The 141,611-nt window shown below is 44.8% G+C and overlaps 6 protein-coding genes across 14 annotated transcripts in view; all 6 read left to right on the top strand.

Moving 5' to 3' along the window:
* LOC149320512 (major histocompatibility complex class I-related protein 1-like) overlaps positions 1-14,635 on the top strand; it is a 14,814-nt gene extending 179 nt beyond the window's left edge. The window contains exons 2-7 of one of the 2 annotated variants that reach the window (XM_089502095.1): positions 2,836-3,102; positions 4,772-5,047; positions 8,552-8,839; positions 8,958-9,038; positions 11,711-11,749; positions 12,525-14,635. In XM_089502095.1, coding sequence (XP_089358221.1) covers positions 2,836-3,102; positions 4,772-5,047; positions 8,552-8,839; positions 8,958-9,038; positions 11,711-11,739 — 941 coding nt within the window. In that variant the 3' untranslated portion in view covers positions 11,740-11,749; positions 12,525-14,635. Of the gene's footprint in view, positions 1-2,835; positions 3,103-4,771; positions 5,048-8,551; positions 8,840-8,957; positions 9,144-11,710; positions 11,750-12,524 lie in introns of those variants that run through there. The other variant, XM_089502102.1, reaches the window with a different exon arrangement.
* A 9,137-nt stretch (positions 14,636-23,772) lies between these two features.
* Positions 23,773-43,731, top strand: LOC149320511 (major histocompatibility complex class I-related protein 1-like). 6 transcript variants are annotated; one of them, XM_089502030.1, is made up of 8 exons: positions 23,773-23,909; positions 25,427-25,693; positions 28,737-29,012; positions 31,297-31,584; positions 32,138-32,221; positions 33,395-33,433; positions 34,517-34,552; positions 42,413-43,726. In XM_089502030.1, the coding sequence occupies exons 1-8, from the start codon at positions 23,840-23,842 to the stop codon at positions 42,415-42,417; spliced, it is 1,065 nt and encodes a 354-aa protein (XP_089358156.1). In that variant the 5' UTR covers positions 23,773-23,839; the 3' UTR covers positions 42,418-43,726. The 6 variants fall into 6 exon arrangements, with proteins under 6 accessions (XP_089358156.1, XP_089358147.1, XP_089358184.1 ...); XM_089502021.1 differs by lacking the exon at positions 42,413-43,726 and adding an exon at positions 41,350-42,032; XM_089502058.1 differs by lacking the exon at positions 32,138-32,221 and having other exon boundaries at positions 42,413-43,731.
* A 4,029-nt stretch (positions 43,732-47,760) lies between these two features.
* LOC149320510 (major histocompatibility complex class I-related protein 1-like) lies at positions 47,761-63,977 on the top strand. Of its 2 annotated transcripts, XM_089501943.1 has the most exons (8): positions 47,761-47,861; positions 51,136-51,402; positions 53,200-53,475; positions 55,125-55,412; positions 55,951-56,031; positions 58,579-58,614; positions 59,523-59,553; positions 60,519-63,977. In XM_089501943.1, the coding sequence occupies exons 1-8, from the start codon at positions 47,786-47,788 to the stop codon at positions 60,583-60,585; spliced, it is 1,122 nt and encodes a 373-aa protein (XP_089358069.1). In that variant the 5' UTR covers positions 47,761-47,785; the 3' UTR covers positions 60,586-63,977. The 2 variants fall into 2 exon arrangements, with proteins under 2 accessions (XP_089358069.1, XP_089358070.1); XM_089501944.1 differs by lacking the exon at positions 55,951-56,031.
* Positions 63,978-65,742: 1,765 nt separating this feature from the next.
* Positions 65,743-80,391, top strand: LOC149320509 (uncharacterized). Its single transcript, XM_089501497.1, has 4 exons — positions 65,743-65,938; positions 66,858-67,024; positions 67,921-68,041; positions 78,247-80,391. The coding sequence occupies exons 2-4, from the start codon at positions 67,001-67,003 to the stop codon at positions 79,566-79,568; spliced, it is 1,467 nt and encodes a 488-aa protein (XP_089357623.1). The 5' UTR covers positions 65,743-65,938; positions 66,858-67,000; the 3' UTR covers positions 79,569-80,391.
* An 18,894-nt stretch (positions 80,392-99,285) lies between these two features.
* On the top strand, positions 99,286-118,402 carry LOC149320508 (antigen peptide transporter 1-like). The gene is made up of 11 exons (XM_089500877.1): positions 99,286-100,206; positions 103,235-103,349; positions 103,489-103,619; positions 105,625-105,830; positions 107,760-107,957; positions 108,075-108,203; positions 109,110-109,298; positions 111,069-111,242; positions 112,317-112,476; positions 114,291-114,427; positions 115,588-118,402. Exons 1-11 carry the CDS (start codon positions 99,693-99,695, stop codon positions 115,837-115,839), a joined length of 2,205 nt encoding a protein of 734 aa, XP_089357003.1. The 5' UTR covers positions 99,286-99,692; the 3' UTR covers positions 115,840-118,402.
* Positions 118,403-122,439: 4,037 nt separating this feature from the next.
* On the top strand, positions 122,440-140,549 carry TAP2 (transporter 2, ATP binding cassette subfamily B member). 2 transcript variants are annotated; one of them, XM_089500930.1, is made up of 12 exons: positions 122,440-122,498; positions 124,536-125,033; positions 125,977-126,091; positions 128,510-128,640; positions 129,385-129,590; positions 131,708-131,905; positions 132,334-132,462; positions 132,934-133,122; positions 133,323-133,496; positions 135,020-135,179; positions 138,293-138,429; positions 140,002-140,549. In XM_089500930.1, exons 2-12 carry the CDS (start codon positions 124,547-124,549, stop codon positions 140,191-140,193), a joined length of 2,118 nt encoding a protein of 705 aa, XP_089357056.1. In that variant the 5' UTR covers positions 122,440-122,498; positions 124,536-124,546; the 3' UTR covers positions 140,194-140,549. The 2 variants fall into 2 exon arrangements, with proteins under 2 accessions (XP_089357056.1, XP_089357062.1); XM_089500936.1 differs by lacking the exons at positions 122,440-122,498; positions 124,536-125,033 and adding an exon at positions 125,690-125,789.
* Positions 140,550-141,611: the final 1,062 nt, after the last annotated feature.

The following is a 141,611-nucleotide window of genomic DNA, read 5'->3' as shown; positions in this document are numbered from 1 at the left end:
CTCCCAAGCTGGGACCCAAGGCGGCTTACAACTTACATACATATACATATATATATATATATATATATATATATACACACACACACACACACATGTACATTAAAACATTTGAAAAACATAATAATCCAATTAAAACAGTAAAACATTTTAAAACATACAAAATTTAAAATATACAATGTCAAAAATAATATATATATATATATATATATATATGCGTTAAAACATTTTAAAAACCATTAAAATAATCCAATTAAAACGGTAAAACATTTTAAAATTTAAAATATATAATGTTAAAAATAATGTGTGTGTGTGTGTATCAAAACACTTTAAAAACCATTAAAATAATCCAATTAAACAGTTTCCCCCTATGTATACAATTAAATTTGTTCCAACCACCAACTGTTATTATTTTACATCCCATTTCTCCTTAACAAATTCCAATTGAGTTACTTTAAATCCCATTTTAATGTATCCGATTCAATTATTCTTAAGCTCCAAAGTACATCTTAATTTTCCCCATTTTGTTTTATATTGTTGACTTGTTTTCCCGTTGATAATCACCGTTAGTTTGTCCATCAATGCTAATTTGTTCAGGTCCAAGGAGATGAATTTTTAGTTGCATATTTGTTAATGTAATTCCTTATGTCTTGTTTATGCATTTTTGTAAACCGCTTTGATCTGTTGGAAAAGTGGTATATAAATAAAATTTATTATTATTATTATTATTATTATTATTATTATTATTAATTTGTTCAGGTCCAAAACGCACAGTGCAGAAATAATCCAGTTTGAGACCACATTGACTGCCCTGGCTCAGCGCTAGGGAATCCTGGGAACTGTAGTTTTGTGACACATTTAGCCTTCTCTGTCAGAGAAAGCTCTGGGGCCACAATAAACTACAGCTCCCAAAATCCCTTAGCATTGAGCCAGGACTGCTAAAGCGGTCTCAAACTGGATTAATTCTGCAATGTCTTTGGGACTTCACTTTTATTTTCCAATTTTCCATTGAAAGGTTATTCCCGCTCCCCCAGGATCTTGGGTAAGTTATGTGTGTCGCTGCAATCATGTGTAATAATAATAGTACATTTGTTTCTTCTTGACTGAAATCTTTGAGGACATCTGTTATATTTAGTAAGAATTGTCAGGACCATGGTAAATAGGTCTGAGGAAATGACATGGATGTGGCCACTAGGTGCAGCTGTTGTGGGTTGTTTACAGCTCTAGTGGCAGTTATATGTGTCAGCGTTTAAACAGTGCGTCATTGGAATGGAACTCATGGAATTAACTCATGTCGATGCAACTGCCAGCTGTCCGTTCTCAACTGTCACTGAAGGAGAGTGAGACGGTTGGTGCGCCTCAGAGTGGGTTGTTACTGATGTGGATGGTGGATGGTGTCGATGTATATAGCGTTGTGCACAGTGGAACTTCTTCTATGAATAAAGCCCTCATCTGAGAGAAGATTATAGTGTCTCTGCTCACTGAGAAAGGGAGAGGTGTTTCTCCAGCTCACAAGCTGATGACTACAGTCTGAAGGTGGAGAATCTGGTGCCAAATGTTGACGTCTTGCTTCACACGCTGCGTAACAACATCAAAAGCGTATTAACAAGAATAGTCCTAAATTCTTTTTGTCGTGCGTCTGATATGTTCTTATCAATCCCCCCCCAATTTCTTGTCTAATTTGCAGTGCCACCGCATACGGTAGAACATACCCATTTGGTTCAACACACTTTCCCAACAGTTAGCCTTATTCTTATCCTGAATTTTTGCAAGGTAAAGTCGAAGGCTTTCATGGCCGGCATCCATAGTTTTTTGTGGGTTTTTCGGGCTATGTGGCCATGTTCTAGTAGAGTTTCTTTCTGACATTTCGCCAGCATCTGTGGCTGGCATCTTCAGAGAGAGCTTTGCCTGGAAAAATTGGGACTTCTTCTTTTTAATAATAATAATAATAATAATAATAATAATTTTTATTTATATACCGCTATTCCTTTTTAGATCATAGCGGTGTACATAAGACGTTAAAAACAACATAAACAGCAAGAACAGTATAAAAACAACAAAAACCCTCCAACCCCCAGAGTACTATAAGAACAGTTAAAATCATCAATATTAGCATCTTAAAACATCATAAACCAGCATAAAATCCCAATATAGAAACCCCAATACACAAAATGACAATATAACAAACCATAACAAACTCAAACTCATGGGGGGAAAGCCTGGCGGAAAAGGAAAGTTTTTAGAGTCCTTTTAAATACATCAAGGGAGGAGGCTGTGCGGAGCTGGTCAAGCAGGGTGTTCCAGAGTCGAGGGGCTGAGGTGGAAAATGCCCTCTGAGTTGCACTGTAACGTGCGTCTGGAATCATTAAGAGATGTTTCCCGCCCAGCCTGAGAGTGCGGGGCGGATTGTATGGGGAGAGGCGGTCCTCCAAGTACCCTGGGCCCAAGCCATTTAGGGCTTTACAGGTGATCACCAACACCTTGTATTGGGCTCGGAAGCGAATGGGCAGCCAATAGAGATCTTTCAGAACAGGTGTTATGTGGCTGGCCCTGGAACATGTGTGTGAATTTCCATTCTGCTCCTTTGTGACAAAGTTTGCATTGTGGGTGTGATCCAGCTGTCCTTCCCTTAAAAAGTTTGCAGACAAGTTGCTGACAGGTAGACAAATCAACATATCCACATAGCTCCCCACTCTTTGCAAGTAATGTCTCAGCTCAAGAGAAAAGACAAGGCTACTGAAAGAAGACAACACAATGCAAATGCATGCAGTGCAACTACACACTGTGGAGAAACACAGATCTAAATGTCAGATCTAAAAAATTGTTTGCCTTTCCCAGGGTCGTCCTTCCATTCCCTGCACTTTGTTCTTACATCTGTGTCAGAGCCTGGCCAAGGGTTGCCTCAGTTCATCGTTGTTGGGTATGTCGACAATCAGCCTTTTTATCGGTATGACAGCAACTCCAGCAGGGTCCACTCACCAGTGCCCTGGATGGAGAAGGCAGATGCACAATACTGGGACACACAGACCCAAATCATGCAGGGCAAATGGGCTGAATTCAGAGCGGACTTGGAAACCTTAAGGATTCGCTACAACCAGAGTGAAGGTGAGTGGAAATGGATTCCCCCTGCCCCATTTATCTCTCTGGGGCAAGACAAGACTGCTGGGAAGGAGGGAAAATGGGTTCCTGGTAAGAAAATAACACCCAGTCTGTCCGATCACTCTGGAGACAGTGGGGGTAATGGAGGAGACAAACATCTTCCCTCACTTTCCAGCAGAGATGAAGATTATCTTTGTGCTAGGAAGGGGAGTAAAGAAATAATAATAATAATAATAATAATAATAATAATAATTTTATTTGTATCTTCCTGCCTCTCCCAATTCGATTGAGGCGGGATCACAGCAGAGTTTAAAAATACAATTACAACGTTACGATATTATTACCACACAGTTAAAAACCACAATTAAAAGCATAAAATCAACAATCATGGGGTCAGATGCTCTCGTTCCATACAGAAACAGTCTTACCCTTCCTGACATACACCTTTGCATACAGAGAAGCAAGATTTAAATCTACCTTAATAAAAGAAAATCTGTAGTCTCAATTTAATAGTCTCCCAGCGCACCTGGCTGAGCTGGTCTTGGTGGTGATGCTGGAATGCCCCTGGCTTCTGTGATGAAGGATTTCAGCCTCTATGTCGATCCCGTTCTGTTAAGAGTGTCTCAGGACTTCATCTCTTCCATGATGATCCAATGTCACTGGATCCATTAATGCTGCTGGCCACACTCTGGACCAGATTTTCTGTGCTAGATGGGACTATCTAGCACAGTGGATCTAGATGTGAAGGAATCTTCTAGGGTTCTGAGAGGGCTCTTGGTAGTGTTTAGAGTCCCTGGGACTTGGAGCCACTGCTGGGGTGGAAGGGGTGCTGGTTAGGATGGTCTGTCCAAGGTGGCTTATAGATCTGACTGGATTCTGGATGGGGCTTGTTGAATGTTTTGTTATTGTTGACTACCCTCCAGTCGAGTTCAGCCCTATGAATGAGGCATCTCCAAGACCGTCTGTCCCCAGTGGACCTGTTAAATTCCTGTAGACTTCTTAGGACTGTGTCCTCTTTGACTGAATCTATCCATCTGGTGTTTGGTCTTTCTCTCTTTCTACTGCCCTCTATCTTTCCAAGCATTATAATCTTTTTTATTTCTGCACTGCAGAAATAATCCATTTTGACACTGCTTTAATTGCCATGGCTCAGTGCTATGGAATTCTGGGAATTGTAGTTTTCTGAGACATTTAGCCTTCTCTGTCTGAGAGCTCTGGTACCACAACAAACTACAAATTCCAGAATTCCATAGCATTGAGCCATGACAGTTAAAGTGGTGTCAAAATGGATTATTTCTCCAATGTGGATGCAGCCAAAGGGATTGGTCAGGCTGGAAGTAAGTAAGGGGAGGGGTTGTGGGTGGGGGGGAATGATGTCCAAAAAGAGATTCTGGAGGGTTTGTGAGGCGAGAGTTTCCCTTCAAGTCAGAATTAAATGCATTGTAATTATTTAGTGGTTAATAAGATAAAATGTCCCATTGCTTTCGTTCTTCAGTAATGATTCAAGGTTGTTTGGTGGCCTCTGTCTTTGCTTTTTCCTTTGGTCTATGGTAAAATAAGAAAAAAAATCCTGCCTGAACCTCTTTTGTGGAGCCTGGTGTGTGGCAGAGAGAGGCTTCCTCCAGCTCTGCTTAAAGGACCCCCAACCCTCACCTTGTGTGTGGATCCCTTTCAGGATTTCACACCCTGCAGAAGATTTACGGCTGTGAGCTGCGGAAAGACGGGAGCAAAGGAGCATATTACCAATATGGCTATGATGGAAGGGACTTCATCAGCTTCAATGTAGAGACTCTCACCTGGATGGCAGCTGATGTGCCAGCCCAGCACATCAAGAGGACATGGGAGACGGAGACAAATAAAGCCCAGTTTGACAAGGTCAACCTGGAGGAAGAGTGCATTGAGCAGCTGCCAAAATACCTGGACTACGGGAAGGAGGCACTGCTGAGGACAGGTGAATGCTGTGGGTGGGTGAAATAGGGAGGGCTCCTGCTGGGGAGAATTGACTATTGCACTCTGCTTTGCCTCCACCCTCAACACACCTTGTCTTTCCCCCCTCAACCAGATATTAACAATATGCAGCCAACACCATAATATTAGCAGAAGAGATTCAGTAATTGGAACACTTAATCAGGAAGGTCAAAAATGAAATACAACATTAAAATGTATAAATATAAAAGTTAAAAAAAACAATTAAACCATTTTAAAAGTTAAAACAGTTATGAGTTAAAATAGAATATATTGGCCTGTTACAGACTGCCAAAATAAAGCTGCTTCGGGTCTCTTTGGAGGTATGCTATTTAAATGATGCGTGGGTCCTAAGAGTCCAGAGATCGTGCCAAAGCCACACTCCATTCCTAAGCACTGGACTGCAGCTTTGGTGCAGCTTCCGGACTCTTAGGATGCATGCATCATTTAAACAGCATACCTCCAAACAGACCCGAAGCAGCTTTATTTTGGCAGTCTGTAACAGGCCATTAAAAATACAAACCTTAAAATTCACATTACACAACATTCCCAACTCTTACCAGTTTGCAAAGGCCCGCCTACACAAGAATGTTTTAATCTGCCACCGGAAGGACAGCAGGGATGGCACAATCCTGGCCTCTATAGGGAGAAAGTTCCTACACTTGGGAGTAGCACAGAGAAAGCCCTCTTGTTCCTACCAAACGCATCTGAGAGGGTGGTGGGACAGAGAGAAGGGGCTCTCCTGATGATCTCAGTTCTCTGGGGGGCTCATATAGGGAGATATGGTCCTTCAAATAGCCTGGACCGAAGCCGAATAGGGCTTTATAGATCAAAACCAGCACTGAGTTGTGGCCAGAAACAACTGGCAGCCAATGGAGCTGTTGCACAAGGGAGTTGTATGCTCCCTATAGCCAGCTGCAGTTAACAGCCTGGCTGCAGCTCTTTAGCCCAGTTGAAGTTTCTGAGCACTTTTCAAAGGCAGCCCCACATAGAATGCATTACAGTAATCCAGACGGGATGTAAATAAGGCATATACCACTGTGGCCAGGTCTGATGTGTCCAGGAATGGAGAAGTTTTAGCTGTGCAAAAGCACTCCTGGTCACTGCTGATACTTGGGTTTCCAGGCTCAGCGCTGAATCCAGAAGTACCCCCAAACTATGAACTGCAGTTTTCAGAGGGAGTGTAACCCCATCTAACGCAGGCTGAATCCTAATTCCTGAATCTGTCTTTCAACTGACCAGGAGCACCTCTGTCTTGTCTGGATTAAGCTTCAGTTTGCTTGCCCTCATCTAGTCCATTACAGTGGCCAGACACCAGTTTAGGATAGAAACAGCTTCCTTGGAATAAGGTGGAAAGGAGTGATAGAGCTTGGTATCATCTGCATATAGGTGACACCTTACTCCAAAACTGTGGATGACCTCTCCCAGCAGTTTCTTGTAGATATTAAAAAGCATAGGGGACAGGACTGAGCCCTGAGAGACTCCACAGGCCAGTGCCCAAGGAATTGTGCAGCCCCACCTGAGAGTGCCCTCCAGGAAAGAATGGAGCCACTGTGAAACAGTGCCTCCAAGCCCCATTCCATAAAAGTGGCTCAGAAGCATGGTCGATGGTATTGAAAGCTGCTGAGAGGTCCAGCAAAACCAACAGACATACACTTCCCTTGTCCTGTTCCCTGCGTAGGTCATCCACCAAGGTGACCAAAGCTGTTCTATCCCATAACCAGGCCTAAAATCACATTTGACATGGATCTAGATAATATGTCTCATTCAGGAGTGCCTGAAGTTGGGAATCACCACATGCTCCAGCACCTTGCCCAAAAGTGGAAGATTGGAGACATTGTGTTTTGAATTTCTATTTAAGGAATTATTATGTGACTATGGTAAGGAAAACAATGTCAATATGAAAACAAAAGAGTAATTTTGTTCAGATAGAGAGTGTTGTGTGGTAGCAGCATTTATTCAATTGTGGCAGTAACACTGGTGCCATAGTCCTGAGAGAAATGAAAGTACGTACCCATGTTTGGAATGCTTGAGGAGGGAGAGGTGGAGTGGTGGGACAAAAAGAGGTCTTCCCCACATAGGCTGCAAAAGAGGGGCCCAACCCTCTTTTGCAGCCTCTGAAGCTCCCCTCCAGTCCCCTGAAGCCCCTACGAGCCTCCATTTCTAATTTTGTTGGGAACATGATACTTGGGATGTTTTTATCCAAATACCATGCCCCAAATTCCCAAGTACCAAAAGCACCCTTGCCTGCCTTGAAAATATCCATATTCAAAACCACATATTAGCCAAAATAATTACAGGAAGTGACATTGCGCCACTTCTGGTTACCACTTTGGCTGATATATGGCTGATTTTGGCATATGGACAGGCAGGTGCTGCTCATGGTGGGGTAGGGTGCCAAATGAGGCTCTAGTCCAAGTGCAGGTGTTACCCACTCCCCTAATGTTACCCATGCTGCTTCATATAAATTTTGGAATCAATGATAACCCTTGGATGACCCCTGGCCAGACTCTAAGCCTGTCCTCCATTACTGACAAAGCGAAAGGACATGTGCACCTCCCCTGAGGGGAGAAGCCCCATTTACATCTTAGAAGGTCTGGGAAGTCGCATGAAGGGATTATCTTGAGTCAGAAGGAGTGAAAGGTTTGCCTTCCCTGAAGCTATCACCCCCTCCTCGAGTCTGTTGTCCGAACAACTTAAGTCAGTGATGTTATCAGATCCAGACATCCAGGTGAAAGAAAGTAATTAAACGCCTTTGTTTCAATCACCAAAACTCTCTGCCCTCAGGCGAGATTTCGCCCTTAAAAGGTCCCAACTTTGGCTGCTCAGCGCGCCATCCCAAAAGGTCTACTTACTCCACGTCAGTCAGGCCTCTGATCTGGTAGCCGGCATTTCTGCTCAAACCCAGGCTGCGGAGCAGACTTGTCTCACTGTCCCACATCCCATTCGCTTCCCGGAGGAAGACTACATCTTGGTGAGTGTACCATTAGCAAAGCCTGAAAATCTGTTCCCATCTTCCAACCCTAATTTTCCTGAGTCCTGAGTGTGTGTGTGTGAGTGTATGCGCAACGCATGTGTTTTTCCCCTATTTCAATAAATTAGACATCTAGTTATTGTAATCCGTCTCAGCTTTATTTATTGGGATCCCCTGGTCTACTCCGTATAAATATCGGGAGGGCGATCTTGGTGGGCTCTTGTAGTCAGCCCCCTCTTGCAATAACAACATAATAAAATTCCCCTACGGACCCTTGGCTACACTAATGCTCTGGATACCTGTGTTCAAAAGGAACTTGGAAAATCTGCTTCTTTGAGATGGGCTTCACTTCTTGAATAGCCTCAAGATATGGGTGGTACAGTTTCAGGACAAAGATCAGAACAGGACTGCTTGAACCAAAGAGGTCCCTTCCTTCTGCCCAAATATCCCCCCCCCCCCAATGCTTTAGAAGGATCAGAGTGATGTCTTGATGCTGATTTGACTCTTTTCTTCCAGAGCCCCCTGTGGGGAAGGTGACACGCCAGGCAGTTGGCGGTGGCAAGGAAGTCCTCATCTGCCAGGCCCATGGCTTCTACCCCAAAGAGATCGAAGCCACGTGGAGGAAGGGGGAGAAGATCTTGGAACATGAGACCTTCCGTAGAAACATTGCTCCCAACTCCGATGGGACGTACTACACCTGGCTCAGCATTGAGATTGACCCCAAGGAGAGGGATCTCTACTGGTGCCATTTGGATCATGCCAGCCTGCCAAAGCCTCTGGTCTTGGTGTTTGAATATCATAATGGTGAGAGACAATGTGGAGAGGTTCTGCCCCTCATTTCTCTGCTGAAGGGATCTCAGGGCTTCTGATCTCAGGGCCTTGAAGAGCTTGTCTGAACAGCCATGTATTTCTTCTCTTTTAGTCAATGTGAGAGTTATTGTGAGAGCCATCTTGGGAGTCTTGGCTATTCTGCTGGTGGTTGCTGGAAGTGCCTTCTTTGTCAGTAAGTAAACATTCAATTTGAGACTTATTGTGGGAATCATCTTTGGAGTCTTGGTTGTTGCCTTGGAATGGAGGCGCCGCAACAATATCCACCAACACTTACATATTGGGGGGGAAAAGGCCACAACTTTATTAACAACTGAAAGGAGGGTTGCCCTGAACATGCATGAGGTCTGGATCTGTCATCAATCAATCCATTATTGATCAATGAACCCCTTTGCTTGGTCACGACCATGCTTCAGGATGACCAAAGGGGGTGACTGGTTAATCACCCTTCTGGCTCTCTGTTAACCGGTCGTGTGCATCTTCACATCTCCGTCCTTTGTCACGGGGAGATGCTGACATGATGTTGCCCCCCGCATTGGCAACAGCGCAGTCTCTTTAGCCACATTCAGCAAGGAATCCACAGTGTCACTGTTCGTCTTAATCCCACTATTCCATCGTACCTCATATGTTGAAGATGGATTATCTGAGATTAAGTAATCCTCTCTGAGGGTTAGGAGATGAAATCCAGGTTTTCAAATCCAAATTTTTCAGGGCTGGAATGCAACTGAATGTCATCAGTTATCCAGATTTTCACTCGGGCCAAAGACATAGTTATGTGGAAGTCCCAATGGATTTTTACATTCTTTATTGATATGTTCAGTCTGATTCTAAGGCACTTTTATTTCTCTTGTGGAGACTCCTGGCTGTGGTACTAGGGCTGACTCCACCCATCATTCTAGGAAAACCCCAATTGAAGATAATACACCGGGTGATGTGTGGGAATCCTGTGATACTCCAGATATTATAAATACCTCAGAATAAATGAGGGAGTCCATCTAATTCTCATGGGGAGTGATTTCCACAGACAAGGTGACAGCATGAAAAAGCCCTGTCCCATGTTCCCACAAATATGACATCTTGGTGTTGGAATCAAAGTACAGGGCCTCGGATGATGACCAAAGTTATCAACAGGCTCATTTGGAAACTGTCCTTCAGATCCTAGTCCAGTTTTTAAAGGGATTCTATGTTCCTGTTGTCCAGACTTTGGGGCTTTCTAGGAGTTGATTGCCTGCTTTGTGCAACAGTAGTTGGAACGGAGGGACCCCTTCATCCCTTTACTAGCCATTGCTGTAATATGTGTTTTTCTGTGAGATGTGGACAAGTTGCCTGCATGTTACTCATATTCTGAAAGTATTTATTTAAGAAATAGATTTCTATACTTGATTCTCTTCTTTAGGGAACCATTTTTGTCTTAAGCTCCTCTAGTGCTTAATTGATCTCTCCCTTGCAGCATCCAAAACCCAACTATTGGGCAGAAGAGTCACACATTTCTGGGGAACTGACAGTATGTTTCCCATCAAGCTTGAAGTCCTAAACACATTCACAATTAAGTAAACCCAGTCTATCTCAGTGGGACTTAATTTTGAGAAAAAAGGCACAGGATTGTGCTCTAATGCTCTCTTTCCAAATATGTTTTCTGAAATGGCTTGGGCCCAGGTTTTCTGAAGGACCGCCTCTCCCCGTACATTCCGCCTCGCACCCTCAGAACATCTGGGCAGCAACTCCTGAAGGTGCCTGGGGCCAGGTTGGCTGTTACTGCCAGAAGATCCTTTTCCACAGCTGCCCCAGCCCTTTGGAATACGCTGCCCATGGAGCTCCGCTCATCTACCACCCTGGCCCAATTCAGGAAGGGTCTTAAAACCTTCCTATTTAATCAGGCATTCCCCGACTAAATATCCTACGGGCCTCCCTCCTCTCTCGTGGCCGAGAGGTTGGGCTAAGGGGCTTTTTATTGTTTTTAAGGATTGTTATTATGTTTATGGTCTTGGCTGTTTTTAACTTTGTATGATGTTTGCACTTTGCTGCTCTTGTAAGCCGCCCTGATCGTTTGGAAGGGCGGGGTATAAATAAAAATTTTATTTATTATTTATTATTTAAAAGTGAGTCCTGTGAATTTGGATGGGAATGCTTCAGATCTCAGTTTTATTTTTAACAAAGGAGAGGCTTCTGAGACACATCCAGACTTGTAAAAAAAGACCAGAACATTGCTTGTAAACCTTTAGTTCCTGTTCTTTCCAGTTTTATATTGCAGATCCATACATGTTTTGTTTATTGCAGAATATTTTCTGTCAGATCCTGGTACAATCAGAGACTTTCAAACCACCTCCCCAGATTGGATTATTTTAACCCAGTATAAAATCAGAAAGAACAGGGGCAAAATCTGGGACTTTTCAATCAGTCTGGATGTGTGTGTAAAATGAGCCTTCTCTGGAACCTTATCTTGATGGGGAGAGAGTATCTTTTCTGGAAGGCACTTTATTGCTTCTCCTGGGCACTACCCATTATGCTCACTATGACTGGACAAGGTGTTTCCCAGCTCTGACTTCTCAAACGTGTGCTCAGGCTCACTTTTAGTTTATTGATGTTTGATTTGGGTTGAGTGTTACAGAGGATAGATCTGGATTCAGGGTAAGTATGTTCAAGTAAATCAGGCACACAACGAATACTTGAAAGAATATCATGCCCCCCAAAAGTTTCTGGGGTTCTTTCTTTGGAGTTTACTAGAAGGGACTGGGGGAGTACCTGCTGAGCAGAGCTGAGTGAGCCAGAGCCCTCTGGTTCCAAGGATATGGTGGGATGATCTCTCAAGAACCCTTTCAGACTGTATTTCTGATTATATTTCTGCAGGGAACCAGCGAGCGAGAACACCCTTTTGAGCAGCCTCAAGTGAGTGACCCTTCCCCCCCCCTGAAAAAGTTGAAAAATATTTGACACATTTTGTAAATAAATTGCTAAAACAGAGTAAGGTTGCCAATACTGTGAGGGTCTAATTATTAAAACAAGATCCCTCCTCCTTTTTTTTAGATCTGTCTGGACTTGGAAAAAGGGGTGTGTATATGCAAAAAGCATCACAAATAAAGTAACATGTCCAATAGGGCCCTTGATTGATGTGTGGGAATGCCATCTACCATTTTTGGTCAAATTGTTTGACAGAAAAAACAACTGAAAATGTAAATTTATTTTGGGGGGGGGGTCCCCGTGGAAGGCATGCACCCCTTCCAACTTCTAGTTTAGGCTGATAATTATTGCGATGGCAGCCACTCTGGAAGGGAAAAGAAACCAGTTTTTCTTCCATTCTTTTGTCCTTCAAGGGAGGCATTTTCCTCTGGACCAAGTAATGGGAAGAAAGGATTGAATCTACTTCACCTCCGTTACAATCCTGATTATTAAAATCCTCAGGCTATGTTATTTATGTATTTATTGATTTATTAAAACTACTGATCACATATGTGTGCACCTGAGCTCTCATATGCCAGGACAGGTTTAACTTTCAGTGTTGTTTAGCTCGGTTAGCCTCTCCCTCCCCCTTTAAGAAGAACCTGGTTTGGTCCCTTGTGAAGCAGGGAATATGGCTAGATGGCCTGATCCTGATTCCTGGGCATACTGTCAGTTTCAAGATGCTATCTTAACATGGACTCTCCTTTGGCTTCCTTTTCTGCAGCACAGATCCCAAGTGAGATGTGAGAAGAGAGCAGAGGGCTCCTTTGGTTTCCTTTTCTGCTGCACAGCCCCCAAGCGAGGTGTGAGAAGAGCAGAGGGGGACCTACAAAAGGCTGGTTGAAAATTGGCTATGCTCCTCAGGCCTTCCCTTTTTGAAAAACTGGCACCTGGTGAATTCCTGCCGACCTATTGGGGAAGAAACGACTGTGTCTTCTGTAGCTGTGATTTCTTGGCTTCGGCTACAGTTAACAAGCTCTGACTGGTGCTTTGTCGCAAGACTGTCTTGCCTGCCTGGCTCTACCTTCCTTGTGGGAAAAAGTCTGGTGAAGTCAGGTGAAGAGGAAAGAATGATCTTTAATAAAATTTAAAATACAGTACAGTGGATCCTTCCCTTATGCAGGGAATCCATTCCAGACCCCCCTGCATAAGGTAAATACTGTGTATGCTCAAGCCCAATTTAAAACAATGGGGCTTGTGCACATGGTGCAGTGTGGCATGCACAGTGTGGTCACCATTACCTCTTCCAGTGCGCTGCTTCAGTGTAAGCTGAAAGCTGCACATGGTGTGCCCATGTATGACTTGGGTGCACTATACTTACATTGACCTCTGGATAAGTTGACTCAGGTTTTTTAGGACAGTTTTTTGACTAAACTTTCTAGACTTATACATGAGTATATACTGTATATAAGGGAGGATAAGTGCAGACTTTTATCTTTGGCTGCTGAGCAGCTAACTCTGGCACTTCGTGGTACGATCGGTATGTCTGCCTGCCAAAATCCATAGTTATGTTTCTGTCATGATTGTTATTGAATATTGGAGATGATATATATATTGATCATGTATGAGTTGAGTATATGAGAAACATACACTCATACAACTCCTGGGTTGTGTGTCTGATAGCAAGGCATTGGAAGTGGGGGCTAAACAAATGGCAGGCTGGCCAAATGGTATGCAGAGAGAAAGGATTTATGACTTTATGATTCTGGAGAGGGTGCCTGTTCTTCTTGCAGTGATATGTGAAGGATGTTTATTTTGCTTTCCTTATTGCAGTAGAATGGTAGAGTTAGGGCTGCTGTATAAGGGGACAAATGGGTAAGAAGGGAACTGTTAGAATTTGCTTTGTTTAGGAACAAAGTCTGCATGCCAGTAGCCTGAGGGTAGGGCTAGACAGTTTGAGTTTTAATACTATGGTAAGGTGGAGGGACCCTTTAGTTCTGATGCAGAAACTTTGCTGGTAACTTCTGTCCTGATGTCTTCAATAAAAGTCTTTTGTACTCTGTCACAATAAGATTGTCTGCCCATTGGTTCTGCCACTACCTCATCTTGCCTCTTCCAGGAAATTAGCTGAGAAGAAAGAAGGGGCCTTTTCCTCTTTGGTCTCCAGGGGTTGCTGCCGGATCACCAAAGCTGTCCCTTTGCTCAGCCAGAGAGAGAAATGCACCGGTTTACAGTACATTACATGGGAGAAGACTGCACTCCTGTGAGAGAAAGATCTAAGGAACAAGATTTAAAGATTTCTCCCTTTATTCTAAATGAACACTTGTACTTTTCTATTACCCCTGATTTCTTTTGTGGGTGGTCAAAAATTTGTTCACATCAAACAATTAAAAGCAATTAATAGTAAACAATCAAAATTTAAAACAAAAATGGAAGGGATGATATTTCCTGTGCCACTTTTTTCTCACATAATTGTATTTATATTAATTGTATTTCCCCTTTTGTATTGCATGTACTTTTAGTTGTATCTGTTTTAATTTGTAAGGGAGTCCCAGGACTGGAAGATTATGATGATGATAATATCATTGTTATATTTATTTATTTATTTATTTATTTATTTATTTATTTATTTATTTTTATTCCCTCTTCCCCCAAGTTGGGACCCAAGGCGGCTTACAATATATTTTGTGGCATCTTAAAGACTTAATTTATTTCAGCACAAGCTTCCATGGTCAAAAACCCACCTCAGAAAGTGATGTGTTAAGTGTTTATTTGAGAAATACAGATTTGCTCTCCTGCAGAGGCATGACACTCCTTGTCTGACCCACCACCTATCAGCCTAGGGCCACCTCATAGGGCTGTTGTAGAGATAAAATGGTATAAGGAATAAACCCATGTGGGCTAAATTAAATGAATAAGTGTGTCAAGAATGGCTTTATTGGGAGAAAGCAAGCCCTCTTCTACTCCTCTGAAGACATTAATAGCCCAATATTTGCAGTCAAGTTGCAAGAGAGGCAGAAAAGGAATAGAGGGATCCAAGTGCAAATCTCATGAACTTGATAGGGTGACCTTGGTCTTTTCTTGATCTTCCAAATAGCAAATCTTGATTTTTCCATTTTATGTAAGGGACACCATTTTACTATGATACTGTATTTAATGGGATTTGAGCATCCATGGATTTTGGTACCTGCAGGGGGTCCTAGAACCAAACCCCAACAGATAACAAGGGGCCGCTGTATTGGAAATAGGTATGTGAAAAGTTGCAAAATCTGGACAGAGGTGCTGCCTATATTTTTTATGTGTCCCATTTCTCTTGAGTGTTGGGACAATTCAAGAGAGCAGCAAATACCTACCACTCATTCATCATATCTTGTCTCATAAGATGCTCTGCTCCTCCTCATAGAATTGGAGAGTTGGAAGAGGCCACAATCATAGAATTGTAGAGTTGGAAGAGACCACAAGGGCCATCCAGTCCAACCCCCTGCCATGCAAGAAGCCCTTACAAGAAACAGAGAAGTTGGTCCTGGGCCTACCAGCAAATCAAAACTGGCTTCTATGTGACAGAACATTTGATGCATGCCTCTGCCGCCGCTGCCACAGAAGGGGCGGGTGGTGGCCCAGAGGCCTCTTGGCCTCCAATTGCCCCACCCAGCCCTTCTGTAGTGATGGTGGAGGCGTGCAGGCCAAGGCGGCGAGGAGGCCTCTGGTGCTGCTGCTCTGCCGCTTTGGCCTCCTCTCCACTGCTGCCAGCTCCACAGAAAGTCCGGGTGGCGGCCTGTAGGCCTCAAGGGGCACCACCTTTCTGCAGTGGTGGCAGCAGCGGAGAGGAGGTGTAGGAGCAGCACCGGAGGCCTACTTGGCCTCCTCTCCACCGCCACCACCGGCACCTCCGCGCAGGGGCCGGGTGGCGGGCTGGAGGCCCCTTGGCCTCCAACAGGAGAGGGATGGTCAGAGGGAGGGCAGGGAATGGAGCAAGCCTCCGCTCTCACAGGCAGCTTTCTTTCTCTTTTATTTTTTTTTAAAATTACTTTTGGCAGACTATGCACATGCTTTTTATAAATAAATAATAAAACTTCAATTTATATCCTGCTTTTTGTTACCACAATCAAAGTGGCATACAACCTTTTAAAAATACAATATATACAATTCTCCCCCTTAAAAAAGGATTAAACAATGCTATCCATTAAAATTACAAACGGTAAAATCTAAAAACAATAATACGATAATAAAATAACGGTGGGCAGAGTCTTCACTTATATATGTCTGTGGGGGGAGCGTTACATGGCCGGGTTCTATTCTGGGAAGGCCTGCCAGAAGAGATCCATCTTGACAGCTTTCTTGAAGCTCTCTAGGTTGGCAGTTTGACGGATCTCATCCGGCAGGCCATTCCACAGAGTGGGAGTGATACATATATATAGAATGTGGCTGCTTGTGTGCTACATTTCCCTTTCATTTGCTTGCTTCCAGCACAGCACTGTGCAAGAAGCTTTTTTTCTTATATGCGAATGCTACAATGCAAATGTTACAAATGTTTCTCTTTTGGCAAATTGATACAGAATGCTTTTGCTACTATATGTGTCTGTAAGGAATCCATAACCTCTAGTGACCCAAATACACACAACATACACACACACCTGGAGGTTTTTAAATTTGACAAAAAATGCGCACACTCCCGCCAATTTTTTTTAAAAAGGAGGGGAAAAGCACCCATTCTGTTGGTCAATGGCTGCAGGAAACATCATCTTTGATGAAAGCGGAAGAGAATTTGACAGCAAAGAAGCCTTCTTTTAAACCGGTACCTGCAATGTGAACTCTCTGCAAAGAGCTGCAACGGCATTCAGGGGTAAATTACCCCGAATAAGGTAATTAATAGTGGGCACTTGCTTCCAGAGGGATTCGGGAGGGGGGGACCCGATCCTGCCCAGTTCCATCCAGTGCAGATAGGTGAGTCTGAATGGGGCCTGTGTGTGTGTGAGAGAGAGAGACTGTGCCTTTAAGTCTCCAGCTATGGGGGGAATGGTGGGGAGAGAAGGAGTCCCTCCATTTGGGAGAGCTTTGCTGTAGTGAGGTTGTGGGGGGTCTGGTTCCTCTCTGGTTCTAACCATTGGGAGTCCCATTGAAGGCAATGGTGCTGCCTCCTCACCATGAATTGGAGGAGGGGGAAAGGGGAGGGGAAGCTGTGCAGGAACCAGAGCTGGTGACTAAGGCTACATCCACACTGGAGAAATAACCCAGTTTGGCACCACTTTAACTCTTTGTGGCTCAAGGCTATGGAATTCTGGGAGTTGGAGTTTGTTGTGAGCCCAGAGCGATGCCCCCAAGGGAAGAAAAACAGACCCCCATTCCCTAGGCTGCCCCACTCCATCTTCCCCCAAAGGAGAAGGGATGAGGGAAGAAGAACTCTTTGGGGCTAATAAAAAGGGGGGGGGGCCCTGGAGGGAGGGAGGGAGGGAGGGAGGCAGGCAGGCAAAAAGATCCCTGAGGGGCACAAGGTGCCAGGAGCAGGGCAAGCCCCAAGCCCACCGTTTTGGGCAGAGAGAGAGCTTGCATGGCGCCTCATGGAGAGCCTCCCCCCGACTCTTTCCTTTCCAAACCCACTGCTTTTCCTTCTGGCTGCCAGGGAAGACCTAGGAGCCCTGGAAGCCAAAACAAAACAGAGGATCACGGGAATTGATGCAGGAGGAAATACCAGGGCCACAGCAGACATGCATATCACACCAAACAACACCGCACTGAATGTGAAATAGCCTGGGAATAGTATTTGTGAATTCCCTAGTTCACTGAATTTTCTTAAGTGTGGATTGATGCGTGATTGTGTTCGGAGTGTGTTCGGAATGCTAGTGAATGCGTCTGATAATGTTTCGCACAATAACGTGAATACCCATGATTGCGTTTGAGATGACACTGGATTATACTTCCAATTTCAGTCATGTGATAATGACCATTGAAATCCTAAACACATTCACAATTAAGTAGGCCCTATCTATCACAGTGGGACTTAATTTTGAGGAAAAAGGGACAGGATTGTGCTGTGATGCTCTCTTTTCAAATATGTTTTCTGGAAAGCAAGTCCTGTGGATTTGGATGGAAATGCTTCAGATCTCAGTTTTATTTTTTAACAAAGATGGGGCTTCGGAGGCACATCCAAACTTGTAAAAAAGACCATTGCTCCCAGCTCCGATGGGACGTACCACACCTGGTTCAGCATCAAGATTGACCCCAAGGAGAGGGATCTCTACTGGTGCCATTTGGATCATGCCAGCCTGCCAAAGCCTCTGGTCTTGGTGTTTGAAGATCTTGATGGTAAGAGACTGGGAGTGGGGGGGATTTGGTCAGAAGGAGAGGATCCTGGGTGGTGAATTTTGGGCTATAGGGAAGATTTCAAGAGATGAGTCCTCCCCTGCAGCCACTCTCACAGGGAATGACTCCATAGCACTTTGAGCATGTTTGGGTATGCAAAACATGAGATGTGCTCCTGTGCTGAAGGCTCAGGGAATGGGATGATGTGATGTTTGAACAAAGAACTGGAAGAATCTTTTTGATTTTCCTGGGACAGGCTAAACTCTTGCCCTTCACCACTACTCAGAGAAGGGGATGATTCCCTTTATGATAATAGTTAACAATGTACCTTAATTCTTGTCTTTACATCTTTTTGACATGTCATATCAAAATCCATAATTTTGGCTCCAAAACCTTTTCTTAACTTATACATGAGGTCGACTTATACAGAAATATATACAGTAGGCTCCAAATTTGACAGATGTGAGGCAGAAAAATACAGCTCTTATTGCTTCGATATGCATGAACATGGCCCAAAACAATACACCCATACCCACCCACCCACCCATACTTTGGCTCTTTGTTCCTTTTAATGAATTAATTCTGTGTGCTGGTATGCCTCCTGGGTGGATAAGAGTGCTTAGGATATCATGGATAGCCCAAAAGACAAACAAATGAGAAGGTCGTAGTAAGTGTGTACTGCTGTGTCTCTGCTTAAGGGATCTCGGGGCTTCTGATGGTGGCCCTGAAGTCATGTATTTCTTCCCTTTTAGTCAGTGTGGGATTCATTGTGGGGGCCATCTTGGGAGTCTTAGCTGTTCTGCTGGTGGCCGCTGCTGGAATCACCTCCTTTGTTAGTAAAGTAACTCTTCCATTTGTCAGCAAGGAATTTATCACACATGGCTGCTGTCCTGATACAATTGTGCTAGTTTAATAACAGAAGCATACCGAATTGAAAGGAGGTGCTAAATGGTCTTTGGATGCCCCTTCCAGCTCTGATTTTTCTCACTGTGCCTCTGAAGCAAATCAACAAGAGAGAGCACCCAACTGAGCCACATCAAGTGAATGATTCCTGTCTGAAGCATCAAATCTAGTAAGTTGAAAAACAGTTTATTCATTCATAAATAAAAAAGATAAAATAAAACACAGTTGTCATTATGTTAGAGGTTCAGTCACTGAGTCTGATAACTATTGGAATTGCAGGGAAAATAGAGAAGGAATGTGATCTTTTAGGGAAACGATTATTTTGGGGATCAAGGAATGGGAGGAGAGCATTACATTCCCTCTCCTTCTGCTCCAGTCTTGATAGGCTCAGATGTGATGGAGAGGCTCTTAAGAATGTTAAATGGAAAAACATACTTAAGGCAACCTGCTGTTTAGTTGCATGTTTGAGGCATGAGTCTGCTACTTAGCTCCTGTGTTTTAAAGGGGAGACCACTTTGGACTATGACTCTGGAGACCAAGGTTCAATGTCCAGCTCGGCCATGAAACTCACTGGATGACCTTAGGCAAGTCACACTCTCACAGCTTCAGAAGATGGCAATGTCGAATCCCCTCTGAACAAATCTTGCCAAGAAACCCCCATGACAGGTTTGCCTTAGAGTTGCCTTAAGTCGGAAATGACTTGAAGGCACACAACAATTAAAAAACAAACAAAACAAAACAGCTTGTCCTGCTTTGGACACAAGATGGCTTTTGAGACTGGGTTTCATGCCCAGACATACAATCACTTTCCCAAGATACTGGCATAACTAGATGCTCCTTCTTTTCATTTTTGCCAGGTGGATGTTCCACTGGTGTGCAAGAAGATAACAGAAGGGAACTCACTGAAGGCTGGCTCTCGGTCTGCCATGTTCTTGCCTGTCTGGAGCAATGTTTTTATGGATGGTTTGTCCCTGGTTTTGGTGAAACACCAGGATCTTGTCTCTAGGGTTAGGGACATAGCAGGGCTGCCGTTTGTGATTTAACAGGTGTATCTGCCCCATCTGTTTTCCTTCCTTCTCAGAAAACCTGTATCATGTCAGGGGAAAACCTAGTGTTCTGGGTGTGTCTCCTTGACTTTGACTGCAGAGCACTTAAGTAACTTTAACAGGCCCTTTGTGGGAAGATTAGTTTGCCTGCCTGGCTCTGACTTTTCTGGGAAAATAGCTGGGAAAGAAGAAGCCCTCTTTTCCATTTTGGCCGCCAGGGGGCGCTGCGGCTCCATTCTGTCCTCAAGTGAGAAAAACTTTTTAATGGTTCTGGGGGAAGATTACATTTGTTATTTTTGTAACTGTAGTAGTTGTTGTTGTTCTTGTGTGTCTGCAAGTTGCTTTCCACTTATGTTGACACTAAGGCAGGGTTTTCTTGGCAAAATTTTTTTCAGAGGTGTTTTGCCTTTGCCTTCCTCTCAGGCTTATAGAGAGGGAAAGGTCCCCAGAAGAAGAGAAACAGGACAGCATAAAGGAATTTTGGTCATTTGACCTCATTCTGTATGATTCCTGAATCCCTTTGCAGATGGTCTAAAACATAATCAATAATAATCATAATTTTATTGAATGATAAAAACCAGAAAGGAAAGGTATCTCCTTTTTAAAAAAAATAATTGTGAGAATATTAGTGAAAGAGAGAGGGTGAGCCCTTTCATGCCAAGTAGCTGGGCTGCAAAGTTAGTTATCATGGGATCCTAGATTAGAAGGGATCCCAGGGATCCTTTAGTCCTGCTCTTTGCCCGATCTATTTTATTGCTATACCTGCTGGAGTATAGTGGAGATCCCTTTGTGAGGTATGTGTGCCAAAAATGTGGTTTTAAATCCCCCCTGAAGCCTGACTCTTGGTGGATGAGCCTGTCAGGACCATTCACTTCCCCTTGGCCTAACCTACCTTCTAGGACTGTTGTGCCATTAAGATGGGATAAGGAAGACAACCACATGGGCTAGATTTTTAAAACATTAAAGTGTTTTAAGAATTGTGAAGCCCAGGCTCTCTCTGACTTCCTCAGATATTAAGAATAACCTCTGAGTTGCTGTATTCAGGCGTTAAGAATAACATCTGAGCTCATTTTTTAGAAAAGGCAGAGTGCTTTTGTGGCTGGAATGCCAGAGGTAAGCATGGGAAACCCAGATTCAAATTCCATTAAGTCAGGAACCTCATGAGGTGACCTTGGGCCAGATTTGATTTATCTCAGCTCAACCTACCTTGCAGGGTTGTTGTGGGAATAAAAGGTGAGAAGAACAAAGTACACAAGACTGAGTGTGTGGGAAGAAATATGTGAAATGTTGTAGCAGATCAGGAGATGGATAAAGATCTGAATAACAGTTTAAGGAGGAACTGCTTCTTGGGTCCTATTTTCTGGGGTGTGAAAGCTCAAAAGGGTAAGAAATACCTACCACTGACCCTTGCTTTTGGATGCAAGCTACAGGAAAAAAGATTCTATTTCAACATTAGGAGGCTTCCTGACATTAAGGGCTGTTCAACAGTGGTGAAGTCTCCTTCCCTGGAGGTCTTTAAACAGAGGCTGGATGGCCATCTGTTGCGGATGCCTTGATTGAGATTTCCTGCATGACAGAATAGAGTTGGACTGGATGGCCCTTGCGGTCTCTTCCAACTCTACCTCCCCTTCCTTCCCACCCCTCAGATCTTCTGGCACATAGAAGTAAATCAGTTTGGACTCTCTGGTGATGCAGTAATTTTAGCAACAGAAGGCACTTTATTTTCATAAAGGGCTTCCTCACTTAAAGAGAGGAGATATATATTTTTATGTTCCAGTCTTGTGGGAAAACACAAACTATAAATAAAGATGATATTATGAAGATCTTTATAACTTGCCTTTTAATTATTTAGACGATGTGTCCCACACCATAATTACTTATGATAAGATAGATAATGTTTGCAATTTGCAAAAATATACCAAAGAATTCCAGAAAAAAAGCCAAGATATGCTTTATGTTGTTGTTGTTAACCACTCTAGGGTGCATCCACACTGGGGAAATAACCTGGTTTGGCACTGCTTTAACTACCCTGGATTAAGGCTATGGAATTCTGTGAGCTTGTTTTCTGCTGCTCCAGAGACTAGAATACGGAACAATGGATGCAAGCCACAGGAAATGAGATTCCACCTGAACATTAGGAGGAACCTCCTGACAGTAGGGGCGGTCTGATAGTGGAACACACTCCTTCCTCGGAGAGTGTGGTGTCCCCCTCCTTGGAGGTCTTTAAACAGAGGCTGGAGGGCCATCTGTCACAGGGGGTGCTTTGAGAGTTCCTGCATGGCCATTGGGGTCTCTTCACTCTATGTTTTTATGATCCTTCTATGTCTGGAGAAAAAAAAGGACCCGGAACAATGGATGCAAGCTCCAGGAAAAGAGATTCCACCTCAACATTAGGAAGAACTTCCTGACAGTAAGGGCTGTTCGACAGTGGAACAAACTCCCTCGGAGTGTAGTGGATTCTCCTTCCTTGGAGGTCTTTAAGGAGAGGCTGGATGGCCGTCTGTTGGGGATGCTTTGATTTGGATTTCCTGCATGGCAGAATGGGTTGGACTGGATGGCCCTTGTGGTCTCTTCCAACTCTATGATTCTATGATTCTATGAAAAGGCAAGTACATGGATTGACCAGGAGGAGGAGGAGGAGGAAGCATGCAGTGAGGAAGGCAAGGAGATAATCCTGTCTCAGGCCACCCTAAAACCTGGAGCTGGTTTTGCTAATCGTATGGAACTGGACATGAAGTATCACAGACTTAGGCCCTTAGGGTTGTGAAGAACCCTTCATTGTAGTCAAATGTACATTTTACCTTTGCATGGATATAAAATAAGGAAAAAAGAGAAGGAACTTCAGTCAAGGGAAGGAGCAAGATCACAGCAGGAGCATTGTTGTCATGTGTCTACAGGACAACTCTGGTGTATGATGCTCCTATAAAAGTGGCATCCCTGAGGTTGGTGTCACCCGGTGCAGGTCCCTAAAGGCTGTTAGGGGGAAACTGCCCTGCCTTTCCTCTTCTGACGGCCGGTTGGTTATCACCTAGGTAGTCCGTTGTGGCCTATGGAGAGCCCATTGAGGGACTGGCACAACGGCTTACCCTGAAGCTGCATCAGACTCTGTAGAAAGCACTTGGGGGTCTCTTCCAATTCTGTGATTTTATGATGGTGAGTTCCTGCATGGCAGACTGGGGTTGGACTGGGTGGTCCTTGGGGTCTCGTCCAGTTGATTCTATGATGGCGAGTTCCTGCATGGCAAAATGGGACTGGACTAAGGGGCCCTTGGGGTCTCTTGCAACTCTATGGTTCTATGATGGTGAGTTCCTGCATGGCAGAAAGAGGTTGCACCTGGGGGCCTTTGGGGTCTCTTCCAACTCTAGGATGCTAGGATTCTGTGATTGTGAGTTCCTGCATGGCAGAATGGGCTTGGCCTGGGGGGTCCTTGGGGTCTTTTTCAAATCTAGTCAATACTGTGATTGTGAGTTCCTGCATGGCAGAATGGGGCTGGATTGGGGGGGCTTGGGGTCCCTTCCAGCTCTAGGATACTATGACTCATAAAGTAGCCATATTGAAATGTAGGTCACATCAGGACCTGGCAAAAGATGACCTCTGATCTTCCTGTTTAGGGCTCCTCTGCCTGGCAACAGCTTTTGCTTTCCCTTTCCAACTCACTCAGCTGGGCGCCTAGCCATCTGCCCAGCAACCACTGATGATGCTGAAACCCCTCCTTCCTATTGGCTGAATATTTGCTCCTCCTCCAATCCCGGCTCTTTCTCCCTGCCTTTTAAAGCTGGGGAATCCCTTGCTCTCCTCAGTTGCGTGGAAGGAAGGAGGCTTCCTCCTCAGAGATGTCCTTTGGAGCCTGATGGCGGCCGTTTTGTCCCTTGTGGGCGCAGCAGTGGCACTCCTGCTTTCTGGGGTGAAGGCTTACAATGGTGAGAAATGGTGATGCTTCCTCCTGGCCTTTGTTTATTCTCCCTCAAAGTGTAGTCGTGTCTCCCTCCTTGGAGGTTTTTAAACAGGGGCTGGATAGCCATGTGTCGGGGATGCTTTGACTGAGAGTTCCTGCATGGCAGCAGGGGTGGGACTGGATGGCCCTTGGGTCCCTTGCAACTCTGTGATTCGATGAAAATGCCTTGGGAGGGCCCTGGGGTAGTGGCACTGGCTCACTGGGGTGGGTGGGGTGCAGATCACACCAGATGCCACCCTAAGGGGTGTGTGTGACACCACTTGCTCCCCAAACAACTACCTTCGGGCAGAAAGGGGCTTTGGCATCCATCTGCTTAAGATGCCTTAAGAGATATTGGGAGTGGGGGGAAGCTCAGTCGGAGGACAAAGGAGAGGCCCCAGGATTATTTTTAAATTAAAACTTCAAACTTCAAAATTTTAAATTTTAAAAAAGTTGAAATTTGATGTTTTTTTTTTAAAAAAATATTCGTTTTAAAATTTATTTAAAAGCAGCCCTCTTTTAAGCAAATCTTCACTATGTATGTAAATACATTTAGGTTGTGCGTACGAAATTATAATTTGAAGGTATAATTTTAATTTTATCGACAGTCACCCCTCCTTTCTTGTGGACCTAAGGTCCGTGGTCTTGGATATCCATGGAGGGGTGACCTCTGTTATTGTCAATGGGGCACCCTTCCGTATTGTACACCATGCGTATGCTCGCAGGTACATGCCCCATTCGAGCCTGTGGGCTTGAATATTGGCAAGTCTTTGTTTTCATGGGGGACGACGGTTCCAGAACAGATCCCCGGTGAAAATGGAGGCCAACCATAGTTGTTTATGTCACAACTCTTAGCATCCCATTCAGTAGTGTATGGGAATTACGATTTATGAGAAACATCAGCGCAAAAAAGGATGACTAAGGATTCTGTATGGTGTGAAATGGGCAGAGGAGGTCAAGGGGGGGACACCAAGAGTTACCGCACTGGGTGATACCAGCCCTAGGGATGCCACTGCCGTGGGGGGGGGGGCTGTTCTAGGGTGCATTGGGGCTTTGCCTACAGTCTGACAACTAGAGGATTTCCTTGGCCTGAAAAGGGGACATGAGGGGAGGCGAATGTGGGATCCTCCACCCAAAGTGAAGCCAGATCGATGTCTTTGCAAATCTGATTCCTGTTCTTCAACTTATCTGCTAAGTAAGGAGGAGGAGGAATGAAGATAGGAGGAAGGAACATCATCAGCCTTAAGTCAATGGTTCCCAAACTTTGGTCCTCTAGAGGTTTTGGACTTCAGGTCTCAGAATTCTTGACTGTTGACCAAGTTGACTGGGGCTTCTGGGAGGTGAAGACCAAAACAGCTGGAGGACTGATGTCTGGGAATCACTGATTTAAGTTATGCAGATGACACCATACTTGTTGTTAGCTGCCTTTAAGTCAGCCTTGACCCATGAAGAAGGATTCTCCGTTTTTGGTGACCCAGCTCTCAAACTCTATGTCTTCTACAGGCTCCACCTCACACTCCCTGAGCTATTTCCGTACATCTGTGTCTCAGCCTGGCCAGGGGCTGCCCCAGTTCTTCATTGTTGGGTATCTGGACGACCAGCTTTTTTATCAGTATGACAGCAACTCTAGGAAGGCCCAGCCGCGAGTGACCTGGATGGAAAAAGCAGGCGAACATTACTGGGACACAGAGACCCAATTCATGCGAGACAGAGAGGCTGTATCCAGAGCATACATGGCAAACTTAAGGAATCACTACAACCAGAGCGAAGGTGAGTGAGAGCTGAGAGGGATGTAGATAGGCTTGTCATATCCCGATTTCTGTTGGGACTTTCACAGTTTTTAACTGTTTTGAAAGTCCCATCCCGAGTTTGGAGCCATTCCCGGCTCCCGGCACCCACCTCCTCCTCCTCTGCCTTCTTCTTTGCTGCCGCGCTTTTAGCAGCGCCGACCGGCTCAAGGAGGGCTCAGGAGGCCCCAAAGAAGGAGGCCTTGCTGCGGCGAGGCCTCCTTCAGTGGTGGGAAGAGCCGCACGGCACAGGGCCTAGCTGACTGGCTGGACCCCACAGAAGGAGACTGCCGCTAGGCCCCAAGGAAATAGAGGGAGGCCTCCGTAGCTTAGTCTCACAGGTACAGCAAAATCTCTACATCTTTATTCTACTTCCTGAGATGTATTTTTATTATGTTTGTTGTGTGGTGTCTGTCTTGGAAGAATATTTTCTGTAAATATGGATTTATATTAATTTTTTAAAAAATTATTAATGTTTTTGCTTTTAGCTGGTTGTGTCATCCATTTTTCTTGAATGTCCTACATTTTGTGCAAAATTTGTCCTACATTTTGTCCTACATTTTTTCTACATTTTATCCCGGTTTTGTGGTAGCAAATTATGACAACCCTAGCTGTAGCAGATTCCCACGACTCTCTCTCTGGGGCAGGAGGTGGAAACCAGTGACTGTTGGGATGGAGGGATGCGAGGTTCCCATTAAGAAAGAAATCCTCCATCAGTGTGATGATTCAGGAGGCAGTGCAGGGAGTGGGGTGGGACAGACATCTCCCCTTATTTTCCAGCAGAGAGATGAAGAATCACATCTTCATTTTAGGGACGGGAGTAGAGTAGAAGAAAAATGCTTGCCCTTCCTCCTGCATACATTCACATATACCCTGGAGAAGGAAGATTAAAGTCCATATTAATTAAAGAAAATCTGTAGTCTCAACCTTTTAGGATAAGTAAGGAGAGGTAAGGCTTAAGAGAATTTAAGACCAAGAGGGGGGGGGGGGGGAATGGCTTTAGAAACGACAAGTGTTGAAACAGCAGGTTTGATTGCCCAAATTGTTCCTCTCTTCAAATATAACACGAGGGAGCTGTTCCAGGACCCTTCACATACAATGATTCTATAACTGTTCTCTGGTTCTGTAATCTGGAACAATATAATTTGCACTGTCTCAATATAAAAATGTGTGTGTTTGTTATGAAATAAAACTGATAGCATGAAATCCACTTCCACAGTTCCATTCATTACAAATGGAGGGAACTATGTGAAAATGGATGGAACTATGTGAAAAGCAGGCAAAGGGTTAATCCATTCCGATCCAGATCAAACCCCTGTCTGTTACTCAGATATTTGTGGTGTTTTTTTTAAATCATGCACTGTACTTGCTGGTTGTGTGAATGAGATTAACTAGACTTAATGAAATCTTCAGGATTAGTTGAGATGTATAAAATAAGTGATGGACAAAAGAAAGGGAGAAGCAACAGAACTAAATTTAAATTCATTCAAAATGAACCATTTTCCATATTGTGTCCTGTGAACCAGTGGAATCCATTGCTACAGAATAATGTCAAGCAGTGGTTCTTTGATGACAAGGCCTGAAAAAGGTTCAGGGATGTTCTTTCAAGAAGGTAGAGGGAATAGATTATTTTCTGTGAGGCCAAGTCACATTTCTCATTTAGCAACAAACTGCTAAATCTAAATGACTGAAAAGAACAGAAACATCTTTTCAATTTGTCTGTCTTTTTTATGAATGAAATTAAAAAGAATAAACACCATTGGTATGAGGTTTTAAAAAACAGCTTGGAGTGCATGATCTCCTTCATGTTTACAGATGCCCCAGTGGAGTTCGTCAGCATTTCCTGTCTATCACCATTATCATCGTCAATCATTGTTATCATCATCCTGCCTTCCTCCCGAAATTGGGACTCAAGGCAGCAATGCAATTAACACAGCAGAACTGTTAACAATTTGACAGTGCTGTTAAATTTAACGATTGAATAATAATGTTACAATTGAAAGTATCTTTGTTAACAGTCAACAGTGGCATGTCTGACTAGCAAGTTGTTCTGAAACAGAAAATGACAGTGATTGAGAATCATTTTCCATTACAGTTCAGCAGTTATCTAGAATCATAGAATCATAGAGTTAGAAGAGACCACAAGTTCTCTTTGTGGAGCAAGGTTACACATACTGGGAGTTTTCTGGCAAAAGCCCATCTCATATGGCTGCACTCAGGTTCCCTTTAGACCGCAACAGGAATACCTTTTTACACCCCTCAAAGATCAATCCTGTATACCTGTATATCCTGACTACCAAGCAAAAATGGTTAGGTAGAATCCAGCATAGTGTAGTCATAGTGGTTTGAGTGTTGGACTACAGATCTGGAAACCCATAAATTCCCAATTCCCAGCTTGTCCATAAAACCCACTGGGTGTTTTGGGGCAAGTCACATGCTCTCAGTCTCACCTTCTCTGAACAAATCTTGCTCTATTATAGGTTCACTTTAGGACTGAAGTCGGAAATGATTTGAAGGCACACAACAATAACAACAACAAGAATCTGCTCTACCAGCAGGAGTGCTGTTTGTGGTGCTGCCCCTGCAGGTAGAGAGCACCACTGAAGGTGCTGAATCTTTAGATTTCTAATATAGGCTAGTTAAAGGAGTGAAAGGTAGAGAACTGTATTCACAGGGGGCACATCAATTCCAGATCAGTAACTCCCAAGATCAGCCACGGTGGAAGGAAGGAATGGCGTGGGGGTGGGAACAATAATGCCCAGAGGGAGCTGTGGAGGGTTTGTGAGGAGAGGGTTTCCTTGTGAGTCAGGATTAAATATATTGCACAATTTAGTAGGAATATGAAAATATTTCATTGCTTTCATTTTTTAGTAATGATTCATGTTTTGGTGGCCTTTGTCTTGTCTCTTCCTTCAATCCTGATGTAAATTAAGAAAAAAAATCCTGCCTGACCCTGGCAAGGAGGGGATGCCCCCCATGTCTGCTTAGGGGACCCCCAACTCTCACTTTGTATGGGTCTTTTTCAGAGTTTCACACCCTGCAGAAGATGTTCGGCTGTGAGCTGAGGAAGGATGGGAGCACAGGAGGATTTGCCAAGTATGCCTACGATGGGACAGACCACATCATCCTGGACAAGGACACCCTTACCTGGACGGCAGCTGATGGTTCAGCCCAAATCTCCAAAAAGAAGTGGGAAAATATAAGAACTCCAGCCCAGACCTGCAAGGCCTACCTGGAGGAGGAGTGCATTAAGTGGCTGGAGAAATTCCTGAACTACGGGAAGGAGGCACTGCTGAGGACAGGTGGGTTGTGTGGCTGGGCGAAACAGGAAGGGCATGATTGACCATTGAGCTTCTTCTCCCCCATACACACTTGGCTTTCTTCTTCAACTGGACATATATAATATATTTTTCCATTGCTAGAAGAAAGTCTGGGACCTGAGTGAGGTGTAGTGGTTGGACTACAATTCAGGATGCCAGAGTTCGAATCCCTGCTTGCCCATGGAAACCCACTGGTGACTTCAGGCAATTCATCCTTTCTCAGCCTCAGAGGAAAGCAAAGGCAAATCCCTTCTGAATAAATCTTGCCAAGAAAACCCCATAATATTGTCTTAGGGTCACCATAAGTCAGAATCAACTTGAAGGCACACAACAACAGCCAACAATAATGTTACATTGCAGCCCAGAAATACTCAAGTCAATTCTAGATAGGTGCAACCTACTACACATTTCAGCAGAGGCCAGAGAGGGATCCTACAATTGTCATAGAAAATGAGTTCATTCTTTTCCCAGAGTTGTGTTCAGTTTTTCTTAAAAGTGGCAGCAGTGGCTTGCAATGAACACAAAAGTAAGGCAAACTCTTGTCCAAGTATAACATAGTGGGCTGGGAGTGATTATATTGTTCTCATTTTCTGGGTTGGGGAAGCATTCAGGTATGATGTTCCTCTCTGCTTACATCTTGAATGGTACGGGTCATGGATACATTCCCACCTCCCTCACACTGAAACTGAGTCCCCAAAATTCAGTCAAAAGTTTTAGTAGGCTGAACCATTGCAGAGTACAGGTGTGGTGGATTTGTGTGTGAATTCTGCCCCCACCCCACCCAATATTTAGTTATTTATTTCATTTCATTTCATTTCATTTGTATTCTGACCTTTCCCCAACAATGGGGCTCAAAGCAGCTTACAACTTATTAAAACTGCAAATTAAAAGCTATACAGAAGCATTAATAAAAATATAAAAAAGCTTTAAAATTATTAAAACGATTTGTAAACTTAAAAAACCATTAAAATTTTTAACAAATTATATACAAACCAATGAAAGAGCATACCATTAAAAGTCCATCACAGTCAATTTCTAAAAGCCTATACCTTTTTAAAGTCTACACTTGCCAGACACTCTGGGCTCCATAGTAGTCTGCCTATGAATTCCCCTTGAATTTGCCCCTTAACTGCTCTCTTTCTGCTGTGGATTTTCAGCTCTCACAGCAAACGATGGGTGGCTGCCTTCCCATAGAGTGCTGTTTGTCACTTGGCACTGCTGCTGAGGTCAGAATGAGGTGCCCATCCATTCTGGAAATGCTGAGCCCCTCATTGTGAACCCACAATGCTTGCAGAGGCGATACCGGATAGTTTGCAGGGACCATGGAAAAGGCAAGTTCTGCCACTGAATGGGATTTTTAAAAAGCTGGTGCGTAGAACAGTGAGCTAGTTAGAAAGGTAAGTTGAAGTTATGTCTTCAAAACCCTGCAACCTTTAGGGTCACCATGCTGAACTTCTGTGTCAGAAATAATTATTGTAATATACAGACACACACCTCTGGGGATGATATGGTAATAACAATGAAAACAATAACTGCTCTGGTTCAGAGACAGGGTTTGTGTGGTGACAGCATTTGTTCAATTGTAGCAGCAACTCTGGTGCCAAAATTATGAGAAAAATTGAGGTCTCAACGTTTGGCCCCCTTGAGGTGGAAGAAGTGGAGGTTCTCCCATCAGATGGCGGTTGTGGGCAGAAAGGGGTCTTCTCGCCATGGCTGCAAGTGGTCCCCAAACTTCTTTTGCAGCTTGGGAAGCTACTCCACAGTCCCTTGGAATCCTCATTTTTAATTTTTGGGGGAGATATTTTTGGGCTGTCTTTGTCCAAAATACATGTCAGAAGTCAAAAAGCACTCTTTCACACCTTGAAAATACCCCTTTAAAAAACCACCACGTTAGCCAAAATATTAACAGGAATTGGCACTGCATCAGTTTTGGTATTCATTTTGCCTGGTCTGTGACTGATTTCAACATACTGACAGGTGGGTGCTGCTCAAGGTGAGGTTGGATCCAAATGAGGCTCTGGTCCATGTGCAGTTGGTTGCCCTTGCCCTAACGCCATAGATAATCTATGTCCAAGAGGAACCTGGCAAATCCTGTTCTTTGGAACAAGGTTCACATCTTGAATTTGCCAAAGGTGTGATTCTCCAGTTTCAGGACAAAGAGTGGAACCAGTCTGAGCACAGGAGGCCCCTTCCTTCTCTCCATAGATTCCACCTCTCCTGCCCATTATTCAGATGTCTTGATGCAGAATTTACTCTTTTCTTCCAGAGCCTCCTGTGGGGAAGATCACACGCCAGGCTATTGGGGGTGGCCAGGAAGCCCTCATCTGCCAGGCCTATGGCTTCTACCCAAAAGAGATTGAAGCCACTTGGAGGAAGGGGGAGGAGATTTTGGAACATGAGACTTTCCGTAGGAACATTGCTCCCAACTATGATGGGACATACCAGATCTGGCTCAGCATCGATATTGATCCCAAGGAGAGAAACCTCTACCAGTGCCATGTGGATCATGCCAGCTTGCAAAAGCCTCTGGTCTTGACCTTTGAAGAGCCTGGCGGTAAGACACTAGAAGGGATGTAAGAAGGGCGTCTTTGGTCAGCAGGGAAGGATTCTGGGAGGGGGGCTTTTATCAAAAGGGGAGGATAGCCCTCCCTGCAGCCACTCTCACAGGCAAAAAACACTATAGGATCCTGAGTGTGTGTGTTTGCATACCCCTGTGCTGAAGACTCAGGGAATGGGATGATGTTTGATAAAGGAGCTGGAAGAATAACCTTTGAAAATATAAGTTCCATATGTGACAGAAGTAAGACAGAAAATCCAGTTTTGTTGCTTCCTTTGGATTGCTTGAATATAGGCTAAAATAACATACACACAAACGCACACACACACACACAGAGGCTCTCTGTGCCTTTTTAAGTTCAGTTGTTTTTCTGAAGGTTGAAATTATTGACACTAGTAAGCCTCAGGTAGTGAGGAGTACTTCTTTCCAGAGAAGGACAGAGTACATTGGTGCTGTTCAGTCCCTTGTGTCTTTGCTTAAGGGATCTCAGGGCTTCTGATGAGGGCCTTGAAGAGCTTCTCTGAACAACCATGTGTTTCTTCTCTTTTAGTCAATGTGGGACTCATTATAGTAGCCTTCTTTGGAGTTGTGGCAGCTTTTCTGTTGGCAGCTGGGATCACCACCTTCTTCCTCAGTAAGTGCATCTGGGAATGTCTATTCTGGGCCATGTGCCTTGTTCTGTGGCACGTTCTTCTGGAGATTGCTGATGAAAAAACTACCTTATGCCTGGCGGAAAGTCCAGGCCGTCTCTCCATCTCAATATCTTAAACATGATCTTGAAACTATCTGAAGATTATTTAAATTGTTTCCAAATTAGTCTTTTGTCCTTGAAAAGCCATCCTTAATTTATCCCTGTTGAACAAGGAATGCACAGCATAATTTCCTCTCATACCTCATATGTTGCAGAAACTGGTTTATCTGAAATTAAATAAGCTCTTGATCATTAACAGATTAACAGTTTTTTTCAGGGCTGGAATACAACTATTGCTAAGTGTCATCATATCAATTTTCACAAGAGCCATAGACATCGTTATGTAGGAGACCCTGTGGCTTTTAAGGATTTTACATTCTGTACTGATAGTTTTATTCTGTTTTCTAAGTTACTTTTTTCCCCTCTTGTGGCCATGGCTGAGCCTGAGTCTAGGAAAACGTAACTGAAGTTTCCAAACCCAGGTGTGGGAATCTTGTGGCCCTCCAGGTACTGTTAAACTGAACTGAGAGAATATACTACATTAATAAAATCTGTGAATAATCAAGCCCACAAAAGTCAAAGCTGCAAATGTTGAGGGACGAGCCTACAGTCGGCTCTTCTTATACATGGATTTTTTATACACGGATTCAAGCATCCATGGTTTGAAAATGTTCAAAAGCATAAATTTCAAATATCAAACCTTGATTTTCCATTTTTTTTAATAAGGGACACCATTTTGCTATTTCATTATATTTAATGGGACTTGAGCATCCATGGATTTTGTTATCCACGGGGGATCTTGGAACCAAACCCCAGCATATAACAAGGGTCCACTGTATTTTAATATATATATGTACTTTAATCCATGGATAAAGAGTCTGTGGATGCCGAGGGCCAATTGTATTTGTGTATTGATTATTGTTTTTATGGTCTATCTGATTTGCAGTGGTTTCTATCCTAACAGACTCCTTGAACCCAGTGGGATTCACTTATGAGTAAATATGCATAGAATTGGGCTGGGGATTCAAAGGTCCTGCCAAAATAAATACAAAGAGGAACTGGATAATTTCTGGGGGGAAAACCTCCACTTCTGACTATCTGCTTCTGTCTCTATAGAGAATCGGCACGAGAAAGAAGACTACAAAGCAGCACCAAGTGAGTGACTGATTCCTTTCTAAAGTAGGGTTTTTGGCAGAGATGAAACATTTTGTAAATAAATAGATAACCTATGTGAGTTTAGCTATTCAAAAGGCATGGAAGCCACAGAGTTCTACTGATAGATCCATACAAACCCTTCCCAAGTTGGTTGGCAAAGGCGTAAAATGTGGGACCCTAAAGAAAACATTAAGCTAGTGAAACTGAGTGCAAATCTTTAATGGCATCAGTCTAAGCAGTGAGTGTGGGGAAGTTCAGGTGACAGAGAACAGCCAGTTTTGGGCCCAGTTTCTGGTTCCGCTTTGCCCAACCTGGGGTCCTCCAAATCTTGGAGGCTCCAATTCCTGTTAGTCTCAGCCAGCAGGATCATTAGCCAGGGAATGTAGGAATGGACTAAAACATTTGGAAGCAGCAGATTGAGAGGATATTATTAATTCATGAGTCTTTAATGGCCGGATATAATGGCTGAGGAGGAATGATATAGCTAATGAGAAGATTCCCTTTGCCTCTGAACAGAGATGGCCCTCTCCTGGCCCCCAGAAATCTCTAGACTATTCTTTTCTGCTGGAATGTTGGAACAGCGGGAGCTTCTAGACAGAAGATTCCCATAACTCACCATTAAAAGGGGCTGAGCAACTGTTCTGTCCTTTTGCCTTAATGAGCTTTCTGTGGTAAGAAAAAAGATGGGAGAAAAAATGGGAAAACACAAGAAGACATAAACATGGAATCTCCTGCAAACATCCATTAATGAGAAAGTGTGAGTGCACACTAAATGTATCTGGAAACATCCAGAGAATAAAATCTGCTCACAACACTGGCCTTTCACTGACCTTCCAGAAATTCCCATCAACCATTTGAAAAGATGGCTCTGAGTCTCCTCTCTCTGGATGCCATGGACCAATTTTCATGCTGGGTGACTGACCTCCATTGGCTTTTGGCTGAAGCCTATTCCAGATTGGGATTGATGGGGAAGGAAAGATTGAATGGAGGGAAGGGGGATTAGAAAGGAAGCGAGCTGGGGAGGTAGAAATTCCCTCCCCCAGCACAGACTTTGATGCTGAATCTCTTTTATTCTCCTTTTAGCATCAAGTGACAAAAGCTCTGACAGCTCCATCATGGGTATGTATGTGAGAAGAGGAGGGTTGGAAAATAGTGGGATTGGGCATCCACCTCAGAGGGAATGAATCAGTCTGATTTCCATGGGAAACAATTCCTACAGAGGTGCCAGCATGAAAAAGGCCCTGACTCATGTTTCTACAGTATGACTTCTTGGTGATGGGACATAGGACAGAGCCTCAGAGGATGATCAAAGTCATCAGCAGGCTGATGTGGCAACTGTCCTTCACATCTCCTGGACCAGTTTTTAAAGGGATTCTACTTTCCTTTGGTCCAAACCTTGGGCTTTTCCAGGAATTTCATATTCTGATGCAGAGATAGTTCTTGGTCCTCCCATCCCTTTATTAGCCATGACTGTAATATTCTGCTTTTCTGTCAAATGGGAACTGGTTACCTGTCTGTCACTCATGACTAGGTATATGTGCAGACTAAGTCTGACAAATGGAGGCAAACAGAAGGAATGGTCATAGGGGTGGGCAAAGTGCAGCATGTGCCCCCCCCCAGGGCTGTTTTTGTGGCCTTTAGGTCCCTTAGGAGTAAAAACATTTTGTGACATAAAATGCCCTGAGGCTCTCTAGGGAATGTGTTGGGCATTTTGCTGTATTTTTGGGGAGGAGTAGGGAAGCTCAGTGGCTGTTTGAGGCACAGGAAAGGCCTTTTTTAAAATTAGAAATAAACTGGAATTTACTTCTGGTCCCTGTTTTGGAAAAAAAAGGCTGCTCCTTGGCCTAAAATGTTTTGGAGCCCCTAAAAACATTGCAAAAATGTTCCCAGTAGCTCCTAGAGGGCTCTGAAGGACTTTGGGGAGTAAAAATATATTTGTTATTATTATTTTGTGGTGGGGTTGTGGAGTACACTTCCCTCCAAGGTCTGCTAGGCGACTCATGAGCCTCCCCCCTTGACTCCCACAGTTCCGCATCCTGAGTTAAAGCCTAGAACGATTGCTTTGTAAGATCTTTCACATTATTCTCAAAACTTCCATATTAGAATTGGTCACTCAGTGAAACTGGAGTACATATTCTTGCATTTTCCAGTTGTGTAAATAGCAGTGTGAGAGCCAATGTGGTGAAGTGATTTGAATGTTGGATTCGGTCTCTGGAGACCAGGGTTTGATTTCCAGCTCAGCCATTAAACCCACTGAGTGACCTTGGCCAAGTGACACTGGACTTTATCGCATGGAGGAGGCAAGCGTTCTCCTCCCAGCATTAAATTGCCATTATATCATGTCAATAGCACGATCAAGAGGAAGATTATCACACACCCACATGCTTATCCCGTTCTTGTCGGTCTGTAAACAGTAATGAAGGCATCATTTGATATTAATAGAAACTCCCGTTATTACCAAATTATGCTTCCATTACTGTTTGCAGACAGGTCAAGAAGGGAATAAGCGCATGGGAGTGTGATTATCTTCCCTTCAGTTGTAATATTAACATGATTTAATGGCAATTTAATGACATGCAGAGGATGCTTGCCTCCTCTGTGTGATAACCTTCACTCTCTCAGCCTCAGGCATGACAGTGGTAAACCTCATCTGAACAAAATAGGTCCACCATAGAGTTCCCATAAGTCAGAAACAACTTGAAGGCACAGAACACACACATACAATAGTGGCAGTAATAATGACTTGTAATAAGCAACTATCAAATTAGCTTTCGGAACCTCAGTACAAGCAATACCAGGTTTGATGAGTAATGTAACTGGTTCCTGTAAAAAAGTAATGTGAGTGTTAGAATCCTGTTAGTATTCTACCAGATAGTGGTTAGTGTTGTAGTATAGTAGTTGGGGATGATGGGGCTTTAGTTGCAGTTAGAAAGGTATATAGTGATGTTTAGTGCATAGCAGGGCCAGGTGTCTTATCGGGTGGCCTTGAGGGCCTGGCTCTCTGAGCAGGGAATGTGCTTTCAGTTCTGTGGGAACCAGGAGGGGCTTCGCTTGGCGGGTTTCTGCATGGGAGGGGATTTTGGCTTTTGGGAATTCTGTTACTTTGTCTGTGGGAGGGGTGTGGTTAGTCTCAGCTAAGAAGCTGAGTGAGGCACATGTCTGATTCTGGATCGATCAATAAAGTGCTGTTGATTATATCAATCAAGCTGACTGGTTGATTGTCTGGGATTCTGGGTGCTAACTCTGACAGTTAGCTGAGACTCCTTACACCAACTTCTGCAACAACCATGACGGACCAGGAGGCCAAAGGGGAAACTGCATCCTCCAAGGAAAGCCAAACGACCGAGGCTGTGGGGTACACTCAGACGGAGGCTCGAGGAACCGGGGCTGTGCCAAAGGTGGTGAGGCAGCAGTTGCCGCAGACCCCACTGGCACCAGGGCAGTGGTTTGGCCTGCCAGTGGCGCCACCCCGAACGAAGGAGCGAAGGCGTGCTGCACGCTGGTCGGACTGGAACACAGGCTTCACGCAGCCGCTGCAACTGCCTGCTGGGGAAGAATCCGACTTGGAAACGCAGGTACAACAGCTGACGGTGGACATGGAGGGGGTCCAGGGCACCCTGGCCACGATCCTAGAGGTCCTCCAACGGCTCACGGGTGAAGGAGGAGGGGGAGCAGGAGCAGGTGCAGGACAGGCCCCTGCCCCAGCAGTGCTGCCCCCAGGGGCTGGAGCTGGCGCGGGAGCTGGGGAGGAAGAGGCTTTGCCCCAGGGTCCCCCACCGGCGGCACCCCCCCAAGACAGAGCGCAGGAGGCCCAAGCCAGGAGGCTGGGAGTCAAGTTTGATGGGGATCCCCAAACCCTGCCTTACTTCCTATCGCAAGTGGCAGACCATATGGAGGAGTGGGGACCCACCTTCCCCAACGAGACAGCCAAAGTAAAGTGTGTGGCTAGACATCTCAAAGGGGAGGCTGCGAACTGGCTAGTGCAACTATACGACTGCCAGGCCGCTGAGCTGAGAAGCCTAGCAGAGTTTATGAGAGCTCTAAGGGCCAGATTTGAAGATCCCTTTCGGGCTAGCATTGCCCTGGCTGAACTTAAGGCTTTGGATCAGGGATCCAGGTCGGTGTCTGAATATGCAATGGAGTTCAGGAGATTAGTGGCCCAAGTGCCTGACTGCACAGAGGGCATGAAGATTCAGTATTTTAAAGAGGGACTGCGTCCGGAGATTGTGAGATGGGCTCTCACCAGAGGCAACCCCCCCACCGCGATGGAGTGGATCAGATTGGCTGGAGAGGCGGAGGCCATTCAGCAGGAGGTCAAGATGCTGTCTCAGAGGAGAGTAAAAGATTCCAAAGGGAAGGGAAACAGGGCCCCAGCACCGAAAGCAAAAGGGCAAGGAAGCTCTGCGGAGAGCGAGTGGGAGAGAAGGCGCAGGCTGGGCCTGTGTTTGAAGTGCGGCAATAAAGGCCACTTAATTGCAGCCTGTCCTGACAAAGGCCAGGAGAGGAAACCCAACCCCCCGCAGACCCCCCCTGGCAAAGCAGCGAAAGGGAGAAAAGGCAAGCCAGAGAAAAAGACCCCAGCTGATCGCAGCCTGCAAGCAGCAGAGGAAGGGGAATCAGAAGTCTGGACAGACAGTGGAAGTTCGGAGCCTGAGGAGGGGCCTTTAAACTACCAGAGCCTGCCTTAGAAAGCGGCGAAAGGCGGGCTGATGGAACTGAGAGCCGCGTGCGAATGGTGAGTGGGGGTGTCCCCCTATTTTCATTGACTGTGACTTTGATGGTGGGGCCAAAGAAAAGGGCCATGCAACTAATTGCGGCCATTGACTGTGGGTGCACCAGGTGCTTAATAAACCCTGCTGTGGTCAGCAGTTTGGACATTGCAACTCACCCCTTGCAGGAGCCCATACCCTTCACACAGATGGATGGGTCTTTGATGGGTGGGCAAGCAGCAGAAAGGAAAACTGCCCCTGTGTGGCTTGGGGTGGCAGACCATTGTGAACAACTCCAGCTGGTGGTGGGGCCCACCTACAACTACCATTTGATGCTGGGAATTGACTGGTTGCATCACCACAACCCCTCTTTAAGGTGGAGGGACAGACAATTGATTTTTGATGATCCAGTCTGCAGAGAACATTGCCTTGACCAGGCTATTGTGCTTCCTCCTCTCCTCCCGTTGGGGAGGGAGCAGTTTCCTTCTCTCAGTGCTATCAAGATTTGCAGGGGGGTTTTGAAGCTAAGGAGTGTGATGTGCTGCCTCCACATAGAGAGACGGATTGCGCCATCGAAATAGAGCCGGGGGCGCCGCTGCCTAAGCCTAAGTTGTACTCGATGACCCCAAGGGAACTTACCACCTTAAAGGAGTTTATTGAGAAGAACTTGGCCCTGGGGTTCATTAGGCCATCCACTTCGACGTTTGCTGCCCCTGTCTTTTTCAGGGAAAAGAAGGATGGCTCTTTACGGTTGGTCACAGACTATCGTAACTTGAATGGGATTTGTAGTACCAACAAATACCCCTTGCCTTTGATGAAAGACATGCTGGGACGGTTGGTCACAGGCAAGATTTTTACCAAGCTGGATTTGAGGGATGCTTACTACCGTGTTCGCATCAAAGAGGGGGATGAATACAAGACTGCATTTAATTGCCCCCTGGGGGCATTTGAGTACCTGGTTCTTCCTTTTGGTTTATCGGGGGCCCCTGGGATTTTCATGAGGCATATTAACGAGGTACTACATGACCTGTTGTTCGAGGGGGTCCTGGTATATCTGGATGATGTGCTCATTTACTCCAAAGACTTGGATAGCCACATTAAGTTAGTCCGAGAGGTACTCAAGAGACTTTTGGATAATCAACTTTATGTAAAACTGTCTAAATGTCATTTCCACACAGAAAGACTGGACTTTTTGGGGTATAGGGTTTCTAACCAGGGCATAGAAATGGATCCTGCTAAAGTGCAAACTGTATTAGATTGGGCGCCACCAAGGAACCGCAAAGATGTTCAAAAGTTTTTGGGCTTTGCCAACTTTTACAGACAATTCATTCCTGATTTTGCCAAAATTGCCTTGCCCATAACTGACCTGCTTAAAACTAAGTCTTTGGAGAAGAAAGGGGGGGAGGTGGCGCCAAAGGGAGGCAAAGTGCCCAAACCTTCTGCTCCAATTCTGTGGTCTGAGGAGTGCCAGCGGGCCTTTGACCAGTTGAAGCTGTTGTTCAGTACTGAACCCATTTTGCTTCACCCAGACCCAGATAAACCTTTTATTGTTCAAGTAGATGCCAGTGACTTTGCTATGGGCGCTGTGTTGTTGCAAAGGGACAATGAGGACAAACTTAGGCCATGTGCTTACCTGTCTAGGAGGTTCCAGAAGGCTGAAATAACTTGGCCTTGTTGGGAGAAGGAGGCCTACGCCATTAAACACGCCTTAGAAAGTTGGCGACAATTCTTAGAGGGGGCTCCACAACCTTTCGAGGTGTGGACTGACCACAGGAACCTGGAGGCATTGCAAACTCCTCGAAAACTGACCCCCAAACAGAGGAGGTGGGCCAAGGACTTTTATAAATACAGGTTCAAACTGAAATTCTTTCCTGGGCGCCAAAACATTTTGGCTGATGCACTGTCTAGATTGCCACAACATGAGGGGAAGGATGCAATCCCGCTGGAAACTATCTTTTCCCCTGAACAGTTGGGCTTGGCTGTGATTACTCGCAGCAAAGCTAAAGCTTCGATTTCTCCTCCTTCACAAGCTAAGTCTGATGTTCAGTTGGATGACATGCTGCTACGAATCCAGCAGATGGCAGATGCCGATGACTGGCTACTGCACCACAAGGACTTGTTGTCTCGTAATGCTCAAGGCCTGTGGGTGAAAGGTTCTAAAGTCTATGTCCCAGCTTCCATGAGAGAAGACATTTTGAACCTGTGCCATAATTCTAAAGCTGCTGGACATTGGGGTTATCTAAAAACTTGGCACAAGCTGCGCAACACCTATTGGTGGGAGGGTGTGCGTGCTGATGTTGATGCCTATGTAAAGAGTTGCCCTGTTTGTGCCAGGGCCAAGCCTGTGGTGGGCAAGCCTAGGGGTTTGCTTCACCCTTTGCCCACGCCTGATACACCATGGAAACACATTGCTATGGACTTTATAACTGATTTGCCACCAAGTAAAGGCAGAGACACCATTTGGGTGGTGGTGGACTTATTTTCTAAACAGACGCATTATGTGGCTTGTAAAGGGATGCCCTCGGCGTCTAAACTGGCTGATTTGTTTATTTCTCATATATATAAATATCACGGTTTGCCGGATAGAATAATCTCTGATAGAGGCAGTACCTTCACCTCTAAGTTTTGGAGGGTGTTACAGAAGAAACTGGGGGTGCAGTTAGCGCTTAGCACAGCCTATCACCCCGAGACTGATGGACAATGTGAGAAAACGAACATGGCGCTTGAGAGGTACCTTCGGTCTTAGACTAATTATTTGCAGGACGATTGGTATGACTTACTCCCTCATGCTGAGGTGGCTTTTAACAGTGCTGTGCATAGAAGTACTGGACAATCTCCTTTTTTGATTAACTATGGGTTTGAGCCAAAGCTGCTGCCTACATTGCCTGCTGAAAAGTCTGACCCTGTTTCAGTGACTCAATGGTCTGAGAAAGTCAAGGGGGCCTGGCCTATGATTACTAAGGCATTGCAAGACGCCAAGCGTCAATACAAGAAATATGCGGACAGAAAAAGGTCAGACGGTTGGGACATTAAGCCTGGGGACATGGTGTACCTGTCCACTAAGAATTTAAAGTCCAGGTTTCCCTCTAAGAAGTTGGGTCCCAAATTCATTGGGCCTTTTCCTGTTAAGAGACTGGTAAATGATGTCACTGCTGAGTTCATTCTTCCCAAGTCCTACCGTCATCTTCACCCTGTTTTTCATTTTAGGTTGTTGAAACCAGATCGGAGCACGGGTCGTTGGAAGACTACTGCCTTTGCCTATGATGATTGATGGGCAACAACATTTCGAAGTTTCTAAAGTTCTGGACTCTAGAGTGCATAAGGGCAAACTCCAGTATCTTATACGCTGGAAGCATTTTCCTATTGATCATGATGAATGGGTTTCTGTTGCTCATGTTAATGCGCCTGATTTGGTGGCTCGTTTTCATGCACAGTACCCTGGCAAGCCTTCTCTTTCCTCTGTGACTTGATTTCTTGCTTTCCTATGCTTCTGCCATTGGGGGGAGGGGGTTTTCTTTTCAGGGGGGCTGACTGTTAGAATCCTGTTAGTATTCTACCAGATAGTGGTTAGTGTTGTAGTATAGTAGTTGGGGATGGTGGGGCTTTAGTTGCAGTTAGAAAGGTATATAGTGATGTTTAGTGCATAGCAGGGCCAGGTGTCTTATCGGGTGGCCTTGAGGGCCTGGCTCTCTGAGCAGGGAATGTGCTTTCAGTTCTGTGGGAACCAGGAGGGGCTTCGCTTGGCGGGTTTCTGCATGGGAGGGGATTTTGGCTTTTGGGAATTCTGTTACTTTGTCTGTGGGAGGGGTGTGGTTAGTCTCAGCTAAGAAGCTGAGTGAGGCACATGTCTGATTCTGGATCGATCAATAAAGTGCTGTTGATTATATCAATCAAGCTGACTGGTTGATTGTCTGGGATTCTGGGTGCTAACTCTGACAGTGAGAATGATTTTTTCCACCTGTTCAGTCAGACTATCTGAATCTGCATGACATGGTACCCCAAAGCTACCTTGTGGATTTATAAATGTGTGGTCACAGCTTTAATCTGTCACATTTGTACCCCTGAGATGTGCAGCTTGGCTCACCTGCTTGACTAAGTCTTTGAGCATATTTTATGCAGACACATCCTGGTAGCACTCCCGGTCCCTGTTGGAGGGCATTTTGTGTCTAGCTGGATCTGTCAGGGGATGGTGTCCTTTCAGTACTCTCTTCCACAGACAGTTCCATGATGTTGGTTAAACCCTGAATTCTCCATTTACTTTGTTTTGTAGCATGAAGATTTGGCTTGCTGGGTGGTTGTGGCCACAGCCAGGACCACTCACCCAAGGTACTCCTTCTCCTTCCTCACCTGTGAAACTCCAGCTGGTAGTTCACCATGTCCACAATCATCTGGGCATCAGCTGCTGTTGAAGGAGGAGTTCCAGCTTGTTGAAGACCCAGTTCACCGTGGATTCCCTTAAGAGAGTACGACAAGACTTTGAAAACCCCATTTGACACCAAAGGAAAGAGAGCTAGAACACTAGGATCCAAATATACATCCCTAGCTTAATCCAGAAAGCCTTTCCCAAGAAAGAATCTTAATGAGGCTATGGGGCCGAACAGACGACCCGGTAAAACCAGCTTCTGTGTGGTTTGGGGGAGTGGTATTAAGACACCACACGCCCCCAAGATGCCCAGAAGCCACATTGGCCGACCAGATGTGGCCAGCTTCAGGACACTCTGGTGGCACAGCATTTACATGCCACATGCCTCTGGAGCAGCTTGAAGCCACTTTGGGGTTGTGGGCAATCTGCCGAAGCTTTTTACAAGCCCAAATAGAAACAGATCTTTTCTGCTGTTATTTGGACTGGCTTCAGGATGTATTGGGGCCATGGCATGTGGTTACCGTGGCTCTGGAGCTACTAGCTCCAGGGTGGCTCTAATCCACCCTTTTCGGGTGGTCTGTTCCAGCCCTTTGTGCCTTTTGGTTACCTATCATACACTACAGCAGAATCCCCTAAATAATTCATTTACATCATATTTTTAATGGCCTCCAAGAAAGAAAAATAAAGAAGGGAGCCTCTTTTAAAAAAAAATATAGCTAGTTTTGAATTGTCAAGGAACCGTGGTGGTGCAGTGGTTAAATGCCTGTACTGCAGCCACTTACTCACAAACCACAAAGTTGTGAGTTCAGTACCAGTCAGGAGCTCAGGCTTGACTCAGGTTTGCATCCTTCCAAGGAGGTCACTAAAATGAGTACCCCGATTGTTGGGGGCAATTAGCTTACAGTTGTAAACTGTTTAAGGAGTGCTTAAGTGCACTGATAAGCGGTATAGAAATGTACTTGCTATTGTTATTGTCTAGTTTTTAATTGATACTATTATACACTCCACCTGCCCCACCTGTGGGCTTAACATCTGTGGATTTGAGCATCTGCAGATTGCAAGTCGCATTGGTCCTAATGATGGTGCATGCACATGGCCATGTGCCTGCCCATGCCCATGCTGCCATTAAGAACAGCGGGACTTGAGGTTCCATGGTTTTTGGCATCTGCCTTGGGGTCTGGAATGGGGTGACCGTATGTTTTTCTACTCATATTTTTGTATGATTATATTAAAGGCTAACTGTATATTTTTTATCTTTTAACATTGTTATTATTTATTGTTTTAAATTGATTTTATTATGAAGTGCCCTAAGATCTTCAGATATAGATATATACCTCCATCAAATTCTACAGCCATAATGGTTGTTTGTTGTGGGGAAGAAACTGGAAGAAACTTTTGGTTGTTTGTAAAGCTCTTGTGGTGGAAATACTTTTATTTATTATGCATAACACCTGGTACTGTACTCATTCTGAACACATTCTAACAAATTCATACACACAAACACACACATTGGCCTCTGCTTAATATCCAAAATGAGTGGGCAGTCTGTAGGTTTCCAGATGTTGTTAGGCTCTAAGTCCCATTATCCTCAACCAGGTGTTGAAGACTATTGAGAAAAGGAAGTAGAAGTTATATGTAGATCTTAGATCCAGACCTAGTAGATTTTTAGGCACTTTGCAATAGATCAGCAAGGACGTCTTGGTGATTGAAACACAATCAACACAACGTCCCCCCTTCTGTTCAGATTAAGCTGCTGAAACAAAAATGCATGTGGCAGAAAGATGTTTGCATGAAAAGCCTTTTGTGATAACTCCATTTCTGGAACTGAAAAGACTTTTTTAGGCTGAGCATCCGCTAGGAGGAACCTGACTGAAATTCTCTAGGTCTTGAGCCAATTTTTTGCACTTGGCTCCTATTGGGGGAACTTAAGATTCTACTGCAAAAGGAAAATTTGTATGCAGAAAATGTAGTAGGAGAGCAGGATTGGACACAGAAGGAGTAAAGACAGGAGGAAGGAACACCAAAATCCTCAGATGCAGACTTTGATAACATCCAATATTTAAATCTACTGCTGTTACCCTATGCCCAGCTAGTCTACCCATCCCTTTTTCTGTCTGTTTATCAAAAGTGTGCCCTACTAGCCTGGAAAAGGGATCTATCATATCTCCAAAGGAGAGTTTGCCACCTTCCTTTGTTGTATGACTCGTACACCTGAGAATTGATGGAGGTGATGTCAAGAAATGACATTGGTGTGGCCACTAGGGGGAGCTGTTGTGCAGATAATTTGGAGCTCCAGTGGCAGCTAATGTGTCAGCATTCAAACGGCATCATCGGAATGTTGATGCAACTGTCAACTGTCAGTTCTCAACTGTCACTGAGAGAGAGAGAGAGACAGTTGGTGCCTCGGAGTGGGCTGTGTCTGTTACTGAGAGGCAGTGAGATGGTTGTGTGTTAATGTGGCTGCCTCAGAGGTAGTGTTATTGTTGGCTGGTGTAAATAGTGTGTATTAGAGACGGATGTCCAATACACTGTGTATATCTATGTTGTAACTACTGCAAAGGAAGATTAAAGCCCTCGTTTAGAGTGAAGACTTGTAAGAGTCATTATTAGTTGAAGACATCTTCACAGATTCCTTCTTCTTGGCGTCCTGTCAACGTGGTTGAACTCTGCAGGTGGTCGTGGTGGACACTGCATGTAATTTCCATAGGTCCCAACAAGGGTTATGGGCACAGCACACAGGCCACAACAGGTGAACCATGTCTAGCCCTAGAGACAGATGAAAAGCCCTCTTTCCATTCCAACTGTGGCCTCAGAGGGAGAGAAAAAAGAGCATTATAAATAAATACAGTGGACCCTTGTTATCCGCTGGGGTTTGGTTCCAAAACCCCCCCCGTGGATAACAAAATCTGTGGATGCTCAAGTCCCATTAAATATAAAGACATAGCAAAATGGTGTCCCATATAAAAAATGGAAAATCAAGGTTTGATATTTGAAATTTATGCTTTTTTAAAACATTTTCAAACCATGGATGCTTGAATCCATGTATAAAAAAATCCATGTATAAGAAGAGCCGACTGTATGAGAGGAACACAATAATAATAATGCTTTCTTGCTTCTGTACTTTGCTTTGCAAAAGAATCAATAGTTACAGAAGGCCCATAGATTGAGCCTACAGAGTAAAGTGCAAATGGGCTATGCTGGCCCCCACTCTTTCTTTCTGTGTGTGGCGGTAGCAAACACACTCACATAATCACCCCCTCCTTCCTCTGGAGGGCTCTGAATACAATGGCCTGTGTTTAACCAGCGGCCTTGAAGAGCCTAGCTTAGCCGAGTATGTATCTTACAGTTATCTCTCTGGACATTCCAAGCCAGCAAGCAAATGTAATGCCAAGCAAATGTAATGCCAAATGTAATGCCAAAAAGACAATGTAGGACATAATGCTGTTTCGCTTTTGTGATTGGCTTACGCTAGGAAAAGTAGAGTTAGAAGGGCATAAAAGAAGATGGCAAGAGGCCCTCGGGGCTGCAGTTTTGATAACGCCCACCTTGCTGTGTGTGTGCGTGCTGCTGCCCTGCGCAGAGAATAAAGCGTTTTTTTTATCCTAGCCAATTCGGTCTCTTTGACTCTGCTTGTCCACCGGCAGGCCACGGGCCTTCGGGTTCGTGGATTTGGGGTTCACCCGCTACAGTAGGCTCGTCCCTCAACATTTGCAGCTTTGACTTTTGTGGGCTTGATTATTCACAGATTTTATTAATGCAGTATATCCTCTCTAGGAATGTCTAGGTCCTCCACCTGCACAGTTCTATGGTCAACAGTAACCAAAAGCCTCCCTGAAAGAGATTCCTAGAGAGAACACTCCTCTAGGCCTTTGTAGCTCCTCCAGTGCAACTCTATGGTCAATGTCTGGCGGAACTTGCCCTGGAGGACCTAGAGGTTCCTAGAGAGGTGTTCTCTCAGGTAAAATCATAGTGTTTTTTTGTTATTTGTGGTTTTTCCACATTCATAGGGGTCCTGTGCTCCTAACCCCAGCGAATGTGGAGGGACGAGTGTATTTATTTATAATGTTCTTTTTTTAATTGGTCTTATTAAAAGGACTAGCAGTATCGGCTGGACTTGATCCCATTCCCCCCTTCGACTCCCCTCCTGGGTGTCCTTGGGGAAAGTCACACTCTCTCGGCCTCAGAGGAAAAACCAGGGCAGATCTCTGAGCAAATCTTGGCAAGAAAACCCTGGGGAATAGGATTGCCATAAAGTACAAGAGGACCTGACTGAAGAAGGTACACAGCACAAACACCAAATGGCTCAGGCCGCGTGTCCCTCTGGGGAAAACAGCTTCTTCCATTCTTGGCACCTGACAGATTCAAAGCCTTGTTGGGAGGAGAAAGCCCCGAATGATTCAAAACACTGGAAGGCCTGTTTAAAGTTATGTCACATTGCAAATTCCACACTGAAGTTACTCAGTCCCAGGCTCTCCTGCCAGAGGAACCAGACAAGGACGTAGGACACACAAGAAGAAATGGAGGATGTTACCAAATCTAAAGCGGAAAACCCTCAGAGAAACAGAAATCCATGCCTCTTGGTGATGCTCAAAATGGGGGACATTTGGGGAATTCCTCATGGACAGAAAATCAAAGCTAAAAAACCTCATAGAAATAGAAATCTCTGTTTCTTAGTGATGCTCAAAATGCAGAAATAACCCAGTTTGAGGCCACTTTAACTGCCTCTGTGGCTCAGTGCCAAGGGATTCTGGGAACTGTAGTTCTGTGAGGCATTGAGCCTCCTCTGTCAGAGCTCTGGTGGTGCCACCACAAACTACAGTTCCCAGGATTCCCTGGCACTGATCCAGGGCAGCTAAAGCGGCCTCAAACTGGATCATTTCTGCAGTGTGTGTTTTGGACCTTAGTCCTGCTCAAAATGGGGGACATTTTGGAATGCCTCCTGGACAGAAGGTTGAAATGGAGGGCAGGTCCTGGAAAAGAAGGCTCCCCAGGTCACAGGGACTTTCAAGGCCTTACTCCAGGCGGCTTACAAAACACACCAAATTGGGGAGGAACCCCTTTCGCTTTCGTTTTCCAACTTTCTCACTTAGCGCCTGGCGATCCGCCCAGCAACCACTGACGTCATTTAATCCCTTCCTCTCTATTGGTTGAGTGTTTTCCTTCTATCCAATCCCGGCTCTGTCCGCCTATAGGTCAGCCAGGGTCTTCCTTGCTCCCCTCCTCTTTCTTTAGTTTCGTGGGAAGCGAAGCTGCCTGGGAGTCGGATGTTGTCCCAGTTAGATGCTCCCCTTTGGGCCCCTTTTGGGAGTAGCTGCCCTCCTGCTTCTGGGAGGCCCTCCAACTCAGGCAGCCCAGGGTCAGTGGCTCCTGTTGCTGTTGCTGTTGTTGCTATTTCTGGTCGCCTTTTCCTTTGTTAGGAAGGGAGGGAGGAGGAGGAGGAGGAGGAGGAAGAGGGGTTTGGGGTATTTTCAGATCAGGAGACAAAATATTTTGAGTGTCCTTTTTAAAGGGGGAGGGAGGGAGGGAGGGGCACTTGGGGTCCTCCTTAAGGGGCATTTCATAGAACCATAGAGTTGGAAGGGAACCCAGGTGCCCCCCAATCCAGCCCCATTCTGCACCAATAGAAGTACAGTGTCTAGATCAAGGGAAGTCATAGTGCCACTATATTCTGCTCTGGTCAGGCCCCACCTGGAGTATTGTGTCCAGTTCTGGGCGCCACAATTTAAAAAGGACATTGAGAATCTGGAGCCATGTGTCCAAAGGAGGGCGACTAAAATGGTGAAAGGTCTGGAAACCATGAAGCCCTCTGAGGAACGCCTGAGGGAGCTGGGGATGTTCAGCCTGGAGAAGAGAAGGTTGAGAGGTGATCTGATAGCCCTGTTTAAATATTTGAAGGGATGTCATATTGAGGATGGAAAAAGCTTGTTTTCTGCTGCTCCAGAGAACAGGACCCGGAACAATGGATGCAAACTGCAGGAAAAGAGATTCTAGCTCAACATTAGGAAGAACCTCCTGAGAGTAAGGGCTATGCAACAGTAGAACACATTCCTTCAATGGAGAGTAGTGGAATCTCCTTCCCTGGAGGTCTTTAAGCAGAGGCTGGATGGCCATCTATTGAGGATGCTTTGACTGAGAGTTCCTGCATGGCAGAATGGGGTTGGACTGGATGGCCCTTGTGGTCTCTTCCAACTCTGTGATTCCCTGAAAATACCTGGGAGGGCCCTGGGTTAGTGGCCTCACTGGGGGTGCAGATCACACCAGATGCCACCCTAAGGGGTGTGTGTGTGAGACACCAGTTGCTCCCGAAACATCTACCTTCGGGCAGAAAGGGGCTTTGGCATCCATCTGCTTAAAATGCCTTAAGAGATATTGGGAGTGGGGGGAAGCTCAGTCGGAGGACAAAGGAGAGGCCCCAGGATTTTTTTTTAAAATCAAAACTTCAAACTTTACAATTGTCTTCATACAGTCATAGAATTTCTAATATTGAGCTGGAATCTCTTTGCCTGCAGTTTCTTACAGGTTAACAACTGTATCTAGGGAGGAAAAACAAAATGCCTAAATATAAGGTGATTAACCCATATGAAAAGGATCTAGGGGCCGGTACAGACCAGCACAATATGCTGCCTTCCTGGCGGCATGGGGCTGTGGTGTATGCATGATCCACACCCCAAAGCCAGCTTTACACCACTCTGCTGCCCACACAGGGGCAGCTTTTTGGCTCTCTGGCGGCACGGCATTTAGATGCTGCATGTTGCAGGAGCGCCATGGTGGAAAAGCCACCCTTTCTCCAGCACAAAAAGGAGTAGCATTTTGCTGCCACTTTTTGAACCGGCTTGCGGCTGCTGCGGTGGGCACCCTTTGGGTCAGTCTGTACTGGCCCTAGTAGTCTTAAAAGATCCCTAACTAAAGATGAGCCTACAAGGTGATGCAGCAGCCAAAACGCTAATGGAATTCTAGGTTTAATCACTAGGAGCCTAATATCCAGATGGAGGGCTAGCGATAGCGTCGCTCTGTTCTGCTTTGGTCAGGCCTCAGTGTGTCCATTCCTAGATACCACAGTTCAAGAAGGATGTGGACAAGCTGGAACTTGTTCAGAGAAGGATGACTGGTATGATAAAGATTTGGAAATGGCACATAGTTTCTCATGTTTCTTTAATCCTTCCCCCTCCCAATAAATCTGATGCCTGGTCACTGAAGTACTGTTCTGCTGCTGCTGTCACCACTGAGTCATTCAAAAAGTCCCTTCTTTTCAAACTCTTCTTAAGGTCTGGAAACGGAATAGTCAGATAGAGCAAGATGTAGTGAGTAGGGTGGATGGTCTATGTACTCAGATTCCAACTTCTTCAAAACATCCATCGTCTTTCCAACCTTGTGAGCTAGTACATTGTCTAGCAAAAAGAGAAAACCTTTCCACAGCTTCCCTTCCCTTTTTTCCCTTCAATACGTCCTTTAATTGACACAGCAAGTTAGAGTAGTACTCTGTATTAACTGTTAGGCCTTTCTGGAGTCATCAAAATCCCAAAAAACTGTGGCCATGACCTTTCCTTCTGACCTTTGAGTCTTGCATTTTTTTGGCCATGGAGAACCTGAATATGGCCACTGCAAGGACTGTTGTTTGTTCTCCGGATCATAGTGCTGTAATCATGTTTCTTCAGCAGTGACTAGTCGTTCCAAAAAATTATACCCAGATTTCTCCAAATGCTGCAGAATCGACTTGGGGTTATCTGTTTGACTTTGTTTCTGGTCAGCATTCAAATATTTTGGCACATACATGGCTGACAACTTCTCCATAGCCAACTGCTCATGAGTTGTAAACCCACTGCATTCCCGGGATAGCTTTAGTGTCTAAGCAATTATTTTAGCTTTCAAAATCTGGATATGGAACATGTTAAACAATTTCAGGAGTTGACACTTTTGAAGGCCGCTAGGGAGGGAGTTCCAAAATCTGGGAGCAGCCACCTAGGAGGCCTTTCCCCATATTCCTGCCAAACCTTTTAACCCAAAAACAAACAAACAAACAAACAGGTTTTTTGTTTGAACCAGGTTTTTTGGGTGGGGGGCGTTTGCACTGTTGTGTAGAACTACACCAATATAGGCTAAATCAGATAATTAAATAGCAAAATGAAGTCTGATGTTACGACCACTAGCTTAAATATTAATTGTTCTATTTTAAAAGTGCTTTTTAAAAGGAAGTTGTTTTCGTTGAACTTCACTGTCACCACCCCTACTTCCCCCACAACGGCTGGTGTGAGTAGGCTGCGGAGAAGTGCCATGGGTGGTGGAGGGATGTGTGAAGGTGCCACTGTTGTGTTCTTCCCAAAAATGTCCCCTTTCCTAATTCTCTCAGTTCCGGATGCCAGTTTGCCTTCCTTATTTCTCCCACTCTAGTTTGCTCTCCTGTTTGAAAGGCCATGTTTCTTGCACTCCTTGCCTATTTCTTCCACTTTTCCTCCTTCACGGATAGATAGAGCCCTCCCAGCCCTTCATTCTTAGGCACTGAGTCACATCTTGGGCTGGGGAGGGGATTGACACCAGGGGTGGGGGGCAGGATCTTGGAAGGGTTTTGGCTTGGAGACAGATTCTTAGTTTTAGGGGGCCCAACTTTAAAGCACTGTATGATTTTTTCCCAGGCTCCTCCTCACATTCTCTGCGCCATTTCTGTACCTCTGTGTCAGAGCCTGGCCAGGGGTTGCCCCAGTTCATCTCTGTTGGCTATGTGGATGACCAGGTTATTTGTCAGTATGACAGCAACTCCAGGAGAGTCCGAAGACGAGTGGCCTGGATGGAGAAGGCAGATGCACAGTACTGGGACGCACAAACCCAAATCATGCGAGGCAAAGAGGCTGAATTCAGAGGGGACATGGTAACCTTAAAAAAGCGCTACAACCAGAGCGAAGGTGAGTGGAGGCTGAGAGGGCCATAGCAGATTCCTCGCTCCACCAATATATGTCTCTGGGCAAGAAGTGAGGACCAGTAGTTGCAGAGAGGTACCCTTTCTGATTAAAAAAGAAACCCTCCATTAAAGTGGAGGCAGTGCAGGGAATGGAGTGGAACAGATATCTCCCTTCACATTCCAGCAGAGAGATGAAGAAGAACATATTAGAGAGGATAGTGGAGGAGAAGAGAAATGCTTACTTTTCCTCACACCCATATTCACATGCTCCCTAGAGAAGGAAGATTAAAGTCCACCTTAAGAGAAAATCCATAGTGAGGGAAGGTGTAAGAGGTTTTAGAACTGAGAGAGCAGAGAGCAGCTTTAAAGATGAATGGGGCATGAAAAGAACTGACTTGGTTGCCCCCAAACTATCCCTGCAAATGGGTGCCCTTGAACTGTCCCTTTCTACATGGCCTTGGCCACCGGCCCTCTGGTATGAAAATGCAGCTGCTAAATGCCAGGTTGGTAAATGGGAAAACAGCCCTGATCCTGGCCCTGACCTGGGATTGGGCATGCCAGCCTGACATGTCTTATGTGTATTTGGTTGGATGAAGTGATGGGGTGGAGGTGTTGATAACTGGGTGAATTTTGGCAAGTCCCACTCTCTCAGCCTCAAAGGAAGGCAAAGGCAAACCCCCTTTTGGACAAATCTTGCACAAAAAACAGGATAAAACATTTCATTGCTTTTATTCTTCAGTAACGATTCAGGCTTTTTTGATGTCCTCTGTCTCTGCCTCTTGTCAGTCAGTCAGAGGTAAAATAAGACCCCATTCCCATTTACAGATAAATCAGTGCAATTCGAATCAGAGGTCTTCAAACAGAGGCTGGATGGCCATCTGTCGGGGATGCTTTGATTGTGATTTCCTGCATGGCAGAAGGGGTTGGACTGGATGGCCCTTGTGGTCTCTTCCAACTCTGTGATTCTATGACAGCGAAGCGTGGTTCCCAGTACATTTGCCCCAATCTCATTTTCCCCTCCAAAATAATCCACTTGTGGTTCACATTCATGCCTGAATTAATTCAAAATGGACCCGCTCCACTCAGTCAAATCAAATAGCAAATTTAAATTAATAATACGTAATCATCATCATTATATTTATTTATATGCCACCCAATCACTGGGAATCCGGGCGGCTTACAACAGAGGGGATAATAGACGGTTCCCTGCCCTCAGGTTTACAATCTAAAAGACCCGACACAAAAGGAGAAGGGAATGATGAGGGGGGGGGGGGGAGGGGATCAGGTCCAGCATTCTTCTCTCCCTCTGAGGTCTGGACCAAGGCAGATGGACTGGAGGGAGGGCTCTGCTTCTTCAGGCTAGCCCTGATGGAGCTGGGTCAGCCTATTTTCTCCCTCCCAAGCTGAAGGATGACAGTTATGGAGGGAGGAGCCTCTATGTTCAGGCTAGCCCTGTTGGAGCTAAATTAATTCCAATCCACATGTAGTTCACACATGTGCAGAATTGATTTGTCGAAAAAGAAGTGGAAAAAATCTGCATCAAAAGACGTGGGTTAAATGGGTCTAGAGCATGCCCCCCCTTCTTGGAATCACTTCAGCAATTCAGATTAAGTGGGAACCAGGGTCGTTTGAAACGGTTCAAACCGATTCATGATCCAATTTAAAAGGTATTGGGAATGAGGCATAAAAGAAAAATTCTGCCTGTCTCTGTTTTGTGGGGTTTGGTGTGTGGCAGGGAGAGGCTGTCCCCACAGCTCTGCTTAGGGGACCCCCACCCTCACCTTGTGTGGGTCTCTTTTAGGGTTTCATACCTGGCAGGAGATGTCCAGCTGTGAGCTGAGGAAAGATGGGAGCAAGGGAGGGCATTTGCAGTACGCCTACGACGGGAGGGACTTCATCAGCTTGGACCTGGAGACCCTCACCTGGACAGCAGCCGATGTGCCAGCCCAGACCACCAAGAGGGAGTGGGAGGCCGAACCTGCCATTGCCGAGAGCTCCAAGGTCTACCTGGAAGAGGACTGCATTGAGTGGCTGCAGAAATTCCTGGACTATGGGAAAGAGATGCTGCTGAGGATACGTGAGTGTTATGGGTGGCAAAATGGGGAGGGATCCTGCCAGGCTGGATTGACCCTTATTCTCAACACCTTTCTTCACCACATATACTCTCCTTGGCTTTTTTTTTCTCAATCAGAAATCATCCAATTTCCAGACAAAGGCCTGGGACCTGAGCATAATGTAGTGGTTGAAGTACGATTCTGGAAACCAGGTTTTGGATTCTGTCTCAGCCACGGAAACCTACTGGGTGAACTTTGGCGAGTGACACTCTGTCAGCCACAGAGAAAGGCAACGACAACCCTCCCTCCTTTTGAACAAATCTTACACACAAAAAACATGATAGGTTTGTCCTAGAATTGGCATAAGTTGGAAATGACTTGAAAGCATACAAAAACAAGCAACCACAAAGTTACATCCAGCCCAGGAATGTGTAGGTATATTCTACTTGAGAGCAAACTACTCCAGAGCTCAGCAGAAACCAGAAAGGGAAGCTACATTTTTCAAAGGAAATTAGTTCACTCTTTTCCAGAGTTGCATTCAGTTTTTCTTAAAAGGGGGGCAGCAGTGGGTTCTAAATGAAGAAAAAAGTAAGGCAAACATTTATGTTTCTCTTGTACAAGTAAGTGCAAAGCTCACATAGTGGAGTGAGAGAGTTTATATCTTTGTCATTTTTTGGGTGAGGATAAATTCCCCCTCCTTCACATTGAAAATCAGTACCAAAAATGTAGTTAAAGGTTTTAGTAGGCTGGACCATTGAAAAGTGCAGGTAGGGGTGTGTTTGTGTGTGAATTATGTATGTGAATTCTGCCCCCCCCCAATTTTATTTATTTATTATTTTGTTTATATCCTGACTGTTTCCTATGCGACATAAAAGCAGCTTACAACTTTCTAAAAACAGTGCAACTTATGTAAAAGCTATACAGAAAAATAAAATGGATAAAAGCTGTCTTTAAAAACTATTAAAACAATTTGTAAAGTTTAAAACCACTAATATTCAATTAGAAATATTATATACCAACTGACAAAAAAGCACAGCACACCATTAAAAACACACCACAGTCAAATTCTGAAAAACCTGAAGGAATAGGAATGTTTTTACTTGGAGTTCCACAGCCTGGGAGCAGCCTCCAAGAAGCCTCCTTTTTCCTTTCCTCCCCAAATCATAGAATCATAAATCGTAGAGTTAGAAGAGACCACAAGGGCCATCCAGTCCAACCCCCTGCCATGCAGGAAATCTCTATCAAAACATCCCCGACAGATGGCCATCCAGCCTCTGCTTAAATACCTCCAAAGAAGGAGTCTGAGCCTGAGAAGGCATGGGACAAAGAGAAGAGCCTCTCCTGAAGATCTCAAAGCTCAGATGGGCTAATATTGAATGAAAACTGCATTCCTACTCTGTAGCACTTGCTTCTGTGGTAAAGGAAGGTGTCCCTTTCTCTCTCTCTCCCTCCACTTCTCCCATTTCTGGACAGCAAAGGTGTCTCATCCCACCCTAAATAGTCACAAAATTGGGGGCTGAGCCCTGTCTTATCCCCCAGTTACTGAACTTTAGTGAACGATCATCACATCCCTAAAGATGAGGCCCCTCTGTCCAAATAGGTCCCTCTTCCTGCCACTTCTTCTGAAGATTCTGATGGATGTCTTGATGCAGAATTTACTCTTTTCTTCCAGAGCCCCCTGTGGGGAAGGTCACATGCCAGGCAGTTGGGGATGGCCAAGAAGTCTTCATCTGCCAGGCCCATGGATTTTACCCCAAAGAGATCGAAGCCACTTGGAGGAAGGGGGAGGAGATCTTGGAACATGAGACCTTCCGTAGGAACATTGCTCCCAACTCTGATGGGACGTACCACATCTGGCTCAGCATCGAGATTGACCCCAAAGAGAGGAACCTCTACCGGTGTCATGTGGATCATGCCAGCCTGCCAGAACCTCTAGTCTTGGCCTTGGAAGAGCCTGGTGGTGAGAGATTGGAATGGGAAAAAGAATGAATTCTTGGTTGTCAGGAGGATACTGGGATGTGAATTTTAATCATAAAGGGAGGATTCTGGGAGGTGAGCCCTCTCCTGCAGCCACTTTCACAGGCAAAAACTCCACAGGACCATGAACATGTTTGGGTGTTCAAAGCAGGAGATGTACCACTGTGCTGGAGGTTCAGGGAATGGGATAGTTTGATGTTTGATAAAGGAGCTGGAAAAATAACCCTTGGAAATATAGGCTCAGTGTTTGACAGTAGTGAGGAAGTAAAAATATATTTTATAGCTGCCTTTGGATTGCATGAACATGACCTGAAACAATAGACACACACACACACACATTTGGTCTCTCTTTTAAATTAAATTGTTTTTGTGAAGCCTGCAATGTGAAGGAGTTTTTTCAAGAGAAGGTCATAGTCTGTGGATCATGTTATATGTTCCTTCCCTTGCTTAAGGTATTTCAGAGCTTCTGATGATGGCCTTTAAGATCCTGTCTGAATAGCAATGTGTTTCTTCCCTTTTAGTCAACATGGGAATCTTTGTGGGACCCGTGGTAGCCGTGCCTATTTTGCTGGCATTTAGTAGGATCATCCGTTGCTTCCTCAGTAAGTGTGTGTGAATTGTTTTCTGGGCCATGTGTCTTGTTTCTGGGTAAATTCTTCTGGTGACTGCTGATGGCAAATATAGTTGTCCCTACGTTTTCGCGGGGGATTCATTCTGACTCTGAGATTACATGACTCCTTGATGACTGACAGTTGAAGTCTAGGTTTCTGAATCCAATTTTTTTCAGGATTGGAAGTCAGGTGATTGTCATCTTATCAACTGTCCAGATTTTCACCTGGGCCATAAACATAATTCTGTCGAATTAAGTCCATGCGGCTTTTAAGGATTTTACGTCTTGTAATGATGTGTTTATTCTGCTCTAAGCAATTTTTTTAATGTTGTGGAGACATCTGGCTGTAGGGGCAGGGTTGAGCCTGACTCTCCTCTTCCCTCTAGGAAAACCCCCACTGAAGATCCCAAACTCAGGGGTGGGAATCCTGTGGGCCTCCAGGTATTGTTAAATGGCAAATCCTAACTTTACTCCCCAAAGGCTGTACTGGCTAGGGCTGCAAGGAGCTATAGCATAGCAGCATCTGAAAAGATCTGGAGGGATGCAAGATTTTTCTCCTTAATAGCAGAAAGATATTCATATTTATTGTCTTTTATCCAGTTTTGTCTCAAACTTCTCTGAAGTTTCAGTTTCTTCCCATTAGTTGCAGCACCAGTAGAAATGGGGGGAAGGGTGGGGGTCTTGTGGAATTTTGTCCCATACAGCAGTTTACATAGTAAGGCTGTAATCACAGAACATAGATGATAAGCTGCTTTAGATTCACCAGGAATGACTGAACCTGAGGAATCCATTCTCCAGGGCTTTTTCTCTAATGGCTTCACATCTTTGCTGTGTCCTCCCCTAGGGAGTGTGCATGGCCTCTTCTTTTCTACCTCTAATTGGGAGTTTAAAGAATTACAGTGGGATCTTGTTATTTACTGGGGTTTAGTTCCTAGAGACCATTCCCTTCCTCCATGAACGTCAAAATCTGTGGATGTTCAAATCCCATTGAATTCAATGGCATAGTAAAATGGTGTCTCTTACATAAAATGGCAAAATCAAGGTTTGCCTTTGGGAGTTTACATTTAAAAAATATTTTCAAGCCATGGATGATTGAATATGTGGATAAAAATCTGTGGATATGGTGGGGGCACTGTACTTATTTTACACTGCATTTAATTATAATTTTGGTGTTTTTAACTAAAGTTAAAATTAAAGTTTTGGTTGCAGCTTTTAGCTGCTATCTATCTATCTATCTATCTATCTATCTATCTATCGATCTATCTTATTTCATTTTAATTATTTGTGTGTTGGTCTTTGTTTTTATAGTCTGATTGCCTGTTTTGTATTTTTAATTAAGGTCCAAAACACACTGCAGAAACAATCCAGTATGAGACCAATTTAACTGCCCTAGCTCAGTGCTAGAGAATCCTGGGAACTGTCACCAGCAGCCTTTGCCCAACCTGGTGCCCTTCAAATGTTGGAGTCTCCAATTCCTGTCAGTCTCAGACAGCATGATCATTGATCAGAGAGTATGGGAATGGCCCAAAACATTTGGAAGGCACTAGATTGAGAGGACACCATTAATTCTTGATTCCTTAATGGCCAGATATCAAGGCTGAGGAGGAATGAAATAGCTAATGACAAGAAGATTCCTTTTGCCTCCAAACAGAGATGGCTCTCTCTGACCTGCTGGGCCCCCAGCAATCTCTAGACTGCTCTTCTCTATTGGTTTGTTTGAAAGGGGCTGAACAGCTATTCTGTCCTCTTTCCTTAATATGTTTTCTGTGGTAAGAAAACGATTGGAGAAACAATATGAAAATGCAGGAAGGCATCAACATGGGATCTGCACATTTCCATGAATGAAAACTACATGTATCTGGAAACATCCAGAGAATAAAATCTGCTCACAAGACTGGCCTTTCACAGGCCTTCAAGCAATTCCCATAAACAGTTTTGAAAGATGGTTCTGGAGTTTTTCTGCATGCTACAGACCAATTTTCATGTTTGGTGACTGACCTCCATAGGCTTTTGACTGAAGCCTACTCTAGATTGGAACTGATGAGGAAGGAAGGATTGAATGGGGGAAAGCATATGTTTAGCCCAAAGAAGAGACAGTTAAGAGGTGATATGATAGCCCTGTTTAAGTATTTGAAGAGGTGTCATATTGACGATGGAGTAAGCTTGTTTTCTGCTGCTCCAGAGACTAGGACCCGGAGCAATGAATGCAAGCTACAGGAAAAGAGATTCCACCTAAACATTAGGAGGAATGTCCTGACAGTAAGGGCTGTTCAACAGTGGAACACATTTTCTTGGAGTGTGGTGAAGTCTCCTTCTTTGGAGGTTTTTAAACAGAGGCTGGATGGGTATCTGTCAGGGATGCTTTGGTTGTGAGTTCCTGCATGGCAGGGGGTTGGACTGGATGGCCCTTGGGGTATCCTTCAACTCCTCCAATGACTCTTAAGAAGGACAGTGAATTGGTGAGATAGAAATTCCCTCCTCACAACACAAGGCATGATGCTGAATTTCTCCCCCCCCCCCCCGCCTCTCTTTCTTTTAGGAGCAAGTGACAAGAGCTCTGACAGTTCCATCAGGGGTAAGTATGTGAATATGGGAGAGATAGAAAATAGTGGGATTGGGCATTTATCTTGGAGTAAAATAGAGAGGCAATCTAATTTTCATGGGATGTGATTTCTGCACACAAGGTGCCAACATGGTAAAGGCCTTTTTCCATGTTTCCACTGATGTTACTTCTTGCAATAGGATATAGGACAGGATTGTTGCTGAGGGATTAAGGGAATGATCCAGACTGGAGACGATACTGTTTATTCTCTAATGGCCAGATATCATGGCTGAGGAGCAATGCTGTAGATGATGACAAGAGGATTCCCTCTGCCTCCAAATGGAGATGGCCCTCACTGATCTGCAGGGCCTCCAGCAATCTATAGGCTGCTCTTGTCTGCTGGTTTGTGGGAAGAGATGCAGCTTCTATGCAACTCACAAATGAAAGGAGTTGAGCAGCTCTTCTATGCTCTTTCCTTAATGGGCTTCTGTGCTAAGAAAAAGATGGGCTAAACAATGGGAAAACTCAGGAAGACATCAACAGGCATTGCCTGCAAGTGTTTAACATCCAAAGAATAAAATATGCTCACAAGGCTTGCCTTTCACAGACCTTCAGGCAATTCACATAAACTGTTTGGAAAGATGGCCCTGGAGTCTCCTGTTTCTGGATGCCACAGGAAAAAGAAAATCATGTTTTTCCCCACTGATTTTTGGCTGAAGCCCATTCTAGATTGAAATTGATGGGGAAGGAAGGGTTGAATTTGGGAAAGGAGAGTAGAAAGGAAAGGAGCTGGGGAGATTGAGAGTTCCTGCATGGCAGGGGGTTGTGCTGGATGGCCTTGTGCTCTCTTCCAACTCTATGATTCTATGAGATAGAAATTCCCTGCTCACAACACAGTCTTTGATACTGAGGCTCCCCCCCCCTCCCTGTTTCTTTTGCAGCAACTCAGAACAATTCTGACAGATCCATCAAGTAAGTATATGACTGTGGGAGTGGTAGAATATAGTGGGATTGGGTATTTATCTTGGATGGATGAGGGAGTCAATATGTTTCCCAAGGACAAGCAAACACTAGCCTTGCAAGGCTGTTTCCTGAGAAGGCCAGGTGGCAGAGGCAGAAGAGGGGCAAACACTCGACCTTCAAGCTTCTCCGCTGCTTGGCTTTCTCCTGAGGTGGGGGCCTGGGAGAGGAAGAGGAGGACAGAATTAATACTAATTAATTAGCTAATTAATTAAAACCAATTTGCAGCCCAAAGAAGTTCAACCTATTTTACTTTTGGCCCCTACCTACTGCCAAGTTATGCAGGTGTGCTTTATAGGGTCTTTCACATTATTCTCAGAACTTCCACAGTCCCATATCAGAGTGGGTCACTCAGGGGAACCAACTAGCTTTTTTTGGGGGGTGGGGAGGGGGTACATTTGCCAGTGGTATAATAGCAGCAGTAGTTATTTGTAATTAATAATGATAAAGTCAGCTTTCTGGACCTCAGTAACAACAGCAACAACAGGTTGGGTGGTTCGATTGATGATGAGTAAAGTAACTAGTTCCTCTTAAAAAGGTAACATGAGAATAACTTATGCCACCTGTTCAGTCAAACCATTTGAACACCCATGGCAGATTTCCCTTCCTTTGAAGGGTGGGTTTTGCCCAAGGTTTGAATTCAAGCCATCTTGTGGGTTCACAAACATATTCTCCTCTGATCTGTCAAGTTAGTGCCCCTGATGTATGCAGCTTGGCTCATCTGCTTGAGCCAGCATTTGGGCATGCCTTACACAGACACCTCTGGGTAGCACACTTGGTCCCTGCCTGGAGGATATTTTGTGCCTAGCTGGATCTGTGAGGGGATAGTGTCCTTTGAGTCTTCAGATCTCTGACTGCACTGACAGTTCCATGATATTGATTAAAGTTTGAATTCTCTCTTTTCTTTGTTTCTTCAGGATGCAAAGACTTTCTGCCAGCTCTCCAGATTTTGTCAGAATCAACCCCCACCTTCTATCACCATAGGGGAAAGACCTTCCTTGGAAAAGGTTAAACAGAGCTTGAATGGCCACCTCTCAGGATTACTTTAGCTATGGATTTCAGCATTGGTAGGATGTTGGATTAAGTGACCCTTGCAGTCTCTCCTAACTTTCCATAGGTACAGCTGTCCAGGACAGGAACTGTAGTCAAGCAACACTGGCCACATAACATATTTCCCACCTCTGTCTTTATTTTTGTTTCAGAACTGAGGCCTGTTTCTAGCCATCCTCAGATAAAACGGCAAAAATTGGAGCCAGAGGACATCTTAGTTCTCCTTTGGCCAGTGGAGGTATGGCCAGCTCTCTTTAGGTTGACCTGTCTATAGGTCTTGTAAGACAGCTGTTTTCCACTCTGTTTTGTCTGGGTCCTTGTCCTAGGATGCCCTACTGCTGCAAGGACTAGAGAAAAAGTAGAGTGCCATCCTTGTAACTGGCCAGCCTCACCTGTCAGCTGCAGGTCTTCAGTTCAGCTGATTCTGGTTGCTTGATCTCCAGAAAATTCAGGGAGAGGGAACTCATTGGAATCAGGCCCATCCTGCCTCGTGACTCCTGTAATACCAGGATTGAAGTGCAGAGGCTTTTCACACTTCCTTTTCACACTTCAGTGGTTGTGCTGTAATTGAGAAGTGATTCATGGGGTTTGCCCATCAATGAAAAGATACAGCACAGTAACAGGGCAGTACCAGGATGGACACAATGTTGTCTGATAAGTACTGGCCAAAAACACTTTTATCCTGTTACAACACCACTTTTTAGCCTCGTATGAAAATCTTCTCAGATGGAACTATGGAGTGGTTGTGCACAAGAACGTCCTGTAAGACTTTAGAGACTTTAGTTGACAAGAGTGCTTCTAATCATATGTGAGAGTATCAGAACCGTGGAGAGTAAATTCCTGCTTTTCAAAGATCAGAAATAATAATAAACAGGGAGAGGTCTAAAATCTTACAGGACGTGCATGCTGTGTTTGCATGCTTAAGACTGTTTTGTCAGGATATGAGATTGTGGGGAGAAGGGATGAAGAAGGAATTCCACTGTGGAATTGTGGTGGGAAAGATGAGCCGAGACTATTGGCAGAAAAAGATTCTGCAGTATTCATGTTGGGTGGGGGTTAGTGATATTCCACAAGATGGGGTGCGTTGCCCTTTACCCCGACAGATACAATGTGGATAGGTCCTAAATAAACCAACAGGAGTGGAGTTACGGCTTTGGCATAGTGAATGGGACTGGAAGAGGAAAATGAGGCCCTGTCATAGTACTGACTACTGTAATGCCAATATTGAAATGAGGGCTTATCACACTGGCAAGGTGGGAGGAGCATTGTAAGCAGTGCAGTCATGCAAAAGAAAAGTGGCGTGATAAGAAATTGTTTTGAAAGCAGTTTGTTCCTGTTTCTTTTCATAACACAATTGCTGCAAGAAACAAGGCTGCAGTGATAATGTCCAGAGTCCAATTGGCCTTACTCCAAAGTAAAAAAACAGGCTGTACAGACCAGCATCTTTGGCTGGCCTGGGGGCAGAGTCAGGCATGGCATCTACATGATGCACACCCTGACTATGCTCCCAGGCCGTGACGCTGCGCACTGCACCACACAGCGTGTGGCATTATGGTGCTCCTCTGGTACTTCATCTACATGATGCAGCACCAAAGGAGTGCTGAAAAGCTGCAGCAGTGGTGATTATGGCGCCCTTTCCAGGGCGCAAAAAGCAGCTGCTTTTTGTAGCTCCTTTTTGTGCCACAGAAAGGTGAGATCAGGGCCACAACATGTAGTTGCCATGGCCCCAGTCCATGCTAAAAGGGAAGGTCTGTACAGCTCCTTAATAAACAAAGCAAGCTTGTTCTCTGCTGCTCCAGAGACTAGAACACAGAGTAATGGAAGCAAGCTGCAGGAAAAGAGTTTCCACTTCAACATTAGGAGGAACTTCCTGACAGTAAGAGCTGTTCGACAGTGGAACACACTCCTTCGGAGAGTAATGGAGTCTCCTTCTTTGGAGGTTTTTAAACAGAGGCCAGACAGCCTTCTGTCAGTGATGCTTTGAGAGTTCCTACATGGCAGGGGTTGGAGTGGATCGCCCTTGAGGTCTCTTCCACCTCTATGATTCTATTAAATGTGCATAGGATTGTCGTATATGTAGCTCTGGATATATGGCTTCCTGCCTTGAATTGCTGTAATATTTTAAACACTTCAGGGGTACCAGAACCTGCCCACTCCATTCAGTTCAATAAACCAGTTTTCTGTACGATAAGAGCAAAACTTTTATTTCAGAAATCAAAAGAAATGAACAGCTTGACTTTTTTGTACCATAAGCCCCAGTTACAAGCATATAGTACTTAATGCACACACACATATACACCCATAGGTTCATGGGCTTTTTTCTCGTTCACTGACACACCAAAACATTCATACATTCACTCCTGCTGGCCTCCTGCCCTTCTTGACCCAAGGCCCTTTCAGGCTTCCTGTGAGAGGGACCTTGGTGGATGCCAGTCCCAGCACTCTCCCACCCACATCTGCTCATTACCCCACCAGGCAAAAAGGTTCTCTTGAACAAGCACTACATATCCCGTCATATAGCACCGTCAAATCCCTCATACAAGTTCTATATGCACTGCCTAAACAACTGTAGTCAAAACCAACAGTTCTATTAAGAAAAGAAACAGGAGCAGTAGCATAACGGAAGTAAGGAAAAACAGCACATTGTGTTTTGTATTTTTACATGTTGAACCCCATCGTGAGCCTTGAGCAGAGGCTGAAAATAAATATATAAATTATTTGCATTATTTTAACTTTCCTTCAAGCATAGCGGATATAATTACTTATCCTTTGAAATACTCATTCGAGTGAAATAAGTGAGAGCAGGGGCCACGTTTCTATGGCCACGTTTTCTCTGTATGTTTGTGTTTTCTCTAAGCACAGTGATGAATGCCATGACACTATTTCTAGGGATGTTTAGAGTTTGCAGACATTGAACCTAAGGAGTGTAAGTGCCCCTGAAAGAGGCACTGAACTGGGTTTATGTTACAGTGTAAAGAAGATATTTATGGAAGGTGCTATGGATGGGAAGATATCCAAGGGTAGCTACGGTTAGCCAAATTGTGAGCCAGAAAAAGGTACAGTTGTCTAGGAAATTCTCCAGTTCAAGGAAATACCACTTCTTCTCAACCATGTCCTGCCTAGAACTACTGTAATGACATTACCACATCCTCTCAGCTGTGTTTCTTAACAGACAATTGCTCTGGTTTAGTTAGAAATGGTGTCAAAGATACATAAAGAATGGGAGAGAAGGGAATGTCAGCTTTGCCCAGGTTTAATGTTTGTAAACCACAAATTCTTTCTTGCATATTAAGAAGTCGGCAAATTTTGGTAAAGTATTTAAAAAATTAAATTAAATGCACATTTCTATCTGTTCTGTCCACTATTCATTAAACACAAATATTTCCAGCATGGAAAGGACCATACTGCCTGTAATGTTGATGGAATTCAAAGCCATAGCCATGTTAGGCCCCATTCCCACTGGCATTTTGAAGTGGAAGGAACTGGGCAGATTCGGGGGGCTCCCTCCCGAATCTCTCCGGAAGCAAGTGCCCACTACAAAAATGAGGGGCATTTTAACCCGAATTAAAATGAAGTTGCCTGGCTGTCAATCAAATTTAGTTCCACGATAGTCATAGGTGATGTTTCCAGCACTCATTGGGGCATCGGAAGTGTGCTTCCCCCTCCTTTTTTTTAAAGGGACAGGTGCCAGAATGCGCACATTTTGTCAAATTTAAAAACCTCATGTGTGTGTGTGTGCGCGCGCGCATTGTGGGGGTTTGGGGTTGAAAATGGGGCCAAGGGGAGATCATAACCTGCACTGGTTATGATCTCCCCTTGGCCCCATTTTCAACCCCAAAATGCAAGCTACTGCATCCTGTATCCCCCCCTCCATATCACCCCAGAATGCCTCTTACACATGTAACTCAGCCCTAACTTGGTGAAATACACAGAAATTCTGCCCCAAATGTTTAAATACTTAAAATATATTTTTTATAAAATGTTTTTTGATACCAGAGAAATTACCAAAGATGTACACAGGTGTTAAAAATAAATGCTGGAATGGTAATGAATAAGTGCCTGGGACTGACCCACAGCTGGGGCAGGGCAGATGTTTTTGCCCTCCATTATGGCATTGTGGGGGCTGTTGCCTTCCTTTGGCATCACCTTCTTCCCCAGAGGGAAGCAGTGGCGGAGAAGAGACCCTCAGCATCCTTTGGGCGCCTTGTCTCCAGCCTGAGGCCAGAGGTGCTGCGGTTCGTGGCCTTCATTGGACTCCTCATGGCTGCATGCTTGGGTGAGGAACCTTGCAGGGCTGGAAGGTTCAGGGGTCTCACATCAGCACCCTAACCTCTCTTCAACTGGCATTTGGTTGGTCTTCTGAGTCCAGATCACTCAGCAGCCTCACACAAGGGTAGAATTCAAAGACATAGCTGTGTGAGTCTGTAGGATCAGTATGCAGAGGGATCTTGTAGCACTTTTGAGATTCACTGAAAGAAAGAAGTGGGCAGCAGGAGCTTTTCCTAGACTTCAGTCTACTTCCTCAGATGTATTCATCAGATGCAGTCTGCTTCTTCAAATGCATCTCAGGAAGTCGACTGAAGTCTAGGAAAAGCTCCTGCTGCCCACTTCTTTCTTTGAGAGAGTGATCTCCCACTGAAAGCCCAGCAGCAAAGCATTCCTTTCTGGTCAACTGCTTTCCTCCGCAGCCACAAGTATGTGGGACTTGCGTGTGCATGCGTCGTGGCTGTTTGGGGGGTGGATGGCGAGGCCTCTACTGTGCCCTTTAAGGGGGTTTTCTTGCACTTCAGCTCCCAGAAACCCAGGCGTTTGGCCAACATGGCAGAGGCTTCTGGGAGCTGGAGTCCAAACAAATCTCTGACAGGGCACAGTTGGGGGACCTTAAACACACAGTAAACGAAATAATAATAATGAAATAAAACTGCCCCGCTCACAAAGGCAAAAGACCACATCTCCCAGCATGCTCTCCTCTCTCTTGGTTGCGCACGAGCGGCCTTCACCCTCCAATGGGCATGAAACCGCCTCTTTTCCTTTGGGAGAACTGCATTTCCCGTGATGTTTTCTTTCTCTCTCCACACCGGGCGTGCTGGGAGTTGTAGTTCCCTCTGGCTCCCTCGGTCGCATCCTAGAGCGAGAGGCAGTCACTGCCAGGACTACATTTCCCAGTAGGCCTTTCCCCCTTTCTTTCCTCGCTCTTCCTGAACCATGGGATGCAGCCGCTTCTCCGCCGCTTGTTCTCTTGGGAGGCAGATGCTGCCTGCGAAAGGGGCCAAGCTGGAGGCGGAGGGTAAGGGGCTTTGAGCCTTTGAGAGGGGCTTTCTCTGAGGCAGAAGGACATGGGGGCCCAGAGAGAAATGGGGAGAACTTGGGAGCCCTGCAGCAGAGGGAGCAGGATGCCAGGACTACAACGCCCATCATCCCCAGCAGCAGGGAGGGGAATGGCTTGGAGGAGCCCTACTACCCCAGGCATGGTTTGGGGAGACCACTCTCTCAAGGAGTGTGTATCTATGTGTGTGTGTGTGTGTGTGTGTGTGTGTGTATATATATATATATATATATATATATCCTCTCTCTCTCTCTATATATATATATATGTATATGTGTGTGTGTGTGTGTATATATATATATATAAGCACTCTAGGAGCATATAGGAATGTGTGTGTTTGTGTGTGTGTGTGTATATATATATATATATATACTCTCTCTCTCTCTCTCTCTCTCTATATATATATATATATATATATATAAGCACTCTAGGAGCTAGCCTCTCATGACACTGACGTTTTAAAAGTCTCTCCAGTTTCCTTATGAATAGGGGCTGATGATGGGGAAAAGCACTGGGGACCTCTGGAGGTTTCAGCACATTATTTATTTATGTATTTATTTATTTATTTAATTTATGATGTACTCATTTCACATCTAGCTTCAGGGACATAACCAGGTCCCTCTCCAATTCCCCATCCCCTAATCCCCCACCATCTAAGAAGGCACGGAGTATCTGTTGTGTAGGGGAGCTGCAGTGAATCTATGCTAGGTCCAGGGGGCTTTGTTTGGTGCAGAGGGAGGAAGGGGATGCCCACTTCTGCATCGGCCCAAAGGAGGCATATATCACCTGTGTATGTCACCAGCAGGATGCTGTTCTCTGTGTCTTTGAGTGCTGCAGGGTTTCTTGCCAAGCCAATCCTAACCCAGGTCTATTTTCTCAGGAACGTCATCTCAGCCTCCTTGTACACAGCTTTGGGGCCTCTCTTGCTGGAAGTGACCAAGTGCAGGACCACCAGGACCCCCTGCCCACCTGGTGGCCGACACAGAGGCCAAGCAGAGGGAGTTGAGCTCCAACAGAAAGAGGATGCTGAAGTACAACAACTCTTCGGTGAATCACTATCCTATTAGCTTCATCTGTGTCACTACTGGGCCAATTTTTGAAAGGAAGCAAATAAAATACTGTCTGAGTTTGGCAGAGACAGTCCTGGTTAATCCTCTGTCACCCCACTTCTTCAGAGGCTTTTAAAAATGTCCCAATTGCTCTCTCCTCTTCACACTTTCCCCCGTCTCAGCTCACTTCAGTTCCGGAGTGCAATTGAGTTTGCAGCCTATCAACTCAAAAGTGGGGAGAGGAGAGGAAAGAAGGAGACAGGATATGGCTCTTCCCCAGAGGCTGAAGCAAAAGCAAACTGTTGTGCCCTTCCTAGCTTGTGTGGTCCTCCTCATAAACAACTTTGGCCATCTTCACTTGTTTTTCCCATCTATGACATATAGGGGGCTATGGGAGAACATCTCTGGACCTAAATATGTAATATGTAATGTTTTTAAATTTTGTAAGCCGCCTTGATCATATTTTGGAAAGGTGGGGTAAAAATAAAATTTATTATTATTATTATTAAATATGGGGTGGGCCCAGTGGCCCTCAAGCCCAGAGTGCTCCCCAGAATTGTTATTTAAAATAATGGTTGCCTCTGAAATGTGGCAAGAAATGTCTAAATGCACCATAATTCTTTGGTGGCTAAATGTACTGTATGTGTTGGGCTATTCAGTATCCTAATCCACCATCAATATCCCAGCTGTGCCCTAAATGATATTGTTTATTATATTGCAAATTATATTGAAAAGATTCAAGACAAACTGGATATCAAAGGCAGTAGCTTTTTTCTTGCTGACAGAATTTAAAGTTTATTTCTTGGACTGAATTCTAAAGTGATCAAAGAATATTTGGGTGCTTCCCTCCCCTTTTGCTTATTGACTCTGTAAGAGGGCCATTTTCTGTTGCAGGTGACCTTTGCGGATGTAGCTGTATATTTCACCGAAGAGGAATGGACACTGCTGTCGAAGAAGCAGAGACTTATGTACAATTACATAATGATGGAGAATTATGAGAATGTGGCCTCTGTGGGTAAGTAACCGGAATCTACTAGCATTATAGTATCATAGAGTTGGAATAGACCACAAGGGCCGTACAGTTCAACCCGCTTCTGCCATGTAGGAATGCACATTCCAAGCACCATCCAGCCTCTGTTTAAAGACCTCCAAAGAAGAGGACTCCACCAAACTCTAAGGGAGTATATTCCACTGTCAAAGAGCTCTTACTGTCCCAAAGTCATCCGCAAACCGAACCTACGTCTGGGTCACACAGTATACCAAAAACCCACACATACAGACCGATACCTGCACAAGAACTCCAACCATCATCCAGGACAAAAAAGAAGCACAATCAAAACACTGGCAGACCAAGAAAAACGCATCTGTGAACCCCACTTCTTGGAAGATGAACTGAAGCACTTGGACCGGGCTCTACAGGCGAATGGTTATTCCAGCTCAGACATCAGAAGGGCTGCCAGGCCCAGGAATACCCAGAGGAATGAAGACAAGCAGCCACCCAAAGGGAAGGTATTTTTACCATACATCAAAGGAGTCACACACAGAATAGGCAAAGTGGTGAGGAAGCACAACCTTCAAATGGTTTACAAGCTGACAAAGAAAATCCAGCAAATGCTTCGCTCAGCCAAGGACCAGAGAGACCCTCTCACAGCCGCAGGAGTTTACTGCATACCATGCAGCTGCAGAAAAGTCTACATAGGGACCACCAAACACAGTGTGCAAACAAGAATCAAGGAACACGAAAGACACTGCAGACTGGGCCAGCCAGAAAAATCAGCAGTAGCAGAACATGCCACAAACCATCCTGGGCATAAAATATTGTTTAAAAACACTGAAGTTCTGGACCATGCCAACCACTACCATGTCAGGATGCACAGGGAAGCCATTGAGATCCACAAACATCTGGATAATTTCAACCAGAAAGAAGAAACTCTTAAAGTGAATAAAATTTGGCTACCAGTCCAGAAGAATAGCAAAATAAGGACTCAGCAAATGCAAATGGGAAACCATTCAGAGTCAGGGGCTTTCCCAGCAGATAATTGATCACCAGTTAGCAGACATTAATCCTCGTTTGCATTAGACACCCAGGCTGAGGCCAGCCATCAACACATGCTCACACAGTATATAAACACCCAATTTTTCCAGGCAAAGCACTCTCTGAAGATGCCAGCCACAGATGCTGGCGAAACGTCAGAAAGAAACTCTACTAGAACATGGCCACATAGCCCAAAAAACCCACAAAAAACTATGTCCCAAAGTTCCTTCTAATGTTTAGGCAGAACCTCTTTCTCTGTGACTTGCATCCATTGTGGTGTCTCCTTTTCTTTGTAGCAGCAGAAAGCAAGCTTGTTCCATCCTCAATACGACCCTTTCCAATATTTAAACATGGATATCATATTTACTGTTAATTTTCTTTTCTCCAGGGTAAACATACCCAGCTCTCTAAAGCCACTCCTCATAGGACTTGATGGTTTCCAGATCCTTCATCACTTTGGTTGCCCTCCTCTGGGCATGTTCCAACTTGTCGACATCCTTTTTGAATTGTGGGGCCCAGAACTGGACACAGGATTATTCTAAGGGAGGCCTGACCAAAGCTGAATAGAGTGGCACTATTACTTCCCTTGATCTAGAAACTATAGTATTGATGCAGCCTAGAATCACATTGGCCTTTTAAGCTGCTGCATCACACTGTTGGCCCATGTTCAACTTGTGGTCTACTAGGAGTCCTAGATCCCTTTCAAGCGTAGTTTAATTGTGATAGCAACATCCTGTAGAATATTTGAATTTGTAGTTTAGTGAGGCACTATTGCTCTCCACTTTATAAAGATTCTAAATACCCCATTGTAAACTGCCAATTGTCAGAAGCAGCTTTTGTGGTTCATCGAGAATGGTCTTGGGGTTTAGGGGGGAATTGTTAGTAGTTTAAATGCTAGTAGTTTTAAGTAGTTGGTAAGGATAATAATAATAATAATAATAATAAATTTTATTTATACCCCGCCTTTCCAAAAAAATGATCAAGGCGGCTTACAAATGTTAAAAACAGTTACAATAGCATTTACAATACAAATTAAATTACAATATAAAAGTTAAAACATTACTACAAAGAATAGGAACAGGAGTCAAAAAATACACATATCAGGGTACAAACAATCAATCACAATATTTCGGAGTCAAAGAAAGAAAACAAGGGCAGAGAAAAATCAATTAAACTAAAGAGGGAAGGCCAATCTAAATAAGTATGTTTTTAAATTCTTCTTAAAAGAATCTAATGAGGCGGCAGAGCGAAGCTCTAAGGGGAGCTTATTCCAGGAAGATGGGGCAACGATGGTAAAAGCCCTCTGTGAGGTCCTTACAAGATGTGCTCTAGGAACCTCTAACAGGTTTGTCCCGGATGATCTAAGTGTGCGGGGCGGATTATGTGGGGAGAGGCGGTCCTCCAAGTACCCTGGGCCCAAGCCATTTAGGGCTTTATAGGTTAAAACCAACACCTTGTATTGAGCTCGGAAGCGAATAGGCAGCCAGTGAAGATCTTTTAAAATAGGTGTTATATGGTCCGACCTGGAAATACCAGCGACCAGTCTAGCTGCCATATTCTGTACAATTTGCAGCTTCCGGGTTTGGTACAAGGGTTGCCCCATGTAGAGCGCATTGCAGAAATCCAATCGAGAGGTTACTAAAGCATGTACAACAGTTTCAAGGTTCCTGCGGTCCAGGTAAGGGCGCAGCTGGCGTATCAGCCGGAGCTGATAGCAAGCACTCCTGACCGTCGCATCCACCTGAGGTGTTAGCTGGAGCGACGAGTCAAGGAGCACCCCCAAGCTGCGCACCGAGTCCTTCAAGGGGAGCGTGACCCCGTTCAGGACCGGATGACAAATCTCATCACCCGGAGCCGGGGAACCTATCACCAGTACTTCCGTTTTCCCTGGATTCACACTGAGTTTGTTCTCCCTCATCCAGCCCATTACCGACGCCAAGCAGGCATCTAGAGGAGAGATGCCATCCTTAGTTACTGCATCAGTCGGAGACACAGAGAAGACTATTTGGGTGTCATCAGCATACTGATAACACCGCGCCCCGTGTCTCCGGATGATCTCTCCCAGCGGTTTCATGTAAATGTTGAATAGCATAGGGGACAAAATCGCTCCCTGAGGGACACCAGATGTAAGGGCCCTCATGTCGGAGCAACAGTCCCCCAGCTCCACCATCTGGGATCTGCCCGAGAGGTAGGACCGGAACCACTGCAGGGCAGTGCCCCCGATACCCAACTCCCCCAGGCGTCCCAGAAGGATACCATGATCGATGGTATCGAAAGCCGCTGAGATGTCCAAAAGCACTAACAGGGACACGCTTCCCCTGTCCATGCCCAGACGGAAATCATCAACTAAGGCGACCATGGCAGTCTCAACTCCATAGCCCGCCCGGAAGCCGGTTTGAAATGGGTCCAGAAAGTCGGTATCATCCAAGATCGATTGAAGCTGGAAGGCGACTGCTCTCTCGATCACCTTCCCCAAAAAAGGTAGCAGCGAGATGGGCCGATAATTGTTGTGTATCAGGGGGTCTAAGGAGGGATTCTTAAGCAAAGGTTTAACCACTGCTACTTTCAATTTTGATGGGAACTGACCCTCTCTTAGAGATGTGTTAACGATGCGGTGCAACATAGTCAACACCACATCACCCCCCTGAGCTGCCAACCATGAGGGACAGGGATCAAGAGAGCACGTCGTCTTCCTAACGCTTCGAAGGATCTTGTCCACTTCATCGGTACTAACAAACTCAAAGTGATCCAGTAAAACCGGGGCCACGGACGCTTCGGACGCCTCTCTTACAGGATCTGCATCAATACCGGCGTCAAGATCAGCCCTAATCCGAGAGATTTTATCCGCAAAGAAGTTGTTAAAATCGTCACAGCAGGCTTTAGATGGTACCAAAATAGAGCTCAGGGAGGGAGGGAGCTGAGTTAGCTCCCTCACAACCCTGAACAGCTCTGCTGGACGCGACTCTGCGGACGCAATACGTGCAGCATAGAACGAATTCTTTGCTGCACCTATTGCCACTCCATAGGCCTTCAAGTGAGAGCGAAGGAGTGTCCTGTCGGATAAGCGCTGATGTCTTCGCCAGTTACGCTCTAGTCGTTGCGCAGCCCGCTTCCTTACCCTGAGATCTTCCGTATACCAAGGTTGTTTGTTGGAAGCAGGCCGGTAAGGACGCTTGGGAGCGACACTGTGTATAGCCCTGGAAAGATTAGAATCCCAGATGTTGGCCAGGGCATCAACAGAATCGCCGTCAGTGCCAGTCGTATACTCCTCTAGGGCTTCTTGGAACCTTTTGGGTTCCATCAGCCTTCGAGGGTGGACCATCCTAATAGGTCCGCCACCCCCGGGGGGACTTAAGGTAGAAGCCTTGATTCGAGCCTCAACCAAGAAATGATCCGTCCATGACAGGGGAGAGATGTTAGAGATCTCTACCCACGGAGCCTCCAAGTCCGTACTGAAGATCACATCAAGGGTATTACCAGCGCAATGCGTTGGCCCTGAGACCAACTGAGACAGACCCATGGCTGTCATGGTAGTCATGAACTCCCGAGCTGCACCAGTTGGAATATCGCTGGCCCCGAAAGGGATGTTGAGGTCCCCCAGGACAAGAAGTCTAGGGGACTCCAACACCAGTTCTGAGACCAGCTGTGTCAGCTCGGCCAGGGAGTCTGTTAGCGCACGGGGCGGCCGGTAGACCAACAAAATCCCCAGGCTGTCTCTGGCCTTCAGGGACAGGTAAATACATTCGATGTGATCTGTTTTCCGGACTGGGATCCTGGTTAAGGAAAGGGTGTTTTTATGGACCAAGGCAACACCGCCCCCCCGCCCACCTAACCTGATCTGGTCCTTAACTGAGAACCCGGCTGGGAGGGCCTGTGCCCACACTGCCTCACTCTCAGGCCCAAGCCAGGTCTCAGTGATGCACGCCAGGTCGCAGTTGTTATCCTGAATAAGATCGTATATGATGTGGGACTTATTTTTTATGGACCTGGCGTTACACAGGAGCAGAGACAGGGTTTGTGGTACGACTGGGCTGACCCTCAGGCCTCTTTGGTTAGGAAAGTGGAAGGAAGGAGAGATAGATATTACGCATCTATCTCGCCTTCCTTTTTGACACAAATCCACTTTCCTACCGCCATACCTCCCCTTGCCCCACACAACCTCTATTGAGGCTCCCATTCCAAGTGCATCTGCCACCACAGCTGGCCTCCCGCATCTCATATCCCCCCCCAAACCCAGTAGTAACAAAAAGACCCCACAACAGCTACGGAAGACAGAAAAAAATGTCATTCCTAAAATACAAACTATCCAAATTACCCTAGTTACGAAACCCCTGCTCAGCCGAATACAATCAGGCGAGCAAATTAATTCCTGTTCCTAGAAGGAACGCCTGTACTTCGCAAAAAAAAAAAAAAAAACCCTTAAGCGAAATACATTTGCGCGCCCAGCTGGTCTTGGGGCTGGCGTCCTCGGTTGGGGAGCCGGCGGGCCGACTTTTGAGGAGTAAGCCGCTCCCACCGGCCACTCCTCCCTCCCTCGAACGCTGCCTGCTTGGTGGCAAGGAGTCCTCCCAGCACGCGGGAGCGCGCCCAGCTGGTCTTGGGGCTGGCGTCCTCGGTTGGGGAGCCGGCGGGCCGACTTTTGAGGAGTAAGCCGCTCCCACCTAGAACGGCTTGGAGAAAGGAAGCAGTTCTGGAGGCTATTAACTAACTGGTTTGTGAACTTTGGGTGGCAGACATGCCCCCGGGAGGAGAGGCATATGTGAACGGTGGAAGAAGAAGGCAAGAGGTACCTTGGCAGCTGGGCTGGTTAGGGGCTGAAGGGAGAGGAAAGGGGTGTGTGTGAAGGTAGTTAACGGAGGGAAAAGGTTTAGACGCTTCAGAGACTGCTTGGACGTGTTAATGGATGCATCTGCCTGAGTTTCTCAATAAAACTTTTTGGTGCAAGCAAAGACTTTTTAATTCTGAAACTTAGTTCCGCCCCCAGATATCACACCAATTCTAGGATTTTGTGGGAAGACAGCACAGAGATTAATGCATTTCTCACCGAAATGGTACTCAGCACATCTCTGAGTATGTTTCTTACCTTTTTTGGCCCTCTTCCAGCTTTTTCAGGCTCTGGAGAGGCTTCTTGGGGAAAAGATCTCCCTTGGCCCTGCTATGGCTCAGAGAGGGCCCAACAGTAATAAAATGGGCTCCACTTCCCCAAAGGGATGCAATGGGATACTGACGGGCAAAACATTATTCCTATTTTAAGGCAATACAATGTGCGGTTGTCCTTCAGATCCCCTGGGGCCAATGTGACCCCCGCAATCACGAACAGTAGCCCATCCCTGTCTTAGAGATGACTTAAGGCTGTATTAAGGCTGCTCTCTGGCACTAGATCCTCGCCAAAATTGGAGTGCAGGTCCCAATACCCCTTGCTCTGCCTTTCCCAATGAGGTATTTGTGTATTGATTATCCTGCCTTTCTCAACAAATGAGCCTCAAAGTGTCCCTTTTATTCATCACATAAATGGGTGTGTGTCTGTGATAGAGAGAAGGAGGGAATGTGAAAAACAGAAAGGCAAGAAAGATGGTGAAGGTGAAATGCTGAAGCAGTGCAGATAGGCAAGAGGAAAGGTTGGAGGGCAGAGGGAGAAAGGGAAGGGGATCAGGCTTAGGGGAGGGGGATGAAATGCACAGATACAGGATGGGGGACACCTGGCTGACTGAAACTATGTGAGAAAGGGATCTACGAGTCCAAGTAGGCCACACCTTGAACATGAGTAAATGGTGCGATGCGGCAGCTAACAAGGCCAATGCGATTTTAGGCTGCATCAATAGAAGTATAATGTCTAGATCAAGGGAGCTATTAGTGCCACTCTGTTCTGCCTTGGTCAGGCCCCACCTGGAATACTGCATCCAGTTCTGCGCACCACAATTCAAAAAGGAGGACAACTAAAATGGGGAACGGTCTGGAAATCATGAAGCCCTATGAGGAATGACTGAGGGAGTTGGGGATGTTTAGCCTTAAGAAGAGAAGGTTAAGAGGTGATATGATAGACCTCTTTAAATATTTGGAGGGATGTCATATTGAGGAGGGAGCAAGCTTGTTTTCTGCTGCTCCAGAGACTAGAATGCGGAGCAATGGATGCAAGTTACAGGAAAAGAGATTGCACCTCAACATTTGGAGGAACTTCCTGACATTAAGGGCTGTTTGACAGTGGAACAAACTCCCTCAGAGATTTTTGTGGCGTCTCTTTCCTTAAAGGTTTTTAAATAGAGGCTAGATGGCCATCTGTCAGGGATGCTTTGAATCCTGTGTGGCAGAATGGATTTGGACTGGATGGCCCTCGTGGTCTCTTCCAATTCTATCATTCTATGATTCTAGGCCTCTGGGAACGAGGAGGGGAAGGCAGGAGCAAAGCCAGGATTGCCTAACTCTGTGCGGAGAGGAAGGGACCTCTGGGAAGGGGCAGGAGAGGGGCCTTGGGGATTGGGAGGAAGCCTCTAACCTGATAGATTTTAATAATAACAACAACAACAACAATAATAATAATAAGTTTTATTTGTATGTACCCACCTGTTTTGTCCCAAGAGTGATGCTATGGACTTTGTGTATAGTAAGGCCTCTGGCTCTCGGGAATACAGCCAGAACAAACGACTTGTCCGCAAATTTTTTAAGTTTTCAAAGGCTTTACTGGTTATAAACACAAAACATGAAACTGATCTCCTTTTTCTCAATAGTCCTTCCTAAATACCTTGCTCTCTCTTCTTGATGGATTCTATCTTTCTTCTTCTGTGGACTTTCTCTTTCTTCTTTTGTGGACATATCTCTGTCAAAGGAAAATACTCTCTCCAGGTCTGACTTGGCTGAAATCTTACTACACAACTGAAACTAACTAGAGGGAGACAGTAAGAGACCCTGGGATTTCCCACAATCCTTGTCTTTCTTAAACTGTAGATCTCTATTTCCCCTTCTAAACTAATACATAGAAAAGCTAATATAATCTCAACTAAATATATGCCTCAAGGGCATCAAAGATGCTCTGGAGGCATGACACCACCTCTCCCAACGGATCGAGGCGGTTTTATAACCATAAAATAGCCACAAAACAACAATAGCATCCAATTTACACACAGTAAAACAACAAGTCGCCTAAAACTCAATTCGGGATAAATAAAAACATTGTTTAAAATGTACAATTGTGATTAGAAGTTAGATTTTCCCTTAAGTTCTTTACAAGAGGTTCGGTGGGTAAGCCTGTTGGAAGGGATCCGTCTTAAGTGCTTTCTTGAAAGCATCCAAGGTGATGATAAGACGGATCTCCTCTGGCAAGTTGTTCCATAACTTGGGGGCCATGGCTGTGTACGCTCTGTGGGAAGTTGTTCTTAGCCTGACTGTTGGGTAATCTAATAGATTCTTCCCAGATGTTCTGAGATTGTGGGGCAGATTGTGTAGGGAGAGGCATTCCCTCAAGTAGCTTGGCCCCAAGCCATGTAGGGCTTTAAAGATAATAACCAATGCTTTATATTGCACCCGGAAAATAATTGGCAGCCAATGTAGAGATTCTAGATGTTCTGGTGACCAATCTGGCTGCTGCGCTTTGAACCAATTGAAGCTTCCAAACTTGGTACAAAGGTAGCCCCATGTAGAGCACTGAACTAAAGAACTGAACTCGAAATCAAACCCTTGTTTTCATACATATTAAGAGTTCCATTTAGCAATTATAAGCAATGTCTATGAAGAGAGGAAAGGGTAACACAAAAATTCCCTTTTCTCTATTGTTTCTTTTCCAACCTGAGCTTGCTTAGCTCCGTGGTTGATTCTGGAGACCCTTTGTCACTCGAAATGCTGGAGTTTGGGGAGGACACTCGCAAGTGCTATGCTTTTAGGGGAATTTTATACTTAGCTCAAAGGAGAGATTGAGGCAACAGTGACCTTGGGATTCATCCCAACTATACCAGGCCTGAAAGCACACAGAACTCCAGAGGCATTTGAAATAGGTTTTTGTGTTGTGGAAAATACACGCATACAAACACATATACACATACAGATGTTCACGCACACACAGAAGAACTGGGTAACAAAGGTGGGAGTGGTGAATAGTGACAGGCTTTGCTAATGGTAATAGATTACCTAGATGGATCTTGATTCCAATTGCTCAGGGTCCAAAATGGGGAGAGAAGTCAGTAACTCCCGTGGCAAGTGGGGCTGGTTAGCAATGTAAAGCAATGGAGTGTCTTTCTGCAACTGGACTGACACTGAAGAACAGGCAGTTGGGGCTGATATTTATATTGAATTTGTTGCTTGGGGGCAAAAACAGAGCATTCAGAAAGGTTTAAATTGCTTTAGGATGTTTCCTGGGAGAGGAAAGAATTGTGTGAAACAGAAATAAATGCCATGGGTGCTTGGTGGAAAAACTTCAGCCAAAAAGGATTGTCACACCGGCTCTTAGGTCCTTCTTGGCTCTGAATTCTGGTTCCGTTCACAAACCAATGTATAGCACAGTCTGAAGGGGACACTCCCAGAGCTCAACAATAACATAGCAGAGTACAGAAGAAAATCTCCAGATTTAGGCACTGGCAATGCACTAACCACTTTCCACCCTTAAAAATAACTCACAGACACAGTTGATTTCCTGCAAGTCCTTGGAGGTTCTTTATCTTGAGTTGTAATATAAAACAAATGTTTACCAGCTCTCTTCTCTGACTTCCATCCACTTAACAATCTCTTGCACACATTACTCCAACCCACATCAATCCGCATGTGAGCTGTATACTGTATTGGTTGTGAGTCATGTCCTGGTGCCACACAGCATGAAGCATCCTTTGCAGTTAGCTTGCATCATGCCATGTGCTTTGACTCAACACTTTATGGCAGTCTCGCAGGATATGATGCCACTATGCAATTAAAATAGTTTTACATATATTGAATGGAATATTTTTCAACGGCCTGACTATCTGCTTCTACTGATTTCCTCATGGCAGTTTCCCTTCAATCTCTTGGTAGCTCCGATGAGTAAGAATACAATCATTATATGGATTTGGGGGCATCCAGAACAGGGTCATGCTCAGGTTACTCACACCAACTTTATTAATTTAATCTCAAATAGGGAGGGGTGAACATGGGGCTAAATCTTGGGGTAACACTTTCCTCTCTTGACACTGAGATTCAATCTTGTCTATCATTGTCCTCCTTTACAGAAGAATTTGTCAGTCATGAGAGACTCCACACAAGAAAGAAGTCACATAAATGCCAGCATTGTGGGAAATATTTTGCTTACAAGTCAGTCCTAGTCATTCATCGGAGAGTCCACACAGGAGAGAAGCCATACAAATGCCAGCATTGTGGGAAATGTTTTTCTTCAAAGGCTCACCTAGTGAGACATCAGAGAATCCACACAGGAGAGAAACCATACAAATGCCAGCATTGTGGGAAATGTTTTCCTCAGAAGTCAAGTCTAATGAAACATCAGAGAGTCCACACAGGAGAGAGGTCATACAAATGCCAGCTTTGTGGGAAATGTTTTCCTCAGAAGTCACACCTAATGAAACATCAGAGAGTCCACACAGGAGAGAAGCCATACAGATGCCAGCATTGTGGGGAATGTTTTTCTTCAAAGGCAAATCTAGTGATACATCAGAGAGTCCACACAGGAGAGAAGCCATACAAATGCCAGCTTTGTGGGAAATGTTTTACTTGGAAGTCATACCTAGTGACACATCAGAGAGTCCACACAGGGGAGAAGCCATACAAATGCCAGCATTGTGGGAAATGTTTTACTTGGAAGTCAGACCTAGTGAAACATCAGAGAGTCCACACAGGAGAGAAGCCATACAAATGCCAGCATTGTGGTAAATGTTTTTCTTCGAAGTCAAACCTAGTGACGCATCACAGATTCCACACTGGAGAGAAGCCATACAAATGCCAGCATTGTGGGAAATGTTTTCCTCAGAAGTCAAGCCTAATGAAACATCAGAGAATCCACACAGGAGAGAAGCCACACAAATGCCAGCATTGTGGGAAATGTTTTCTTCAGAAGTCAAACCTAGTGAAACATCAGAGAGTCCACACAGGAGAGAAGCCATATAGATGCCAGCATTGTGGGGAATGGTTTACTTGGAAGTCAGACCTAGTGATACATCAGAGAGTCCACACAGGGGAGAAGCCATACAAATGCCAGCATTGTGGGGAATGTTTTTTTTCAAAGGCAAACCTAGTGAAACATCAGAGAATCCACACAGGAGAGAAGCCATGCAAATGCCAGCTTTGTGGGAAATGTTTTACTTGGAAGTCATACCTAGTGACACATGAGAGAGTCCACACAGGGGAGAAGCCATACAAATGCCAGCATTGTGGGAAATGTTTTAATTGGAAGTCAGACCTAGTGAGGCATCAGAGAGTCCACACAGGAGAGAAGCCATACAAATGCCAGCATTGTGGGGAATGTTTTCCTCAGAGGTCAAGCCTAGTGACACATCAGAGAGTCCACACAGGAGAAAAGCCACACAAATCCAAGATATGAACTAACACTCTTTTTGTCAGTAAGGAATGCAAAAAATATATTTTCAATCCAGCGGTGTTAAGAAAAGGCTGTTGTGATTTTGTTTGTAATGTTTGTCTGTCCATATGTCTTTTTATGTTTTAAGGTTATATTTTGTTAAGATTAGGTTTTAATTGCTAATAGTATACATAATGGCTTTGGGTTGTAAATTTGGCTGGGGATTGTGGGTCGTGGTAAAAGTTAGAATCATAGAATCATAGAATTGTAGAGTTGGAAGGGAGGTAAATGGGGTGCTGGGATTTGTTGCAGCTGGCTTTATTAGTTATGAGAATGATAGCTTTTGCAATGTGTTGGCTTAAGAAAGTTGGGGGCAGGTATTAACACAAAGTGCTAGTTTGTGGGAATGGCAAAGGGGGGGCTTGTTACCTGTGGAGCATAGACTGTGGGAATTGGAGGTCGGGCTAGGTTTGGAAGAGGGTGATGTTTTGGTTTTGGGATTTTAATGTATTGTTTGTATTGGAGTGGGCAGTTCTGGCTTAAACACTGAATTTCTGTGTGTTCTCAATAAAGTTCTTTGCTGTTTCAACACAATGGACTCTTTGATGCACAGAAGTTCTGAATGTCAGGAAATGACATTGGTGTGGCCACTAGGGGGAGCTGTTGTGCAGATGATTTGGAGCTCCAGTGGCAGCTAATGTGTCAGCATTCAAACATGGCATCATCGGGATGTTGATGCAACTGTCAACTGTCAGTTCTCAACTGTCACTGAGAGAGAGAGAGAGACAGTTGGTGCCTCAGAGTGGGCTGTGTCTGTTACTGAGAGGCAGTGAGATGGCTGGTGTAAATAGTGTGTATTAGAGACGGATGTCCAATACACTGTGTATATCTATGTTGTAAATACTGCAAAGGAAGATTAAAGCCCTCGTTTAAAGTGAAGACTTGCAAGAGTCGTTATTAGTTGAAGACATTTTCACAGATTCCTTCTTCTTGGTGTCCTGTCAATGTGGTTGAACTCTGCAGGTGGTTGTGGTGGACACTGCATGTCATTTTCATACGCCCCAACAAGGGTTATGGGTGCAGCACACAGGCCACAACAAGGGTTATGGGCCCAGTAGCCATGTGGACAATGCTAGAGAAGCTGTGGGAGATCTAGTTCTGCAACTGGTGAGCTGTGTTTGGCTTATTGGAGGGCTGAAGAGAAAAAGTCCTGAAGAGAAGTGAGTTAAGTGTGTCTACTCACGGACTCTGCTCTTATCAGTCTGTTTGGTGTGTTTGTTTGCGTCTGTTCAAGTCGATGACTCAGCGCAACATGGAAACAGCCATCAGATTTGAAAAATTAAATGACAAAAATTATTTTTCCTGGAAAGTCTATATGAAGTCTTTGTTGATAAAGCAGGACTTATGGGACTATGTAAAGAAACAGCCAGATCCTACTAATGAAGACGAGTTAGTTGGTGACGAAAAGGCTACAGCAGCAATTTTTTTAGCTGTAGAGCCAAACCAACTGAATCACATTAGAAATAAGAGGTCAGCGTTTGATGTGTGGAAAGCACTGGAAGGCATTAATCAGCCAGCTGGAGCCTTGTCTAAGATGCTCTGTAGCAGAAAGCTATATTGCTGCAAGCAACATGAAAGTGAATCTGTGCTTGTGCATTTAAAGAAAATGCAGGACAACTTCGCAGAGTGCAGCGAGCGTGGCATCCAGATTGAGGAATCCCAGAAAGCCTACATACTTCTGAGTAGTCTAAGCAATGATTGGGAATTTCTAATATATAACCTTCAGGGAGTAGCTGAAGCTGATTTGAATGTGGACCTTGTTGCATCAAGGATCCTGGAGGAAGTACAGAGGAGAGACCCTGAGGAGAGCTTCAAGGGAGCAACCAACTGGAGACGACAACCAACCAACCAACCTATGTCCTTGCCCGAGAAGGGGAGTGCTGCTGTCTGCAGGACACGGAGATGTTATTCCTGTGGAGAGACCGGGCATCTGAGAAAGAACTGTCCGAAGGTCTCTGCGGCAAAGAAAGGACAGACTTCACATAAGAAGAAGCCCCAGGATGGGAGGGGGCTTGCTACTTCTGTGGAGGGAGTTGTGAGTGGGGAAAAAGACCAGTCTGTCTGGATTTTGGACAGTGGGTGTTCTCACCACATGACCCCTAACAGGGATGAACTACAGATCCCAAGGCCAGCACCAGTGTACACTGTTGTGTTTGCAGATGGTGACTCTGGCAATGTGGAGGTACAAGGGTCTGTGTTAATCCCAGGTTTGAAAAAGGTTTTTCATAATGTACTGTGTGCACCAAAACTGCTAAATAACCTTGTAAGTGTATCTTCTCTTACCTCTGATGAGTATGAGATCCTTTTCAAAGGGAATGAAGGGATTGTATCCAAAGAGGGGGTAGTGTGTGGTAAAGCTGTAAAGAAAAAACATATTTACGACATGGTGGCACAGGGGCAGTGCGGGAATGTAACAAATAAGCCACTGCATGATGGCTGTGCACATTACTTCCATCTAGTTACGGGCCATATAAGTTTCAAATGTTTGAGAAACTTGGAAAGTATATTCCCGGAGTTCAGGGTAGAGAACTGTAATAGTTACCTTGACTGTGCTGTGTGTAAGAAGGTAAAAGTCAAGGCTTACCCTGTAGCAAAAGTGAGCAAATGCGTAACCCAAAGGCCTTTTCAGGTGGTACATGCAGACTTGTCAGGGCCACATCAAGTAAAGAGTGTAGGGGGTAACAAGTTTACTCTACTGATTGTGGACAGGCATACCCAGTTTTCTTACGTTGCAGTGCTCAAAACCAAAAGTGAGGCTGCTGATATGATCAAGAAGTGGGTGAATTCCATTGAGAGGGAGTTTCCTTACAAAGTGGGCATTTTTGTGACGGATAGAGGTGGGGAATTTCTCTGTAACAAATTACAGCAATGGTTTAGGCGGAAGGGAATCCAGCATAAGACCACGAATTCTGGTTGTCCTGCAGAAGATGGTTTAGCTGAATGCAGGATAGGAATGATTAATCAAATCAGGGACTGTATGCTGAAGGATTCTGGAGCACCAGCTAGTTTGTGGGGAGAAGCCACAAGAACGGCTTGCCATATTGTAAATAGGTCATGGTGCAGTGTAATTAATCAAACCCCATATAAACTGTTATATGGCAGAGCACCCAACCTAAAATACTTGAGGGTATTTGGACAGTATGCCTCTGTGTACATTCCTTCTCAGTTCAGGAAAAAGAATGAGCCCAAGAGCCAAAGGCTGCGTTTTATGGGCTATGAAGGGAATAAGTACAGGTTCCTAATGGATGGGAACAGGATTTTGTATTCCAGGAGTGCTAGATTTGAAACCCATGCTGGGTGGGAAAAAGTGTATCCAAATCAAGATGTTTTTGTTAAGTTTAAAAGCATTGGTGTTAACACAAACTCTGGAAATGGAGGGGTACAAACATCCAGGGATGTGAAGGATGAAGAACCAGTCATTTCACATCAGCCTAGTGATTCACATCAACAAGGCACTTTGGAGGAGCCTAGCACTTCAGTGGACACACAAACACCGGAGGTTAAGCCAGATGGCCAGCCTAGCACCTCCAGGGAACATAGAAGTACACAGACCTCACCCATCACTACTAAAGAGAGTGAGAACGTGCCATGTGCAGATGCAGAGGTGCAGACAAGTAGTGAAAGTAAGGGTGATAGGGGGTGTACAGAGATTATTCCATGAAGGACTCAACGAGTCAGGAAACCACCAGAGAGGTTTGTGGTGCAAGAGGCACGAACTTGCACTGATGTGGTGGATGAAGGAACAGGTGTGTTAAAACAGCCTGGAGACTTGCAGTCAAAACCTAAGAAAGAACAGGCTGAGGTTCAGGAGCAAGACATTCAGGCCAGGGTTAGTGGCGGTGACACTGAGAGTGGTCAAGGAACGTTTCTGATACCTATAAGGTCTCAGAAGGGCAAGTTCTTTGTGGTGAAGCAAGCAAAGGCCTCTTCCGTAATAGCAGTAAGGAGATCTGTGAACACCCAGGAGGAGCTCAGGGAGACATGCATTGAGCAGGAGGGGTGGAAAAGATCCAAAGATCAAGTAATGTGTGGAACGGGAAGGTTCATGGAAACACACACGGAACTAGGGTAAATGACACATGGGACACATCACATGTCATTTGGAGAGGAATGTCAGGAAATGACATTGGTGTGGCCACTAGGGGGAGCTGTTGTGCAGATAATTTACAGTTCCAGTGGCAGCTAATGTGTCAGCATTCAAACGGCATCATCGGAATGTCAGTTCTCAACTGTCACTGAGGGAGAGAGAGACAGTTGGTGCCTTGGAGTGGGCTGTGTCTGTTACTGAGAGGCAGTGAGATGGTTGTGTGTTAATGTGGCTGCCTCAGAGGTTGTGTTATTGTTGGCTGGTGTAAATAGTGTGTATTAGAGATGGATGTCCAATACACTGTGTATATCTATGTTGTAAATACTGCAAAGGAAGATTAAAGCCCTCGTTTAGAGTGAAGACTTGTAAGAGTCATTATTAGTTGAAGACATCTTCACAGATTCCTTCTTCTTGGCGTCCTGTCAACGTGGTTGAACTCTGCAGGTGGTCGTGGTGGACACTGCATGTCATTTCCATAGGTCCCAACAAGGGTTATGGGCACAGCACACGAGCCACAACACTGAATTTGCCCAAAACTGACACTTTCTTCTCTCCTCAGTCCTCAGCTCCATTCCCAGCCATAAGAACAGCAAACACACACACACACACACAGGATACACAGAGAGACCTTTATTTCCAAAGCACAGCCTTCCTCTCCTGCCTTTCTCTCCTGAGTCCAGCTCTGCACCTTGGCCTCCATTGTGGTCTCTTCAAAGGAAGAAAGGAGGGAAGGAAGGTTGGGTCGCTGAACCCCCAGCACATACCTTCCTTTCCTACAAAGGCTGCCAGCAGAATAAGCAGCAGCATCTAGGCCCTGGCGATCCTTGCACATGTTGAGGAGGGGCCTTTGGGGCCTTATCCGTAACTGTCATCTTTCGGCCGTTGAGGGAGAGAACAGGCTGGCCCAGCGTCATCAGAGGCTGGCCTGAAGACAGAGTGCCCTCCCTCCGTAACTGTCATCTTTCGGCCGTTGAGGGAGAGAACAGGCTGGCCCAGCGTCATCAGAGGCTGGCCTGAAGACAGAGTGCCCTCCCTCCGTAACTGTCATCTTTCGGCCGTTGAGGGAGAGAACAGGCTGGCCCAGCGTCATCAGAGGCTGGCCTGAAGACAGAGTGCCCTCCCTCCGTAACTGTCATCTTTCGGCCGTTGAGGGAGAGAACAGGCTGGCCCAGCGTCATCAGAGGCTGGCCTGAAGACAGATTGCCCTCCCTCCGTAACTGTCATCTTTCGGCCGTTGAGGGAGAGAACAGGCTGGCCCAGCGTCATCAGAGGCTGGCCTGAAGACAGAGTGCCCTCCCTCCGTAACTGTCATCTTTCGGCCGTTGAGGGAGAGAACAGGCTGGCCCAGCATCATCAGAGGCTGGCCTGAAGACAGAGTGCCCTCCCTCCGTAACTGTCATCTTTCGGCCGTTGAGGGAGAGAACAGGCTGGCCCAGCGTCATCAGAGGCTGGCCTGAAGACAGAGTGCCCTCCCTCTGTGTATCTTAATTGTAGATTTTTCTTGTACTGTTTTATAATTTTCTTGTACACCGCTATGATCTATTTGGAATAGCAGTTTATAAATAAAACATATTATTATTATTATTATCCACATGCACAGTCTCAGCCCCTGAAACCATTGCTGCCCTCACAGTCTGTTTTGAGGGAGGGAGGGAGGGAGGGAGGGAAGTGGGAGAGCTCTTGTTCATTCAGAGGAATGTCTGGAGGGTCTCCTGGGGGGCCCTTGGGGGGTTATAAGAAGGAATGAAGCCCCTCTTCTCTCCCCAAACAAAGGCAGGGGGCCTGCCAGGCCTCCTCTCCCTCTTTCCTTCCATGCACCCTCCTTGGGGGAATCTTTGGGGCCCAGGTACTTGGGGGTTATTATGAGAAGAGAGGGCGGGGAAGTCCCTTGGAGAGAGGCATGATCATGGAGGGGAAGGGAGATCCAAAGGTAAAAAGGGCTTCGAGGAGCCCCCTTCCTCCTGGAAAGTGGAGCAGAGGAGGGACCCTCCCTTCTGATGCCTCATTTGGGGAAGAGTATAGTGCCAAATAGAAAGCATCACACAGGATAGGGTTCAATAGCATTGGAAGCAACATTTTTCAGGGGGGAGAAGTTTTCTCTGGAGTCGGGGTAGGGGGCTCTGGGTGGGGGGGAAAGCCAAAGTCTAGGCCAAAGCAAAGAGGAGGGAGACGGAGGGACCTCAAAGCTCTGGCAATCCCCTGGCAACCTGGGAACTAGGCTTAGAGGCCCACAGGATCCGGACTGGGTACCCACCATCACATACATACCTTTTCCTTCACGACAACCCTGCAGAGGACGACCAACAGAGAGACCCACCGCCCTAGAAACATCCCCCCCCCAGTTCTGGGAACATGCTGATAGGGCCTTGGACCCCCTTGAAGGGATATTATTATTATTATTATTATTATTATTATTATTATTATTTATATTCCACCTTTTCTCAAAGGAATCAAAGCAGATTACAGCAATAAAATTAACATACAATTTAAGAAATACAATTAAAGATGGAAAGAGATCCATCTTAATAGCCTTCTTAAAGGCTTCCAAGGTGTTAATAGGATGGATCTCATCCGGCAGGTCGTTCCAGAGCAAACCAACACCTTGCATCTTGCCCGGAAACTAATGGGCAGCCAGTGGAGGGATTTAAGAACCAGTGTAATGTGGGCAGTTCTAGAAGAGCACATAATCAACCTGGCTGCCATATTCTGTACCAACTGAAGTTTCTGAACTTGGCACAAGGATAGCCCCACGTAGAGTACGTTACAGAAATCAAGCCAAGAGGTGGCCAGCGCATGTACTACTATTTCAAGGTCTCCCTGCTCCCCGCCCCATGCCTCCGAATGATCTCACCTAACAGCTTCATGTAAAGGTTGAATAGCATTGGGGACAGAATTACCCCTTGAGGGATGCCCGACTTGAGCTCCCTCTTGGATGAACAACTGTCCCCAAGTGACAGCATCTGGAATCTGCCCGAGATGTAAGACTTGAACCACTGCAATGCAGTGCCCCCAATTCCCAACTCTCCCAGGCATTCCAGAAGGCTACTGTGGTCAATGGTATCAAAGGCCACTGAGAGGTCCAAGAGCACCAGCAGGGTCACACTTCCCCGTTCAATGCCCAGTCGGAAATCATCAACTAAGGCGACCATGGCGGTCTGAACTCCATAACTCGTCCTAAATCCGGTTTGAAATGGATCTAGAAGATCCGTTTCTTTCAAAACTGGTTGGAGTTGAATGGCGACTACCCTCTGGATTACCTTTCCTAAGAATGGTAAGAACCAAACTGGCCTGTAATTTTTTCTGTCCAGGGGGTCAAAGCAAAGGCTTTTTTAGAAGTGGTTTAACCACTGCTTCTTTGAGGAAAGATGGAAGACAGCCTTCCCTCAAAGATTCATTAGTTACATGTTTAGCAGCATCTTGATGGTATCTCCCCCCTAGCTGGCCAGCCAAGATGGGCAAGTCACCTTTTTCACACTCCCAAGGAGCTTGTCCTCATCCTCTGTACTAATGACTCAAATTGATCCAGAAGAACAGTATAGGCGGAGATTCTGGATACCTTTCCTGTCACCTCTGTCATAAGTCTGGCATCCAAATCGGCTCTTATCCGAGAGATTTTGTCTGCAAAGTAGTTATTAAAAACATCAGAGCAAGCTTTTGTAGGTTCTAATAAAGAGTTCAGGGTGGTGGGCATTTGAGTCAAGTCCCTTACCACCCTGAATAGCTCTGCAGAATGAGACTTTGCAGACGCAATAGATGCAGAGTAGAGGGACTTCTTAGCTGCATCTCTTGCCACTCCATAGGATTTAAGAAAAACCCTTATCAGGTATGAGTTGATAAAGGGCCTTTCCCAGATAGAATCATAGAATCATAGAGTTGGAAGAGACCACAGGGGCCATCAAGTCCAACCCCCTGCCATGCAGGAAATCACAATCAAAGCATCCCCGACAGATGGCCATCCAGCCTCTGCTTGAAGACCTCCAAGGAAGGACACTCCACTACACTCCGAGGGAGTTTGTTCCACTGTCGAACAGCCCTTACTGTCAGGAAGTTCCTCCTAATGTTGAGGTGAAATCTCTTTTCCTTCAGTTTGCATCCATTGCTTCGGGTCCTAGTCTCTGGAGCAGCAGAAAACAAGCTTGCTCCCTCCTCAATATGACATCCCTTCAAATATTTGAACAGGGCTATCATATCACCTCTTAATCTTTTCTTCTCCAGGCTAAACATCCCCAGCTCCCTGAGTCATTCCTCGTAGGGCATGGTTTCCAGACCTTTCACCATTTTAGTCGCCCTCCTGACCAGAGCAGAATATAGTGGCACTATGACTTCCTTTGATCTAGACACTATACTTCTATTGATGCAGCCTAAAATCGCATTGGCCTTGTTAGCTGCCGCACTGCACTGTTGACTCATGTTCAACTTGTGGTCTACTTGGACTCCTAGATCCCTTTCACACGTAGTTTCATTCAGCCAGGTGTCCTCCATCCTATAGCTGTGCTTTTCGTTTTTCCGCCCTAAGTGCAGTACCTTACATTTCTCTGTGTTGAATTTCATTTTGTTAGCTTTGGCCCAGTTTTCTATTCTGTTCAGGTCATTTTGAATCTTGATCCTGTCCTCTAGGGTATTAGCTATTCCCCCTAATTTGGTGTTATCTGCAAATTTGATAAGTATGCCCCCAATTTTGTCTTCCAAGTCGTTGATAAAGATGTTGAATAGCACTGTGCCCAGGACAGAGCCCTGTGGGACCCCACTGGTCACTTCTTTCCAGGATGAAAAGGAGCCACTGTTGAGCACTCTTTGGCTTCGGCCAGTCAACCAATTACAAATCCTTTGTCTAGCCCACATTTTATAAGCTTGTTTGCAAGAATGTCATGGGAAACCTTGTCAAAGGCCTTACTGAAGTCAAGATATACTACATCCACAGCATTCCCTTCATCTAACAAGTTGGTAATTTTATCAAAAAAAGAGGTCAGGTTTGTCTGGCATGACTTGTTTCTCTGAAACCCATGTTGACTTTTTGTGATTATGGAATTGCTTTCTAGATGTTCACAGACTTTTTGTTTAATTATCTGCTCTAGAATCTTTCCTGGTATCGATGTCAGACTAACTGGATGATAATTGTTGGACGATAATAGTCTCTGAATCCACGCACTGTGCAGGTCATACTCTCGACGTGCTCTTCTGTACGGAAGAGGCACATCCGTGGGAGGAAGTAGTCAATATCTCCGCATTATCATGGACCATGGATCATTTCTTGGTCAAGGTCTGGCTGAAGACCACTATTCCCCCCGTCGGGAGTGGAGGACCTATTAAAATGGTCCAGCCTCAAAGGTTGATGGAACGCACTAGGTTCCCAGAGGCCTTAGAGGGTTTGATGGCAGGTAATGCTGGTGATTCTGTTGAAGCTCTGGGTCAATACTTGGAACAACGGTCTTACCAGAGCTATAGACACTATCGCTCCCAAGCGCCCTTTCCAACCCGCTTCAAATCGCAATTTGTGGTATACTCAAGATCTCAGAATAATGAAGGGGGCTGGACAACGGCTAGAGCGTCGCTGGTAGAAATTTTGCCATGCTGACCATGGACTCCTGAGCTGCACCAGATACGTTTGTTAAACCGGCCTCGAGGGGGATGTTGAGGTCGCCCAGGACTAAAAGCCTAGGCAACTCCAGCAGCAGCTCTGAGACCAGTTGTCTCACTCTGCTAAGGAGTCTGTTAAGGAATGGTGTGAAGACACACCCAACTAAAGGTGGTGGCAGGTTTGGGTGTGCAACGCCGGTACCCTGGTGAGATCAAACTCTTCTACCCAAAAAAGGCTCTGAAGCTGAATGTAAAGTTCAAAAGGGGGGAAATTTAATTTAAAGGACAAAATAAAGAGTTTTCTCCTCCCCAGCTCTAAACAAAAGGTACTTTACAGTTTCAGCAATCTTCTGGATGTCATCTTTCTGGGTCTGATGTTAGTTTGCTCTCCTCACTCAATGGAGCTGGTGCAGGGTCTTTCAGCTCCTGAAATCTTCTATTCACTTGCTGATGGTAACTAATTCGGCTGAGGAGTAAGAAATGCCCTTTCCGGCTGTCTGGGCCTGCTTGCCACCAAAAGACAGCTCTCTGCTTGCTCCCAGCAAAGACTGCTCCCAACTAAAGGCTTCCAACTACATCAGAGCATGCTGGGAAAGGGCAAACCAAACCTGGAAATAATGCAGGGGAATCCTACAGCTCCTCCCACAAACTAATACAAAGAACTTTTCTACACTAAACATACTATGGCCTGAACCAAAATGAAAGAAAATGCAGAGGAAAGTTTCAATCAGTCCTGGCAGGACATCACAAATGGGGTGAACATTAAACCAACAGAAACCCCAGACCTTCCTTTTTTTAAAAAGTTTATTGCATCAAAAACAGAGTACAAACATCAACAATAACATACATACATGAAACATGGACAAAAAATCACACAAATTAAAATGGCTTCCAAAGTCCAAAGCAGTTGCTATTTGGGGTATTTGACTGGTCCTTTAAATCGATCTCCTGGTTTTCAAACTGTATTAGTAGGGAAAGAAAAAAGAAAGAAAAGAAATACACAACTGTACTTAATTTCAGTACTGCTTTTGCGTTTCTTATTAACTATGAATATGCAAAACTGAGAATAATATTTTCCTCCATTACGTCCTTCAGATATTCAAATATTCAATACAATATATTTCACTTAGTTTACTGATATATCAGGGGTAGGCAACCTTTTTGAGTCGAGGGCCAAGTACTGTCCCTCAGACAACTGGGGGGCCGAAGCCGGGGGGTGGTGCTTCCATCCTCCAGGGGCAGAGCCACATGCCGGGGGTGGTGCTTCCACCTTCCGGGGGCGGAGCCACATGCCAGGGTGGAGCTTCCACCCTCCAGGGGCGGAGCCACACACTGGGGGTGGAGCTTCCACCGAAGCATCATCATCACCACCACCACCACCACCACCACCATCATTGTTACAGCAGACCTTTGTTACAGCACTTTGGAAAGTCACACTGTCTCACCTTCATAAATAATAAAAATAATGAAATGAAATAAAAAGCAATAAAAATAATGAAATACAATAAAAAGCAATAATAAAAATAATGAAATACAATAAAAAGCAATAATAAAAATAATGAAATAAAAAAACAAAAATAAGTGTTATATATTTTTAAAAATTAATGGAAAAAACCCAAGGCAGACCTGAAATGACTCACCTTTCCACCTCGTCCCCCTCTTTCTCCTCCTCCTCCTCCTCCTCTTTCTCATTGAGAGGGCATTTTGCAGAAAGAACACCCAGGGCAAGTAGTAATAATAATAATACTAATAAAGTTACAAGCAAGGAAATTACTAAAATGCAATTGAAAGTAAACTGCAGCAAGCATGCACACAGTTTCAACCCAGAAAAGCCACAAGTTGGTGAGAGGGCATTTTGCAGAAAGAACACCCAGGGCAAGTAGTAATAATAATAATAATAATACTAATAAAGTTACAAGCAAGGAAATTACTAAAATGCAACATAACAACATAATACAATATAAAAATACCAATACCTCTCTTTGTTCCCCCTCCTTTTACAGAGACCAATCTTTTAAACTCAAGCCTCTGTTAGAAGGATGATTCCCACACTTTCCAATCCTAGCAAACAATCACATTCTTTAGCCATGATCTCCCTACATCTTTCTAGTATCTTCTGTTAAAGCACATATTAAAACATATTATTTTAATGCACCATAAATCCCATCTATTTTAACTCTAATTTAAACCTAACCTATAACCCTTATGGCATGAATCCCTAAATGAATAAATGCATGAATAAAGGAATTCATGACATATTGTGACTTCAGGCTGGTGCTCCTTACCTGCATGAGACTGGCCCATTGCAACCTCAGGCTGATGCTCCTTGCCTGCAGCAATGAGATGGGATCATTGTGAATTTAGGCTAATGCTGCTTACCTGAAGGTTTGAGACGTGACCATTGCAACCTGAGGCTGATGCTTCTTGTCTGAAACATTGAGACTGGCCCATTGTGATCTCAGGCTGATTCTCGTTGCCTGAGAGATTGAGACTGGCCCATTGTGACTTCAGTCTGATGCTCCTTGGATGAAGGATTGAGACGGTACTATTGCCTGGGAGGCCGCCGCTAGAAGAAAAGCAGGAGCCAGCAATATGGAGGAAAGGCCACAACTTTATTAAACAACAAGCAAGCAAAATATTAAACAACCCCAAAGCATGAGGTTTACATCTGGATCATCATACAACCCGCTGTTGTATGATGAACAAGTAATACCCGGTAACAGCTAGGCTTCAGGATGGCCTAGGGGCTAAGGGAACGCCATATATCCATCCATGCAACCATCTGATCACATGTCATTAATCAGGCCCCTAGTTACCAGGAGACGCTGTCACGCTGTGGCCCCCACAATGGCCACAACGCATGCCCTCAGCGCTCCCATGTCCCAAAGGGACTCCCGAACCAGTGCTACGTTGCCCTGGAAACCACGCTCACCAGATCCACAACCTATGCTGCCACCCCTGAAGTTGTGACATAAAAAACCACGCACTCAAGGGAGAGAGGGTGAGCGAGCCAAGCAGCAGATGCCACCGAGCAGCAACAGCAGCGAGCAGCAAAATGGCTCCAAGCAGGCAGCCACATGGCCTTAAATAAGCCAGTATGTGGGAGGAGCTGGGAGGGAAATTGCCCCACCCCCAAAGCCAGCTGACGAATTGGCCGCCCTGGAGGTCCCGGGGCGACCATAAATTTAATTTAAAAAATTAAATTAAATGCACATTTCTATCTGTTCTGTCCACTATTCATTAAACACAAATATTTCCAGCATGGAAAGGACCATACTGCCTGTAATGTTGATGGAATTCAAAGCCATAGCCATGTTAGGCCCCATTCCCACTGGCATTTTGAAGTGGAAGGAACTGGGCAGATTCGGGGGGCTCCCTCCTGAATCTCTCCAGAAGCAAGTGCCCACTACAAAAATGAGGGGCATTTTAACCCGAATTAAAATGAAGTTGCCTGGCTGTCAATCAAATTTAGTTCCACGATAGTCATAGGTGATGTTTCCAGCACTCATTGGGGCATCGGAAGTGTGCTTCCCCCTCCTTTTTTTTAAAGGGACAGGTGCCAGAATGCGCACATTTTGTCAAATTTAAAAACCTCATGTGTGTGTGTGTGTGCGCGTGCATTGTGGGGGTTTGGGGTTGAAAATGGGGCCAAGGGGAGATCATAACCTGCACTGGTTATGATCTCCCCTTGGCCCCATTTTCAACCCCAAAATGCAAGCTACTGCATCCTGTATCCCCCCCTCCATATCACCCCAGAATGCCTCTTACACATGTAACTCAGCCCTAACTTGGTGAAATACACAGAAATTCTGCCCCAAATGTTTAAATACTTAAAATATATTTTTTATAAAATGTTTTTTGATACCAGAGAAATTACCAAAGATGTACACAGGTGTTAAAAATAAATGCTGGAATGGTAATGAATAAGTTGGGTCATGCTATCCTTTGTGGTGGACCTGTAACAAGACACAAAGCTATTGAAAACAGATAGATAGGAAAGGTATATAGATAAAATTGTGTCTCAAGCCCTAATTTTTTTATAGTCAGAACTATTAGATGAAAGTATGGCGTGTTACAGACCGCCTGAAAGTGGTGGTCTGCCAGCCCTGCCGGTTTCCGCGTCCGGGAACCGCAGCGGTCAAACTATGCGATTCCTGGACGCAGCAAAAAGAAGTCCGAAAATCGTGCTTCTTTTTGCTCCCTGGAAGTGGCATTGCGAGGCGCTAGCCGCACACTCGCGATGTCACTTCCGGGGTGTGATGTGCAGACGCTGTGCGTCCGCAACATCATCATGGCAGCGCCCGTGTGGAAGGGTGCCACCATTTTGTACGCACTCTGCTTGTACTAGGGTTAGGGGCATCAGGAAGTGACGCCCCTTCCTAACCCTAGTACGCGCAGAGTGCGTACTTTATGCCTGTCCGGAACGGGCCTAAGATATTGAGAGCCAGTTTACTATAGTGGTTTGACAGTGGGACTAAGACACTGGGATATCAGGGTTCAAATCCTGGCTTGGCCATGCAAACCCAGTGGGTGACTTTGGGCAAGTCAAACTCTCTCAGCCTCAAAGGATGGCAATGGCAACTCCCCCTGGACAAATCTTGCCAAGAAAACGCCTTAATAGGTTCACTAGAGTTGTTACTTTAGTTTCCTCAGAGAAATCACTAAAAGTACAAAACAATAGACAAAAACATATCTACACAGATAATACATTCCCTCAACCCCAAATTGTAAATAAAACTGCGAAAACAACACACTACCACATTTAACTTTTAAAAAGACTTCCCTCTTCCTTTCCTTTGGTCTATGATGATCAAATAGTCACAATTCCACTTAACTTAAATATCTCTGTTACCTAACCGTATACAAATTATTTCTGTTTCAAAATCTGGCACTGTTACACAGTTGGCCCTCCATTTTCGCGGAGAATCCGTTCCAGACCCCTCTGCGAAAACAGAGACTCACCAATATTCAAGCTCTATAAGTTTGAATGAGGCGTGTGTCTGCAAGCTCCCTGGGTTTCCCTGGGCCTCCTGTGGATGATGGACTATTAAGATTTGTATAGCGCTAGATTTGTCAGGGAGAAAACTAGAGGCAGACCATGTCCTTTGAGTGGTTGGATAGAAGCAGAGATTTCGTCAGATGTTGTGTGACAAAGAGCACCTACTGAAATTCTTCTTCTGCACAGCCATTAAAGGCAGAGGAGCCGTCCCCGGTTTTCATTGTGGCAACACTACAGATCAGCACAGAAGTGGACAAAGGAAAATGGAGTGCCCATCTGAGGATCGTATAGGCTGGTTGTGCCAGAAAAGTTCATTCCCAGTCCCCAGTGAGCAGCTTAGGCGGAGTATTCCCATATCTTACACCATTTAAGAAATGAAAACCGAGTCATGTGGCCAAGAAACATTAGTGTGGCCAAGATGGCAACAAGTATTAATGCTGAGGAATATACAAGCCAGGAGAGGCTGCAGCAGATGGCTTTTGCCTGAGCCTACTGGGAAGGGCAAGATACTGCCCGCTCCTCTCATCTCTGCTGAGTTGTGTACAAACTACTTCTGCACTTTGATTTCAGTCTGCAACAACTGAGGAGAAAGAGAGAAAATGGGAGGAGGAGAGAGAAACCAGGACATTTTAAAAGTATGTCTAAATGTGGGATGAGACATTATTAATCAGGACTGTCCCTGTCAAATCAAGGCAGTTGGAGGCCGTGTATTCCTATGTTGCACTGATAGAATGGACTGGACCGCTAATTAATCATACAATTGCTTTGTAATCTTTGATCCCTCCATTGATTTCTACAGGAATGTCTTACTTGTATTCCTGAGGTTTAAAACAGTTCTCAGGCTGCATCTGCACTGCAGAAATAATGCAGTTTGATACTGCTTTAACTGTCATGGCTTGATGCTATGGAAATCTGGGTTCTGTAGTTTTATGAGATATTTAGCTTCTGTCAGATAGCTCTGGTGCTATAACAAACTACAAATCCCAGGATGGCATAGAATGGAGCCATGACAGTTAATGTGACATCAAACTTTATTAGTCCTGCAATGCAAATGCAGCCTCAGTGGTTGCATCTATAGCCTCTTTTGTGGCAACAGAGCTGGAAATAAAATTATGCTAAACTGGGCACAGTTCAGGAAACAACTCCCTACCTTTTTGCCAACCATTGCCAAATGACCTTATCTTTTACAGATCTAGAGAATTCCCAGTTCCACCTCCTTTACAGACAAACCTTTATCAGAGAGCTGACAATACAAACGCATTAACTACCAAGCTAGATGGCAATGCCTTTTCTGGGAAATCAGGTGACAACAAAGAAGTGTCCTGTTCCACTGTGGTCACCAGAGGGCACTGCTTCACCAATGAAAAAACAGAATAGTGTGAAGCTATTGAGTTGGAATTAATTAGTAAATTTGACACCACGGATCCTGGGCTCAGTGGAGACTAGGGTCTTATTCCCACTTACATTTAAACTGGTTTGGGATTCGCCTTCGCTCCATGTTGGTAAATCTATTCCAAAAGGTTGTTATGCCCAGATCTTACGGGCAACCTGTTTAACCTGAGAGCGTGTAGTGGAAATCTCCCTCCCAGTCAACTTATCCACAGCAGGGCTGACGCAGACAAAGAGACACCAAATTTGGTTTTAGACACTATGTATGTAACATTTATTGAAATACACAGACATAGACAAATACAAGTACCAAGAGAGCTCTCACACACAGCATTCACACAATACTCACACACACAGAAGGCACTTCACTGAAGCCGTTGATCAGTCGTCTTCATGAAAACGTGGGAGCTCTGTTGCCATGGGTCCAGAGCACACCTTTGATTTGGAAAAGTCTCTCTTTTAAGGCTTTACCACGTCCTCCGTCCTGCTGTCTTTATGTTAGGACCTCTTCCTTTGACGCTGGCCACACTTCAGATCGAACAGTTCTTTGCAGTCTCTTCCTTATCAGTCCTTGTTCCTATCCAAGCTGTTCTTACAGTCCTGGATATCTTCTTCTTTATGGATAAGCAGCTACATCCAAGGTTTTGGACGCGCCATCTATCGCCACATCAGCAGTTTTCAAAAAATCTTCGCATCGCTTGCCAGGCAGCTTTCCCCATCATGCATTGCATTTCTCCATCTTAGTTCAGCTCATTGCCACCAAATTTACATCCTCACCCATTCCTCACAAGGTCCGTTGTTCCCACTATGAAAGCGGATCTTTTCATTATCCCCTTGTAATTGCTTCTTTTTTTGGCACGATTGTCATCCCCACTAGTTTGTGCCACTTCAAACTGATGATTGCATGTCAATCATCTGTGCATCATTAGTGACATAAGTGGTAGCCTGGGCAGACTGGCTTAGGAACTATATATATAAACTGAGAGAAGATTTGATACATTGGTTTTGCAAATATGCTTCTCACTACGAGCTGCTGGATCGCCCGGGTAATTGAAAGTAATTGCAAAACCAATTAATCGAATCTTCTTTCCAGGGGCTTAAAGGGTTGTATCTGTCAGTGGAAAGACAATTTGGAGGGAGTTAAAACCTCTTCCTTTCAACGAAGGCAGGGTGCCAAGTCAGCCTGCAGTCTGAGTGCTGGGGAAGCGGGGTTGGATGCTCCAGGAGTGGGCCCCCGCCTTTCCTGGGGGGCCTGAGGTCAGCCCACCCCTCCATCCCTGACTGGTCAGCAAAGGACAACAAAGCTCAGTTCTGGGCCCAGGGGTCACAGATTTCTGTCCAAAGCGTGTGTCTTCTGTGGAGTTGAAGGCTTTCATGTCTGGCATCCATAGTTTTTTGTGGGGTTTTGGGACTATGTGGCCATGTTCTACAAGAGTTTTCTTCCAGATGCCTTCATTCTCTGAAGATGCCAGCCAAGGATGCTGGCGAAACGTCAGGAACAGAACTCTTCCGGATAGCCACATAGCTCAAAAACCCCACAAAAATTATGTGTATATTCTGAATAGTGCCACATGATTTTTGGTGGCATACCTTTGGTCCTCCTGACATTGTTGGCGCACAGCTCCCTTCAGCCCTGTCCACTATAGCTCCCAATATTCAGGGGATGACAGACTTTAGTCTTGGCAGAATCTACCTCCTTTTCCACCAGAATCTTGAGCCAGTGCAGAGTGCAAAGCTTCCCAACCACGGAGAGTGATGTCCCCCAAAGATCAAAAAGTGGTAGGAAAGTTTGGAGACAATAGGCCACCAGAGTTACTTTTTTATTCTAAATTGAGGCTGCCTCTGCGCTGCAGAAACTACCCAGCTTGACACCACTTTAATTACCATGGCTCAATGCTATGGAATTCTGGGAACAGTAGTCTGTCATGTGGCCACGGAGTTCTCTGGGAGAGAAGACTAAATAGCTCACAAAACTGCAGTTCCCAGAATTTGATAGCACTGAACCATGGCTGTAAAAGTGGTGTCAAACTAGACTATTTATGCAGTGCAGATGCAGCCTTAGGGAGCCCTGCGTTTTGGTTCAAAAGTGAATCTAAGGTATTCACACACACACACACACTTCAGTACTTTTGATGTGCTTCTGCATTTCTTGTCATCTAATTTGTGTGTGTATCACACACAAGGACAAAACACACATTGAGAATTTCCCAGCTCAGGATGAATAAAAACATATTCTAGTCTTGTACAGGTTTTTTTTTTTTTATTTTTGCATGTTAAACTCGTTGAAATCATAGTACCACATGACTCCAGAAATAAAATTTAATTTCTTCTGCTGATTTGACGGCTCTCTTCTCCCCATATTTTATAGTCACAACAACCCTATAAGGTAGGAGAAGCTGAGAGCAATCAGTCCCCAGTCTCCCTGGCAGTTTCATGGCTCACTGGGGAGTGCAAACTGGATCTCCCCAAAATTGGGGGAAAAATGCAAAAGTGGGTTGATTTTCACACGACATCATTGTTAAAGTGGTGTTAACCCAAACAGAAAGTAGACGGAAAGTAGACAAAAGAAAATGCGTTCAGCTTAACAGCACTTTAACAACGATGTGTGTGAAATCTTTCCAGCTTTTTGCACAGTTTTCACCCATGTGGTAAACTCCCTTGTTGGGATTCGAACCCTGGTCTGCCCAGGGTCCTAGTCCAACACGGATCTCCTCTGAGTGATAAATTCCAAGGCCACATGGGCAAGTCACACTCTCTCAGCCACAAGTCTGTTTGGAGTTTACCACACTGGGGATAATTTTGGCATTAAAGAGAAATAAAAGCACATTTAAAACATCCTGCAAATAAAGTGAAAATGGTGAGTAATTGCGCAAAATATCACACACGCTTGTGCAAATAAAGCGATATTGGAAATGCATTGCAGCCAAAATCCCGGAAGTAAAAAGATGCGTGTTAATGCTTCTTTGTGATGGCGGGTTTCGTTTGCGATGCTGTGTGACATTGTAATGCATAATTACACGATTTTTCCAGGATATTCATGGGATAAACCCAGATTTCAATCGTGTGATAAACTCCTTTTTCTTCCTCAGAGAGTGGTGGAGTCTTCTTTGGTGGTCTTTAAACAGAGGCTGGATGGCCATCTGATGGGGTGTGCTTTGATTGGGAGTTCCTGCATGGCAGAAAGAGGTAGGACTGGATTGCCCTCGTGGTCTCTTCCAAAACTAGGATTCTATGATTCTATATGAGTCTAGAATTTCTATGATTCCCTTCTTCTTTTGCTCTCTTCTTCTTTAAGAGGCAAACCGGTTTCACTTTTAGATTCCTGGAAAGGAAACCACAAAAGGCTTACTTAGAAGGCTGAAAACAGGCGGAGGGGATTTCCAGGAAGGGAATGGCTGGAGTGTGGGGCTGAGGAGGTGTGCAAAAAAAGCCACCCAACCTTCCCCCCCTCTTTTCCCCTCCTAATCTGGACCCACATTTTATTCTGATTCTAGCAATTCTTGCTGGTCTTTTTGCTTGGCTTTGCTCAGAGTCGCAATGGAGAGGGGCGTCCACTAGAGGGCGCGCCGTGCTCTCTTTCCAGTTCTTTCGCCAGAAGAACAAGAAGCGCAGCCCAGTGGATAGATAGATAGTGCAGAGCAGATGCAGAGGCAGAGGCAGCTTTTCATCTAGTCTTCACAAGAGAATTTCCTTTTTTTGAGCATCACTAAGAAGCTTGAATTTATATTTCCATGAGGACTTTTTTTTAAAAAAACTTTCTCTTTGGCAAGGTCCTACATTTTCCTCGACTGCCCTGCATTTGTCCTCCTTGGCTTGGTTCGGGCATCTGGTCACCCTGCTTTCTTGGGAACATCTATTTGCATCTTTTTATTAATGAGAAGAATCCAAGATCGGATTCTGGAGGGACTTTGAAGCCCGAAGAAGGAAGGGAGAGCCTATTTTGCTGCAGCAGAACAACTTGGGCTCCTTCTCTTGGACCCATCATCACCATCACCATCATCTCTGGCTTTGGCCTAGAGGTCTCTTCCTGAGCCTGATGAAGCCCCTGGTGCCCTGTCTTTGGATCCTCCTGGTGGCACTTCTAGACTTCCTCGCCCTCCGCCTGGCTTGGCAAAGGCTGAGACCCCCTGGCTGGGACCCCCTGGCATTTTCCTGGGCCCTTGCCTTGGGGCGGTGGGCCACACTGACCCTCTTGGCTTATGCCATTGCTAGCCTCAGGCGCAGACTGCCCTGTGCCCTTCAAGATGCCCTCTTCCCCTGTGCTGCCCTCCTCAGCTTTCTGATGCCCTGCTATGCCACCTTTCAATACCTGTTCCTGCCCAAAGAAGGTGCCCTGGGACTGACCCACAGCTGGGGCAGGGCAGATGTTTTTGCCCTCCATTATGGCATTGTGGGGGCTGTTGCCTTCCTTTGGCATCACCTTCTTCCCCAGAGGGAAGCAGTGGCGGAGAAGAGACCCTCAGCATCCTTTGGGCGCCTTGTCTCCAGCCTGAGGCCAGAGGTGCTGCGGTTCGTGGCCTTCATTGGACTCCTCATGGCTGCATGCTTGGGTGAGGAACCTTGCAGGGCTGGAAGGTTCAGGGGTCTTACATCTGCACCCTAACCTCTCTTCAACTGGCATTTGGTTGGTCTTCTGAGTCCAGATCACTCAGCAGCCTCACACAAGGGTAGAATTCAAAGACATAGCTGTGTGAGTCTGTAGGATCAGTATGCAGAGGGATCTTGTAGCACTTTTGAGATTCACTGAAAGAAAGAAGTGGGCAGCAGGAGCTTTTCCTAGACTTCAGTCTACTTCCTCAGATGTATTCATCAGATGCAGTCTGCTTCTTCAAATGCATCTCAGGAAGTTGACTGAAGTCTAGGAAAAGCTCCTGCTGCCCACTTCTTTCTTTCAGTGAGTCTCAATCTCCCTACATACTAACACAAAGGTGTCGATCTTGATCGGGATGGTAGGCTAAGGATAGCCCATAGGCCACATGTGGCCTCCCAACAATTATGGCCCCCTAGAATTTATATTTAAACAAACTAATTGATAACAGTTTGCACTTTTTTACATATGTAGATTTAAAAAACAAACAAACCACATACCTCCTGATTTTGTTGTTGTTGTGTGCCTTCAAATCATTTCCAACTTATGGAGACCCTTCAGGGTTTTCTTGGCAAGATTTGGTCAGATGAGGTTTTGTTATTGCCTTTTTCTGAGGCTGAGAGAGTGTGACCATTTGCCCAAGGTCACCCAGTGGTTTTCTGTGGCCAAGCTGGGAATCGAACCCTGGTCTCCAGAGTCATAGTCCAACACTCAAACCATCCTGGTTTGCAGGCTGCTAAATACCTAGATCTTAATCTTTTAAAAAAATGATTGCTATCTCTGCAATGCCATCAAATGCCCAGAATTATATTTTTTTAAAATGAAATTTCTGTTGTCATCTACAAATTGCTATATCTTTGGAAAGTTTCGATTTTAAAAAAAGACATTGCAGTTTTTACACCACTGAATGCCCTAATTTTTTATTTTTTAAAATGTAGTATTGTAAGAAGCCCGCCTTTTGGCTCGCCACAAGCCGGAAATGACTTGAAGTCACACAGCAAGAAAAAGTTTGCAAGTTACTAAATGACTGAAATGTTTCTTAATGACATTAAGCTTGCTTGCCACTGAAAGCCCAGAATTTTGATTTTTCTAAATAAATGCCTGGTTTTGTTTTGTTTTGTTTTGTTTGTTTTAAATGGTGTTTGCAAGGGACTAAATGCCCCCTTTAAAAAAAAGGGTTGGCACTGCAATTTGCAAAGAGCCTGGAATGTGTATTTATTTATTAAAAATGATATTCCAGTTTTCGAATTGATAAATGCCTGGTTTTCAATGGAAACAGGAATTAAATACACTGTAATTTGTTCCTTTTAGTTTTATACCATTGTTGTTATGGGCCTTCGGGTTGTTTTTGCATACCTGCCACAGGGTTTTCTTGGCAAGATTTGTTCAGAGGAGGTTTGTTTGCCTTCCTCTGAGGCTGAGAGAGTGTTGCCCAAACTCACCCAGTAGCTTGGTTTTCATGGCTAAGTGGGGATTTGAACCCTGGGCTCCCAGTGTCCTAGTCCAATATTCAAACCAGTAAACCATGCTGTTTTTTTGTATGTAAATATATGTGTGTGTGTGTGTGTGTGTGCGTGTGTATTTATATAAAATGTGAGTAGATGCTCATTTCTTCATAGGGGGCAGATTACTAATGATTTAAATCATATCTAATGATGTAGCGGGTGAACCCCAAATCCACAAACCTGAAGGCCCGTGGCCTGCCAGAGGATAAGCAGAGTCAAAGAGACCGAACTGGCTAGGATAAAAAAAACGCTTTATTTTCTTGGCCAAGGGCAGCAGCACGCACACACACAGCAAGGTGGGCGTTATCAAAACTGCAGCGCTGAGGGCCTCTTGCCATCTTCTTTTATGCCCTTCTAACTCTACTTTTCCTAGCGTAAGCCAATCACAAAAGCGAAGCAGCATTGTGTCCTACATTTTCTTTTTGGCATTACATTTGCTTGGCATTACATGTGCTTGCTTGCTTGCTTGGAGCCTGGAATGTACAGAGAGATAACTGTAAGATACCTACTCGGCTAAGCTAGGCTCTTCAAGGCCGCTGGTTAAACACAGGCCATTGTGTTCAGAGTCCTCCAGAGGAAGGAGGGGGTGATTATGTGAGTGTGTATACTACTGCCACACATACAGAAAGAAAGGGTGGGGGCCAGCATAGCCCATTTGCACTTTACTCTGTAGGCTCAATCTATGGGCCTTCTGTAACTATTGATTCTTTTGCAAAGCAAAGTACAGAAGCAAGAAAGCATTATTATTATTGTGTTCCTCTCAATGAAATTTCCTGCAATATTTAATCTACTGTATTTAATTTGTATATACCGTTTATACTCAACTATAAATCGATCTCATGTATAAGTTGAGGGTAGGTTTGGGAACCAAAATTATGGATTTTGATGTGGCCTGCGGATAGATCAAGGGTAAAGCTTAGGGGCACGTAACAAAACATCTAAAGGATGAAGCATAGAGTCATAGAATCGTAGAGTTGGAAGAGACCGCAAGGGCCATCCGGTCCAACCTCATTCTGCCATGCAGGAACTCTCAATCAAAGCATCCGCAACAGATGGCCATCCAGCCTCTACTTAAAGACCTCCAAGCAAAGAAAAACAATGCCAAGGAACCTACAAAATCCCAGCAGGCATAACTACTGTATTTGTACTCACACTTTAGGCTGGAAGAATGAGAGAGAGTAGAAGGTGGGTCAGTGCTTCCAGGACAGATTATACTCTTGCTTTTCACCAGAGGATGGTTGAGTTAAAGTATAGTACTTACATTGACCCATGGATAGGTCGACTCAGGTTTTTGTGATCAATTATTTGACTAGAATTTCTAGACTTACACATGAGTATATACAGTAGATGTAACTTTTCAAAAAGCCCACCTCTAAGTGCAGCCTAAGCCTTCTAGCCCTTGGCCAGTCAAAGTATCCCAGGTTCTAGGGTCCTGTGCTCCGTTGCACCCAGGAGTCCTGAGGCCTGTTTCCTTTTGCCTCTTAGGGGAGATGGCCATCCCGTATTATACAGGACGTGTGACCGACTGGATTGTGACTGAGGCTGGCACGTCCTCCTTCATGAAAGCCCTGTGGCTGATGTCTCTCTTCACTGTGGTCAGGTATGGAGCAAGGAAGATGACTGCAGGTGAACTAATGGGAGGGCAGGATGAAAATGTGGTGTGTGGGGGGTGTGTTTGTGGGATAGTTGGGGTGCTGGTGACCAGAGACTTTCGAAATGCCCTTTCCACATGCCCTCAGTACCGTGGCGGAGTTTCTTTGTGACTGCCTCTACAACACCACCATGAACCGGTTCCACACCCGGCTCCAGAGCACCGTTTTCAGATCCATCCTGCGCCAGGAGATTGGGTTCTTCCATGCTAACCGAACAGGTAAAGCATCTAATTCGTGATCAACCCTTAAATTCATATCAGCCCTCTGCTCCATGCATTGTTCTTCCAAAATACCAGCTTAAATTCTTTTGCAGTTGAAAGGTCTGCCACTCCGCTCCAAATACAGTGTCTGGAGGAAATGCATTATGCATAACATTACCTTTTACCTTTTAATTTTAGACAGAAACATTATAGTTCAGTTACAGAATTAACATAAAAACTATTAATACTGTTTTTTTAAAAAAAATTACTACAGCAATTACTATTTCTTGTAAAACACTGATCTTTTTTCCCCTTTCAAATAAATTTTATACATTATGCATAATGTTGCCTACAACATTTGACATATAGACACCATCAGTACAATGCAGCTACTTTTAAAAAGTAGCTGTATTGTACTTTTTAAATACTTGTATAATTTTTTCACCAGGCACTGTTTTTTTAAATCCAATTATTTAATTGATTAGTAATTGTAGGATAACAGATCATTAACTCTATTGACATCAGAGAATTCTAACACAAAGGAGCATACAAAATAAGAGATTCGTGCAAACTACCTACATATTGTATCTGTCACGGTTACAAGATTTATTCCAAAGCATCTCTCAAAAAAATCAATATGAGAAGAAGGATAAGAGCTAAAATGAGCTTTCCTATTGCATAACTACTAAACTGATACCGTATTGCATAAGAATCAGTGACTTCTTGGTTGTTTTATAAATTATCCATTGTTATTAGTAATAAAAATCTTGAGGCAAAGTCAGTCCAGTTAAACTTAATTACAAAAACCAAGACCAAGTTACACTCTAAAGTGTCACTCCAAAATGACATGTGCTTCAATGCAGATCCATAGGCAAAGTTCATGTCAGAAAGAAATGTGGTAAAGGGGAACCAAGTAGTTACACAATTTTCCTCTGTAATCTTTCTTCCTGGCTTATGAATGTTATACTGTTGGTATTGCATATTCATTTTGATAGGTTTGGGACTATTTTAAGAGGTTTTCATTTTGTTTAAATGTAATGTAAAGAGCAACTAAGGGATTGTTCACATGGGCCAACAGGCCTAGGTTCCCCACAAACACACATTGTCTAGAAAATTCCCATGCCAGGATCGGGCCACAACATTCCTGTCCAGATGCAGATCTGGAGGATATGGCCTGATCTCAGGGTAAATAGCCTTTACCCTAGAGTAATTTATCCCTATTTTCCTCAGAGTTTAGGAAACTCCGCAGCAAAAACAGGCTGTGTCGATATACACCCCTTCTTCTTACCTTGCCGTGTCGTTGCTCTCTCTCACGAGTCCCCCATCACTCCGTATGACACAGAAATGGGGCACCTGGCTGCACTCACACGGTCAGTCACCCTGTTTCCATGTCAGACATGGCTACAAGGGTTCCTGAGTGAAAACAATGGCATGGCAAGTTAAGAAGTATACACACCAGTTGCAGGTCCTGGGTCGGTGTGGGGACAGGTGTACAACTGACCCAGGTGAACACCAGTGCCTGGAAAGTATGGGCTTGGTCTGTGCTTTCCTAGCCTATCTGCTCAAGCCCTAAAAATCGCCATCTTGAGTCCCTATATGGGGAGAAAGGTGGGATATAATAAAATAACAACAACATGTTAGGAATACATTGGGGACATGTTGCTCTGCAGACAATAGGTGATGAGTAACACTTGTTTGACACTTTAAAAAACGGAATACCTAAAGACTGAAAAAAATGTTTTGTACAAAAAATAATATTAACATCTGCACACCATGCAAAATGTGCAGGATGAAGGTGGTTCAAAGGGTTTATGGGAGATGGGAGAAGATTGCAGAAGGAGGTTGGCAGCGCATGTGGAAAGAATGAAGAGGGAGCAGGTAGATGGAATGATGGTAACCTTCATCATGAAGAATAATCGAGGCAGCAAGGAAGGAAACAATGACATCACCCTAACTTTCCTTGTCTTTCCTCCATACCTTACCTCTGGCCTTGCTTGATCCTCATTTTTCCTCCTCCACACAGGGGACCTCACTTCCCATGTGATATCTGACACGGACACCATGAGCGAGGCCCTCAACATAGACCTGAACCTGATACTGTGGTACCTGATGAGGGGGACCTTCCTCTATGGCATGATGCTGTGGCTCTCGGTGCCACTGGCCTTGTTTGTCACTGTGGCCCTTCCCTTCATCTTCCTGGTGCCAAAGCTCTCAGGGAAATTTTACCAGGTACCCAGATGGACTCATGGATGTCATATTAGGCCTTTATCATATGGGACATTAACTGCAAGAATTCAACATGCTGTGCCCTTTGATGCTACTCAGTTATACCTCTATGATTCCACTTTAACTACTATGGAGACTATCACATGGGGGGAAATTAGGGGATTAAAAAGGCATTTTCCCAGGAAAGTAGCATGATTGTGACAAAGATTTTCACACACATTGTGATCTGAGAGGACTTATCCCAGGAAGGACCAGGAATGCTCCAGCAACAAAACCATTCATGGGGAAAGCCTGGTTCTTCCCAGGATAAATCCTCTTAGATTACGATATCATCTAAAAATCTTTGCTGCAATCGTGTGACTTTCCCAGGAAAATACCTATGGAATTCTGGGATTTGCATTTTGATGAGGCACTAGATTTCTCAGGTTTATAAATGCCTCTCAATAAAATACAATAAACTCAATAAAATACAAATATCTGGATTCCATGGGGTTGTTCCCACTACGATAAACTCCAAAACCAATCCAATCCTCATTTGATCAATTCCAGTGGGGAAAAAGTGGAGGAAATATAAAAAACCTGGGCTATCCTGACACTAGTTTTTCAGAGGTTTTCCCCCCACAGAATTGATTCTGATGGGATTCCAACAAGTGGAAATGCCAGATGAGAATCAATTCATGGTGGAGGGGAGGGACAGATGGCTGGAGGGAGGCACAAGGGTTGTGTGTTTGCCATCCCTCCCCATATTTTTTGAGATGCCACCCCCCCCCCCCCCCAGTGCTGCCTTTGCTGGTGTGACAGGGGTGTTTGCGTTTTGTTTTTTAAAGTACAATTCACCGAAAAATCGTTAAAATGGCTTAACAACTACTTGACAAGGCAGGTAGTTGCAGAGCCATTCTAACGATTCATCAATTAATTGATGTTTTTTTAAAATCCATGCTGCTGTGTCCCCCTTCGTCCTCCCCCTCCCGGGTCCCTTCCTGCCTTCCTTCTCCACCAGCCACAGCCACAGCAGCTCTTCGCCACCATGGCCTCCCACCCGCACTCCCACCAGCACCCTCTGGGAAAGGAGGAGGCGTGGGGAAAGCCTCAGATCACACTCTCTCAGCCTCAGGTCACACTCTCTCAGCCTCCAACCCCCCCTCCCCAATTCCAAGCCAGCCACATACGTCATGGAGGATTGATGGGGGATTCTGAAGCAGTGCTGCAAGTGGGGACGACAATCTGGGCAAATTAAATCACTTGGACTGGGGTAAGGAAAAGATCCCCTTTCATAGTGGGAACTGGGGGCCTTTTAGAATCACTTTCAAAACCAGGGCAGAAGCTAATCAGGAAGCGATTCATCATCCTGCCAGTGGGAATGACCCCCATAGGACACAACAATGGGTGTTGTTAAAGTAGAATCATAGTTCTATAAATGTCTTTAAAAAGAGACATCTATATCTCCTCCCCCCCCCAAAAAAAACCCTGAAGAGCAACTGTGCTAGATCAGACCAACCTGTTTACTTGTCTTTTAAATATCTTTTATATTTATACTTTTACTGAAGGTTTTGCATAGTTGTTTTTAGCCCATATATAATTTAAATAAGTTTTAGGCAGCTTTAAGTCCCATTATTTGGAGAAAAGCATAATTTTGTAGGTGTTGTGCACCTTCAAGTCGTTTCCAACTTATAGCAACCCCAATACAATCATCTCACGAGGTTTTCTTGTCAAGATTTGTTCAGAAGAGGTTTGCAATTGCCTTCCCCATGACGTGTCCAAGGTCACCCAGTGGGTTTCATGGGTGAGCTGGGAATTGAACCCTAGCAGAATATTAATGAATTAAATTGTGTTGTTCCTGTTGTTATTGAAATGATGCTGAGGATGGAAATGCACTTTAGGTGCTTTGATTTACCAAGTTCCAATCCATTGATCTAACTTCTTCCCTTCCAGAACCTGTCACGGGAGGTCCAGGAATCCCTTGCCAAGGCCAATGAGGTGGCCATGGAGAATTTCCAAGCCATCTCCACTGTCCGCAGCTTTGCTAATGAGGACAGGGCATCTTGGTGCTATGAGGAGAAGCTTCAGGAGACCTACAAGCTCAACCAGAGGGAGGCTGTGGCTTGTGCTGCCTCCATGTGGACTAGCAACGTAGGTTCTGGGTGCCCAGAGAGGGATGTTCCCCTTCTCCATAAGATGGAGGCGTGTGGTGCAATGTTATCTGGGATCCTAGGAGAAGGATTTGAGGCTGAAATTTCTTCCTTGCAGCTCTCAGGACTGGGTCTCAAGGTTGGCATCCTGTATTACGGTGGACACCTTGTCACACTGGGACGCATGAGCCGCAGCGATCTTGTTACCTTTGTCCTCTACGAGACGGGGTTTTCCACAGCGGTGCGGGTAAGCCAGTGAGCGAGACATGAATTAGCGACATTATAAAGAAAATGTAACCAGAACTCAGAAGTAACTCTTTGTTTGTTAAATAACATTAATTGATTCCCTTTCATCCCAAAAACTTTTAGGGGCTTAAGAGTTTTAGCAGTTTAGTAACTAAAACTTTCTAGTTACATTACAGTTGTAACTTATCAAGCCATAACATCCCTGCTTTTGCTATGTAATGGTAAAATTTTAGTTGCCTTTACAGTTACACGAGTATGGCCTCGCTGAATGATGGAGGAGGAATATCACATGGTTCATGTTCTGGTTTTTGTTGTTAAATGTAAAGCAATTAGGGTATTTATTTTTTTTAAATTAACTATTTTTATTTCTTTTGATAGGCAGAGTAAATGGTTTCCTTCAAAGTGTCTATAATGGTGATTTAGGGGCTGTGCAGACCAGCCATTAAGACCGTCCTGGGGGCAAACTGGAGCATGGCATCTGTACGACGCCTGCACCAATTCTGCCCCCATGGCGGCGTAATGCTGTGCACTGCTCCACACAGCGTATGGCATCACGGCACTCCTCTGGTGCTGTCTTTACACGATGCTCCTTTCTGCGCCCTGGAAAGGCCAGATTGGGGCCACAGCGTGCGGTTGCTGTGGCCCTAATCTGGTACAACTGGAGGCGGATGCAGGCTGCCCATTAGGGGAGGTGTGCACAGCCTCTTAATTACCTTTGGGGAGGTCTTAGAAGTAGAACTTATAACTAGAAGATACAACGTTGATGTTAAAGTTATAAATTAATTACTTTAAAAATTATTTTCTAAGCTCCACCTGTACCTGACTGTTTTTCCTTTTTCCATTGTCCCTCCTTCCACCCCAAATTATATTTCAATCCTCTCAAGAACATTTGTGTCCTTTCTGCTAGGCTCTCCTCCAAATTTATCCCAGAGTGCAGAAGGCGATAGGCTCCTCTGAGAAGGTTTTCGAATACATTGACCGGACGCCCAAGATCAGCCCTTCAGGCACATTGGCACCCCAGGACTTACTGGGACACATGATGCTGAAGGATGTTTATTTCTCCTACCCCGACGGGGACAGTTCTCTTGTCCTGAAGGTAATGTGGGGCGAGACCAGAATGGTGGGGATCAAAGGCAACAAGGAAGTGAATAGGTAGAGAAATTTGTGTTTCTCTTAGTATGAGATGAAAAGGAAAATGTGTGTGATTATAGATTGAGCTTTGAGAGGGACATAATAAATAATAAATAAATAATAAAAATTTTATTTATATACCGCCCTTCCATCGGATCAGGGCGGTTTACAACAGTTAAAATACAATAATACAATAATAAACATTAAAATTATACAAAATTACGTAAAGCATAAAAACAGAACAGAGCAAAAAGGCCCCCCAGGTTAGCCAATCCCATTGCCAGTGCGGCGGGGGGGCCTATGGGACCTTATTCGGGGAATGCTAACTCAAACAGGTGAGTCTTCAAGTCCCGCCTGAATTGGGCCAGGGAGGTAGCTGAGCGGAGCTCTATGGGCAGCTTATTCCAAAGGGCCGGGGCGGCGATGGAGAAAGTCCTCCGAGAAGTGGAGACAAGCCTCGCCCCGGGAACCCTAAGTAGTTGCTGCCCAGATGTTCTGAGGGTGCGGGGCGGAATGTATGGGGAGAGGCGGTCCTTCAGGTATCCTGGGCCCAAGCCATTTAGGGCTTTATAGGTCATCACCAACACCTTATATTGCGCCCGGAAGCGAATGGGCAGCCAATGGAGATCTTTTAGTACCGGTGTTATATGGCTGGCCCTGGATGTACCAGTGACCAGCCTGGCTGCCATGTTCTGCACCATTTGTAGCTTCCGGGTTTGGTATAAGGGTTGCCCGATGTAGAGTCCATTGCAGAAGTCCAGTCTCGAGGTTACCAGGGCGTGTACCACAGTTTCAAGGTCCCTCTGGGCCAGATATGGGCGCAGCTGGCGAAGAAGCCGAAGCTGATGACAGGTGCTCTTGACCGTCGCATTCACCTGAGCAGTCAGGTGAAGGGACGAGTCAAGAAGCACCCCCAGACTGCGCACGGAGTCCTTCACAGGGAGCGTGACCCCGTTCAGGACAGGTGGAACCACCGCCATTCCTGGGCCAGGGGAACCTATCACGAGTACCTCCGTTTTCTCTGGATTCAGCTTGAGTCGGTTTTCCCTCATCCAGCCCATTACTGACTCCAGACAGGCCACGAGAGGAGAGACGCCATCCTCAGTCACTGCATCAGTCGGAGACATAGAGAAAATTATCTGGGTGTCATCAGCGTACTGATAACCCCGCGCCCCATGTCTCCGGATGATCTCTCCCAGCGGTTTCATGTAAATGTTAAATAGCATGGGAGACAGAATAGCTCCTTGAGGGACCAGCTGGTGCTGGTGCTGCTGTGTCTGTGTCTTCTTCTTCTTCTTCCTTACTATTATTATTTCTTCCACCTCTCTCCATGGATCGAGGTGAGGAACAACAACAATCAACAGACAAACAACATCACATCAAACATAAATCAATTTAAAAGGACAAGTAAGATTTGCACATATTTTAAAAATTCACCTTTACAATTCATCCTTTAAAATTCACAATTTAAAAATCTCATCTGGAAAAGCCTGACGGATGAGACTGGTCTATAATGTTCTTTTAAATTCAGACAGCGTATTCAGCTGTTGAATGTTTTCTGGCAGGTCATTCCACAGTCTAGGGGCGGCTGAAAAAAACTCCTCTGCCTGACAGTTGCCAACCTGGTCATAGCTGACTGGAGACAAAAAAGCTGTGAAGTCCAGGGCCTAAAATAGCTGGATTTGTTTAACAAAAGAGTCGATTTCCCCCAATGTACATCCTCTGTTTCTCACAGGGGGTCTCCCTGGAGCTGCGTCCTGGCACAGTGACGGCCCTGGTGGGCCCCTCGGGGTCTGGGAAGAGCACCGTTGTGGCACTACTGGAACGGTTTTATGAGCCCAAAAAAGGTCAAGTGTTGCTGGATGGCAGGAACCTGAGTGAATACGAGCATCATTTCCTGCGGCAAAAGGTGAGATCTTATTCTTCTGAAAATATAGTGCAGTTACTGGTCCCATATATACGATAGGTCTTGGGTTTTTTTTTTAAGTTTAGACTTAAACCTCATGCAGATACACCAGCATGGAATCCAGGAGTTGGAGGGGACCTCATGGGCCATTGAGTTAATGCAGGATCTCCAGTCCTAGAGCATCCTCAGCATGTAGATGTTGAGTCTCTTTTTGAAAATGTCCGGAGAAAGAGACTCCATTGCCAAACTGCTCTCTCTGTCAAAATGTCCCTTCTAATGTGAAGTCGAAGGCTTTCATGGCCGGCATCCATAGTTTTTGTGGATTTTTCAGGTTATGTGGCTGTGTTCTGGAAGAATTTATCCCCGAAGTTTCATCTGCATGTGTGACTGGCATCTTCAGAGATTCTCTGAATACCTCTGAAGATGCCAGCCACAGATGCAGATGAAATGTCAGGGATAAATTCTTCCAGAACATGGCCACGTTTTCTAGTCTGAAAAATCCACAAAAAAATTATGCTCCTTCTAATGGTCAATAAATATCTACTCTTCTGTAACTTAAAACCACTAGACCTGATCCTGCCCTCTCAGGCAGCAAACCTGCTTTCCTTCTTTGCGGCAGCCCTTGAGGTATTTAAAGAGAGTGATCATGTTGAACATGCCCAGCTCCTTCAGTCTCTTCTATGTTTTGTTCTCCATACATCTTATCATCCTCACTGCCCTTCTCAGAAGCAGCTCCAACTTGTCTTTATCCATCTTAAAATAAGGCACTCAGGGCGAGAACTGAATGCAGTATTCTAGATGAGACTTGACCAGTGCAAAATATAGGTGGACTATTACTTCCCTTCACTTGGAAATATAGTTCTATTAATGCAGGTTAAAATATTATTTGCCGTGGTGACATGGGAGCCATCTTTCACTGCTGTTTTGAAGCCTTTGCCTTGCTCCCTTATTCTTTCCTACAATTACTCTTCTTTTAGATTAACTTCCTATGTCCACACTCATGATGAGAATTTTGCTTGTCTTGATCTGGAATAAGGTAGACCTCCAGGTCCTTTTTACCCTTCTGTCCTCCCTCAGGTGGCACTAGTGAGCCAGATGCCGGTGCTCTTTGCTCGGTCCTTACACAGGAACATTGCTTATGGCTTGGGGGAGCGAAGCCAGGAGGAGGTGAAACAGGCAGCCCAGCGAGTAGGAGCCCATTGGTTGGTTGCCCGAATGAGCTATGGCTATGACACAGGTAGGAAGCTTATCTTTCCAGTAACCCGTCCAGCCTCCTCTGATCACAAAATGGACTCCAGCTCTAGCTCAGGAGTGGAGCACCTGCAAAAGGTTGCAGGTCCCATCTTCCATCCTGATATCCTCATCTTTTAAAAAAAAGCATCTGATATGACAGCCCTGTTTAGGTATTTGACGGGATGTCATATTGTGAATGGAGCAAGCTTGTTTTCTGCTGCTCCAGAGAATAGGACCTGGGGCAATGGATGCAAGCTACAGGAAAAGAGATTCCACCTCAACGTTAGGAAGAACTTACTAACAGCTGTTCGACAGTGGAACACACTCCCTTGGAGAGTGGTGGAGTGTCCTTCTTTGGAAGTCTTTAAGCAGAGGCTGGATGGCCATCTGTCAGGGATGCTTTGATTTTGAGTTCCTGCATGGCAAGGGTTTGGACTGAATGGCCCTTGTGGTCACTTCCAACTCTATGATTCTATGATTCTAGGCTCATATAACAAATCGTGGGGCCAGAACAGACTGGCAAAAATGCTGGCTTCCCAGTGACTTGGGGGCATGGCCTATGCACAACACACACCCCTAAGCCAGCAGGAAGCCAGCATCATGCCACCCAGCCGTTTACACAGCGGCCACTGTATGGTGCCCCAGTGGCACACCATTTACATATCACACACCGTAGGAGCAATGCAAAGCTGTGGTAGCGGAAGAAAAGCCAGCTTTTTGCCGGCTCAAAAAGAAGCAGTTTTCTGCTGCTTCTTTTTGCCCCAGCGAATAGCTGGATTGGGGCTATGGTGTGTGGTTGCTGTGGTGCTACACCATGCAGCTCCATGGCATCCCAAATCTGGTGCTTTTGGGCAGTCTGTTTTGCCCCTCAGTAAGGTCTTGTTCCAGGGACTTGGAGAAGTCCAGATGGTCAAGAGGTGGCTGTATTGGGCTCGCCCAGGAGCTGGCAGCCTCTGAGGTTCAGAATACTATTTCCTTTCTTCCTTAGACCTTGGAGGGCCCCACCCTCCCTAATGCCCCAAACAGATTGCCTCCCAAAATGGCAGATTGCAGACTCAAAGCCTCTGGGGTAATGCTTTGCCATTTAAACATCAATTCAAGCCCTGGTCGCTTTAGTTTCTAAAAAAGTTTTTTTCAAGTTAGGATAGATATTACATTTTAAGCTCCCTAGAGGCTTTGCTGTTTGGGGGACAAAATGTTCTGGGAGGGGCTGAAATGAATTCTGGGGGTCTCAAAGGCTGCATGTAGCCTAGAAGGCACACTTTGCTTATCCCTGGGATAATTGGGCAACAGAACTGACATGGGCTATGGCCTGTGGTCTATTGGCTCACCCACCTGCTAGAGGATGGGATTCTGAAGGTGGTGCTGAGTTACTGTGGTACAATGTAAGAGAGGAAGAAAACTATACAGGACTTGAGCTGCATAATTAAGAATTTTTCAGTCCCCTCAAATTCCATAAATTAGGAATTTGGGGGTCAAAAACAACACTTTGAATAGCAACAGATAAGCCAGAATCCAGTTAGTGACTTATGGCAGTGTCCCCCCACTGCCATTGCTGTTTAGAAGCAGGGACAAGAGAAGAAGGGAAGGGGGTGCATTCCATGTGGGAGAGCACTTACATTTTCCATTTCTTCACAGCTGAGACTAGCTGCTTCTTCCTCCACTATGTCATCTCTATCAAACTCTCTCTGGCCAGGCCAGCAAACAGCAATAGCAGGATAGATATAATGCCACAGAAACTTCTGCCAAGATGTAATAATAGAATAAAGGAGGCAGTTTTAGCTGAAAAGTATCTTCATTTCTTGTTCCTTTATTCAGATGCTGGAGAAACAGGAGGTCAGATCTCTGGAGGACAAAGGCAAGGGGTTGCCATCGCTCGGGCTTTGATCCGAGACCCCAGAGTGCTGATCCTGGATGATGCCACTAGTGCCCTCGACACAGAAAGTCAGCAGGAGGTGAGTTGGGTATGATGGCAGAGAGCAGGAGTGAGCGATATACCAAAAATATGTCTGTTTTTGGGACCCCTGGGCTACCCCCCCAGCATTGAAACTGTGAGGGCATTTTAGGGATAGAAAGAATATTCCTCCATATTTCATTTCCTCCTTGAAAAACGTGTTTCCCAATAGCTGGAAATCTCTGTCAGGAAGAAGAATGTAGCAACAAGACTTTTGCATAATATCCCCTCAGTATTTGACCATCCCAAAATGTTCTGAGAAAATTATTCTATGCAGAAATACATGGGCTCTTTTTCTTGGGGGGGGGGGGACACTCGCATTTTCTGTGCAGAAAACCTATTGTGAACTATGTTTCCTAAGCTAAAAACATGTTTTTTTTGTGTTCAGAAACAGATGCATGTACCTCCATGTAAAATAAGTTTCCCAGAATTGTAAAGTCGAAGGCTTTCATGACCGGCATCCATAGTTTTTTGTGGTTTTTTTGGGCTATGTGGCCATGTTCTAGCAGAATTTCTTTCTGACGTTTCACCAGCATCTGTGGCTGGCATCTTCAGAGAATGCTTTGCCTGGAAAAATTGGGTGTATATATATACTGTGTGAGCCTGGGAATGCAGAAGTGATTTGCATGTGTATTGTTCTGTGTTGAAGGCTGGTCTCAGCCTGGGAGGCTAATGCAAATGAGGATTAATGTCTGCATTAGCCTCCCAGGCTGAGGCCAGCCAGCAACACATAACAATACACATGCAAATCACTCCTGCATTCCCAGGCTCACACAGTATATAAATACCCAATTTTTCCAGGCAAAGCATTCTCTGAAGATGCCAGCCACAGATGCTGGCGAAATGTCAGAAAGAAACTCTGCTAGAACATGGCCACATAGCCCGAAAAACCCAGAAAAAACTAAAAATATATACAGTTATAAAATAATATTAACCTAAAATCACAAAAGCTTTGGGAAGGAAGAACGTTTTCAATTAAGATTAGAAAACAGTGACAGAAAGAGCAGTTCTCGGATGTCCAGGGAGACAATGCCAGGCACATGGAGCAGCAAGTGGAAAAGGATGAAGCTGAGCCAAGGGAGAGGAAATCTTTGGTTGAGTGAGAAGATTAGAATGCCTAGAACACACTCAATAGAAGTTATCTGCATTTGTCCTTTCCAGGTGGAGAAGGAGATTTATGAAGGAGAGGCTCGTGGAAGACGCTCTGTGCTGCTCATCTCTCACCGACTCCACAGTGTGGAACGTGCAGATCTCATCCTGGTCATGGAAGAGGGGGAGATCCGAGAGAAGGGGACCCACAAGGAACTGATGGAGAGGAAGGGAGCCTATTGGCAGCTGGTGCAGAGGCAGCAGAATGGGACTGAGGGGGGAGGAAGCAACGGTGTCCCCAAAGTGAGCAATGGGCCTCTATAATGGTAGCAGGAACAGTGGAGCTTTTTGGCTTAGGCTCCAGGGCCTTACCTATTGAAGGGGACTTTCCTGGAAGAAATTAGAAGACCAGGCCTGGTGAATCAAGGATCCAACTTTATTTAGGGAAAGAATGCACTTCTGCCTCCCACCCTGACAGACCAGGATCTAGAGAGAATAGGAACCCTGAGTTGCAAGCTTGTACACTCTAATATAGTTGTCAGGGTTGCCAAGTCACTACTGCAAAAGTGCCATGCACTCAAAAAATTCTATGAACTTGATAGACAGTGACTTGATAGAGGTTTTGACTATAGAATCATAGAATCATAGAGTTGGAAGAGACCGCAAGGGCCATCTAGTCCAACCCCCTGCCATGCAGGAAATCTAAATCAAAACATCCCCGACAGATGGCCATCCAGCCTCTGCTTGAAGACCTCCAAGGAAGGAGACTCCACTACACTCCGAGGAAGTGTGTTCCACTGTCGAACATCCCTTACTGTCAGGAAGTTCCTCCTAATGTTGAGGTGGAATCTATTTTCCTGCAGTTTGCATCCATTGTTCCGCGTTCTAGTCTCTGTGGCAGCAGAAAACAAGCTTGCTCCTTCCTCAATATGGCATCCCTTCAAATATTTAAACAGGACTATCATATCACTTCTTAACCCTCTCTTCTCCAGGCTAAACATCCCCAGCTCCCTAAGGCATTCCTCATAGGGCATGGTTTCCAGGCTTGATTTCCAGGCTAGGCATCAGTTGGTCATGTACCTGTAAGGAAAGCAGCCATTCCCCAATGCTTGGCCTGCTAGGAAATGTGATACACCATGTAACCATCACAGTATCAGTTTGTTCTTCTAGAAAAAATTTCTTGAGAGCAAAATACACAATTTAGATGGGATACAAGCATTTTTCCGGGTTAGCCCATGGAAGCCATGTTAATTTTCCTTTCACTATCTTTCCACAGTAGGCTGGTGGGGGCAATAGAATACATAGCCACACCATCATTCAGGAATTATACCTTTTTCCCCAACATTTCTGATAACGTTTTTTCTGTCATTTAAAAAAAATTATAAGTAAACAACTATGTACAAAACATGTCACAACGATAAAGCAAAAACAAAACAAAACATTCATCTCACAACTTTGAATTATGTTATGGGTCTCTTTCTTATGCTCTGTTCAGTGTAAGTGGTCGTTTTAAAGTCCAGTGCTGCCTTTGTGTAAATCTAGTGTAGAATGTCCAAAGGTTCAGATGAGATGGAGGTGGTCTTCTCCTTGTTTACAAAGTCAGTGAGTGGGAACCATTTGTCTATGAAAGGTCCTGATTTTGGTCGTCCTGTGTAACTTGCCATTCTCTCAGACAGTTTTTCAAGCATCCACAGCTCCCATACCTTTTATCCACTACATATCTAAACATACTTCCCCCGTTTTCCAGCATCTGGCAATTTCTACACATGCTGCTGTAATGACGAAATCTATGAGGTTTTTATCTTTCAAATTTGAATTTGTGTCTACATATATTGATAACAAAAGCATTTCTGGAAATAATTCTACATAATTTCTTGGTTAGTAATCAATGAATTTTGTTCAAGTACCAGTTGCTAAAACGTGTTTATCTTGGGGCAGTCTAGCCACATGTGTAGAAATTTGCCATTATCATTACAACCATGTCAACATTTGGAGGAAACATTTTTAACCATTCTGGCCAGCTTCACTGGAGTCAAATACCACTTGTGTAAAATTTTCCAGGCGTTTTCTCTAATCAGTGCTGATCTGGATTTAAAAGGGGTGGAAGACCAAACTGTAGTCCATTGTGAAATGGGAATTAAAAGATTCAAATCCGTTTCCCAGATTAGTTCTATGCTACAGATGTTAGGAATTATACCTTTAACAAATTCAGAGGAGTCTAAAGACACACACTGTCCCCCTTTCACATCTTCCCAATATAATCATAACATTGCTTGTGTAAATGCGCTCCTTAGGTCTGTGAGGGGTAAACCTACACAGTTCAGCTCATCCAGGCACAGCTGCATCTACACTGTAGAACTGATGCAGTGTGACATTGCCATCACAGCTGCCATGGTTCAGTGCTATGGAATACTGGGATGGGTACTTTTGAAAGAGATGTAGCCTTCTCTGTCAGAGAGGTCTGGTGCCACAAAAACTACAAATCCCAGGTTTCCATAGGATGGAGCCATGACAGTTAAAGTGGTGTCACACTACATTAATACTGCAGTCTGGCAGCAATCCAGTCTCTCTATGGGGAAAAGAAAGGGAAACACTCTTCTGTACAAAAAACACTCTTGGTCCATTTTGTGCAAAGGTGTTAAATCTCTGGTTTGATGGTGTGCCAACTAATCATTTACTTCTGTTATCTGAGGAAGGTGGCCTCAATTCCATGATCCTCTTCATTATGCACCCCGGGAGCTCTCTTATTCATACCATTGCTGTAAGTTGAGGGCAATATGACTGTAAAGATCATCATCATCAACAACAATAAAACTCCACAAAACAGTGTAAGCTTTTGAGTTTTCATTACCTTAGAATATCTAGCTAAGGATACATCTGTCTCTGCCCTCAGGATCCTACACTGTGTCTTGGGCAAGTTTTCTTGCCTGTTGTTGTGTGCCTTCAAGTCATCTCTGACTTATGATGATCCTAAAGCAAACCTGTCATGGGGTTTTCTTGGCAAGTTTCTTCAGAAGGGGGTTTGCCATTGCCATTCTCTGAGGTTGAGAGAGTGTGGCTTGCCCAAGGTCACTAAGTCGGCTTACAAGGCTGAGCCAGATTCGAACCCTGCTCTCCAACACTCAACCACTATACCACACTGGCTCTCTTGCTTACTGCCTTGTCTTCCCCTAGATATTATTGGTCAGTTTGGGGGTCTTTCACATGACAGAACTAACAGTGCTTTGACTCCATTTGAACTGCTATGGTTCCATCCTGTGGAATCTTGGGACTTGCATTTTAGGGAGGGCTAAAGTCTTCAGCCACAAATCATCTCTAGTTCCTTCCCAGGATTCCATAGGTCAGAATCCATTCAAGTGGATTCAAAGTGTTATAACTGGGTATTTTATTTCAAAAGGGGACCTGTCTTCTAGCCTGAATTTAATCTAAATGTAAATGCATTATGTGAATTGCTGTGGATTTCCACACATTCACATCACTATTTAATTGTCTTCACTTTCCTTTGCATGTTTGTATCTGTTCTCTCTCCCTCTGTTAAAAATGCACAGCTATCCAAATCCACGTGAAGCAGACGGATGGCCGCACATTCAATAATGTGTACCCTTGTGCATACGCCAGTAAAAACTGCAGTGCTTAGTTGTATAACTTTATTCTTTAGGATCTTTTCCAGCTCTTTCATGGCTGCCCTTCCTATTTCTAGTCTTCGTCTTCTGTCTTCTTATAAGGGATCATAATACCCTCCATTTCTGCAGGGGATCTGTTCCAGACCCCCCCCCCCCGGTGAAAATGGAGGCTCGCCCATATTCAAGCCTCATAGGCTTGAATGGGGTGCACTCCCCACGCCATTGGAAATAGTGGAGGTTGCCCCTCCGTGCATATTTGAGGGAGCAGATCCCAGATCTGTGGGTTAGAAGGGGTGACTGTACTCCCTTATTAAAACAGCCTCACTGGCTTCCAATTTGTTTCTGGGCACAATTCAATGTGAAAGTTGTGACCTATAAAGCCCTACATGGCTCAGGTCCAGGCTATCTGGCAGACTGTATCTCCCTGGATGAACATCAGGAGAGACCAACAAAGAAACTTTCAATGTTATTCTTTCTGCGCCCAGTGCCATTTTTAGCTGCCTTGGGTGCCATCCTGGGAGCAAGGCGGCATACCAATAATAAATCTATATAAATAAAAATGTAAATGTTCATTTGTTCAAAATCTTAAATCTCCAAAAGTTCTTTACTGGTTGCTTTGAAATTTTTACACAACGTTCCATTGGAATACACACATGTTTGTATATGCCTAATATGTTTTTATATATAGATGTCACACCTGTGACAGGTAAAAATATGTTTTTTTTAAAAAAACAGTGCCATCTGTTGGATGTAACAGCAACACACTTCAGTTGCAAGAGATTGCAATTCCCAATTTGATAGGCGTTTGCAATCACCATCAACAAAACTCAGGGCCAGTCTTTAGAATTGTGCAGTTTAGAGCTAGACACAGATCGCTTCTCACATGGACAATTGTATGTTGTGTGTTCTAGAGTCAGCAATTTCTATATCTGCTCAGACAATGGAACAACAAAAATATTGTATATCCACAAGCGTTGTGAAATTAAATATTTCAGAAACGTGCACTTTCTCTTTCCTTTCTTTTCCATTTAACCAGACTGGGCCACAGCAACGCATGGCCAGGTACAGCTAGTAACAAATATAATAATTACACACCCACAAAACACATACATACATAGAGATATATTAAAATATAATCTCTCTATATATAGATTGTTAAAGAAGCGAGGCACAGGAACACATCCGCTTTCTTACTGAGGTCAGGGTTGGGGTGCCTTCATGGAAGCTGCCTGTTGATTTATGGTGCCATAAGTGGGAATTCAGGGAAAGATTGATTGATTGACTGGATTCAGTGGAGGAGAAGGGGCAGAGGAGGCAACAGTGGAAGCTGTTTTAGATTTTAGATTGTAAGCCTGAGGCAGGGACGTAGCCAAGATTTTAGGAAGGGGGGGGAGGGTCCAGACTAAGTGCCACCATTATAATGGGGCTTGGGCGCGGTGGCACAGCAGGACACACCATTCATTTTTCTAATGGAAGGGGGGGGGGGTCCAGCTAAGTCCCTGAACAATGTAATGCTTATGTCAGAGTTATTATTATGTATTAAAACGTAAAACTAACTTAGCCTCTCAGTGACCAGTTGACAAACCAGTATATTTTATTACACTATAGATTTACAATTTCTTCTTGTAATTGTGAGTACAGTAATAAAAGACTTGAAAAGATTAAAATATAATTCTTCCACTACAAATAATTTTATTTCTATATGCCAATTTGGTAACTTTCACTTCTTTTCCTATAATGAAGTTGTGATACATTTAATGTGCTTACCTCTTTTAGTTTGCTGTCAGAACTTATTTTCTTTCTGATCACAAACACATCCATCTTGAACACTCAATATAAAAACTGTTAAACTATTTGAATATCACATCACTCAGAAAAACATACGATGTGGTTATGCAACAAACATGGCAGGTCAGCAATAATGCACTGGATATCATTAAAACATAAACCAGACAGTCCAACAGGCCAAGGGATGAAGAGGGGAAAGATGTATGTCCTCCAGTGGAATTCCTGGCTGCAGTGTATGTTTGTACCATACAGTTCCCAGAATTCCCTAGCACTGAGCCACGGCAGTCTGAAAGCAGTCTGAAATTAGATTATTGCTGCAGGTTGGCTTAATAAAGTTACTGCAAAAGTATGGGTTTTGGAATTTGTCATGTAAGACCCACAAGGTAAAATTTGTTGTAGTGTTCTGAGTGTTGGACTATGACTCTGAAGTCTGGAGACCAGGGTTTGATTTCCAGCTCAGCCATGAAACCCAGTGTGTGACCTTGGGGAGTAAGTCACACTCTCTCAGCTTCAGAGGAAGGCAATGGCACAGCTCTTCTGAACAAATCTTGCCAAGAAAACCCCAGGATAGGTTCATCTTAGGGTTGCCATAAGTTGGAAAAGGTTTGAAGGCACACACAACAACAACAACAACAACAACAACCCAGATCACAATGCACTGTAATGGAACTATATTCTGTTTTAACTTTAGCAGTGGCAACACTGTAAACAACTACACTGTAGAAATAATGCAGTTTGACACCATTTTTAACTTCCAGGGCTACAAAAAAAACCCCAAACCCCTGGGATTTGTAGTTTTGTGAGGCACCAGTACTCTTTTACAAAGAAAAAAAAAAACGCTTGTAAAAATACAAATCCCAGGATTCCACAGAATTGAGCTACAACACTTAAAGTGGTGTCAAAGTGTATTATATCAACAGTGTGGATTCCCCCATGCTATAGAATTCTGGGCTTTGCAGTTTGGTGAGGGGCATTTGGAAAGCTCAGCCAGAGATAGAGAGATGGGGGAGGTCACTGAACTACAACACCCATAATCCCACAGCACGTTGCCATGGCAATCACTCTATAACAGCCTAGTATGATAAACTACTCAAGTTGCAGTGAGTGACTATTGCTGAAGGAAAGGGGTGGCCTTTGCCAAGCGCCGCCTTTTCATTGGTGCTTTCTTTCCTCACACTGACTGGTGCTCTGTCCAATCACAGACAGGAGCGCAAGGGACTCAGGCAGGGTAGGCATTTCCATAAGAAATGGACCGCCATCATTCTCTTCTCATATCCAAACAGAGCCCCTGCCAGAGCCATCCTCTTTTAAAGTGCCTCCTTGATTCACACACCCTCCCATTCTTCCTCCCTCCCTGCTTCAGACACCAACAGTCCAGGCACTTAGGTCCCTTTTCATTTTCAACCAGCGCAGCGCGGGCTCCATCTGGTGTCCATTCCTGGAACTGCAGCAGTGAAGGAGGGGGAAACCCACTGGATTTTCCCTGCTGCGAAAACGAAAGGAAAAACAGTAGTGCAGGCAGGCAGGCATCTTTGCAGAAGGGGTTTCTCTCCTGTGGACTCCAGGCTGAAGGTAAGACTGGGTTGGGTGGCCAGCAAGTTAGTCTGGAAGGGGACAGCAGGACCATGGCAGACCCTGGCTGGGCAATTTGGGAAGGGTTAGCACCCTAGACTTGGAAGAGTCCCCCAAAGGTCATCCCGTCCAAACCCCTTCTGCCATGCAGGAACTCCCAATCAAAGCATCCCCTGAGACAGAGGGCCATCCAGCCTCTCTTCAAAGACCTCCAAAGAAGGAGACTCCATCACTCTCCAAGGCTTTAACTGCCCTGGCTCCATGCTTTGGCATTCTGGGATTTGTAGTTGTGTCAGATAATTTATTTTAAAAAGCATATTCTACTCGGGATGTACTAAAAAAGTGATAGATTCTCAAAGTCAATGCAATTTAACATCCTTTTGCAGTTAAAAGATGTTTCCTTGGAATCCAGCATGTCTCCTTCCTTTGTGAGGCCACAGGTTCCTCCTATGTAGGCAGAGAACCCTACATTTCTCAAGAAGTCCTTCCATGTTGTGCATCAGGAAAACTTTAGGTCATCCAGAGGCAAAGCATGCCAGTCCAGTCCCAATATTAGGGGGAAATGACTTTACCTTCCTTGGAGGCAGAAGCCCCAGATGGCAAGGTCCCAGGGCACTGGCTCTCTCTTTAAGATTCCCCTGTGATGGCTAAAATGTGGTATCTAGAAATAGAAAAAGCGTCTAGGAGTAGCCATGTTGGCCATATAGCAAATCCAATAAAACCCAAAAATGATACCCTTCTTGGGACAACCAAAATGCACAACTACATGTTGCAAGCTTTCAAAGTCACACTGGCTTCTTCATCAGGTGAACTTGGTTAGCCCAATACAGGTATCATTATTTGGATGTTATTGGATTTGCTATATGGCCAACACGGCTACCCCTAGATGCTTTTTGGTCCTCCAAATGTTTTGGACTTCAGCTCCCAGAATTCCTGACTGTTGGCCAAGCTGCCTGGGGCTTCTGGGAGTTGAAGTCCAGAACCCCTGGAATGTCAAAGTTTGGGAATTATTGCACTACATTATAAACAGTTCCCCAGCCTGGCTGTCAAGGGTACATGTACATACGGCTTCAAATTGTTGTCATTTTAAAGTGGTTTTACCATTTGCTATTAAAGGGTTTTTAACTACTGTTGGGCTTAATATGTTTTTACAGTGGGCTCTTGGTGTCAGCTGGAGTTTGGTTCCCGGATTCTCCATGGACACTAAAATCCATGGATGCTGAAGTCCCATTAAATACTGTGGCCTAGTAAAATGGCATCCCTTATATAATACAGCAAAATCAAGGTTTGCTTATTAGGATTTGTATATTTTAAAAATATTTCCAAACTGTGCAGGCTTTAATCCGTGGATTAAAAAGATCCTTGGTAGATATGGAGGTCTGTATATTATTCCAATGGCTTGTTTTAAAACCTGTATTGCAGATTTGCAAAACAGATTCGCAAAATCTTAGATCCTAAAATCATAGAATTGGAAGAGACCCCAAGGGCCATCCAGTCCAATCCCATTCTGCCATGCAGGAACACAGAATCAAAGAGATGGATGTGCTTTAATAACTTAATATATATATTTTAAAAATTAGCCTTTAGGTGAATTTGGAAGCTACAGGTAACATGAGAAGAGGCTGGACAGCTGCCTGCTGACATTGCTTTCTGCTGGGGATATGGAGTTTCTGCATGAAGCCGAAGATTGGACTCTATGGCCCATGAGGCCCCTTCCAACTCTATGGGGAGGAGGCACCTTAGCTTTAAATGATGGGAATGATAGACTAGGTTTAGACAAAGACAGCACTGGACTTTAAAATGACCCCTTACATTGAACAGAACCCAAGAAGGATCGCAACATAATTCAGAGTTGTGAGACTAATTGTTTTATTTTGCTTGATTGTTGTGATATGTTTTGCAGATAGTTGTTTACCTATAACAATAATTTTTTAAAAATATTAAAAATGAAAATAAAATGATGGGAATGGAAGTGTGGATTGGAGGGCCTCCCCGCAGGTAACCCCTATAATAATTTCCTCTCTCCTACTTCTGCAGGCCCTGCTGTCATGATGCTGCACCTGGTCTTTCTGCAAACTGTCCCCCTGCTCCTGTTCGATGTCCTCTTCCTCTCTTTGTTGAATAAGGGGTGGCCCTCTTTGGCCCTCTTGGGGGTCCAAGCGGCTTGGCTTGAGGCCACTCTCCGCCTGCTGGCTCTCTGGGGGGCTTGGGGGCTGCTATCTCTGGGCTGGCCCTCCCAGATCCCGCCGGCAGTCCTGGCCACAGTGAGCCTGTTGCCCCCCTTCTATCTGGCCGCGGGGCATTGGGTGGGAGACCCACCTCTCCTGCTCTCTTCAGCCCCCTGGTCCTGGCTGCTGGTGGGCTATGGGGCGGTGGGCCTGGCCCTCCTCGTCTGGGGGGTGCTGGGACAGGGGGGCACCACAGAAGAAAGCAAGGAAGGCGACCAGGCCACCCTCTGGAAGCTGGTGAAGCTCTTCCGTCCCGACACTCCATATATTGCTGGGGCCTTTTTCTTCCTCACCATGGCGGTGGTGGGTGAGTATGAGACATGCAGGCAGATGTATTCAAGGAAGTGAGCTGGCAACATTTTTCTATACAGGGGTAGAAATTACTTAGCAGGGTTGGAGGTGATATAGGATTTTTTTATAATGTTTGTGTTTTTTGCATTAATGTTTTAATAAAAAATGAATCCTGCTTATTATATTAATACATTCATCCTGCCACATTTGTGGCTTTCACTCTTGCGAATTTGATTATTCACAAATTTTATTAATATGTCCTCTCTAGGAATATCTAGGTCCTCCAGCACAACTCTATAGTCAACTTTAATCAAAAGTTGCACTGAAGGACCTAGATACTCCTAGAGAGAACACTTCCCTAGGCATTTGTAGCTCCTCCAGCGCAATTTTATGGTCAATGTCTCTCAGACCTTGACCACGGAGTTGCACTGGAGGACCTAGAGATGCTTAGAGAGGTGTTCTCCCAGGTAAAAACATAGTGTTTTTGTTATTTGGTTTTTTTCCCACATTCAGGAGGGTCCTGTGCCAATGTGGAGGGACGAGTGTACTGTGAAACATTATTTTATGTATTGGAAAGTTTGATCAACCATGTTTTAATGCTTTCTAGCATTACCGTTGTCTATAAGTCGAAAAATTTATATCAAAAAACTGATCCCAGAATCGTGGTTGATTTATATATGGGTTAATATGGCCATACTACTCAGAAAGATCCTAAAAGAAGTGCCACCCAACACCCCATTCTCACTACTTCCGCAACTGCTGCTCAGGCAAGGTGTGTGTGTGTGTGTGTGTATGTCTGTGTCTGTGTCTGTGTCTGTGTGTCCCTGCTTTGTGAGAGAGAGCCATAAGAGCCCTTGCCCTTGCAAGGAGAGTGTGTGCATGTCTGTCTATCTGTCTTCCTACTTTGCCAGAGAGATGCAGTATGAACTTGGACTTTAATCTCTGGTCTGTCTGTGCAGGTGAAACCTTCATCCCCTACTACACGGGACGTTTGATTGACATCTTGGGCACCAAATATGACTCAGATGCCTTCTCCTGGGCCATCCTTCTTGTGTGCCTGATGTCCCTTGGCAGGTTAGTTTCTTTCTAACCCCTTGTTGCCATAACCTGGGCTAAAGAAGCCCTGAAAAGGACATGCATTTGTGTGAGCACTTCCTTGTCTTGTAATCTAGGGAGTTGTTACTTTTGATATTTAAAACATCAAGATTAGTGTTGGCATTAAGGGACAGGGGCAAGGGGTTTGCACTTGATGCCCCTTGAGGTCTCTCCCACTGTATGATTCCATAATTTTATGATTCTGTGACAGATTCAAAATTAAAAAAAACAAGTTCAAGGCTGGCTTTTGATATCAGTATGATTTTTTTTAAAACCATAGAATCATAGAGTAGGAAGAGACCACAAGGGCCATTCAGTCCAACCCCTGCCATGCAGGAAATCCAAATCAAAGCATCCCTGATCTGAAGTCCATTTCATCTGGAAGTCACAGACCTTTTATTCTCCTAATTCCTCATCCCCAAATGGAGGTTATCAGACAAGGGAAATTGGAAGTATAATTCAATGGCAATCTGAACACGATCATGGGGTTTAACGTTATTGCGTGATAGACTACCACACACAATTTTGGGCAATGGGAAGTCAGTCCAAATGCAATCATGGGGTTTCACATTATTGCGTGAGAAGTGATCACACACAATTTTGGGCAATGGCAAGCTACTTTCAGGCAATGGGAAGTCAGTTCGAATGCAATTTGAATTCATGTAAATTAGCTGAACTAGTGAATTCACATGAATGTGTTCTGGCCCCACTTTCTTTTCATTCGAAATTAAGAGAAATGCCTCCCGTGTGATAAACTCCAATGTCAGGTGATTCAGGGAATTTGTGGGTGGGGTGAGAGGAAAGGACAGTATGTATTTGTAGCTTCAGAGCTGGCAAAGTTTCTGTCAGGATCGGCAAACTCAGTTCCCGGTAACCATGAAAACATCTTAGCGTAGTAGAAAACAAAAGAGTTTTATTTCACCTATTGAGACAGAAGTTACCCATCCAAGGTTTTTGTCAGAACTGAAGCTCTGTTCCCAAACTCCTAATATAAAAGTTCACATCATTCACCCGCCTGCCTGGCCACGGTCTCCAACCTTTGATCCCCATCAAAGCAACCTTTCAAGTCACCCCTTTTCCTCCTGTATTTATCATTCAGTTGCCCTTAAGGGAAGGAAGTATCTCTCTTTTACAAACCAAATTCTTTTGCAGGAAGGGCAGGATCATAAAACCATAAACCTTCACTCGGTTGCCATTTGCCCCATCTGTCTGTTCCCATGCCCAGAACACTTTATTAGTGTACAATACCCTTTGATATTTCCCATGTCCATCCTCCCAATAATTCACCATGTTATCACAGCATTATAACGTTATGTCGGCATGCCATTACAGTTGGCCCTCCTTATCCATGGATTTTTTAATCCATGGATTCAAACATCCATGGCTTACAAATATTAAACAAAAAGTATACATTCCAAATAGCAGACCTTGATTTTCCATTTTAAACAAGGGACACCATTTTACTCTGCCATTATATTTAATGGGACTTGAGCATCCACAAATTTTGTTATCCACGGGGGATCCTGGAACCAAACCCCATCAGATAGCAAGGTCCCACTGTATATCATCATATTAGCATGACAGAACCATGCATGGTTCTGACAGGTTCTCAGTTTGTGGCTATTAATCACTTGTGGGGTTACATGGTATCTCCCTGAATCTTCCCCATTGAAGAGGATGGTGAGATGTTGTTCCCAGATGTTGTTCCATTCTAAGTAGAATGGGTTTCAAACTGCTGCTCTAATTCATTGGAATAACACAGTGGCTCCCCCTGGTGGCACGTGAAAGTCACTACCATTCCCCAGCAATGTTTAAGCTCTGTGTTGTTGCACAGGGGCAAAACAAAATTTAGAGACCAAAACTGGGCTCTTGGAGTCTCTTTTGGGCTATAAAGAGTGGTTTTTTTTAAAAAAATAATTCATATTTTTTAAAATATGAGGGAGAATTTGGGGGCCACATGGGACTCCCCAGAGAACCACAGGTGGTCCACTTAATTCCTATTCTGTTAGTGTTTAAAAACAGAGGATTTTCTGCATTGTTTTTCCCAAAATTGGAAGTAGACCTTGCAGAAAACCTGCATTTTTGTAGCAAATGTAACCCACATATTACATTTTGGCCTCTGGTTTTGGCCCTCGGACATGGCAAAGTTGCCCATCCCAGCTGTAGCTCTGACCTATGTCCCTTTCTTGTTTTGTCTCTCTTTTGTGTTTCTCACATGGGGGACAATGGGAAGTATAAATGGCAATTAACCCATGATAATCCTGCAATTGCACTAAACATTTTCCCGTGAATGAATCTCGTTTTAAGTGCGTTTTAATGTCAATTGCGAAATTTTCTCAAGTTAATCACTGTATAAATTTCCCCGCCGTATGATAAACTCCTTTGTGCCCATTCTAGTTCTCTGTCCGCCGGCTGCCGTGGGGGACTCTTTACACTCACCATCTCCCGGATGGTCATCCGCATGCGCAGCCTCCTCTTCTCATCCCTACTGAGGCAGGACTTGGCTTTCTTCCAGGAGGTGAAAACAGGTGAGGAGGTCCAGAACCCATAACACCTCTTCCAAATTATGAACTTTTGGGGGGTTCTCTCGGGGGGGGGGGTGTGGGGAGGTAAGTGCTTCTAGTATATTTTTGGCCCTCCCTAGACTGCTTTGTGTCGAGGAGAAACTTTTTTAAAACAGTAAGTAAACTGGAAGTGTTGTTAAGGGATACCTCTCATGGATGTCCTGAGACGTATCCTTCAGAGCAGCAGTTCTAAACCTGTGGGTCGCAACCCCTTTGTGGGTCAAATGACCCTTTCACAGGAGTCGCCTAAGACCATCGGAAAACACATATTTCTGATGGTCTTAGGAACCAAGACACCACAATTTTATGGTTGGGGGTCATCACAACTTGAAGAACTGTATTACAGGGTTGCGGGTGAGAACCACTGCTCCAGAGAGCATTTGGGGGTGGGGAGTGGAAATGTGTGTGTGGGGGGTGCAGTCCTCCAAGGTCTCCAGGGGATCTCCTGTGGCCCTTAGCCACAGATCCCATCACCTGGCTTAGTGTCTAGGGGTCCAGGGGAAATAAATACAAATGCTCCTCTCATCCCAACTTAAGAGTGGGAAAAGCCTGAAGGGTGGCAGGTGATAGTGCGTGGCCCCATTGACTGGGATCCCAGGAGCCATGGTCTTCCTAGTCTAAAGGTCTTCTACCAGTGACAGAATACTCCCCACCAGAAAATCTTGCTTCCTCCCCATGTTGCCAATACTGTCTTGTGTGCCTCCCCAGGGGACCTGACCTCCCGCCTCTCCAAGGACACGACCATGATGAGCCACTCAGTGCCCCTCAATGCCAACGTCTTCCTGCGCAGCCTGATCAAGGTGGTTGGACTGTATGGGTTCATGCTCAGTGTGTCCTGGCGCATGACAGTGTTGTCGTTTGTTGAGACACCAATCATGTTGGCCATCCAGAAGGTCTACGACACCCGTCACCAGGTATGCTCAGGACAGCCCTGTTGCCTTGCAGGCAGATGCCCTTCCTTTGAAATCCCACCACCACCAATCTGTCCAGTGAAAATGTGGGCATGTTCAGCCTGGTGAAGACTGACATGATCACACTCTTTAAATATCTCAAGGACTGCCAACAGAGGAGGGGGTCAAGCTTGTTCTTTGCTGCCATAGCAAGTAGGACCATGTCTAATGGCTTTAAGTTATGGGAGGGAAGATTTTGATTGAACATTAGAAGGAATTTCTTGATAGTAAGAGTGCTCTGGCAATGGAACCAGTTGCCTAGAGAGGTATTGGGTCTGTCAAAATAAAAATAAAAAATCTTCCTAATGTTTACCTAATGTTTAGGTAGAATCTCTTTTCCTGTAATTTGACTTTATTAGTTGATGCTCTCGTCTCTGGAGCAGCAGAAAACAAAATCACTTCATCTTCTACACAACTTCCCTTCAGATATTTAGTGATAGCTACAGGCTGCGTTTCCTTTATCTGAAATGCTTGGGACCAGAAGTCCCAAGCATTTGGAATATTTGCATATACACAATGAGATATCTTGGGTAGGGGCCGAAGTCTAAACATGAAATTCATTTATGATTTTTGTACACCATCTACACATAGCCTGAAGATAATTTTATACATAATATTTTAAATAATTTTGTGCATGAAACAAAGTTTGTGTACACTGAACTCTCAGAAAACAAAGGTGTTACTATGTCAACAATCCATATGGACAATTTTGGATTTTGTGGAGTATTTTAGATTTTGGCATTCTGGATAAAGGAGACTCAATCTGTGTTATGTCACCTCTTAGGGCCAGTTTGCACACAGGTGTATTATGCAAACTGGTGCAGAGTTTTGTATCTTTGAATTGACATTCAATTGCCTACACTTCTCTGAGTGCATTTCTACTTATTCACATGTATGTGTATTCTGCCAGCCACATGCAGCTGTCAATCAAAGGGGAGGATGTATGCAGCTCCGCTTGCATTGTCACCTGTTCCCACTGGTTTCACATGAAAAATGTAGTGTTCTCCTTTTCTCTCACAACACAAAAACATGTAAAGCCTTTACTAGCTTTCTCTCTTTCTTTCTTCTCTCTCCACATCCTCTTGAGATCTTGAAGAATTGAGGCAGGCTTTTAATATATTAAGAAAGGAGACCAAGGCCACCAGGAAGGCTCCCACGGGCCAACTAAGAATGGGAGGTGAAATGTAGTTGCTCCCTGTCCACCCATAACTGGGGTGTGTGTGTGTGTGTGTGTGTGTGTGTTGGCAAAATGTAAATGCTTATTTCTCCTTTCTGCTCAGGGAAAGCAGTGTATCAGGATGTTTAATGAGGGCAGAAAGAGTTAATAACTGGGGGAGCAGGGAGATGCAGAGCTGAAGAACCATTTATATGTTTCTTCCCAGCCTTTAACAATTATATATTAACTAATGCCCATTGCCTTCAGAAGTGGGATAAAGAAACACCCTTCTCCCCCCACTACCAAAATACACTGCCATGCAAATAATCGGACATCCACATGTTCAGTAACACTCATCCATTCATATATTATGGTAAAAAATGTGATAACTCTTCCTTCAGACTTTGAGGACTTTTTCACTTCCTCACCTCCAAAAGGGGAGAAGGTGAATGAATTTGGGCCTGAACAGGCCAAAATAAAGCTGCTTCGGTTCACTTTGGAGGTATGCTGTTTAAATGAAACACACATCTTAAGATGCCAGAAGCTGCACCAAAGTTTAGGACTGGAGTGTGGCACGGCTTGCAGCCTCTGAGAACACATGCATCATTTAAACAGCTTACCTCCAAAGTGACCTGAATCAGCTTTATTTTGGATTGTCTATTCAGGCCCTTTGAATCATATATGCAATATCATAGTCTACATTCTATATCTCCTCTTCTCCAAGCTAGATATAGCCAGCTCCCCAAGTCATTCCTCAAAAGACCTGGCTTCCATACCTTTGATAATCTTGGTTGCCTTCCATTGTACATGTTCCAGATTTTCTATACCCTTCTTGAACTCCGGTGTCCAGAACAGCACACAGTAAGTCCAGGAGAGGCTTGGCCAAAACACACTCACATCTTTGCCTTCTCTCTGTTTTGTGCAGGCCTTGTTACGGGAGATCCAGGATTCCATAGCGCGTTCTGGAGAAGTGGTCCGTGAGACAGTCTCTTCCATAGAGACAGTGCGCAGCTTTGCTACCGAGGAGGAAGAGTCACAGCGTTATGACACAGCATTGAAAGAGACCCACCGGCTGAAGAACCAGAGAGATCTGGAGAGAGCAATCTATGTGCTTGTCCAGCGGGTCAGTTATTGGGATCTTGTGAAGAAGGGTATAAGAAAAGAGGACTGCATTTGCTACAATTACTTTATTTTCTTTAATTTTAGCATTTTATTCAAAGTATAATGTTTTATACACTTTGAATGTTTGCTTAATTATATTAAGGTTTTCATTACATTATTTGTTTAATAGTTTTAAAATATTTGCATTGCAATGGTTTTATTTAGGTCTTATGTTAACTTGTATTTAAGCTGACTTTGGTCCCATTTTGAGAGAAAGATGGGATATAAACAAATAAACTATATTATAAATCAATCAATAAGTTTTTAGAATTGAACTTCTCTTCTCTTTCTGCTTTCTGAAGCAATATCATTGCCAGGGTCTGAGTAGCATGGATTGAAATCTCGTCCACCGATGTAATTTCTCTCTTTCTGTCTTCCTGTCTCTCTCAGTTATTCCATCTGGGCCTGAAATTGATGCTCCTTTACTGTGGATACCAGCAGATCCTTGCTGGTCTCATAACCAAAGGGGACCTGGTTTCCTTCACCCTTTACCAATTGGAAGTGGGGGACTACATGCGGGTATGGTGAATTTCTGTTTCTCGATTTTTCCAGTCCTTAATTGGTTTGACTCTGTTTTGATATCACAACTTTTTCTGTTGATGGTCTTCTGGTGAGTTGGGGCTTGGACACAGTGGTATTCTGTGGATAGTGCCACAGATCTCTTTTGCAGTGTGGCTGCCTGGCTTTTAAGGTAAATTATGGAGGTGGTTTGGATTGGGAGACAGATTATAGCTCCATCTCCCACACAAGATTGCAGCCTATGTACAGTCACCCCTCTGTTTTTGTGGGGAATCTGTTCCATACCCCCCCCCCCCGGCAAAGATGGAAACTCACCTATATTCAAGCCCTAGGAGCATGATTGGGGGCACCCCATTTTGTCCCCTTCTGTTTGCCACCTGCAAACAGGCGAGGGACATGGATTTTGAAATCCTTGAAAACAGAGGGGTGGCTATATTTAGTTATTCCTGTCTATTCTTTTTCCTCTCTCAGACCCTGATGTATATATATGGAGATGCCCTCAGCAATGTGGGAGCTGCCAAAAAGGTCTTTGAGTACCTTCGTCGAGAGCCTTCAGTTCGCACAGAAGGGACTCTGGCCCCGGTCATCCTCCAAGGACATGTCTCATTTAGAAATGTTTCCTTCTCCTATCCCTCCCGACCTGATGTCCAGGTCTTAAAGGTACTTCTGTATATCTTGTTACACACTGGACTAAAGAATTGCAGAGTCTCTTCTCTTCTGCAGAAACAAAATTCTATGTGTCAAAAAGAGTGCGGTGCACTTTTCTCTCTTCTTCTAGTAATTCCAGGCAACATACGTAATGTGGTTTTCTCCCTGACTCTCCATTTTACCTTCACAAACTCCCATCATTCCCCCTGCAGAATGTCTCCTTTGAGCTCCAACCTGGGGAGATGACGGCATTGGTGGGACTGAATGGCAGCGGGAAGAGTACCTGTGTGGCTCTTCTGGAGCGGTTCTATGAGCCCCAGTCGGGGGAGATCCTGTTGGATGGGAGTCTGATCCAAGAGTATGAGCACAAATACCTCCACAGACAGGTGAGAGGCCACATGGCATGGCTGAGAGCACAACCTGTGACTGCACACCTTGGTCTCTTCCTTCTCTTAAATCAAGGTGGGGAAAGTGTGGCCCCTGGACCACATGAAACTGATTGGCTTCTGTTTTATGGTCCCTGTGGCCTCCCAACCCCTAATTTTATTTCATTTATTTTTAAACACATTTTGGCTGATTTTTACACCCACAGGCCACCACAAAAACACAGCAGTTCAGGATCTCCCTAATCTCTGGACACCTCCCTTTAAGAAGTATATAAACTGCATCCACACTGCAGAGATAATCCTGTTTTGCACCACATTAACTGTCCTGCCTCAAAGCTTCTCTATGACAGGGAAGGCTAAATGTCTCACAAAGTTATTTATAGCCCACTTTTCCCCGCAGTCCTGGGACCCAAGCCGATTCTTTGGCTGACAAACATGTTTTTAGCCAAAGATTTTTGGAGTGTTGTGGATTGGTGGGGGAGTTGTGGTTATCCCCAGGGCTGCACTTTACCCTCTCTAAGGGTGTTATGATGCCCTCAGACCACAGAGGTGCCACCCCAATGAAAAGTTTAATCAGAACCAAGACAACAATCTTAAAATACTGCAAAGTTTAAAACACAACAGTAGAAACATACATAAGGGTGCGGGGTTATGCATGCCAACAAGGTGCCCAGTAGTGTGGGTGGTAACAAAGTTGTGCCCACAAAATGGATCTAAGATACTAAGGTTTTGGTTTGGAGTTTAAGAACTTGGTTTGTTTAACAGAACAGTGAATACAAATTGTATTAAATGGAAGGAAAGTCTTGAGGAAAAAGTGTGGCAACCACCTTCTACTTAGTTGCCATCCATTGGTGGTAAAAAGCTGCAGGAAATGTAACTTTTGCTGAGGCTAACGGAATAGCTTTACAATCCGTGATTTCAGAAGTATAATTAATCTTAGCTCCTTTGACATTTGTTCTTGCTGTTGTTATTTATGAACAATAATAATAATAATAATAATAAATAATGTATTATTATTCATATATATCCTCCCCCTCCCTCAACTGGGACTCAGGATTACAAGGCTGTAGAAAAGTCAAAGCACCAGTATATTTAGGCATAACACACTTAAGCTTTGAATACTCACTGAATCTATAACAAAGATGTAGTTGTTGTTGTATTCTTTCTTATGATAGCACTAAGATGAACCTGTCATGGAGTTTTCTTGGCAGATTTGTCCAATGCCTCCCTGTGAGGCTGAGAGAGTGTGACTTTCCTCACCCAGTGAATTTCTATGGCCAAACAACAATTCAAATCTGGGTCTCCTGAGTCCAACGCTCAGCCCACTATGTGTTGGCTCTCACACAACGAAGATGATTGCATGAAAATTTGTGTAATGGGTATAGTCCAGCCTCCCCCCACCAAATACACACATACACACACAAAACCTAGCACTTTTGCACAGAGGACTATTCCCATTGGCTCAATGGAGCCTTATTCCATATCCATGGCTACTTCCTGATAGTTGTACCTTCTACCTGCAGGTAGCACTTGTGAGTCAAGAGCCCATCCTTTTCTCTGGGTCTATTCGGGACAATATCACTTATGGGATGGAGGGCTGTAGCAACGAGCAAGTGACTGCTGCAGCCAAAGAAGCCAATGCTTTAGGATTCATCAATGAGATGGAAAGAGGGTTCAATGCAGGTGGGTGCTGTCTGTTGTTTCTTACTGTGTAGAACTCCACTCCTCTCAAAAAACTGCAGCTGTCCTGATATGCAGCTCCACATGCAAGCCCACCCTAGGTACCATGGGTTTACTGCACTCGTGGAAGATCTCAGGGGTAATGATAGCTGGGTGAGCGAAATGAGAAGATATGTGGTTAGCTTGTAACACAGATGGCCTCTTTAAACGCTTATATAAAGTCATGAAGGCCAGTCAACAACTAAGAGGCCCAGGGATTAAAATAAAAATAGAATTTCACATGCAGGAGCAGTATATTCCAGAGTATTTCAGGTGAACGACAAGTCATGGGGAACGATAAGCCCAGTATGGGCTACAGAAATAACCAGAATTGGGGAGATCAAGGTTGAGGTTGGAGATGATCAGATGGGGGGCAAAAGCTGGGAGTAAAAAACATGCTCCTGGCAAAGTCATGCGATTGCACTGAAGATTTTCAGACACATCTCGCTTATCCAGGACTTAACCCATGAAGATCTAGGAATGCTCCAGCAACAAACCATTAATGGGCAAGTCCCAGGAATGGTTTGCTGCTGGAGCATTCCTGGATCGTCATGAGCTAAGTCCTGGATAAGCACGACATTGTCTGAAAATCTTCAGCGCAATCACGTGACTTTGTGGGGAATATGCCTTTTTCTTCCCTGATTCCCCCCATCTGGTAATCTCCATAGTCACTATGAAGGTGATCTTGATCCAGACAATCTTGTTTCTCTACCTAACCTACTTCACAAGGTTGTTTTGAATACAGAAGGAGGGAGAACTTTGAAAGCCACTGTGATAATGGGCCTCTCCCCTTATCTGGACATAACAGCTGAGGGATAGACTCTCCCTTCAAGTGAACTAAGGGTTAATGAAGTGCAGAATTACATTTTATTGGGGTCAGCATCCCAGAGAGCCAGTGAAGATGACCAGTGGGAGCTGGCAAAGGCTAGCCCCAAAGACCCAGACTCCTAGCTTTGCCCAAGAACATGGATGATTTCAGCTCTCTGTTAGTAGAATAGGAAATGTTTTCAGTTAGCTGCATTAGGGAAGTTTGTTTCTTTTTAACCTTGGCTGAATGCTTAGACTTCTTTAATAACTTTATAAGAAACTGACAAGCAACCCCCTTCCTGTGAGAGATAACATTTTGCTCTGTCTCTCTCTGGCTTTCCTTCGCGAACAAAGATTCAGGAAGGACTCATCCCGCGCTTTCTACAAGCGCGTTGATGACTAAAAAGACCAATCCGAGATAAACAAGTCCAGTTGCAGAAAGCACAACAGAAAGTCTCCTTGGGTGATGTTTCTGGGTTGTGGTTCTTTCTGCATTGTCGCTTCCCTTCGGCGTGAGCTTTCAAAAAAGGCTGCAGCATCATGGATAGTGTGTCTCCATGCCTCCCGATGCGAGGCCAGAGTAGACCATTGCTGGTGATCAATTTGGCCAAGCCTGAGATGTTGTTTCAGAGAGTCTTTGTATCTCTTCTTTGGAGCGCCCCTCTTTTGCTCTGTAGATTGCTGTTAAAATAAAGTTCCCTTTACAGGCTTTACACCCTTTCACTTTCCTTTCCTCACTTGGGTGGGCAAAGGTAATGTTTTTTCAGAGTTGGAGGGGAAAGTGCAAGTTTTCACTGAATTACAGTACTAGGAAAAGGGGGTTTAAGGAACTGTACAGACCTGCACTTTGTGCAGACCTGTGCGCGCAGTGAGGGCTGAGCATCTACACGCTCGAAGCCCTTACCGTGCTGACCAGCCGCCATTATGGTGTGTGCCCATCCACACAGTGCGCACCATGATGATGCATGCCAGGCGCAGCATCCAAACAGCACAGTGTGGAAGGGGTGTCATAATGCTTATGATTCCCCTTCTGGGGCGCAAAAAGAAGCCCCTTTTGGAGGCTTCTTTTTTCTCCCTCCAGAGGTTGTGGCATGTGGTTGCCATGGCCTCTATCCAGGGTACAAACAGATGGTGTTTCAGTGGGTGAAGGCAGTATAGATTGTTTCTAGGGGAATGCATCCTACTCAGGAAAGGCACTCTGGAAACTTGACAGTCATGCTAAGCTACTCTGAGAAAAGATTAATAATAAAATAATAAACTGTTTATTTGTAGCCTGCTTTTCCTTTGCAGATCAAAGCGGGTTACACAGAAGTACAACAATGTACAATTTTGCAAACAGTATCCATAAAAGACCCGTAGATTGCCCTACTTTGCCTCTTTCTGTTGTTCAAATTTTAGATTTTAAGATTCTCAGGGCAGGAACCTGCCCCTTTTGTGTCATGTACATTGAGGATTCTAATATCAGTATAAATTAGAATATATGTGCAGAAAATTAAATTTGGATAGGAGTAAAGAGGAATATTCCTACTCTTACCCAAATTTCATTTTCTGCACAGACATTCTGATTTACACTAATATTAGAATCTTCAATGTACTTGAGGCAAAGGAGGCAGATCCCTGCCCTGAGAATCTTAGACTAGGAGTAAAGAGGAATATAGGGAGCGATGGATCAAGGGGGTTAAGACGCTGACTCTGTTGATTGCAAGATTGGCAGGTTGGCAGTTCAAGGCCTGAGCGCTGCATGATGGGGTGAGTTCCCATCACTAGTCCCAGCTTCTGCCAACCTAGCAGTTCAAAAGCATGCAAATGCAAGTAGATAAATAGGTACCACTTCTCTGTGGGAAGGTAACAGTGTTCAGTGGAGTCATGCTGGCCACATGACAGCCAGAGCAGTCCTCGGACAACGCTGGCTCTTCAGCTGAGAAATGGAGATGAGCACCATCCCCTACCGTCGGTTATGACTACACATTTACAGTATGTCAAAAGACTACCTTTACCTTTAAAGAGGAATATGAGCTCCCAGTCTTTCCCTTCCTACTGTTTATCTTCCAGGATATTGGGCCACTTGTCCCCTATCCACTGTGTTTGCCAGACAGAGAATCTAGAAGCCCTAGTTTACTTTCCTTCCTCCCAAAATTCACTCCATTCTACTCAAAGAATTCAGCACCTTCCTTTTTTTGTGAATCCATTGCAATTTCATACAAACATCTTTCCCTCCCATTGTGCAGGTTTGACCTTCTCCCCCCTTCTCTCTCTTTTCTTCCTTGCAGATGTAGGGGAGAAGGGAGGGCAGCTGTCTGTGGGGCAGAAACAGCGCTTGGCCATTGCCCGGGCCCTGATCCGTAACCCAAAGGTCTTGATACTGGATGAAGCCACAAGCGCCCTGGATGTGGAGAGTGAAGCTGCGGTGAGTTTGCAGTGGGGTGGCAAAGGAGGATTTGAATTATAAGGTGGCTAAGGCAAGTGTCAGCTCAGGTTTTGCAAATAGCTAATAATCGTACTCGTAAATCTACTTTATAATTATTTGTTTTAATTTTAACTTGTAAGCTACCTTTAATCACAGGCTGGATATAAATTAATTTAATAATATTTTATCTTGTTTTAACCATGTTGTAAGCTGCCTTGGGTCGCATGATACTAGAAACACAGGATATAATATTGTCTGACATTCTCTGCTGCAGTTATGGATCTGTACCCGAGGGTCATAGGTAGTGATGTAAATTTATTTCTTTATTCTTCCCATTCCTGAAGGGGTGGGTGGAAAATATTATTATTCTGCCTCCTCTGTGGAGAATGAGATATTTCAACTTGGTTGCCCAATAGACAAGTGAACCATTTCTGGCAAATTCCCAAAGTATAAAGCTTTAAAACAGTGGGCTTTCCCTCCCTAAAACTTGCTGCAATTAGTGGTGTGAACCATAAAACTCTGTTTGCACTTTGCAGTATCTAGCAAGGAAGGATGATCTGTGTTTGTCTTTAGAATGGAATTATCTCTCCCTATCCTCCTGCAGCTGAGAGAAATAATTCAAATTGCCTTGACTGAGACTCAAGGGTTCAACATCTTGCCACCCCTTTCAGCTCCGGAAGCAGGCCGTGGCAACCACATGCCTGCACAAGGGTCAAAAAGAAGCCCTGAAAAGAGAATGGGTGCCATAACTGCCACAGCATGGTGTTATGACGCCCCTCGTGCACAGCGCTGTTTGGGTGCTGCGCATGAGGGACGTTATCATGGTGCACACACCAAGATGGCACCCCGGCGGAGAAAGAAGGGCTGGGAGCATGTGGACGCCCAGCCCTTCTTCAGCCCTACCGTGCATGGAGGCCAGCGGAAACTGTCGGTCTGTATTTCCCCTCACACAATTAAAATGAATGACTGAAGCACTGTTACTTTTATTATTTAAGGAGAAAAATAATTCTGAGAAACTGGAGCATGTCCAAAGGAGAGCGACTAAAATGGTGAAGGGTCTGGAAACCATGCCCTCTGAGGAGAGACTTAGGGAGCAGGGGATGTTTAGTCTGGGGAAGAGACAGTTAAGAGGTGATATGATAGCCCTGTTTAAATATTTGAAGTGATGTCATATTGAGGAGGGAGCAAGCTTGTTTTCTGCTGCTCCAGAGACTAGAACACAGAACAATGGATGCAAGCTACAGGAAAAGAGATTCCACTTCAACATTAGGAGGAACTTCCTGACAGTAACGGCTGTTCGACAGTGAAACATACTCCCTCGAAGTGGTGGAACCTCCTTCTTTGGAGGTCTTTAAGCCGAGGCTGGATGGCCATCAGTCAGGGGTGCTTTGACAATTTGTAAGCTGCTCTGATAGCCTTTTGACTGAAGAGTGGGGTATAAGTAAATAAATATTATTACTGTATTATTATCATTGTGAGTTCCTGCATGTCAAGAGGATTGGACTGGATGGCCCTTTTGGTCTCTTCCAACTCTATGATTCTGCTTCTTACCAAGACCTTTCCTCCCTATAGATCCAGCAGTCAGTGTTAAACCGCCAAGCCCGGGCAGTGCTGGTGATCGCTCATCGGATGCAGACAGTGGAGAACGCCCACAAGATTGTGGTGCTGGAAGGTGGGAAGGTTGTCGAGGAGGGAACTCACTCCAAACTTATGGACCAGAAGGGCCCCTACTACAGGCTGGTACAAAGGAGCTCCTGCAAGTGACTGTGGAGTGGAGGGCATTTTTGCATCAAATAATATGGTGTCCTTTCCTGTATGCTAAGGACTTGTTTCGTGAGATATTGGCTATTGAACAGTATCTCTTAAAAGGAGAAAGTGGACTCCACAGGAACCAAGAAACATTGGAGAGTAATAAAATGTTAAGACACTTAGGGATAAGGTATCCAGGTACACATTTTGTGAAATTTGGTGAGGATGTCCAGAAGGATTTAATTGGGTTGTCTATATCTGTTTTATGAAGGTATATTGTAGCACCTGCCCGACTAAATTGAGAGAAAGAAGTTTGTAGCATAAACTTGCATAAACTGAGCTTCCTTCATCTGATGCTACAAATTTACCAACAGGATAATAATAATAATAATAAATTTTATTTATACCCCGCCCTTCCAAGAAATGATCAGGGCGGCTTACAAAGTTATATAAAAACGTTACAAAACAGGTAAAATTCAATCAGCAATTAAAACCATTATTACAAAGACAGGAACAGGAAACAATGAATGAAAATACATATATCAGGGGCAGTAGAAAAATGCAAAAACAACCATCGATCCAGGGTCAGAGAGAAAAAAGGGGCAGGAGAAACAGACAAACAATTTAAGGTGGGAAGGCCAGCCGGAATAGATATGTTTTCAGCTGTTTTTTAAAAACATCTAATGAGGCAGCGGAGCGGAGCTCTGCAGGGAGCTTATTCCAAAGTACAGGGGCAGCAGTGGTAAAAGGATGAACTACAGAAAGAATAAAAGCATCTTTGGCTGATACTTACTGCACAACATCATGTCTGTCCTGCTGCTGTCTTTCATTCAATTTGTGACTGCAGTGCAAACTTTGCAGCAAAACCTGTCAATAGGCTGTCAATCTTGCTGTTATTCGATTACTGCCTTTGTATGATAGGTCCTTTCTGCTGCAGTTCTAGCATTTGGCAGTAGAAGAAACAAATAATATGTCCATGGATTGCCAAATCACTATTGTGGGGAAAGGTGTGAGAAGAAATGATGCCAAACAGGTTTGCTTCAATTCCTAAACTAGCATAATTGTGGCAGGGTGGCAGCCTGGTGTGATAAAGTTCCTGGTCTCAGAGTTACTACAATATCCCTTTGCAGACTGATCCACACAACACAGCTTTAAATTCTACATCCTTGTATTATGTTTTCTTAAGTAGTTTACTATTGACTGAGGCTGCTTCATCTCCTGCTCTTGACCTTCCAGTCTTGTCGAGCTAGAAAAAGTGTTATTTTTGTAAAACAAATCAAGTATGACTATCTTTGATTTCTGGAATCATTGGAGCGGAGTTCACATCGTCCCTGAGAAAGCCAGGTTAGGGTCATGGCAACTACATGCCGCAGCCCCAATCCAGCTTTTTGCTGAACCAAAAAGAAGTGGCACATTGAAGTTCCTTTTTGAGC

The sequence above is a fragment of the Sceloporus occidentalis genome, unplaced genomic scaffold (genome assembly GCF_023333645.1).
Source record: "Sceloporus occidentalis isolate IW3139 unplaced genomic scaffold, rSceOcc1.0.p SCAF_1, whole genome shotgun sequence".
Taxonomy (NCBI): domain Eukaryota; kingdom Metazoa; phylum Chordata; class Lepidosauria; order Squamata; family Phrynosomatidae; genus Sceloporus; species Sceloporus occidentalis.
The sequence above is the reverse complement of the archived record's forward strand: the minus strand, read 5'-3'. Positions and strand labels throughout refer to the sequence as shown.

Bases quoted from the DNA above. Each gene is read 5' to 3' on its own strand.
- LOC149320511 (XM_089502021.1), top strand. From the start codon at position 23,840: ATGGCGGCCGTTTTGTCCCTTGTGGGCGCAGCAGTGGCACTCCTGCTT. The intron at 32,222-33,394 runs GTAAGTGCATCT...CTGTCTCTATAG, and splicing joins GATCACCACCTTCTTCCTCA to AGAATCGGCACGAGAAAGAA. The intron at 33,434-34,516 runs GTGAGTGACTGA...TTCTCCTTTTAG, and splicing joins AGACTACAAAGCAGCACCAA to CATCAAGTGACAAAAGCTCT.
- TAP2 (XM_089500930.1), top strand. From the start codon at position 124,547: ATGATGCTGCACCTGGTCTTTCTGCAAACTGTCCCCCTGCTCCTGTTC. The intron at 125,034-125,976 runs GTGAGTATGAGA...CTGTCTGTGCAG, and splicing joins CCTCACCATGGCGGTGGTGG to GTGAAACCTTCATCCCCTAC. The intron at 138,430-140,001 runs GTGAGTTTGCAG...TCCTCCCTATAG, and splicing joins ATGTGGAGAGTGAAGCTGCG to ATCCAGCAGTCAGTGTTAAA.
- LOC149320509 (XM_089501497.1), top strand. From the start codon at position 67,001: ATGCTGAAGTACAACAACTCTTCG. The intron at 67,025-67,920 runs GTGAATCACTAT...TTTCTGTTGCAG, and splicing joins TGAAGTACAACAACTCTTCG to GTGACCTTTGCGGATGTAGC. The intron at 68,042-78,246 runs GTAAGTAACCGG...CCTCCTTTACAG, and splicing joins TGAGAATGTGGCCTCTGTGG to AAGAATTTGTCAGTCATGAG.
- LOC149320508 (XM_089500877.1), top strand. From the start codon at position 99,693: ATGAAGCCCCTGGTGCCCTGTCTTTGGATCCTCCTGGTGGCACTTCTA. The intron at 103,620-105,624 runs GTAAAGCATCTA...TCCTCCACACAG, and splicing joins CTTCCATGCTAACCGAACAG to GGGACCTCACTTCCCATGTG. The intron at 109,299-111,068 runs GTAATGTGGGGC...TGTTTCTCACAG, and splicing joins ACAGTTCTCTTGTCCTGAAG to GGGGTCTCCCTGGAGCTGCG.
- LOC149320510 (XM_089501943.1), top strand. From the start codon at position 47,786: ATGCTCCCCTTTGGGCCCCTTTTGGGAGTAGCTGCCCTCCTGCTTCTG. The intron at 51,403-53,199 runs GTGAGTGGAGGC...GGTCTCTTTTAG, and splicing joins GCGCTACAACCAGAGCGAAG to GGTTTCATACCTGGCAGGAG. The intron at 58,615-59,522 runs GTAAGTATGTGA...TTTCTTTTGCAG, and splicing joins CTCTGACAGTTCCATCAGGG to CAACTCAGAACAATTCTGAC.